The sequence below is a fragment of the Tenrec ecaudatus genome, chromosome 16 (assembly GCF_050624435.1).
Source record: "Tenrec ecaudatus isolate mTenEca1 chromosome 16, mTenEca1.hap1, whole genome shotgun sequence".
NCBI classification, from domain to species: domain Eukaryota; kingdom Metazoa; phylum Chordata; class Mammalia; order Afrosoricida; family Tenrecidae; genus Tenrec; species Tenrec ecaudatus.
Window position 1 is genome coordinate 18,620,136 of NC_134545.1, and position 144,179 is coordinate 18,764,314.

The 144,179-nt window shown below is 44.0% G+C and overlaps 3 protein-coding genes across 12 annotated transcripts in view; 1 reads left to right on the forward strand and 2 right to left on the reverse strand.

Moving 5' to 3' along the window:
* Nucleotides 1–14,399: 14,399 nt before the first annotated feature.
* LOC142428516 (uncharacterized) lies at nucleotides 14,400–37,146 on the reverse strand. Its single transcript, XM_075533358.1, has 5 exons — nucleotides 37,061–37,146; nucleotides 31,475–31,718; nucleotides 26,584–26,710; nucleotides 18,259–18,409; nucleotides 14,400–17,400 (listed from the first exon to the last, which is right to left on the reverse strand). The coding sequence occupies exons 2-5, from the start codon at nucleotides 31,475–31,477 to the stop codon at nucleotides 15,948–15,950; spliced, it is 1,734 nt and encodes a 577-aa protein (XP_075389473.1). The 5' UTR covers nucleotides 31,478–31,718; nucleotides 37,061–37,146; the 3' UTR covers nucleotides 14,400–15,947.
* A 3,159-nt stretch (nucleotides 37,147–40,305) lies between these two features.
* On the forward strand, nucleotides 40,306–120,180 carry LOC142429927 (zinc finger protein 77-like). Of its 9 annotated transcripts, XM_075535150.1 has the most exons (11): nucleotides 40,306–40,411; nucleotides 51,151–51,277; nucleotides 56,752–56,902; nucleotides 70,071–70,287; nucleotides 70,793–71,010; nucleotides 87,215–87,445; nucleotides 111,809–112,025; nucleotides 112,612–112,738; nucleotides 116,782–116,932; nucleotides 117,736–118,067; nucleotides 118,372–118,804. In XM_075535150.1, coding segments are annotated over exons 7-11 (615 nt in total). In that variant the 5' UTR covers nucleotides 40,306–40,411; nucleotides 51,151–51,277; nucleotides 56,752–56,902; nucleotides 70,071–70,287; nucleotides 70,793–71,010; nucleotides 87,215–87,445; nucleotides 111,809–112,022; the 3' UTR covers nucleotides 118,374–118,804. The 9 variants fall into 9 exon arrangements, 5 of the variants coding, with proteins under 5 accessions (XP_075391265.1, XP_075391264.1, XP_075391262.1 ...); XR_012780444.1 differs by having other exon boundaries at nucleotides 116,782–116,867; nucleotides 117,736–118,804; XR_012780445.1 differs by lacking the exons at nucleotides 116,782–116,932; nucleotides 117,736–118,067; nucleotides 118,372–118,804 and adding an exon at nucleotides 116,016–116,400.
* A 14,146-nt stretch (nucleotides 120,181–134,326) lies between these two features.
* Nucleotides 134,327–144,179, reverse strand: part of LOC142429420 (uncharacterized) — a 10,193-nt gene continuing 340 nt past the window's right edge. The window contains exons 2-4 of one of the 2 annotated variants that reach the window (XM_075534502.1): nucleotides 139,375–139,501; nucleotides 137,892–138,042; nucleotides 134,327–137,127 (exon numbers count right to left, since the gene is read on the reverse strand). In XM_075534502.1, the coding sequence (XP_075390617.1) occupies nucleotides 135,411–137,127; nucleotides 137,892–138,042; nucleotides 139,375–139,501 (1,995 nt within the window). In that variant the 3' untranslated portion in view covers nucleotides 134,327–135,410. Of the gene's footprint in view, nucleotides 137,131–137,891; nucleotides 138,043–139,374; nucleotides 139,502–144,179 lie in introns of both variants that reach the window. The other variant, XM_075534501.1, reaches the window with a different exon arrangement.

Consider the following 144,179-nt stretch of genomic DNA (forward strand, 5'->3'; position numbering starts at 1 on the left):
AATCAGAATCTGTATTATGAATCAGAATCCACCAGATGCCCATGTGTATGGAGGTGTTTTATCAAATGTTTAAAATAAAACTATAGATCACTCAACACTTCCATAAGGCTTATATAATGATAAATGGGAACATATTATCTTTAGATTGATGTTTGCTCATAATTGCTTATTTTCATTTCTTTTTGTATTTTTTCTTTCTTTTATTTGATGAAGTATTTTCTTTAGTAAATACTGAAGAAGAGCTTCATGAAGAGCTGCAGGTAATACAGATACTTTAATTTTATGCATCTGATGGGGGGTGGGGGAGAGCTTTATGTTTCAAAGTTAAATGAAAAAAAAACAAGCCAGAAGTATCAGCATCCAGTTGGGGGCCATTCATCCAACTGTAGGTTACCCTGTTACCTTGAGCTCAGGAGTGTCTGTTGTCACTATGTCACCCCTGAAGACCAGAGTGCAAACAAAAACAAATGGACCCACAAGGAAGGCAGAAACCCTTGTACTTCATGGGGATTCAATGCCATTAATCGGGCACTGCCTTTCAGGGCACCGTTGGGCCCAGTCAGTCATTGGCAGCATGGGTCAAGGATGCTGGGTCCCTCAGGTGGTCCTTACCACTCAATATTTTATGATCCAACAGCTGTGTGTTCATGTCACCCAGGCCTTGTTTCTCAAGTCCTTTCCTGTTGTCATAGCAGCACATTACCTACATGCTAACCACCTTCTCCCAGCCAATAATTTCCTGTTCCTCAATACATGTCCTTTGACCCCTAAAACAGCCTTGGCTTGTGTCTGTGCTGCACTGGGGTGAGGGGAGGGCCTCACTGTCCTTCCTGGATGGCTGAGTGACTTCTAGAAGGGACCAGAAGGCAGGGAGATGGTCAGTGACATTACTCACCCATCTCCACTCCAGGTGCCTTACTTGGCACCTGTGTTTTCAGACTAATTTGATCATAAAGAAAGTCCCATGAAGGAAATCACTCAGGACTTATCAAGAAGAGAACAAAAGGAAACAAAACATCAGCGGAGACCCCACCCCAGGACACCCCACCCCGTTCCTTGAACATTAGACAGTGGCAGAGGGATGTGTTTGCAGGAGTAGAATAGGGCCTAGATTTCCCCTCCTCGTTCCACATGTCACAGAATGGGTCAAGAATATTTAGGGGCGACTCTGGGAGTCCCTTCTCTCCTGGATGAAGGCTGAGAAGATGGACCATGTAACTCCACCCCTCTCCCCAACCTCAGTTAACCCATAAAGAAACATATATAGGGCCACCCTTCCCCCACCTCAGCCTCGCTCTCACTCCACAGCAGGATGGAGGAGGTGGCACTTCTGGTCTGTTAACGTGGGGAGGAAGCTGCCAGGAGGTGACTGAGGGCTGTGACCTGCGCCTGCCCAGATGAAAATGTATGCTCTTGGGGACCCTGGCCTCAGTTTAACTACTTTCCTCTCTCAGCCCAGAGAGAAATCAGGCCACCCCTAGTGGCTGGCACGGAATGAGGGTATGTGTAGTCGCCACTTCACTTGGGCCCTGTGACTTTGAGTTCAGTGGAAGAGAAAAGCATTCTCTTTCCCCTAAAACAGGAAAGAGAATGGCCATGTGTAATATACAGATACGATCATGGAATCTATTCAAATCTTTAGGTAACAGGAGGGTAATTTTCTTTTCTTTTTTTTAATCATCTGAGGGTAATTTTCTAACACGTTCTAACGGGATTCCAGCTAGGGCTCCTGGATCAGCTCTTGACACCTCCGTACAAATGAGATGTCCCAGGTTCAGGAGTTGGCTCTGTTCTCCCTCTGCTTCCGGCTCTGTCCTCTTCCCTGCAAGAAAGCTGCCGTCACACCCAAATCTGAAGGGTGGAGAACAAGTTTGCCAGAAGTTTGCACAAGCTTTGTGCTGAGAGATCACATACGGATCACAGACACCTTCCACAGAGACCTCCAGAGCTCCTTCAGTGACCCCAGACATCTCCTTCTGAGACTCCCCATGTATACACCTCACTCAGAAACCTGACACAGAATAGTCCCCACAGAAGTCAAAAGACAAACCTCGGATCTGTCCGACAAAAACCATCCCTCCTCGGAGACCCTGGTGAAAGACCTTCTACAGAGATGGTCTGCAGAGACCTACGCTGAGGAGCCCAAGTAGACACCCAATGGCAGGCTCTTCCCAGTGGCTCTCAAACGATTTAGCAAACTAGCACTGCAGGATGAATCGCAGCAAATGCACGTCCCAGCAAATGATTGGGAATTCAGGCCTCTTCTCCTCATTCCTCCTGAACAGAAGAGCGAGAGTCCACATAGGAACACGCACACACCTTCCCTCCACAGGTTGTCCTGAGCTTGTGTTCTGACCCAACATTAGGAAATCACAATCTTTTCAAATAAGTCAACGCCCCATTTGTCTAAATATTTGCTCTCCTTTGGTCGAATGGCTTTGCGGTCACGTTTGTCTTTTGCTGGACTCCACTGACTCCTCTCCCAGGGACGGGTTTCTTGTCTTTGGATGTCTGATGGAGCAAGGACTGCATCACGTGGACTCCGGAGTGACGAGAACCAGCAAAGATGCATCTGACTCGTGCTCAGCCCTGGGAAGCTGGGAAGCTAAGGCATGATTTTGCAGAGCTTGTGTTGTGTTTGTGGGGTTGGTTTTCATTTTATTGAAACAAACGATGTCATCCAAGGCCTGAATTTGTTCTGCAAATGAGAACAAATTCTAGCAATAGCCATATTGTATCCTCCTGCAAATCTGTTTGTATTGCTTAACAATAATATTAAAGGAGGAAATATTTTCATTTTTAAAAATATCCCTGATTTTAATGACTGTGATGAAGGGTTGTCTGAGGCATTGGGGATCATGGGACGATTGAAAGTCTTTCATACTAATCATATGATTCAAAATCGCCAATACCAGTTCATTTCAGGTCACTAATGGCAAGTCTATCAATCGTTATATATTGTATTTAATTCATGATGACTGTTCACCTTCTTAGGTTCATACTTCACACAGCATATTTCCTTTAGTAATGAGTCGCCCGCAGTGTTTTATTCTCATTTTGAATTGTGTCACTTATGCAAATGACGTTCCTGAAAGTCCTAATAAGGTAGGGGACTGATCGCTGTTGAGATCAGCTTGATGGAAGGTGAGTGTGACGAGGCCATCAGGTGTTGAGTGCATTCTAACACGAGCAGTTGTTCGGGCAGTATATCAGACAATGTTCCGCTGTCGTTCCGAAGGTTTCCAGTAGCTGATTTGGTGGAAGTAGATCGCTCCTTTCCTCTTGCCAGGCATTAGAATATTAGTGGTATAGCTTCAAGCAGCAAGCACCCAAGCTCCCTCTGTACGCCGAACTTCCAGATGAGTGGTGGTGTCTTCTACGAGCTGACTGTGAACATCAGAGTAAAATAGTGTATATTTTCCCTAATGCTTACTTTACTATCTAGTCCCTTGGACACTTCATAATACATTACAATTCAAAGTGGAAGCAAACGAAAACCTCTCCTATGACTCCTTTGATTTCTCCAACCTTTGGAATTTCCAGGGAAGGTTCAGTGCACTGTGAGGACAGAGGGGCCTGAGGTCATGATATAGGACTGTTATCCAGCAACTAGATGCTCCTCTGAAACTCTGAGCATAGCAGCTGAGGGATGGGAGGTGGTCAGCTTACTAAGAGAATAAGGTCCATTGGTCTTGAAAAGACAGGACTCCTTGTCCACATTAGACTCTGAAGTTATTATGGGGTGGAAACATCCAGATAACCATTGATGAATAATACCATTTTCTCTTAATTTAAATTATGAACAGGATAAAAAAAATCCACTGCCAAATGCCAAACCTTTTCTAGTTCAAATTAGGGGGCTGGTTCAAGGAGAGGGATATTCTAGTCCTAACATCTTATCAGGTTGTCAGGGTAATAGGGTTGGAGGGCACAGTACAGCTGCAGGTGCTAATTCAAGGTCTTCCAAGATGGTATACTTTTCTTGCTAATTGGGCAGAATGGGTTTGGAGACATCTCGGGAAAGCCAAGGCCTTGCTCAGGAAGCCGGGAGAGGGATGAGGAGAAGGGGTTCTAACTGCTAGCAGGGGTTCAAGGCCGTTTGAAACATGATGGGACTTCCCGGTAGTAAGCTGGGTTGCTATACCCCCACTTCTTTTAGGAAGGGAGTCAAACCATTGACTCTGGGTCTTTCTGGGCTAAAGAACTGCCTTGTGCTTGAAGCACCAGGAGGCAAACTGCTTCGATACATTTTCAGATAAAGTTTACAAGGCGTTCATGAGACACGGCCCTATAAGCAGTGCTGATAGCATTAAAGCTAAGGGACCCCCAATGCCAGTTAATAGGTTAACCAAGGTTTCTAAGTGAATAGTCTAGCAGGGGTGTCAAAATAGAAAAAAAATGTTATGAAGAAACTAGCGCTTCAGGGAGATGAAGGCAATACCGTACACACAATTCCCTTGTTACATTTTATTTCAGAGCATCATGGGCCACAAAAAAATTACTCCGGGGCCACATGTGGCCTGTGGGCTGCCAGGCTGACACACCTGATCTAAGGTACCAGGATTCCTGTGATTCTCTCTCCTTTTAAAGAAAAAATTTGGGGGGGGGGGTGCTGGTCTAATCAGTCTCTTACATTTTGCAGAGTCTTCTATTACTCTGAGTTCTTGGCATAAAAACAAGTTTCCCCAGGGCTTCACATAACCTGTCTTGAGAGAAATAATAAGTTGAAGCCCTCAGAGCTCCTATAAGCATACATTTGGGGCGATATGTAAATTACCCAGAAGTAAATGAGTACATTCAGGAAAAGGGAGGGGCTAAGACTCTTAGGGACAGTTGTGCATAGCAGACAACACTCGAGGGTCTTATCCTGACTTTAGAGACGAAGGTCTCAGGTTTGAGACACCAGGAAGCTGCTGCAGGGTCGGTGCTGCTGAGGGAAAATGGGTTGCAGCTTCCCGGGGGAAGAGGGAGAGGGAGGGGGCTTTTCATTCCAGGTAGAGAGGAGTTGTATATCGTCTGGCCCATATTTTTTGGCTTTTATATTTATGCCGCTTTTAAAAGGACACAGGAACCCAGTTAAGTTATTACATCTTAGGGAGTCCACTATAATCCCCGGGACATAAGTAAGAAGGGAAACGCTGTCTTAAGTAAAAGGTTTTGTAAGCTGCAAATGCTGGGCCGGGGTGTTCATGGGCCCTGAAAGAAAAGGCTACAGGATCACATTTTGCATTTGAAAATTATCAAAGAAATGACTCATTCTATTTGGAACAAAGCGGGCTGGCTGAGGGTCCATGAGAGGTTTTCAACTAGAAGTCCCGTTTTTTTAAATAGGTAAAATAATAATTATAAGTTTTAAAAAGAGGTTCAGGTGAAAACAAAACCGGAATGAACTAGTGCAAATAAACAACCACTAAACAAGTGTAATAGGCTGAGGGAGCCTATTGTCACTGTCGCTTTCATGTATGGAACAGCTTCCCATTCTGGAGAGGGCATTGACTTGAAGTGGGAGAAATGAATCAATACAGCTGGCCAGCGACCTTTAAGGCTGCTGGAGTCCTCAAGACGATGACATGGGCTGTCTTTCAAGCCGCTTCCAGTCGTTGCTTCTTTCACTCTTGGGTATAGACTGTGCCCTGGGGCTGATAAGGGGATGGCAAGCAGCGGAGACGGGAAGCAGGAGTCTGGATCAGCCTTGACGCCACCACTTTGACTGCACTTGCTGGAGATACTGAAGAAGGGATTGGTTAGTTCCATCAGCACTCCATCAACGAAGGTGGGGCTGGTAAATTGAGACAATAGGGATGGAGCTGCCCAAACATCATTTCAGAGGGGGTGAACTGGTTTGTATATGGGGTACACTGTGCCCCAAAAAAGGGCAAGAGGATAAAGCACTGGCCACTTTTCTCTGGTCTCCAGAATTAACTCAGCTACTGTGGGCTTCCTGATCTGATTCATGCCTTCTACCTGCCCAGAGCTCTGAGGTGGTAAGCACAGTGAAGCTTCTTCCTTCCACTTGACATTAAGTGCCTCTGTTCGACTTTGAGAGGCCTGAGAGGTAAGCCAAGCCCATTGTCAGATCGCAATGACATTGGGAGTCCGCACTTAGGAATAATCACTTTTAAAAGTAAATTAGTTAAAATGATTAGGGCACAGAATGTACAGATGTGCTTTATACAATTGATGTATGTATATGTATGGACTGTGGTAAGAGTTGTATGAGCCCCTAATAAATTGTTTTTTTTTAAAAAAAGTAAATTAGTTACAAGTGAGTCAGTACTTTTTCTGGCGGGGAGGGCTTCAGTCCATCCAGAGAAGGCGTCCAGAAGTCCTAGCAAATACTTGTACCCAAGAGCTGGTGGCTACAGTTGAGTAAGGTTCTGTTCCCAATGTTTGCTGGGATTAGTCCACAATGTTTGAAGGTGGGTTCCCAGAGAGGGGTTCGGACCTTGCTGGGCCTTTATGTAGGCACAAGTCACCCACCTTTGGGTCTCTGACACAACTGCCACAGGTGAGGTGCACAGTGTGTTGAAGACAGTCACTGGAGCCACTTTGTAGCTCCTAGGTGGGTTGTGTGGAGTTGCTTTACTAAGAGGCAGGCTGTCACTTTCGGCAGAAGCACTATTTAACCATGAAAAGTTGGAGACGGAGGCGCAGAGGGAGATGAGGCTCAGTCAGGAGTGAGAAGTAGAGAGAAGCTTTATTAAGGCGAGGGAAAACTCCCAGGCGAGTTCCACAACCCAACGAGTTGGGTCAGGGAAGTTGTGCCTGGCACAGAGACGGCAGGAGATATATAGGGTATGAGCCAAGGGCATATGGGCTGAAAAGGAGAAGGGAGGTTTTTTGGGCTGCTTTAGCAGGTTTTGGCTGGGGTTGCAAGTTTCAGGTCTGGAGATGACCTGTTGGCAAATCATCTTGTTCTTTTGCAAACTTGGTGGGCGCCCTGACCAGGGAGATAATGCTGAAGGCAAAGGTTACAAAGTTCATCAGGTTACTTGTCTTCTTGAGATGCTGGTGCAAGGGGCTGCCTGGTCCGAACCCGGCCCAAAGAAACCAGCTTGCTCCAGAACCTGCAGTTGCTGAGCTGGCTGCAGTTAGTTCTTCCGAGTGGAAGAGTTTGGCAGCACCAGAGACTGCAGGCAGGGGAGAAGAACGGCCAACTGGCTCTAGAGCTGCCTTTTGAGCGGCAGAGTTGGTTAACTTGTGAACAAGTCTTTCCGCATGTCATCCCTTTGGTGGCCTCTCCAGTGGATGACAGCTTTTTGCAGGCAACCAAACAGCCTTTACAAAGGCTAGAATTTTCTACTTTGTTCTTAAATTGCTTTCCATCTGAAGAAGCCCTTTTTTTCTTATAAATTGCTGTGTGTACATGAACCTTGGACAAAACATATTCACTGTTGAGTAAACAATGACAGTGTCTGTGCTGGTTACCACAGTCCCAGGTTTGTTTTTTGTTTTTGTTTTGTTGTTGTTGTTTTGCTTAGGCTCTTGAGGGACTAGTAAGAAAGTTAGAACCAGGTCTTCTGAGTCTTGAATAGGTGGAGTGAAGATAAAGACCAGTTTTCAAGCAAACTTACTGCTCTTTTTCTTTTTTAAGTCATTTTATTGGGAGCTCTTACCACAATCCATACATATATCCATTGTGTCAAGCACATTTGAACATATGTTATGTTACCATCATCATTTCAAAACATTTTCTTTCTACTTGAGCCCTTGGTATCAGCTCATTTTCCCCCTTCTCTTTCCTACCCTCCCTCCCTCATAAAATTTATACTTTTTCATGTCTTACCTTGACCGATGTCTCCCTTCCCACTTTTCTGATGTCCATCCCCCAGGGAAGTTATATGTAGATCATTGTGGTCAGTTCTACCTTTCCCTTACCCTCATAGTATTGCTACTCAAATTCTTGGTTCTGAGGGGTTTATCTGTCCTGGATTCCCTGTGGTTCATGATAGTTGGGGGAGAAAACATTAAAGAATTAGAGGAAAGTAAAGTTGTATGTTTCCTCGGTGCTATAGTGCACACTGACTGGCTTGTCTCTTCCTTGCGACCCTTCTGTTAAGGGGATGCCCAATTGTGTACAAATGGGCTTTGGGTCTCCTCCACACTCCCCCTCATTCACAATATGATTTTTTGTTCTGGGTCTCTGATGCCTGATATCTGACCCCATTGACACCTATGATCACACAGGTGGGTGTGCTTCTTCCATGTGGACTTTGTTGCTTCTCAGCTACATGGCGCTTACTTTCAAGCCTTTAAGACCCCAGACGCTATATTTATGATAGCCGGGCACCATCAGCTTCCTTCACATTTGCTACGCACCCATTTTGTCTTCAGTGATCATGTTGGGAAGGTGATCACCACAGAGTGCCAGGTTATTAGAACAAAGTGTTCTTGCATTGAGGGAGTATTTGAGTAGAGGCCCAATGTCCATCTGCTACCTTAATACTGAACATTGATGTACATAGATCTATTTCCCTGTAGCTATATGTATACTATATATGTACATGTCTGTATTTAGACCTCTATAAATGCCCATTTGTCTCCTAGTTCTTTTATTTTCCTTTTGTCCCACTATCATGTTTGGCCCTCATTTGGGTTTCAGTAATTCTTCTGGGTTACACTGCCCTTAATCAAGCCGTATCAGGCAACCTACACCCTCCTTGCCATCAATTTTAGATCACTTGTTGCTCCGTCTCTGCGTTTCTTAACACCTACTTCTTTTTCCGGGTCTCCCTGTCCAATGTCCCCCCGGAACCATTGGTCCTGTTGTTTTCTCCTCCAGATTGTTAATCCCACCTCTCTTATTTAGATAGACATGCAGAGACAATAATAAGTATAAAAATAAGACAAATCAAAACAACAAAAGAAAACAAAATAACAGCGGAAAAAAAAACCCAATTGAAAAAAAGAAAAGCCTATAGTTCCAGCTGTTTGTTGACCTTTAGGAGTGTTTTCCATTTGAGTCTGATGGGGTGCCATCCTCTGGCCCCAAAGTTTATTTTTGGTATTCCCTGGGGACATTGCTTTGCTCCCCTTGCTGCTCTCTTGCACACTTTCAGTGTTTCACCCCGGTGTGGTGGGGTCAGATCGGGGACAATTCCTGCACTGTCTCCAGTGTTGTCTCCTGCAGTGCTATGGGTCAGTGAGGGAAGTCTTGTCTAGGGGTGGGGCTGTCCCTATGGCCCTCTCTGTGCATTGGCTGCTCTGAGCAGGAACATTGTCCTTGGGGCTTGGTGGACCAAGATGTGTTCCACTCTCTCTTCTTTCCTTAGTTTGCTCCTGTGTGCTCTGATCAGACACCGCCTGGCCCTGAGCTGTAGCTTTATTGCTTTCCTCTGAAGTGCATTCTTCTGGGGGGGAGGGAGGGGATGACCACATAGTTGGGATTGGTGCTGGCTCTGCACCTCTCTATTGATTCCCTGCTTCGTGCAAGCTGCATTTAGTCTGCGTAGAATAGAGAAACTAATTCACAGATATTCATATGTATATAAGAGTTTTATATGCAAGAACAATTGAATATTGAGAAAACATGTCAACCCAGTCCAGATCAGGTCCACAAACATATTAACCCATATATCTGATATCAATCTATAAATTCCTTTTCAGACTCACGAAACACATCAATGACACTGCCTGCAGGAAGATCACAGGCCAGTAGGTGGAAAGTCTTGTGGATCCAGTCACAGTGGAAGCATCTCAGTGCTGGCAGGGATCTCTACATGGCTCTTTCAGCTACTGGGCTCTAGAGTAGCTCCATGTGTCTTGTCCACAGGAATGTCTGGCAGGTAGTTTGTGAGTGTCCACCTTCAGCAAGCTATTTCTCTCCTGAGTGCCTCCGAATGAGATCATCAAGCTGTAACCTGACAGGCTAGACTCCACCCCTCCACAAGTTGACACAGCGTTATTCAACTACCATGCCAGTGTGTTGCATTCGCTTCTTGATGCATTGCATTGCAGTCTGGTCCCTTACTCCCTGTCATATGGAGATATAGACAATACCCTCCCCTTGAGTGATTAGTGCCCTGTTCCCCTGCTACCCATGACTTTTCTTTTCACCTCCTTTTTAGTTGGCTGCCATATGTATCCCTGGATTGGGTTTGGCCCCTGACATAGTACCTGGACCTCACCCCAGGAATATGTGTATACAGTAGCTTTTCCCCTATGCCTTTTGCATTTTTAAGCTTACCTCAGCGGGCTCATGTTGTACTTGTCCTTTTGTGCTTGGCTTACTTCACTTTGCATAATTTCCTCCTGTTCTCCCCATGCAGCAATGTGCTTCATGCATTCATCACTGCTTTTTAGGGATGCATAGTACTCCACTCTAGGTATGTAAGTTTTGGATTTTTAAAAAAATCATATTTGGGGAGCTTGTACAACTCTTAACACAATTCATAAATCCATCCATCGTGTCAAACACATTTGTTGCCATCATCATTTTCAAACACTTTCTTTCTACTTGAGCCTTTGGGTATGTCCATTGATGGAAATTTGAGTTTGTTTCCAACTCCTTACGATTGTGAACTGTGCCACAATGAACAATGGAGCACAGATGTCTGCTTGTGGTTTGTTTCTTGCCTCTTCTGGGCCTACGCCCAGTAGGGGGATTGCTGAGTCTTTTGGTAGCTCGATGTCCATGTTTTACATATCGCCAAAGCAACTTCTATACTGGCTTCCCATACCTACAGGTTCACCAGCAGTGGACGAGAGGTCCTATCTCACCACAGACCCTCTAACACTTGTTACTCTGATTTTTAAATTGGGTTATGTTTGATGGTGTTAGGTGGTATCTCATAGTTGTTATAATTTGCATTTCTCTTCTGCCTAATGATCAGGAACATTTTCTCATATGTTTATTGGTTATTCAGATTTCTGCCCTTGTGAAACTTCTGTTCAGGTCCTTTGCCCACCTCCTTGGGTAGCAATTAGTTTTTTTCTTATTATAAGCTAGCATAGTATTGTAGATTTTAATAAGGTCTTTGTCTGATATGTCATTGCTAATGATGTTTCCCCAGTCTGTGGACCCTCATTACTCTCTTGGTGAATTCTTTCAATGTACACAGGTGTTTTATCTTCAGTATGTCCCACTTATCAGTTTGTAACTCCTCTGTATTTGTTTGTGTCCTTCCCTGTTTCTGACAGCCTATGTATTCCATGTGTTAAGGTTCTCAAGTTTGCCCCAATTCCCTCACTGATGGCCCTAATAATTTGGGGTTTCACCTCAAGTTCTGTGATGCACCTTGAGTTGATTCTTGTGCATGGAGTGCAGTAAGGGTCTTGCTTCATTTTTCTGCAGATACATGTCCATTTTTTCCAGCGCCACTTGTTGAAGAAGGCATCCACTTCCCAGTGGACATTTTTGAGCTCTTATCAAAAATCACTTGGCTGTATGCTGATGATTTTATTCCTGGGTCTCCAGTTCTAGTCCAGTGGTCTGAGTATCGGTCATAAACTTACTGCTTTTAAAGCCCTTGAATGTTGGAGGTTTTCTTTGGATGTCAGGTGCAGACTGCAGAACAAAAGCTGGAGTAACCGCACAGGCATTATCGGGGACTGAGGGATCTAAAGGAGTGAAAGTGCTGTCGAACTTGGTGAGCTTTTATGTTGATGAGAATAGACCAGTCCTTGGATAAATGCCCTTGGAGGAGGGGAGTATAGGAAAACAGACTCAGAGAGGGAGGTGAAGTCCTGGGATTTCTCAGAACAAGGGGGGTTGGGGCTCTTTAGTTATATAGGTCCAAGACTGAGAAGGGAACACAAACAGGAACTGGTGCTTCGATTGAGAAATGTATGGACGATTAGGGTGACTTGTGACAATGGCTTAAATGCAAGCAACGTAGAAGGGCTAAAACTTTGGGGCGGGCAGCCAACATGGAAGACTGGCTACTTTTCCTCAAAGCATATTGGGGCCACTGGAGGAGAACTTTGCTCCTTAGTCAGGATAGGCTTATGAGAATTTTTCAATCAGTCATTCCAGGGGAGTGTGTAACACAGAAACGGAGCTTCCCATAATTTAAGCAGGCAAAAAGGCACAAGAAACAGAAATGAGATTTGTCCGGCATGAATTTAAGAAAGGTCTCTTGCAAGAGAAGGTCCCACAGAAAGAAAAGAAATTGTTGCCCCAACAAAATCATGTACATGGGTACCACTTTAAATCCTGTGACAGACAGTACAGGAAAGATTCCAATCAGACCAGAGACAGGCATAGGTAAGGAGGCCAGACATTTCATCTGGCTGATGCTGAAGCCTTGCCGGGATGCAGCTACCTTTAATGAGCTTCTGAGCTCTCCAGTGGGAGGGGCGGTGTCTATATGTGTGGAGGGGCTACTTAGTCATCTCAGGTTAGGCTGAGCCACAGAGACAACTCCGGGGCAAGGTGCACAATTGAGCTCCCTGCCCGCTGCGGAGAGCACTTTACCGGAAGTCAATGGCACCGAGAAGCTGAGAGTGACCCAAAAGGTCTAACACAGGTCAAGAGAGACTTGTTGGCGAGGAGTCCACTCCTCAGGGGTGGTGACTGTTAGTCCAAAATCCAAACAAAGGACACCAGGACTGCTCATAGCAAGGTCAAGGAGAAAGCAGAAGCTCCAAAGAGTCCTCAGGTAAGCTTATTTTCGCTCTCCAGTGCAGCCCCGACACACAAAAGGTGGCGATTTTACAAAAGTGAAACAACTCAGGTGCTTGCCAGTCCCGCAGCAGGTTAGAGCTCTGATCAGACCACCTGTAGCTGAAGCCATGAAACCCCATGGACGTGGACAGAAGACTGTAACCAGTTACAAACACTTAACATGTTTATACAATGATTCCGAGTTTAAACAGTTAATTCCCTCCCAAGAAGAGGAAGTTTAAACTGACAGTTACCAGACCAGGACAAGGTCCACTCAGCATCCTGTGTATATGAACACTTAGCAAAATGACATTCTCTTCATAAGTAAATTCTTCAGACACAGGATGAGCACAAAACAGACTAACCGCAGCGCAGTCAGGGAAGGCTGGTGAGAAAGACCTGGCGCCGGTCCTTTCAAGTTCTTCAGAGGGATGAGGGTTGCTAGGGGCCCTGGATCACCAGGATGCGCCCCCTCTAGGAAAGGCCTCTGGGTCAGACAATGGCTAGGGTAAATGGGATCTCGCTGGAGCCTCCAATTGTACTAGGCTAGATCAACCACACCACTTTATTAATGATCAAAGCCTTTATTAACAGCTGGATGGAGAGTCGGCTAGCTTCTGGAAAACTCTTGACCCAGAACAAAGAAAGTGCAGGATTTATTTTCAAAGTAGTGGACCTAAGGAATATACTTAACACACACACACACACACACACACACACGTGGAACCCCCTAAAAAAACAAACATGTGATGTGAGGGGCATAGTGCATTTGGCGTTAGTTTCACCAGGTCAGACTGTTAATCAAGCTTTCTATTTAGAGGTTCTGAAAAGATTGCCTAACTGGGCTACAAAAAGTCTGATTTGTGACAGACGGGGACTAGTTTTGCCACCATGACAATGCACCTGCTCAATATTATGGTAGGGTCTATGGAGCCTTCACTGGTTACATTTCAGAAGATCACCAGGTCTTTCCTACTCTTTGGAGCCTGGAAACTTCACTGAACCTGTTCACCAGGGTGACCCTGACGGTGATGCACACACCCTGGCACAGCTTCTAGCTTCACAACACACAAGCTCCCACAGCACAGCAAAGTGACAACCATTTGATTCTTCACAGAGACAAAACCCTAAGAAGGAAATCCATTCTGGTTGTGTCCGTTTTCACTTACAGCAACCTGAGAGGACTGAGCAGAACTGCTCTGTAGGGGGCCCAAGGCTGTAAGCTCTCAGAAAGCCCACTGCTGCATCCATCGCCCACTGAGCAGGCGTGGGGGCCCCGGCCACTCTCTTCCAGTCACTGGCTAAGCGCTTTACCACTGCGCCACCAGTGCCACAGATGCTTACATAGCTGGGCACAATGAGAACCTTTTGAAAAGTAAGTGAAGAAAGTGATTACAAAGGAAAGCTATTCTCTACACTGGAATCCCAACCAATAGTTACAGAGTAAATGCTAGAAAAGGTGAAATCACCATTTTTGGGCACTGGGTTGAATAGTGACAAGTGTACTGGTGTTTCCCATCTGAAAATGGTAGTGGGTCCTGAGGGAACTCATGTTTACACCTATGTTAGTTTATGCAGTTTGGAAGCCTGAAAGCAAGAGGTCTTTATTTGGAGTTGGCTGTAAGATATAGTTATAGATTTAAATAGATGGTCTACAGAGTGCTCAAACCACATCAATAATAATTTCATGTAATATTCATCAATGGATGTACAGGAGGTGGACAAAAATAAGATAAAAAGCAGGAACAAGGTTTTTAACTCAAGAAAACAAAGTAAAACAAATAAAACACCAACATCCAAATACAAATTCAGTGCATTTTATTGCGTGGGAATGAACACCAATTGTAATATGAAACCATACTTGCTCAGCAGTCTTCAGAGCAGCCGGATGCAGCCAAGACTGCATGAAGGTCAATTACATCATGCACTCAGAGCGCAACCATCGCCAGGGCTGTTCGTAGGACTGGAGCATTGAAGGCTAATGAATCAGCTGTGCAGTGACCCTGTGTCTCACTCCTCCCCAAGGGACAAAGCAACTCCAATCACACCTATTTCTGTTTTCTTACTGAGATCCTGAAAGACTGTGTCACTTTCTTTCTACTCTATCACCTCCCTTCTTCACTGGGAATTCTTGAATGTTGAGTGAAGTTAGAGGATGAATGAAAGGCTTTGTCACTTTCCTTATATTCGTAAAGCCTCTGTATAGCATGAATTTTCATATGTGCAGTGAGATACGAATAAAGACAAAAGGTTTTGCAACATTTCCTACATTCATAATGCCTCTCCACTGTGACTTCTTCCTATATGTACAGTCAGCTGTGGTGACTTGTGGGAAACAGAACCGGGAAGAGAGTGTATGTGGACATACTCGCAACATTCATATGTTAAGGAACCGGGGAGGCTAATGCCCCCGTAGAGGAAACCTTCGTGTTTGTGGGTTGGAGATGTGTCCTACTCACCTTCTCCAAAGTAAGTTATTCTCCATAATGTCCCCCATAATAATGCCAAGGCTAAGGTGCTGTTTGCAAGCACATTGTCAACTGCTTGAAGGTGATCTGCCTGAAGGTGACAGCCCTCTAAGGCAATCAGACCCCATTGTCTGTCCCACCCTAAGTAGGGCCCACTACCTCCAGGAAGAAGGATAGTGAATTGTTCCCACGAAGGAGAGCTCAGACACCTAAGGTCAAGCCAACTCAGGGCCTACCAAGGTTAGGCTGCCATCTTAACTCTAGAGCCCACCCATCTTGTTACTTATGTGGCTTGCTGTCACATGTATGCCTCTCATGCCTCCCCTTCATACTGGGTGTGCACCCCTGACTCTTCCCTCTTCTGTTATGCTATACCTATTTTACAACCCCTTTCGGTTAACATAGGTGCTTACTGTGACCTGTGTGCCTGAGATTATATAAGGTCGATAGATTCCATTATACTCTTTCTGCTGGGACCTGGCTCAGGAAGAGACCTTCCAGGCTGTATCTTGTCTGATGTCTCTTTAATTTACCCCTCAATTACACAACTGTCCCTCAGACCCATTTGGTTGTAAGGAGGCTGGTTCTCCCCAGGAACCGAGTAAATGGTTGCCCACATATCTTAAGGCCCACATATTCATAAGGCCTCTCTCCACTGTGAGAAACCCTGTATGAGGAAGAAGCAAAGGCTCTGCCACATTCCTTACATTCAACAGGCTTCTTGCCATAGTGAATTATCTTATGTTGAGGATGAGGAGTAATTAAAATCTTGGCCACACTCCCTACATTCATAAGGCCTCTTTATGGAGTTCTATTTTGAATAGGGTTGAGGCATGACTAAAGGTTTTGAAATATTTCTTACATTCAAAAGCCTTCTATCCATTATGTATCCTTACATGTTTACTGAGGTGGGAGGATTGATTAAATGCTTTCCCACATACCTTACATTTATAGGGTTTCTCTCCAGTGTGAACCCTTGCATGTGTAAAGAGGCCAGAGGATCGAACAAATGCTTTCCCACACACCTTACATTCATAGGGTTTCTCTCCAGTGTGAACCCTTGTGTGTATAAGAAGATGGGAGGATTGATTAAATGTTTTCCCACACACTTTACACTCATAAGGCTTCTCTCCAGTGTGAACCCTTACATGTCTAAGGAGGTGGGAGGATCGAATAAAGGCTTTCCCACACACCTTACATTCATAAGGCTTCTCCCCAGTGTGAACCCTTATATGTGTAATGAGGTAGGATGAATGATTAAATGCTTTCCCACATACGTTACATTCATAAGGCTTCTCTTCATTGTGAACACTTGTATGTCGAAGGAGGTGGGAAGATTGAATAAATGCTTTCCCACATACCTTACATTCAAATAGCTTCTCTCCACTGTGAAGTCTCTTGTGTTTCTTGAGGGAGGAGAACCAAATGAATCTTTTCCTACACACCTTACATTCATAAGGCTTCTCTCCAGTGTGAACCCTTATGTGTCTAAGGAGGTGGGAGGACTGAATAAATTCTTTCCCACACACCTTACATTCAAAAAGCTCTCCACTGTGAATACTTTTGTGTTTTTTGAGGGATGAGAACCAAATAAATCTTTTCCCACATACCTTACATTCATAAGGACTCTCTCCACTGTGGATTCTTTCATGGGTTTTGAGGCATGAGGACCAACTAAAAGTTTTCCCACAAACCTTACACTGATAAGGCCTCACTCCACTGTGCACTCGTCTATGTCTACGGAGGTGGGAGGACGAAATGAATCTTTTCCCACAAAGCTTACATTCATAAGGCCTCACTCCACTGTGAATTTTTTTATGGCTATTGAGGTACGAAGAAAAACTAAATGTTTTCCCACATACCTGACATTCATAAGGCTTCTCTCCACTGTGATTTCTCATGTGCCTACGCAAGCGGGAAACAAGGCGAAAAACTTTGCCACATTCCTTACAATCAAAAGGTCTCTTTCCTCTGTGACGTCTGAAAGGTACAGGGAGCTCTGAGGACTTGTCAAAGGTGCAGTTACCACGGTCCTTACATTCCGGAGATGTCACTGCAGGAAGAGCCCTCACAGGACCGCAGGCGGGAGGAGGACACCTGCAGCCTTCTCCAGGTTTTCCGTCCCGACAGGTGTCACATTCAGAGTGAACACTAGGATGCCTAAGTGGTGATGCTGGTGTCATGGAGAATGTCCCACAGTGCAGGGACACTGAAGGACACGGTTCACTAAAAGTTCCTTTGAGCAGGTGAAGGTCTGGAATCCAGCTGACGGTCTGTCCACACGGATTCTCCTTTTTAATTGCACAGACATTCTGCTCACTGTACCTTCTGTTGAAACAGCAGCGAGATACGTGTGGATTACAATGTCACCATGACCACTTCAATGCACATGTATTTCCACTTTGAATTGTTTCAGTGCTCAAAGGTTACATCATCCCACAGAGAACTTCCTGTTTATTTTACTCTATTGCTATCAGGTGGGGTTTCTAATTGTACATCAGTGAACAATGTTTTAACTATTTAATATCTGTTTCCTACTTAGATAAGAATTATACTGTGACATTTTTGAAACACAGTAATAGAGGTACCATATATAAACACACATTTTTATATATATTCACACTTATACAAACACAGGAAGTGATGTGAGTCCATGTCCACTCATAGAGACCCTGTGGGATAGGGTAGAACTGTCAAAGTGTGTTTTCAAAACTGTAACTGTTTACGAGAGTAGAAAGTCCCATTATTTCCTGAGGGGTAGATGGTAGATTCAATAGGCGGACCTTGAGGTTAGCAGTTGAACCTGAAACCACTATGCAAATGAAGCTGGACGGCAGAAAGGGCTGATGCTCACCCAAATGTGAATGGGTAATGGCTTCCACACACTGAGTGGCACTGCCGTGATTCATAGCACTCAACAGCAGAGGGTTTCACAGTCTGCACTCTGATGGCTACTGTCTGTCTGTCTATCTAGCTATCTAGCTATCTATGTGTGTACAGAGATACACATGCACATACGTGTACTTATATAACCAAAAGGTTTTCCAAACCTCCTGGATAACGTTATTATCTTTGCATTCCATTTTCCCACTAGTTAAAGACCAACAGGACAGAAATATTTCCATGTCATCACTCTGCCTTCAGATTCCCTTTGAAGCACTGCTATCTAGAGTGAATGATACTCACCTCTCACAAGTGTTCTGCTTGCTACCCGGGTCTTTAGTGACATGAATTTCACACGCTTCTCCTACCAAGGAGGACCAGACGCCATTTTCCAAGAATTGTACTACTGTATTTGCAGGGGACAGCTTTTCTCCATCATCAAGGTTTTGGGAAACTGACCCAATGACACAAGTTGTGGTTGACAAAATAAAAACAAAAAGGAGAGGCATTATTCAGAGGGGAAAGAAGAGCTGTGAGGGGGAAAAACATACAAAACCCACTTTGTGGTTTAAATACTTTGGCAGTGATCAAAGTGAAATTGATTAGGAAGTACTCCCATGAAGATTGAGAGTGCTGACACACAAAGAGAGGCTCATGAGAAGGGCTACAGAGAAAGGTCCTGGACACAATCCACAGGGAATTATAGAAGCGCATGGCCATTCTCTAGAGCACAGGTGTGTTAGTGAAAGAGGGGGTTAAAGAGTTAACCTGCTATTAACCCAAACATTGGAAATATGAAATAATTGAAGATTTACTTTGTTAAAAATCCAAAGGGTGACTCTCCTCCCTCCACCCACCCAACAGAGAACATCCGTCTTAGGCTCAATCTGTAGGGATGCTGGACCGCAGACAGCCTTTAAGGGAGGCTTTAAGAGAAAGTGGTAGGCAGTAAGTAAGTCCCATTTAGCGACCTCAGAGGAGGTGATCTGTTGAGGCTACACACTGATGCATGGACCAATGTGGATTAGCAAGAATGCATGAGGCTACTGCAATGCCAGCAGGGCCACCTTAAGTGAACAGGTTTCATAGGACCTTCCAGACTAAGAACAGTGACAAAGAAATTGCCTCCTTACTTAGAAGGAAGTAGCTGCTGAAACCCTTTGCACACCTGTGAAACACCCTCAGGTACTGGAGCCTGATGAACAGAAGCAGATCACCGTGGGAGACAGCGCCTGCGGAGGAGCTGCTTGCTCAAAGCAGAGTCTGCCCTTGTGATGTGAATGGAGGAGAGCCTAAAGGACTGGCATTTTGGGATCTTCATTTGCTAACGGGGCATGACTCAATGGAAGAGGAAAGAGCTGTAAAACTCTGCAAATAATAAGAACTTAGAATGTGTTAAGTGCGGGGGGGCGGGGTTGAGCGGGAGGGAGGGGAAAAAAAAAGAGGACCTGATGCAAAGAGCTTAAGTGGAGAGCAAATGCTTTGAAAATGATCAGGGAAAAGAATGTATGTATGTGTTTTATACAATTGATGTATGTATATGTGTGGATTGTGATAAGAGTTGTATGAGCCCCTAATAAAATGTTTTTAAAAAAACACAATTATATATTCCAAATTAATTTGTAAAGATAAAAATATACATATGATAAGTGCGAATCTAGAAAAACTGGGAAGCATCAAAAATAAAATGGGCACCAGCTAGTCAGGGTGCAGGATAGCACCGATGAAACCTACAACTTTCCTCTAGTTCTTTAATGCTCACCCCCACCCACCCCACTATCATGATCCCAATTCTACCTTACAAACCCGGCTAGACCAGAGCACGTTCCTTGGTACAGATAAGAGCTCCCAATACAGGGAATCCAGGACACATAAACCCCTCAGGTTCAATAATGAAAACAGAGATACCCGGAAGGTAAGGGAAAGGTGGGGTAGAAAGCAGTAATCAATCACAAAGATCTACAATAACTCCTTCTTAGGGGGACAGACAACAGAACAGTGGCTAAAGAGAGATAGCGGTTGGTTTAAGACATGGAGGGAAATTTTTTTTTATATAAATTATCAAGGGTTCATGAAGGGGGGGCGGACAAAAAATGAGGAGCTGTTATCTAGGGCTCAAATAGAAAGAAGATGTTTTGAAAATGACGATGGCAACATATGTATAAATGTGCTTGACACAATAGATGGACATATGGATTGTGATAAGAGCCTTAGGAATCCCCAATAATTTATTGAAATAAAATGGAACGTATAAACATTAATATAATAGGCATGAGTGAGCACAATGTACTGGTGTTTGGCTTATAAAAATCAGAAAAGAATGTAATTTACTAAGCCGGGAATAACAAAACCATGTAGACGAAAGACATGGTATTCATTGTCAAAAGGGACATTTCAACATGTATCATGAAAGACAATGCTTGTCCTGATAGCACTGTATCAATCCACCTGCAAAGCAATCCAATAATCACACCTATTATTCAAATTTATTTAATAACCACTACAACAAGTGAAGCAGGAGTTGAAGAGACCTAGAGACATCTTCAGTCAGAAATCGATAAAACATGGAATCAAGATGAATTGATAATTATTGTGGACTTAAATAAAAGAGTTTGAAAGAAAGCATAAGGGACTGGGGGGCGGGTGGGATGGAAAGTGGGAACCAATTACAGGGCTCTCTATATAACCTCCTTCCTGGGGGACGGACAACAGAAAAGTGGGTGAAGGGAGACGTAAGATATGACAAAATGATCATTTATAAATTATCAAGGATTCATGAGGGAGAGGGAAGCAGGGAGGGAGGGGACAAAAAGGAGGCCCTGATGCCAGGGGCTTAGGTGGAGAGCAAATGTTTTGAGAATGATGAGGGCAACGAATGTACACATGTGCTTTACACAATTGATGTGTGTATAGATTGTGATAAGAGTTGCATGAGCCCCCAGTAAAATGACTTAAAAAAAAAAAGAGAAAGCAGAAGGGACAGAAGTTGGAAAAGCTGGACTTGGGGACAGAAAAAGGTGGAGATCACAGGACAGAATTTTGCAACATCAGTGACGTGCTCATAGCAGATACATTTCTTCAACAGCACAAAGGAAACTACACATGCATTTGCCTAGATGAAATACACTTAAAAAAATTTTTGACTCTATGTATCTGGGAAAACATGATGTGATGGAGAAGCTCTGTGTCAGCAGTTATAACCAAGTCAGGGGTTCACCGCGGAACAAGTCAGTTATACCTATGGGGAGGTACACCCACAAAATGTAAAGGTGGAGCTTTCCAAGTATGCCTTTTCACTCAGAGTTCGTGCACCCAATGGCACTGCTTGGGAAAGTTCTCTCTAGTTACTGAATTTTTTCACAAAAGCAGTTTTGCTCAAACCTCATTTTTTGTGGTTGTCAATTTAAGAGAACAGCGTGTGGCTCTGAAATTTTGTTTCCTGCTCAGGAAAAAAAGCTGCAACAACTGCTTAATGTGGTATGGGAAAAACTCACATGTGGTGTTTTCCTTTCAAAAACGGGAAAATGTCGATTGATGGCAAACTTCTGCCTGGATTTCAACTGCCCAAATGGATGAAAATGTCCACAAAAATGTGTGCCCTTGTGCTTGAAGACCAATATCGGACCGTTAAAGAGATGGGGAAGTCATCTGGACTGTCTAGGAGAGCAGTTCAGCAAACTTTAACGGTTAAGATTTGAGAATGAGAAGAGTTGCGGCAAAATTGGTGCCTTAGGTTCAGTGTTGGTGTGGGTAGACCAGAGAAACACATTCATAGAGACAGTCACACGAGTGTAAGAAAGCGCACTGCGTACCAGAACACTTGAAAACTGAGAAAACGCCCCGGCCCAGGCCAGATCAAGTCAATAAGTCTGATATTATCCCATATGCCCAAGACCAATCTATAAAGTCCTCTTCAAACCCAGGAAACACATGAAATGACGTGGGAGAGCAAGAGAGGATCAAACTGGATGGCAGGAGAATTCCTGAAGCATGCTTTTAATCACAGAGTAGCTAACGCAAACGCAAGAAAAGATGATGTCACAATGAAGTCTCCATCGATGATGATGATGCTACCTACTTACTGGATTATGTGTGAGAATCTGGTGTTGACATTGAAGGGTAACCCAGAGTAAAAGCTGCAATCCTTGATCTTCTTCAGAAAGTCCTTCACATCCTTCACACTTTAAGCAAGCAAGGTTGTGAATGGAAGCTTGGAAATCTTTTTTTAAAATCATTTTATTGGTGGCTCGTAATCACAATCCATACATACGTCCATGTGTCAAGCACATTTGTACATTTCTTGACATCAATATTCTCAAAACATTTGCTTTCTACTTGAGCCCTTGATATCAGCTCATCACTTTTTCCCCTTCCTTCCCACCACCATCTCCCTGATAAACCATTGACAATTTATATATGATTATTATTTTGTCATGTCTTACACTGTCCAAGGTCTCCCTTCACTGACTTTTCTGTTGTCCAGCCCCATGGAGGGGATTATATGTAGATCCTAGTAATGAGTTCCCCCTATCTGCGCCACTTTCTTTCCACCCTCTCAGTAATGCCACTCTCACCACTGGTCCTGAGGTGTCCATCTGTACTGGATTCTTTGTGCTTCCAGTTCCTATCTGACGAGTGTACATCCTACGGTCTAGCCGGATTGGTAAGGCAGAATTGTGATCATGATAGTGGGGGGGGGGAAGCATTTAAGAACAGGAGGAAAGTTGTATGCTTCATTGTTGCTACACTGCACCCTGAAAGGCTCATCTCTTCCCTGCAATCCTTCTGTAAGGGGATGTCCAATTGCCTACAGATGGGCTTTGGGTCCCCAATCCGCACTCCCCTTCATTCACAATGATCTGATTTTTTTGTTTTTTGATGCCTAAAACCTGATCCCTTCGACACCACATGATCACACAGGCTGGGGTGCTTCTTCCATGTGGGCTTTGTTGTTTCTCAGCTAGATGGTCGCTTGAATATCTTCAAGGTTTTAATTCCTCAGACGCTCTATCTTTTGATAGCTGGGCATAATCAACTTTCTTCGCCACATTTGTTTATGCACTCGCTTTGTCTTTAGGGATCGTGTCGAGAAGGTGAGCATCAAGATTAATAGAACAAAGTGGAACCTTGGAAATTTCAAGGAGCTGAATGGACATTTCAAAGGTAGTTTGAGAGGACAAAGTTAAACATTATAATGAAATATGTAAAGACATAGAATTAGAAAATGAAAACTGAAGGACAGAAGTATGTTATCTAAACTGAAAGAACTCAAGGGTGCTTCACACCCGAAGTTGTAATACTCAAACACTCCATGGGCAAAATCTTGACTGATACAGGAAGCATCTAAAGATGAAAAGGACACAGTCGCAGTACGCAAAGGAACTAGTCAACACTGCACCATGTCAGCACTGAGCATGTGAGTAAGAATCACTGGGGACAAAGGAAGAGGGTCGTGGTGCACTGAAAGTATTAGAGGAACACAAAGCCGCATGAAGGCATAGAGTAACACGTGACATGTTTCAGCAAGTTCATGAAGCACTGGAAGCACTCATCCATCTGTGCAAGGAAACTGGGAAGACAGCTCTTGGCCAACAGACACAAAGAGATCCCTATTTGTACCCATTCCAGAGAAAAGTGACCCACATTCGAGTGAAATGTTGCTGACGATCATCCAACAATGCTTGCACCAACCAGTACACTGAGAGGGAGCTGTGTGAGGGTCAGGACAGATTCAAAAGAGGACTACGGATAAGGGACATCATTGCTGGTGTCAGATGGATCTTGCTCAAAGCAGAGAAGACCGGAAAGATGTTTGCTCGTGTTTTCTTAACTACACGAAGACATCTGGCTGTGTAGAACATAATGAACTGTGGATAATAACCATGAGAAGAATGCCAAGTCCAGAGCAGCTCCTAGTGCTCTGACTTACACAGGATCCAGAGGCAGCTGTGACAACACAACAATGACATACTGAACGGCTCAAAATCAGCAAAGGCCTGTGTCACCTGTATCCTCGCACCATACTTGACCAATCTGTATGTGAGCAAATCATCGGAGAAGCTAGGTACTCTGAAGAAGACTGTGGCATTAGGATGGAAGGAGGCTTACCAGACACCTAGCAAAAGCCAGTGACACAACCTCGCTTGCTTAAAGTAACAAGGATCTGACGGACTTGCTGACGATCAAGGATCGCAGCTTTTAGTATGGATTACCCCTCAATGTAAAGACCAACGTCCTCACAAATAAGCCAATAGGTAACATCCTGATCAATGGAGATGACGGTGACGTCGTCATGGACTTTGTCTGGCTTGGATCCGCCATCGATGCTCATGGAAGCAGCCATCCAAAGATCAGCAGACGAGTTGCAGTACGTGAGTCTGCTGCTCAGACCTCTTCAGAGTACAGAAAAGCAAGGATGCTACATTGAGGACTAAGCATGGGATACGGAGAATGCTATACTGAGCCCCGGACAGAATCCACGGCTTTTTCAATTGCCTGAAATGCAAGGGAAGGTTGGATATTGTCTAAAGGAGAGTGAAGAGTCAGTGCACTGGAATCATGGTTCTGGAGAGCACCATGGACTGACTGCTAAGAGGACAAACTTATCTGTTGGAGAAGAAATACGGACAAAGTCCTCCTTACAAGCAAGGATGGTGAGCCTTTAAAGATGGCATCCGGAGAAGTGTACTTCCTAGAGAAGAACACTGTGCTGTGGGAAGAGAGAGACGCTGAAGGAGTGGGTGGTCCTCCACGAGATGGACTGACACGGTGGTTGCTACAATGGGCTCAGGCCTGGGACCAATTCTGCGCAGGGCGCAGGACCGGCAGGGTTTAGTTCTATTGTGCGCAGGATCACTATAGGTAGGAGAGGGCTTTATGGCATCGAACAGCAACAACCACAATCTTCTGTGGTTGTCATTGTGGGAATTTGTTTCTGTCACACAGTTGAGGATATGCAATTTGCTCTTAATTGAATTTGAAGGGGTTTCTAGGGAGGAAACCCCACTGTTTCCTCCAGTCCCTCCTTTCTGACTAAACTCCGTTTCCTAAATCCACTTGGTCTTTTTCTTGGGCAGAAACGGGGACAGGCGATCCGGACCTGCCTGGTTTGGTGGCAAAATTAGGAGTGGTAACAGTTAGAACAGCAGGACCATCTGGAAACACAGGGAATCCACGAGGGATGATCCTCTGAGGAATAGTGGTGAGAGTGGCAATACCGGGACAGTGGAGGGAGGGTGGGGTGGCAAAGGAACCGATTACAAGGATCTACATATAACCTCCTCCCTGGGGATGGATAACAGAAAAGTGGGTGAAGAGAGATGTCGGACAGTGTAAGACATGACAAAATAATAATTTATAAATTATCAAGGTTCACAGAGGGGGCGGGGGGAGCAAGAGGGGAAAACGAGGAGCTGATGCCAGGGGCTTGGGTGGAAAACAAATGCTTTGAGAATGATGAGGGCAACGAATGTACAGATGTGCTTTACACAACTGATGTATGTATGGATTGTGATAAAGAGTTATATGAGCCCCCAATAAAATGATTTTTTTTTAAAAAGCTGGACCAGATGGCTATCTGTGAAGCACCTATGCCTTACCACACAAGTAACTCACCCCCATTGTGTGCTGAGAGCTCACCCCTTCACACAAATGTGGTCTTTCAAAAGATCCCTTCTTTTAGAGCCCTTGTGGCCTTTGATCTCATGTCAACTTGACTGTACCTGTGTTGAGGCAGGGATGGAACCAAACCTTTCAACCAGGTGGCAGCTGGTTGGTGCCTCCTTGAGGTATGACTTTCTATATGTAAGAGAGACGAAAAGGGACAACTTTTCTTCTCTCTTCCTGCTGGCTGGGGCTCTGGGCTTCCATTCATGGGTAGCCCCTGTGTGGGCTGCTCGACCCAGATCTCCGCTGTCAACCTGGCATTTGCCACCGACTCAGCCTCCCTGCAACTCGCTTCACCATTCTGCACCATCAGCCTGCACCACGTGGGTATACGGAGGGCTCCCGCTAGCAAGGGGCCCATGGACATCAGTTACACGAGGCTGGGATGGCCTTTTGATCAAATATTACTTCTTGATATAAAGCTCTTTCTTCTACATATATGACTGTCAACGGTTGTTTCTCTAGACAAACCCAGGTTCCCACAGCCCCAACACTCTGGCGCAGGATGGTGTCTAAGAGGTGTAGCTGACGTGCTGCTCATGAAGAAAGGCACGGCAAAAGAAAAAGCTAAGAAGGTAACACCACTTCCTTGACGCCAAGACAATACTTTGTCCTTCAAGGGCTGAAATTCAGACATGGGTAAATTCAGTACCAGCAAAATGATCATGGCAAACGGGTAACAAACACAGTCTTCACAAGGCCCCAAACGCAAGTCTCTTCTGTGCACCCATGAAATCAGTGTTAATATTTATTGCTTAAACTTCAAGCTCTGAGTCACAATGCAGTAAGGAGTTAGCTTTATATAGTGAGAGCTTTGCACGTATGGAGAAGCCAGGCCATGCGAGCGGCAGACAGGAAATGGCTACATTTGTCATATTTAACGAGGTATTCCCATTATTCGGATCATGTACTGGAACACTATCAATGGGGATGACTTATTTCAAAACAAAAAAGCATCCATACCCACTGAGGCCAGGTTCCTGAAAGTCTCCATCATCACATGTCTGTAGAGTTCCCTCTGAGAACGATCCAGCAAGGCCCACTCTTCCGGGGAAAAGTTCACAGCCACGTCTTCAACAGTCACGGCGTCCTAAAACAGCCCACACATGCTAGTTCAGCCAGGTACCGTGAACTCCAAAAGGTGAAAGGAGGGCGAGGATGACAGTCCTGGAAACCAAGACTCCATGGACATCAGACACAGGGTTCTGTGTTCTGCTAAGGAAGACCACCAGGGGTAAGCTATCGCCTTCATTCCATCACTGTCTAGACTCACTTCCTCTCTCGTTACATGCTATCCCACTGACTGAACATCTCTGCACGCACAATGAACTTCTCTGCACAGATTTCTGTGACCACCTCAATATTATTCCTCTCCATCTTTCATGATCCAGATTAGTCAGAACAAGTAACATGAGAACACAGGCAAACGTGCTCTAGAATAAAAGCCCTATTTTCACACTCATCACCTTTCAATGGAGGGAGGGGGTGAAATTCACTTCCTTGCACATGACCAAACAGACTATTTATGAAAGCATGAAGCTCACGATGAAAGCAAAGTAACAATTAGAAATCAGTGAAAGAATTTGCAGTTTCTCCTCTTGCCCCTCATTAGGCTGAGGAGGCCCAGTGGCTTGAACTAAGAAAATGTCAACCCCAAGTCTTGAACTTACGGTGTTCTCTCTGGAGATCCAAATGATAAAGAGATGACATTTGACCTGCTGAAAGAGCTGCTTATCTTGAACTGTGGAATTTTCTATAGCGTTTCTATGTGAGACATCTACTTGTCAGTAACTCTACCATTCTGCATTCGGTACCTTCAGAGACAGGTCCCGGAATCGATAAGGTACACAGGGCACAGGTCAAGGATACTTTAACAAGAGCATACAGATGTCACAGTCTGAGTCACTCAGAGCTACCGCAATGCCATTATGACAGACCATTCCCCTCCAGACACCTTGACATGCAAAAAACACACGCTAATGTCATATGTTGACAAAGAACACACTATGTAAAATATGCCCTTATGTGTGACGATTGTGAAAATGTAGTTCAATTCCAATTGTCTATAAGTTCGATGAAACGCAGACTCACCTGTTAACCTGTGCAAGATTCCAAGGAAAGAGACTTACACAACAGCCCTGGAGCCATTCCTCTCCAAGCAGTCTCGCATGTACAAGTCTCAGAAGGCACATCGGCTTGACTACCTGAACCTGGTGACCACTGGGATCCTCTGGTCTGTGGGCCTGGCCTTTTCACCCTTTTGCTCCCACAATGTGTCAGGACAGAAGAGTCCCTGGGATCGTCATCAAACTTGGTGAAGTGGAAGGGCAGCAAAAGAGAAAGCGCTTGACAAACTGGGTTGACACAGTGGCTGTACCCATGGACTGAAACACTGGTGAGGCTGGCCCAGCTCCAGGCAGTGTTTTGTTTTGCTGTACATAAGGATCTGTGAGTTGGAACCAACTTCACAGCACCGAACATGTACACAAACAAGGAGATAAAAGGCTGCTTAGGTTGCATTAACTTTGATACTAAAATTTCACTGCGTAGCCAAGCCGCTGTAAAATAGAGAGACGTGGGCCGGCCAGTGTCATCGGAATCATATAGTAGGAAAAGTCACAGAAACGTCGATCAAATATTTCTTTCAAAAATCTCATCCACAGCAGTGAATCAGGTGACATATTTTAAAGTCTTCACAACCCTGATTTTGTAATCATTCCTTTATGATCACCAAAAACCAAATGCGGTGCTATCAAGTGTAAGGCATTGTGACTCTAGAACACGGCATGAAACAGCTTCCAAAAGGGCAGATCTTTTTGGGAGGGAAGAGCAGCATCTTTGTCGCTAGGTATGGTGGGTATGTCTGACCTTGGAGGTAATGGTCTAAAAGCAATCAATTAAACTGCTGAACCAATAGGGTTCGGTTCCTACAATATATTCATGCTAAAAGGTTGCCCCTACTGAGCAACTGTGATATTTGAAGGAATTTCCTCAGAGTTTGCCAGTGTATCTCACTGACTGTTCTTGCCTCTCTAAAGCAGATGCTCAGTGTTGCTCAAGAGGTAAGTTGCTGAGTCAGCATGCAGGTCCATGTGGCTCATGCTAAATGCCTGGCAACTACGTTTCTATTGACAGGTCTATAGTTTGTTATTCTGGCTGTCAATCACCAGGGGCAGAGATGACCCAGAGAGCTACTATATACTGGGGACAGGAAGTAAAGAAAACAGTCTATTCAATTCAGACAACCTGGATCTCAGAGTCACATTTCTCAGGAAAGACTGTTTCCTTTCAAGCCCTTCCATCTGACTTATCATTTATTAAATTGACTTAGGTCATACTGACATGCAGGCAAATCAAAAATAGCAACGAACAGACAAAAACAAAACAAGACCCATCTGTTCTGAGGGGTCATGTCTTTCCTCTGTCCCTGCATACACGGGGCAGCTATGAGTAGGGAACTAATGAGAACCAAAAGACAGGATTCCAGGATAACATAGTCTATGAGCACAGGTGCTGACACGCAGTAACACATGGGGATTTATATCTTATAAGCTAATGGAGAAATAAAATGATCATTGAGGGAACACTGGTCAGGGACCCCTGGCTTGATAAGGAAATTCCATCAGCCTGGGAGTGATCTGTGATGGGTTTGCCAACAGTTGAGATGCTCAATGTCTACAACAACAGGAAACACGCAGGCAGAGGAGGCAAAGAGAGCCATTGCCCTTCATGGCTGGGGAAATGAAGCCACACGGTCAGTCTCCAAATGATAAGCTCACTAGCAACAAGTACACATGGAAATTCAGACTCTGCAACAATAAAAGGAGCCTGAAGAAACACTAGCAAAAAAGTCAAGCAAAACAGGCACGGGTTATATCATCAAATGCACACGGAGACTTTGAGGTTGAGTAGGTGAAGAGCTAGGCAGGCACCCTTCCAGTCCCGATGAAAAACGCCGACCGTATTGAACTCAGAGGACTGAGGTCACAGGGCAGGGTTTGTTTCCGTTGTACATTTTAAGAAATTAAAAAATTTTAAAACAGCCATCCGTTTTTATTTAGACAGACTCTCTTAAATGCAGTGAAACTGTCCGGGAGGTTTCGAAGACTGTAACACTTTATGAGAGTGGATAGCCTCATCTTTGGACTATGGAACGGGTGGTGGGATCTAACTGCTGACCTCAGGGTTAGCAGCCCACAGCACACCCACTACACCACCATGGGAACAGGGGCCACTACAAGTTAGAATGAATGCGATGGCATCTAACAACAAAGGTATTCTTTCCATTTAAAGACTACCACGGCGGTTCTCAACCTGTGGGTCACGACCCCTTTGGGGGGGGGGGGTTGAATGCGTTTTTCACCGGGGTCACCCGATTCACAACAGTAGCAAAATGACAGTGATGAAGTAGCAACCAAAATCATTTTATGACTGGGGGGGTCACCGCAACATGAGGAACTGTATTACAGGTTCACGGTATGAGGAAGATTGAGAACCACTGCTCTAAATGATCCTACTCCATAAACATCTGTCCTGAAAACTGTTGGGGGCACATAGTCTGCACCTTGATTTTTACACTGAAATCATTCTGTGGTATCTGCCCGTAGCACCCTCGGTGTGGGCCACGCGTTCATCCTGGCGCCTCAGTAGTCTAATTAATTGAATTCTGTGACAACAGGAAGCTGAAGGACATGGTGCAGTTAACCAAGGAGCAGCAGAAGAGACTGTGCCTGGAGGAGAACACACCCAGGAGCCAGGACAGGCGGGAGTGCGCTTGGTATGTCTTAAAGACAGTCACAACCCAGCTTGGTCAAATACATTTTAATGAGGATAAAAGGTGTTGGGAAGGATTGTGATGGAATCCTTTTTTGCACTTTCACTCTTACATCCATTCAAACAGATGTTCTGTATCAGAGAAACTGATAAGAGATTAAAATGAAAATGGCTTAGTAGAAACACTAGCTGCTCCAGAAATGATCTGCGACCATGAAGTGTCAGCCCCAGAAATTAAATGCATCACCTCGAAGGATGAGTCCATCTGGCAGTAAAGACCACTGCTATTAGATTCCCACTCCACACTGTGGAGAGCAGTAGAAAGCACGATAACTCAATACCAGCTCTAGCAGAGATGTGCGGCTGGCCTAGTACTTATAATGGACAAACAGGCTTCTCACACACTGCAAACTTCCAGGAAATAGCATCCCTCCAAATCAGACTGATCTGGAGAGCCCACACATGACCCCGCTGGACGCACTGTCCCAGGTGCCACATTCATTGAAGAGTTCGTAGGAGGACCAAGTCAATTCAAGACCCCATTGACAGGCAGCACCTTCTGCTACCAACACCACTTCTCTTCCATTTTCCACATCACGCAGTGGGGGAAGTGGGGTAGTTGTTTTAAAACTGTGTTACAGAAATGGCTCCCATGTCAGGGTGTGGAGGAGCAAGGAATTATTTCCAGAAATGGGACAAGGATGACTCTGGAGATCCTTGGGCTCAGGTTCCTGAAAAATGGAAATCCGTGTTTAGACTGCTCACACACTTCTGTCATTGTACACAGAGAACCAAGACTCAGGAGGGGGATGGCGACTCCATATCATGCCGGCTCTAGGGACACCTAAGAGTCGCATAAAGAAGGTAACTGTCAGGTGAGGCCTGTAAACCCACTTATGCCCACAGGAAAGGTCCAGTAAGAGTTGGGACCCAGGATGACCTCTAAGGCTCAGACACTTGGCTTCCACTGCCACCTTTTAACCTTACCTAGGAACCTCAGGGCCAGCAGTAAACAGCACCCCACTAAATCCAACCAGCCTCTACCCTTAGTTACCATATACCCATTCTCTGTAAGACTCACCATGGCAGCTTCACCTTCTGGACGTTTGGTTGAATGGGCTCTCTGAGTTCAAGAACACATGTCACAAAGAGGGCTGGGAGTAGATGCAGAGGCACTAGGTAGTTTGGACACAGATGAATGATGTGTGGTCCACAGTCAGTCAGAAGGGAAACCCTGACTCAGGAGGCGAGGTGTGAGCAAGAACGTCGCCCTTGGTCTCCAGTTGCCTAAACTAGACCAGGTCTCCATTCACCACAGCTGGGACCTGAAAGGGAAGAAAACTCAGTTGAGTAAGAAGGAAATGCCAGGCTCTTGGCCTTGCACTTTTGACCTGGTCAGAGAGCTTCCTCCCAGGCTCAAGGTCATGTTCCATCTGCATTGAAGGCGGATGCTGCTGGAGCATCCCAGAACACAGGCTTCTATCGTTCAAGTAGTTCCACCGGCCCCTTTCTTCTGGCAACAAGGGCAAAGTCTGAGGAGTTGACGCATCCAAGAACATGAGGAGCATCTAGGGCTGCCCAGTCTAGAAACGTGAACCTCCCGATGCAGAGAGTTCGGACATGAGAGGAATGGAGGAGGTGCAGCAGAACCAGAAGCAGGAACATGACACACAGAGCTGGGCTCCCCAAGACACACAGAAAGTTACACTGAGTCCATCTGGGCAGGGGGCTAGTATGTGGAAGGGGGGTGCATCTAGGCTCTTAATTTGGATACCTGGGTTTTCTCACCCATGGGAGCTGGAAGTGAATGTCTTTGGACTGAGGTTTAGAGCAGAGGGACACATCCGTTGGCATTTATTAGCAGCCCATCCCCAACCCCGGCACTCCCATGAACTCTGTAGCATGCACTGATTAAAGAACTTTATTCTGAGCATTTCTCCCCTGCATTAAAATCTGATAACTTCACTAAGAAGCACCTTATCATGAATATTATCATTGAGTTCTGTGTGGCCATTGTGATGAAACCTATAGAGAAGAAGGAGAGAGTGTGTGGTGTGAGAGAAGACAGAACACTGAAGAGATGGACAGACACAGAGGCTGCAGCAGTAGGCTAAAACTCAACAGCAATGGAGAGGAAGGTGCAAAATCAGGCAGCCTTGCCTTCTGTTGGAGACAGGGTAGCTGTAAGATACGGCTGCTATGGACTGGTACCCAGACCGAGTGTAAGAGAACCAATGTATAACCCTTGAGTACATCCATGTACATTTAGAGACCATCTCAAGAACAGCCTTTATACACTGAACACCAAGGACCAAAGAAGTAAAGAGAGAAATGTCATTCAGAAGACAGGCAAAAGAAAAGGAACGCAGTGGGTGTGTCAGAAGAGACATTACAAGAACCTGGAATAAGTAAACCAAACAGGAAGAGTGCCCACATTCAATCACAAGCTGCAAAAAAGGAAGAAAAAAATCAAGAGTTTCGGTTGAAATGTTGAAGGATTCGGGGGTAAAATACGGGATGATTCAAGAAGCTTTGAAAGAAGAGGGAAGAAAGAAAACGATTCACTAAACCAAAGACAGGGTCAGCATCGAGCGTTTATAGAGGAAGCGTAAGATCAAGAAGAAATCACAAGGCACGTGCTCCAGGTGTATTTCTGGGCTGAGGAACCGCATCTCATCTAAAGGCCTGGCTGTGGCCCCTCAGTGGCACAGTGAAGTGCTTGATGGCCAAGCCCAGAGGAGGCCAATGTACATCCACCTCAAGGCTCCCTGAAAAGGCACCACCTGGAAGTCCCTAAGGAACAGTTCTCCTCTGCACCACTAGGGGTCACCATGAGTCAGAGTGGATTCAAAGGGAAATAACAATAGAGTTCTAGCCTTTGTCCTGACTCCTGGAGGATCACCTCTACAACTTGGTAAGAGGACTCCCTTTGGGACTCAGGGTGAGCTCCCTGGTCTACACCTGATGATTCATACTACAGTATACACATGCTAAAAGCAGCACAGGCCAGAAAGACAAGCCACGTGATCAGAGAGTTGGAGCCTGTGTTTCTACAGCACAAAAATATTTACAGGTAACTGAACACCTGCTGCAGGAGGGACCACACAGCACTCAGATAGAGCAGCTGGTGAAACCATGGACAGGTGGGGGTTTCTATGGTTATAAAGATACACTTAGACATTCGACTTCAGAATAAAGACATGATGGGGGGCGGTATGAGAGTGGGTGGAGGGGTGCAGAAAAAAAGAGCTGGTACCGAGGGCTCAATAGAAAGTAACTGTCTAGAAGAGAATGAGGGCAACATAGGTACAAACATGCCTGATTCAACTGATGCATGGATTGTGATAAGAGTTGCACAAGCCCCCAGTAAAATGATTTCGTTTTTATAGGTATTTTTATTCTTTCTTTAAAAGAACATAATATAATTACTTTACAGGAGTAGAAAGCCTCCTTTCTCCTGAAGAGCAGATGGTGACTTCAAACTGCTGACCTTGGGGTTAACAGCCCAGCAGGTATGCACTATGCTACCAGGGCTCCCAATAAAATGATTTAAGAAAATATATATATATATATATACAATAAAATTATTAATAAATTAAAAAAAAGAGAAGACAATTTAGAGAGCACACAGTCAAGGTCTACAGGCACAGCTCTCAGGAGTGGGGAGACAGGGAGAATGAGATTGAGCTCCAACAGATCTGGGCTAGGCCTTTAATAGGAAGTGGGGTGGAGTACATGTCCTGTCATGTGCTTCCCAAAACAATAAACAAACAAACTCATTGCCATTCAGAGTAACCCTGTGGTACAGGTCTATTGTCCTCGTGAGTTTCCATGCCAATAATTCTTTAGCAAATAGAAAGCTCACTCTTTCTCCATAAAAGCAGTTGGTGGTTTGGAACTGCTGACTTTGGGGGTAGTAAGCACTACATCACCAGGTCTCCTTTGCTTGTCATGTGCTTAGGGAAAACTAATTTTTTTTTTTAGCAAGCTGAAGAAATACTTTTAATATATAAATAACTGATCACAATATGTACAATTCTGTGCATGTGTATTACAGGCAAGAGTTTTAATTTTTATCATTTTATTGGGGCTCATACAACTATCACAATCCACACATACATCAATTGTGTAAAGCACACTTATACATTTGTTGCCCTTATCCTCAAAATACTCACTTTCAGCTCCTCATTCCTACCCCCATCCCTCCCCGCTCCCCCCTCCCTCATGAACCCTTGATAATTTATAAATTATTATTTTATCATATCTTACACTGCCCGACGTCTCCCTTCACCCACTTTTCTGTTGCCCATCCCCCAGGGAGGTGGTTATATGTAGATCCTTGCAATCGGTTCCCCCTTTCTACCCCACCTTCCCTCCTCCCTCCCAGTATCACCACTCAATTTCTAAAGGGCCAGGAAGTGGGGATCCTGTGGTCATGAACTTGGCAGAAAGGACAGGCCATTCTGACATTAAATGCAGAGGTGAATTGTGGGTGGGGAAGGGAGAACTGGTGAGAGGAGACACTCTTCTCTGGTCCCTGACCTGAGATTAGACATCCATACCTGTAGGAGTTAAACACTGGCTGCTACAAGAAAGGTGAGCAGTTGTGTCCCGAGACGTGGCAATCTGCTCACACACAGGATAGCCTAGAATCCCTAAGGAGGAGTCTGAGGGCACATGGCAATACAAATAGAATCCACTGGAGTGCAACTGAGAACAAAGCAGTGAATAAACAAGCCTGTTATCAGAGCCACTTGGATACACCACTTGGACAGTCAAGTATGACCATGTAGTGAGACAGAAAAAAATTTGAGCTCAGTTTACATAAGACAATACCTTACTATACCAAACAGTTCTATTCCCGATATTACTTCAATTACATAGTACCCACACACAATTAGATAAAAGGATATCCACAAACAAAAAAAGGACTATTGGTAGACCTCAGTTTTTACACAGCGAAAGCAAACAAACGTGAACAACAGTTAATAAATGACATAAATAAATCAAAAGACAAAGAGTTTACAGACAGAGCATTTGGTTCCAGGAAAAGTTTGTGCATCCACAGTGATTACTGATTAACGACCAATTTAAATTCTGTGTCACCACGAAGAACAAAATTCCTTTAAACAACATAAGTGCTGACCATGAGGACGTGTCGTTAAGTTATATTAATGCACAAAATGAAAATTCACAACCACTGAGTCGATTAGGACACATAGAGACTTTATACAGCAGAGTGGCGCTGTCCCTGTGGATTTCCAAGACTGTAAATTTTACCCTTAAAGAAAGGGTCATCTTTCTCAAATTAGTACACAAAACGACCTGAAGATAAATAAAAGAATTCCTGGAATCAGTAATTAATAAGAGGATTAAAAAGGAAAAGTTATGAAACATAGCAAGTTTTGAGAGGACATTTAATCTGGGCCTGTAACAGTGGAATAGCCAAGAGGGGTGGTCTGACCGGCGAGGAGGGGTGTGCACAATGTGACAGGAAACTCAGCCCACATTAAAATAATTCTCTGAAGTTTTATGGACGAAATAGCTCCAAGTGAGTTCTGCACATCCTAGGTCCAGTATCAGCGGAGACTGGGAGACAAATCTGGGGAGCTGTGTTACAGCTTAAATTCTGAGCATCCCGGTTTCCCAGGGCCATGGAAGGCGTATATGAATTGGCATCAACTGATGGACGTGAATGAGTTTAGGCAGACCTGTGACAGCCTTCGTCCATTTGCGGGGTCCCACATAAATGAAGCCTTCTTGAATTCTGATCATGAACCAAGTTTGCAGACAACCTTGCTGCCCAGCAGAGGGCCTGGGAAAGGGCATTCCCTCTGCCTCACTCCAGCCAGCCCAGGGCAGGGGTCACAGTTCTGAGTCAGTAGTGCCCTATCAGTGTGCCCTAAATTCCTTGGTCAGAAGGCCCTGGACCAAACTTGAAAGATCTTCTATTTGACAATGTACTGCCCCAATCATGGTCCAGTTCCTGCTGCTGTAGTCCTGCTGTAAGGGCTATGTATCGATCTGCCACCAATCATGAATTTGTAAGTTTCCTTTCTTCTAAGCCTTATCAACTAGATTTCCGATTTGAATACCCAGAAGCTATTTTGACTTGTGCTAACTGGCCTCCTTGAACCAGCTGATGTTTCTGCGCGTAAGACTGGACACAAGTCCACCTTAAAGTTCTATTTGATATGGGGTGTTTAAGGTGGAGCACAAGGTCAGTTCCTATGGACAGAGACCATTCAGAATCCACACAGAAGACAACGTGATGGGCGATGGGCTGAGGACCGCACGGCTGGCCTCCCCTTTCAGTAAGGGTCAGCTGGGCCTCGATCTTCTCATGGGCTTGACCCACATGTAAACATCAGGCCAAATGACAGGACCCACCCCGAGATGGGCTTTTCCACGGTGAGAGGAAGGGTCCGTGAGGGGTGAGGGGCAGGACAACGGAGTAGGGAGTCCCTTAGGGCCGAAGTCCGAGCGGTCGGCGAAGGACCGGGACTGGCTTTACCCGGAAAAATCTCAGGGCCCACGAGAACCAAGAACCGGGGAGGACGGGGTGCGGGCGCTTTAACGTGCGCGGGGACCCCGGACGCAGCTAGGGCGCAGGCCCGGCAGCCACGCCACGTGCACCGTGGAGTTGGACACGCAAACCCGCTCCTACCTTAGTTCAGGGCCCTCCGCGGGGAGCCGTCTCTTCCTGGAAGTTACTGCAACCGGAAGTAGCGTCACCCGAGTGGAACGCAGCCCGACGTCGGGAGGGGCGGGGTCCGTGCGTAACGGGCTCCAAGGGAAGGGAGCGTCAGGGGGCGTGGCCGAGCAACGGGAGGGGGTGGGCCGTGCCAAGAAGGGGCGGGGTTAGGAGCTGACCGGGACCTGCTGCTGCTGCTGGGCCCCCGCTGGGTTATAAAGATCCGCTGAAGTTGTATGAGGCCCTAATAAAATGTAAAAAAAAGAAAAGGAGAAAAAAGAAAATGATTAGGGCAAAGAATGTACAGATGTGCTTCATACAATTGATGTATGTATATGTATGGATTGTGATAAGAGTTGTATGAGCCCCCAATAAAATGACTAAAAAACAAACAAATAAAACAATACTCAGAAGAATGGTCTGTTTTTAATTTAAATGACATGCTAGATTTGTAGCATTTTCTGAACTTCTTAATAAATTCATAGTCTATGTGAAAGATTTTAAAAATCATTTTATTAGGGGCTCATACAACTCTTATCACAATCCATACACACATCAATTGTGTAAAGCACATTCGTACATTCATTGCCCTCATCATTCTCAAAACATTTGCTCTCCACTCAAGCCCCTGACATCAGCTCCTCATTTTCCCCTCCCTCCCCACTCACTACTCCCTCATGAACCCTTGATAATTTATAAACTATTATTTTGTCATATCTTGCACTGTCCGACATCTCCCTTCACCCACTTTTCTGTTGTCCTATATAAAAGATTACCATTACCTGTTTTTTCTACATTAGAGTAGTTTACTATACTAATTATGGTTTATGGACTAGCCACATTAGCCTTATTTTTTCGCTGTTATTGAAGCAGATCATGAGGCCGGTCTTTCTAAGGGTCTTTATGGAGCTGAATCAACAACCTTTCCTGTAGTAAGTAGTCCAATGCTTAACTACAGAAGTTTGTTTAGAATGCAGAATGTCAAGCCTATCTCCAACTCCTTGGGTCAGACTAACTAGTTCTACAGGTGATTCATATGCACAATAAAATTATAGAACAGTCATAACTCACAGCCATCAAGTTGATTTGGGTCCAGGGACCCTAAAAGGCAGAGTAGAACTACACCTCATCAGTATTTCACTGGACTTTTTTATGATCAAATTACTATGAGAACATAAGGTGCTAGATAAGGCTCCCGGGGGTGGAGATGGATGAGCTACATCACTGTCATTCTCCCTGCCTGCTGGTCCCCTCAAGATGCGATCCAGGAACTGGGGAAGGGTAGACTCTGGCCACCTCACCTGCTCCCAGCATAGCACAGACACAAGCCAAAGCTGTTGTGGGAGTCAAAGTACATGTCTCGAGGAGCAGGAACCATAGAGGATCGGAGAACTGGAATAGCATGTAAGGAATGTGCTGTCATGACAACAAGAAGAAATATGAGAAACAAGGCCTGGTTGAAGAGAGCACGGGGCTGTGGGATGGTATGTTGAGGACCCTCAGAGGCACCCCACATCCTTGACCTATGTTAGCACTCTGATACCCAGGGGTGACACAGTGACAGCAGAGAGACTAACACCTTTCATTCCTGCGCTCGAGGTAACAGGGAGCCTTGGAGTTGGATGAATGGCCCTGAAAAGGATGCTAATATTTCTGACTTTTAACAAATATATTTATTTTTTATTTCTGGCTTTGGTCGCCTTTTTCACATAACTTTGAAACAGTCAACTGTGAGTGACTTGAATTGGCCAGCATAATTGTCTGCACCTCAGAACCTTCTGTGTTTTTGATGTGGCACGGCTCTGGGCAGAGGCTGAAGCAGGCTTTATTTTCTGTATAGCATCATGTTGTTCTGTCTTATTGATGTGGGCACGTTCTTTGGGGGCAAAACATCCTCATTTTTTCTGTAAGGATTCTCTGGATGAGCCTTATTACCCTTCTCCCTGGGAATATGTGCCTTCTCTATTGTGAGCTGGGGAGAAGGGTACCAACGGAGTGCCCTGGGCCTCTACTGATGTCTCCTCTCAGGCAAGTTCACTCAATCAACCCACTGGTGGGCAGGATCCCAATGCTGCAACCCTTCTTGATGCTCTTTTGCCTTGGGCTTCCTCCTAAAATCTTATGTTATCTCAGTCGGTGCAGAAATCTCACTATAGTGTATCCATGGATCCTGACGTTTGGGGATCTTGTTCCACTGCAGCCTTAGGCTGCTCCCTCCATCCTCCATCAGATCATTTAGCAGTTTCCAAACTGGCATGTTCTCACTGGGTCCAAGATTGAGATGGTTTTGAGAGGGCTAAAAGCCGAGACATCTGAGGCAAGGAGAAGGAGCACATCTGAGGCACAGAATCCAGCAATTTTCTTTATCTTCCGGTTCTTTTGTGTATTAATTGAGAAAGATGAGCCTTTCTTCATAGGTAAAATTTACATTGGAGAGAAGCCGCAGGGGACCAATCTACTCTGGTCTTTAAGGTGACTAAGTGTCCAAATCAAATCAATGGTTTTGAGTTTTGATTTTGTGCATTAATATAGTTTCATGACACATGTCCTCATGATCAGCACATATTTTTTTCTCTGTTCTCATTACATGATTGTACTGGAATATTCTCGTCTCTCTGCCAAGTTCATGACCCCAGGATCCCTTGTTCTTGCCACCTTTTAGAAATCATTAGTCCCTAAGCCCATGACAAGCAAAGGAGCCCTGGTGATACAGCGTTTACATGCTGCGCTTTTAACCCCAAGGTCAGCAGTTCCAAACCACCAGTAAGTGGTGGTTTTATTGAGAAAGATTGCGGTCTCTTGTGGAAACTCACAAGGCCAGTTCCACCTTTTCCCATCGTGTTGCTATGAGTTGGCATCAATTCCATGGCCGTGAGTTTGTTTCTTCTTTTTGGATGGCGATGGCAGAAAATATACTTCACCCCAGGCTCTTATCAAAAGCCCCCTCAGATCTGTTAGAGCGCTCTCTGATTCCCCCTTCGGCCCCACTCCTGAAAGCTGTTGTGTGTAGCCCCCGACTGTGTGCTCTCTAAACGGTCATGTCTTCATTTCTGCTGTAGCATGTTTAAGCGCTTCTATATAAGCAGGTGGGACCAAGGGAATGCCAGTCCCTCTCCAGACTTTGCCTTCTGCTCTGCGCAGCACGGCTCCTCCCTCCTCCGGGCCTCGCTCCGAGGCCACGCCCCGACGCACAGGCGGCCACGCCCACGACGCTCAGGCCCCGCCCCTCCCGACGCAGGGCTTCTTTCCGCTCGGACGAGGCTACTTCCGGCGGAAGTCACTTCTCCGCCGAGACGCCTCCGCGTGAAGGCCTCAAGAGATGTGGTAGGTGTGTGTTTGTGTCGCTCATTCCACGGGGCGCCCCTAGCCGTTTCCGGGGTCCCTGCAGCCGTTCAAGGCCCCGCACCCCGTCCTCCCCTGGTCCTGGCGCCTCGTGATGTTTAATCCACTCCCGGTCCTTCTCCGACCACTCGGACTTCGGCCCGACGGACTCCGTACCCCCGTTTACCTGCTCGGAGCCCCCCGCGGACCCTGCCTCTCTGTCACTGTGGAAAGGCCCAGCGCGGGATGGGTTCTGACCTTTGAACTGATCCTTCCGTGTGGGGCTGCCCCGAGAGGCCCCTGCCCGCGCTGACCCTTACTGCCAGGGGAGGCCAGCCATGCGGTCGTCAGCCGGTCATATTGTCCCCTAAGCTCCTGTGTGTGGATGCTGAAAGGTCCCTGCTCTTCGGAACTCAGCTTGCGCTGTCCTTTAGGGTGCAGAAACCTCAATCTCAAATATGGTTTAAGGTCAAGGAGGACTTTTGTTCCGTCTTAAAAGAGACAGTCACAGAGACATCATCTGGTTGAGGGAGGCCATTGGCAGGAGTCCAAATAGCTTCTGGGTATTCAAATCGGGAATCTACATGAATGAGGCTTGGGAGAGGAAACACAAATGCATGACTGGTGGCTGATCAATACATCACAGGAAGACCACAGCAGCAGGAACAGGACCAAGAATAGGGCAGTATATTGTCAGATAAGAGATCTTTCAAGATTGGTCCAGGGCCTTCTGGCCAAGGGATTTAGGGCACAACGGATATGGTATGACTGAGGACTGTGACCCCTGCCCTAGGTTGGCTGGAGGGAGATAGAAGGAATGCCCTTTGTTGCCCGCTAAGGTAGTCTGCATCCTTGGTTAATGTCCAGAATTCAAGGAGGCTTCATGTACGCAGGACCCCGCATTGGATGGAGGCCATCACAGCTCTGTGTAAGCGCACGCACTTTCAACAGTTGATTCCAAGTCATACATGCCCTCCATAGCCCTAGAAAACCGGGATGCTCTGAATATAAGCCCTAATACAGCTCCTGAGATTTGTCTCCCAATCACGGCTGAAACTGGACCTGTCCCCTAGGGTGTGCAGAACCCACTTGGAGCTATTTCCTCAACTAAACCTCACCTCAAAGATTGATTTTAATATGGACTGTTTCCTGTCACATTGTGCACACCCCTCCCCACCCCCGTTCATCCCTCTATAGGAATTTCCTTTTTAATCCTCATAATTACAGAATCCAGCAATTTTTTATCTTCAGGTCCTTTTGTGTACTAATTTGAGAAAGATGACCCTTTTTCATGGGTAAAATTTACAGTCTTGGAAATCCACAGGGGACAGATACACTCTGCTGCATAAAGTCTCTGTGCCCTAATTTACTCAATGGTTGTGAATTTTCATTTTGTGCATTAATATAATTTAATGACACATTGCCAGCACATATGTTGTTTTGAGGAATTTCATTCTTTGTGGTGACACAGAATTTAAATTGATCATTTATCAATTAATTATCACTCTAGATACAGAAAGTTTTCCTGAAACCAAGTTGTAAGTCTGTAAACACTTTAATCTTTTTATTTATTTATTTCATTGATAAGTCTGATTCTTGTTCACTCTTATTTGATTTCACTGTGTAAAAATTGTGGTTTAATGGTCCTTTTTGTGTGTGTGGACATCTATCTATCTGATTGCATGTGGAATCTATCTAATTGAAGAATTATCCAAGAATAGAGTTGTTTGGTGTGGTAATATATTGTCTGAACTAAAATGCACTGACGTCTATATGTCACACTGTATCCAAGTGACCTTGATAAAAGGCTGTTTTGTTCTCAGTTGCACTCTGGTGGGTTCTGTTAGTGATGCCATGTGACCTCAGACTCCTCCTATAGGATTGTGGGCTATCGTGTGTGAACAGCTTACCTCACTGGAACACAACTGCTCACCTTTCTTGTAGCCTTCAGTTGTTTCACCCCTGCAGGTATGAGACGCCACATCTCAGATCAAGGGCCAGAGTAGAGTGTCTCCTCTCACTGGTTCTCCCTTCCCCACCACTATTCCTCACTGGCTAAATGGCAGAATGACTTGTCTTTTTTATCAATTTCATAAGCCCAGGCTCCCCAGCACCTGCCACATTTTAGAAATTAGTCATCCCTAAGCACATGACACACACAGGCCCGTTGCTGGTGTAGGGTTTGCATCTTGTGCTTTGAACCCCAAGGTCAGTAGTTCCACACTACCAGTGGCTTTTCTTCAGAAAGACTGAGCTTTTCTATTCCCTAAAGAGTTGCCATCTTGGTCACTCACTAGGGCGGTTCTACCTTTTCCCATACGGTTGCTCTGAGTTCCAATCAACTGGATGGAAGTGAGTTTGTTTTTTCTGAATTGTTTTTGGAAGCACGTGATAGAATATGTACTCAACCCCATGTTCCTATTAAAGGTCTAGCCCAGATCTGCTGGGGCTTACTCTGATTCTCCCTTTATTCCCACTCCTGAGAGCTGTTGTGTGTATCCCTTGACTGTGTGCTCTCTAAACTGTCATCTTTATTTCTGATGTCTCATGTTTTAAGTGGACCTTTATAACCATAGAAACCCCCACCTACTTCCGTGCTTTCACCAGCTGCTCCATCTAAGGGCTGGGTGGTTCCTCCTGCAGCAGATGCTCAGTATTTCCTGCTATAGAAACACAAATTCCAAGTCTGATCATGTGGTGTGTCTTTCTGACCTGAGCTGCTCTCACTGTGTAAACTGTAGTAGGAACTATCAGGTGTAGACCAAGGAGCCCAGCCTCAGTCTCAAAGGCAGTCAGTCCTCTTACCAGGTTGTACAGGTGACCCTCCAGGAATCAGGACAAAGGCCAGAGCTCTATTGTTATTTCCCTTTGAATCCACTCTGACTCATGGTGACCTCTAGTGGTGCAGAGGAGAACTGTTCCTTAGGGACTTCCAGGTGGTGCCTTTTCAGGGAGCCTTGAGGTGGATGTACACTGGCCTCCTCGGCTTGGCCATCAAGCACTTCACTGTGCCACTGAGGGGCCACAGCCAGGCCTTTAGATGAGATGTGGTTCCTCAGCCCAGAAATACACCTGGAGCACGTGCCTTGTGATTTCTTCTTGATTTTATGCTCCCTCTAGAAATGCTTGATGCTGACCCTGTCTTGGTTTAGTGAATCATTTTCTTTCTTCCCTCTTCTTTCAAAGCTTCTTGAATCATCCCGTATTTTACTCTGGAATCCTTCAAGACTTCAACTGCAACTCTAATTTTTCCTTCCTTTTCAGCTCGAGTATATTGCGAATGCTCTTCCCTTTTGGTTTATATATTCCAGGTTTGTCACATCGGTGTGCTGTCTCTCTGACACCTACTATGTTCCTTTTCATTCTTTCCTGTTATAAATGAAATTTTTCTCTTATTGGTGTTCAATGTATCAAAGCTGTTCTTGAGATGGTCTCTAAATGTAAATGGATATACTCAGGGGTCAGACTTTGGCTCTCTTACACTTTGCTGTTGGTTCCTGCCCATAGCAACTATATCTTTGTTCTTTGTTTTTTTACCTTTTAAGATTTCATTTATTTATTTATTTTAATAATTTCATTGGGGGGTTATTATAAATCTTATATAACAAACTATTGTGGCAGCCACTGTGTCTGTCCATCTTTTCAATGTTCTTTGTTCTGTCACCAAACATTTTCTACTAAGCTATTGAGTTCATTACACAGAACTCAGAGACAATATTCATGTTTAAGGTGTTTATTGATGTCATTATTAGGTTGCAATGAAGGTGAGAAATGCTCAAGATAGAGTGTGGGGTAGCCAGCCCCCCACAACTAATCACGAGTTCGGTAGGTGCAATTGTACGGTTAAGATATATATATATATAAAGATTATCATAAAGTCAGAAATGGGAGAGAGAGTCAAAGACGTCAGACACATTTCATGGTAGCATGCTCACCTCAGCCCAATTGGTGGTTCACTTGGAGATGGGAGACTGGAGGGCAGGAGAGAGGGGCAAGGGAAGGAGGACAAGGGGAAAGGAAACTGGAGCAAGGACCCAGGGAGAGAAAAGGGGAGCAGGCAAGAGGAGAGAGTGTTCTTTATTGCTAACCAAGGCTTATATATTTTTTGGGGGATGTGCAGGTCCCCTAATTATAGGTAAAGACAACAGGAAGGAGTTGTACTATAGGTAATACAGTAATGGGAGTGGGAGGAAACTAGGGGTATACAGGCAACAGGAAGGGGGGGTATTGAGGTATGCATATGACAAGATGGGTGGATCCCAGATTCAGGACAGCAGCCTAATTTTGGTTGTGACTGAGCAGGTTTGACCTGTTCTCTGGCTCTCCATGGAAACCATTTATCAGTAGGGTGTGAACCCCACCTACAGTGGACCAGACAGCAGTCTGAATACCTTCAGGGAGAATATTTCTAAGCATCTTATCTCCCACCTCCATGCTGGCAAACAGCCTCTAATGTTTGGCATATCTTTGGTGGGAGACAAAGCTGGGGATGTCTTTTTATATCCCACAGATAGAGTTGTTCCAGTAGTGCCTGTTACAAAGTTCTTTGGGGGTGCTGAGGAGGGCAGGAGGAGCAGCTAATAAACAGCTAGGATGTGCCCCTCTGCTTTAAGCCTCAGAGCAAAGGTATTCACTTCCAGCTCCCATGGGTCTACAAACCCACGTCCCCCAATTATGGGCCTAGATACATCCCCAGCCCCCTGCCACATGCTAGCCCCTGCCCAATTGGACTCAGTGTTACTTTGTGTGTTTCTTGGGGAGCCCAGCCTTCTGAGTCATGCTCCTGCTTCTGGTTCTGCTGCTGCACCTCCTCCATTCCTCTCATGTCCGAGCTCTCTCTGCATCAGGAGGTTCACTGTCTAGACTAGGCATGCCTAGATGCTGCTCATATTCTTGGATGTGGACACTCTAGCGGACAGGGCCTGTGAAGTACATGAACAATGCAAGCCCCTGTTCTGGGATACAGGATCAGCATCTGCCTTTTATGCAGATGTCCTCAGAATGGAACATGACCTTGAGTCTGGGAGGAAGCTCTAGGTAGGGCAAGAGTCAAGGGCCAAGATCCTGGCATTTCCCCCATACTGAACTGTGTCCTTCCATTTCAGGTCCCAGGTGTAGGCAATTGGAGACTAAGGGCGAAGTCCTTGCTCACATCTTACCTCCTGGGTCAGGGTTTTAACCCTTCTGACTGACTGTGGACCACTTATCATTCACTTTTGTCTAAACTACCTAGTGCCTCTGCTTCCACTCCCATCCCTCTCTGAATTGTGTTCTTGAAGTCAAAGAGCTCATTCAACAAGACTTAGAGAAGGTGGAGCTGGGATGGTGAGTCCTACAGGGGAGGGGTGTATGGTAACTAAGGGTGGAGATTGATTGTATGTACTGATGTGCTGTTTACTGCTGGCCCTGAGGTTCCTCGGTAAGGTTAAAAGGTGGCAGAGGAAGCATAGTGTCTGAACTCTAAAAAGCGCCTGGGGTCCCAGCTCAACTGTTAGTGGGCCTTTCCTGTGGGCCCACCACCCAGACCCTGGAGCCATTTGTGTACCAGCTCTAAAACAACAGTTCTACCTCTTCCTCTGTGTGGTGTGGTGGAAAATGGAAGAGCGTTGCTCAAGGTGCTGCCTGTTAGTGGAGTCCTGGGTGGTCTTGGTCCTCTATGAATTCTTCAATGAATGAGGCCCCAGGGACAGCGAGTCCAGTCGGGTCGTGTGTGGGCTCTCCAGATGGATTTGATTTAGAGGGAATGTTATTTCCTGGAGGATTTGCACTGTGTGATGGTAGGCTTGTCTTTCCGGTGTCAGTGCTAACCCAGCCACCCATCCCTGCAGGAGCTCGTGTGAAGTCCCTGTACTTTTCCACCCCTCTCCACAGTGTGGAGGAAAGAATCTGTAGTAAAAGCGTGTTTTCTGCTCGATGCACTCATCATCTGAGGTGATGCATTGAACTTCTTGGCTTTACAGTTCCTGTTTGCAGAACGTTTCTGGAGCAGCTGGCGTTTCCACTGAGCCATTTTCACTTGATTGCATGATAATTTCTCAGATACAGAAAGACACCTCTTTGAATGGATGTAAGAGTGGCAGTTCAGGTAAACCTATTATTTCTTCTCTCCTACACAATAGGTATATTAGAATTTACGCTATTTAAAAAACATATTTGCCTGGACTTTGAGTAACAGGACATAAAAACCATCATTGAGTTAATGCCCACTCATAGCAATCCTGTAGGACAATGCAGACAGACCTCGGTGGGTGTCTGAGACTATAACTCTATGGGAGTAGAAAGCCTCATCTTTTCCCCTCAGAAGGGCTGGTGGTTTCAAACTAATGATGTTACAGTTCTCAGCCCTGTGTGTCACCCAGAAAACGCCTCCCTCCTGCCCCTCAATGATCTCCTTTGTAGTTTTCACATATTTTCAAAGTGTACACTTGCATTCTGTCTACTATTTGGTTTGACCAAGCTTGCTTTCAAAAAACTTCAAACTCACTGCCTTCAAGTTGATTCCAACTAATAGCGACCCTGCAGGACAGGCGACAGCGACTGACCCTGAAGTTGGCAGCTCGACACAGGAGCGACAAGACTCCTCTAGTGATAGAAATGTGAACCCCAGGAAGAGGTTTCCAAAGTTTAGCTAGAGAAGCCTTCTGATCAGACAAGTTCTGGGAAAATAAGGGCTTTCACACGACTTTGTAAATTCCCTCATGGACTGTCTTTCACGTGTTATGCTATTGTTTCACGCTCTTACTGTCAATTGATGACAACTCGTTGCAGTTTAGTTTTGCCTATTTGGATCTCTGCATAGTAAGCGCTAACCCTCCCCCTTGATTCCACGTGGTGATGCAAGTGTGTCAGAGTAAAGCTCCAGTCCACGGGGCTTTCAGTGGCTGGCTTGTCAAATGTTGGTCACACATCTTTCTTCCAGGCACTTGTACTTTACCTTCAACCTCCAACCTCTAACTATTTTTAATTTTTTTTGTTGTTAGCTGAGCACTCTATTTTACACATTATTCAGGGAGTTCACTTAGGGACCCAACCTTAAAGGGAGAGTGCTTCCTGTCAGTGCCTGCCTTGCTGTCTGTGTCGTCAATCAACTACCCTCTGAAACTGGTGGGACCTTTTGAGGGTTGGTATCTTGGTTTAGTCTTTTTTTTAAATCATTTTATTGGGGGCTCGTACAACTCATCACAGTCTATATATACATCCATTGTGTGTCAGGCACAGTTGTACATTTGTTGCCCTCATCATTCTCAAAACATTTGCTTTCTACTTGAGCTCTTGGTATCAGCTCTTCACTTTTTCCCTTCCCTTCCCATTCTCCCTCCCTCATGAACCCTTGATAATTTATAAATTATTATTATTTTGTCATATCTTACACTGTCCGCTTTTCTGTAGATCCTTGTAATCAGTTATATGTAGATCCTTGTAATCAGTTCTCCCTTTCCACCCCACCTTCCCGCCACCCTCCCGGTATCCCCATTCTCACCACCGGTCCTGAGGGGTTCATCTGTCCTGGATTCCCTGTTTACAGTTCCTATCTGTACCAGTGTACATCCTCTGGTCTAGCCAGATTTGTAAGGTAGCATTGGAATCATGATAGTGGTGGGGAGGAAGTATTTAGGAACTAGAGGAAAATCGTATGTTTCATCATTGCTACCCTGCACCCTGACTGGCTCGTCTCCTCCCCACGACCCTTCTGTAGTTTTGTTAGTCTGTTATGTGGTCCTATAGTGATACTTTCTTGGCAAATAGATTAGCGTTCCATGTATGAATTAAGTGTATTTGAATACAGTTGTATATGTGAACTAAGGACCCTGGTGTTGCAGTGGGTTAAACATAGATTGCTGCTGCAAAGTGTGCTATTGAAACTCTCCAAAGTTGTACAGGAAAATGTTGAGAAGCTGCTCCTCATTGTACAGTACAGTACTGTACAGATACACAGTCCTAAAAAGATTTAAAAAGATGTACGGTCCTGGGAATCCTGTAGGGCAGTTGTCCTTTGTCTGATAGGTTTACTATGCGTTGGACTAGATACGTTGACAGGGAGTTATGTGAGGACAAGTGTGGGCCTCATTCTTTACAATTTCTTGATTATTTGTGGCTAAATGTAATTAGATACACATTTTTTGCAAACTTGTGAAGTATAACAAAAATTGTCACTATTGGAAACTGATTTATTGATGGCGGATGGTTGCTTAGGAGCATGGTACATATTTCTTGACCTCAGCCTATTTGGATATTATTTTATCTTTCAGTCTCTATCAGTCTTCTCTGACATCTTTTACCCTTATGAAAACTTAGTTGGTCAAGCTGGGACTTGACTATTCTTAAACATACCAGGCACACTCCCACCTGCTGCCTTCTGGTGTCTTCCCTTCGGGAACAATCTCTTTCCAGCTGCCCATGGGTTAATTCCACCACATCCTTCACCTCACTACTGTTTTCGCTGAATGTAGTTAAACTACAGAGGCTACAGGATGACAGAGTGGCCCACACTGAGGATGCCATTGATAGGTACCCAGAATGATTTCAGGGTAAAAATCCAGGTACAGACTCTCTGTGTGTCCCACACAGTTTTGAAGACAGATGTTTACCTTTGACCTCAGGACCCCCAATTAATTAGAATCATTTAAAGAATACCTTTATAGTTGTTAGATGCCATCAGATTTACTCCAAATTATAGTGACCCTCTGTGCCTGTGGTGGTGTAGTGGGTTATGCACGGGGCTGCTAACACCAACGGCACAGCCTTTGGAGACCAGCAGCTGTTCAGTACAAGGAGGAGGCTTTCTACTGTCGTACCGTGAAAATGTCTCAGAAACCCACGGGACAGTCTAGCATGTCCAAAAGAGTCTCTGTGAACAAGACATGCATCGATGCCTGTTATTTTGTTGAACTGTTTGCTTAATTTTTTTTTTTTAATGCACAACAGAAGTAAGCCCAGTCCTGTGACCTGAATCCTCTGAGTTCAATATGGTCAGCATTATTCTTGGAGACTGAAATGGTGACTGCCTAGCTCGTTGCTTACTGGACCTGAAAGTCTCCATTTGTAGTTGGTATCATAACTACTGCCTGTTTTGCTTTAGTTACTTGCTACTGTATCTCATGCTCCTTTTATTTTTTCCAGTGTCTGAATTTCTGTGTGTACTTATTGCTATAGTGAGCTTTCCCTGTGGAGACGGCCCATGTTGCTTCATTTCCCAGCCATGAAGGGCAGTGGTTCTCTTTGCCTGTATGTTTCCAGTTGTTGTAGTTGTTGAGCATCTCAACGCTAAATGAGCATGTGCAAACCCTTCACAGGTAACCCCCATGTTGGTGGGATTTCCTTAAAAAACAAGGGTTCCCTGATCAGTGGTCCCTCAAATGAACATTTTGTTTCTTTCTACACTAGCTCACAAAATATAGATACCCTAAAGATGATAGATAGATAGATAGATAGATAGATAGATAGATAGATAGATAGATAGATAGATAGATAGATACCCTTAAGGAGCTGATACCAAGGGCTCACGTAGAAAGAAAACGTTTTGAGAATGATGATGGCAACAAATGTACAAATGCGCTTGACACAATGGATGGATGTATGGAATGTGATAAGTGTTGTATGAGCCCCCAATAAAATGATTTAAAAATAGATAGATACCCTGAGTTACTGCTTATCCCCACCTGTGCTCACAGACTCGATGATCATGTGACACTGTCTTTTTGTTCTTGTTAGTTGGCTGTGGAATCTGTTTCAACTCATAGCCGCTCCACCTATGCAGGATAGAACCACTCCAGAGGTTAGGAAAGCCATGAGCCCTCAGAACTGAGGGATTTTGTTTTGTTTTTTTTGGTTTGTTCAATACTGTATCTGCTTTGCCTGCGTGCCAGTATTACCTAAATCAATTTACTAAATGACAAGCCAGATGGAAGGGCTTGAAGGGAAGCAGTCTTGCCTGAGAAAAGTGGCCTGCTAGGAGAATGAGGTCCAGGTTGTCTGAACTGAATAGACTGTTTCCTTTACTTTTTCTCTCTACTACACAGCGGATCAACTGGGTTATCTCTGCGATTGATGATACAAACAAAAGGCTTATGAACAGAAATGTAGTTGCCAGGAATTTAGTGTGAGCCACACGGACCAGCATACTGTCCCTGACTCAGCAACTTAGCTTTCGAGCGACACTGACCATCTGCTTGAGAGAGGCAGGGGACTCAGTAGAGCTCTTGTGGCCAAATCTTTTTGGAAATTCCTTCAAACATCACAGTTGCTCAATAAATGCAAACTTGTATCAGGAGTATATTGTAGGAACAGAACCCTATTGGTTCCGTAGTTTACTTGATTAGTGTTTAACCCTTACCTCCATGGTTCAACATACCAGTTATCCCAAGAAAGCAGTGAGTGTGAAAATAGGGCTTTTATTCTAGAGCATGTTTGCCTGTGTTCTTATGTTAGGTGTTCTGACTACTCTGACCATTAAAGATAGACAGGAATAATACTGAGTTGGTCACAGACAATCTCTGGAGAGAGACGGTCATTGTGCTAGATGTTCAGTCTGTGGGATGGCATGTAAAGAACCAGGAAGTGAGTCTAAACAGTGATGGAATGAGGCTGATAGCTTCCCCCTGGTGGTCTTCCTTAGCAGAACACAGAACCCTGTGTCTGATGTCCATAAAGTCTCGGTTTCTAGAACTGTCATCCTCGCCCCTCCTTTCACTTACTGGAGTTCACTGTACCTGGCTGAACTAGCATGTGTGGGCTGTTTTTAGGACACCTTGGCTGTTGAAGACGTGGCTGTGGACTTTTCCCAGGAAGAGTGGGCCTTGCTGGATCATTCCCAGAGGAAACTCTACAGACACGTGATGATGGAGACTTTGAGGAACCTGGCCTCAGTGGGTATGGATGCTTTTTTGTTTTGAAATAAGTCATCCCCATTGATAGTATTCCAGTACGTGCTCCAAATAATGGGAATACCTCGTTAAATATGACAAATGTAGCCATTTCCTGTCTGCCGCTCGCATGGCCTGGCTTCTCCATACGTGCAAAGCTCTCACTATATAAAGCTAACTCCTTACTGCATTGTGACTCAGAGCTTGAAGTTTAAGCAATAAATATTAACACTGATTTCATGGGTGCACCGAAGAGACTTGCATTTGGGGCCTTGTGAAGACTGTGTTTGTTACCCGTTTGCCATGATCATTTTGCTGGTACTGAATTTACCCATGTCTGAATTTCAGCCCTTGAAGGACAAAGTATTTTCTTGGCGTCAAGGAAGTGGTGTTACCTTCTTAGCTTTTTCTATTGCGTGCCTTTCTTCATGAGCAGCCCGTCAGCTACACCTCTTAGACACCATCCTGCGCCAGAGTGTTGGGGCTGTTGGAACCTGGGTTGTCTAGAGAAACAACCATTGACAGTCATATATGTAGAAGAAAGAGCTTTATATCAAGAAGCAATATTTGATCAAAAGGCTATCCCAGCCTCGTGTAACTGATGTCCATGGGCCCCTTGCTAGCAGGAGCCCTCCGTATACCCACGTGGTGCAGGCTGATGGTGCAGACTGGTGAAGCAAGTTGCAGGGAGGCTGAGTCGGTGGCAAATGCCAGGTTGACAGCGGAGCTCTGGGTCGAGCAGCCCACACAGGGGCTACCCATGAATGGAAGCCCAGAGCCCCAGCCAGCAGTAAGAGAGAAGAAAAGTTGTCCCTTCTCATCTCTCTTACATATAGAATGTCATACCTCAAGGAGGCACCAACCGGCTGCCACCTGGTTGAAAGGTTTGGTTCCATCCCTGCCTCAACACAGGTACAGTCAAGTTGACATAAAATCAAAGGCCACAAGGGCTCTAGAAGAAGGGATCTTTTGAAAGACCACATTTGTGTGAAGGGGTGAGCTCTCAGCACAGAGTGGGGAACAGTTACTTGTGTGGTGAGGCATAGGTGCTTCACAGATACCCATCTGGCCTTGCTGTTCTAACTTGTACCATTCCTGATGTTGCCGCCAGACCAGCAACGTCCGAGATCTCCTGTCCCCATTTCAGCCCAAGACAAAGACGAGGTGGATTTAGGAAACGGAGTTTAGTCAGAAAGGAGGGACTAGAGGAAACAGTGGGGTTTCATCCCTAGAAACCCCTTCAAATTCAACTAAGAGCAAATTACATATCCTCAACTGTGCGACAGAAACAAATTCCCACAATGACCACAGCAGAAGATTGTGGTTGTTGCTGTTCGATGCCATCAAGCTCTGTCCGACCTGTAGTGATCCTGCGCACAATAGAACTAAACCCTGCCGGTCCTGCGCCCTGCGCAGAATTGGTCCCAGGCCTGCGCCCATTGTAGCAGCCACCGTGTCAGCCCATCTCGTGGAGGGCCACCCACTCCTTCAGCGTCTCTCTCTTCCCACAGCACAGTGTTCTTCTCTAGGAATTACACTTCTCCGGATGCCATCTTTAAAGGCTCACCATCCTTGCTTGTAAGGAGGACTTTGTCCGTATTTCTTCTCCAACAGATCAGATTGTCCTCTTAGCGGTCAGTCCATGGTGCTCTCCAGAACCATGATTCCAGTGCACTGACTCTTCTTCACTCTCCTTTAGACAATATCCAACCTTCCCTTGCATTTCAGGCAATTGAAAAAGCCGTGGATTGTGTCCGGGGCTCAGTATAGCATTCTCCGTATCCCATGCTTAGTCCTCAATGTAGCATCCTTGCTTTTCTGTACTCTGAAGAGGTCTGAGCAGCAGACTCTCGTACTGCAACTCGTCTGCTGATCTTTGGATGGCTGCTTCCATGAGCATCGATGGCGGATCCAAGCCAGACAAAGTCCATGACGACGTCACCGTCATCTCCATTGATCAGGATGTTACCTATTGGCTTATTTGTGAGGACGTTGGTCTTTACATTGAGGGGTAATCCATACTAAAAGCTGCGATCCTTGATCGTCAGCAAGTCCGTCAGATCCTTGTTACTTTAAGCAAGCGAGGTTGTGTCACTGGCTTTTGCTAGGTGTCTGGTAAGCCTCCTTCCATCCTAATGCCACAGTCTTCTTCAGAGTACCTAGCTTCTCCGATGATTTGCTCACATACAGATTGATCAAGTATGGTGCGAGGATACAGGTGACACAGGCCTTTGCTGATTTTGAGCCGTTCAGTATGTCATTGTTGCGTTGTCACAGCTGCCTCTGGATCCTGTGTAAGTCAGAGCACAAGGAGCTGCTCTGGACTTGGCATTCTTCTCATGGTTATTATCCACAGTTCATTATGTTCTACACAGCCAGGTGTCTTCGTGTAGTTAAGAAAACACGAGCAAACATCTTTCCGGTCTTCTCTGCTTTGAGCAAGATCCATCTGACACCAGCAATGATGTCCCTTATTCGTAGTCCTCTTTTGAATCTGTCCTGACCCTCACACAGCTCCCTCTCAGTGTACTGGTTGGTGCAAGCATTGTTGGATGATCGTCAGCAACATTTCACTCGAATGTGGGTCACTTTTCTCTGGAATGGGTGCAAATATGGATCTCTTTGTGTCTGTTGGCCAAGAGCTGTCTTCCCAGTTTCCTTGCACAGATGGATGAGTGCTTCCAGTGCTTCATGAACTTGCTGAAACATGTCACGTGTTACTCTATGCCTTCATGCGGCTTTGTGTTCCTCTAATACTTTCAGTGCACCACGACCCTCTTCCTTTGTCCCCAGTGATTCTTACTCACATGCTCAGTGCTGACATGGTGCAGTGTTGACTAGTTCCTTTGTGTACTATGACTGTATCCTTTTCATCTTTAGATGCTTCCTGTGTCAGTCAAGATTTTGCCCATAGAGTGTTTGAGTATTACAACTTCGGGTGTGAAGCACCCTTGAGTTCTTTCAGTTTAGATAACATACTTCTGTCCTTCAGTTTTCATTTTCTAATTCCATGTCTTTACCTATTTCATTATAATGTTTAACTTTGTCCTCTCAAACTACCTTTGTAATGCCCATTCAGCTCCTTGACTTCATATTTTCTTGCATTTGTTTTAGCTATACTCTGTGATTAAGAGCACTTTCAGATATTGTTCTGTCATCCATTTTGATCCGTTCTTGCTCTCCTGTGTCATTTCATGTGTTTCCTGAGTCTGAAGTGCACTTTATAGGTTGGTCTCAGGAATACGGGCTATAACAGACTTAAGACTTGATCTGACCGGGGCTGGGACATTCCCACAGTATTCAATTGTTCTTGTATACATTGCTCTTTCTTACACTCATATGTGTGTCTATGAATTTGTTTCTCTAGTCTATCCAGACTAACACAGAGCCTGAGGCACAAATTTTGCAGTGATCCTTCTCAGTCCCAAATTTTCCTTTAAAATTTGCTTGTACATTTTGTGCCTCATCATTCTCAAAACATTTTCTTTCTACTTGAGACCTTGTTATCAACTACTTTTCCCCATCCTGCCTCCCTCAAGAACCCTTAATAATTTATCATTTTTTTTCATATCCTACACCAGGATTGTCAAATGGTGGCCCATGGGCCGCATTTGGCACCCAAGGTAATTTTTTGTGGCCCATGATGCTCTGAAATAAAATGAAGATAGAAAAAAATTCTTATGAAGAAAATAGCATTTAGGAGAGATCGAGGCAATACTGTACACTCAATTCCCTTGTTACATTTTATTTGAGAACATCGTGGGCCACAAAAAATCAACTCTGGGAGGTTGGGTGGAAGGGCGGGGGTGGGGGCAGCAGGAAATGGGGAACTAATAACGATGAATCCAAGGATGAAGAAAATTAAAATAAACTACCTGTGGGGTGGAATGCGGCTGCAGGCTACCAGTTTGACACCCCTGTCTTACACTTCACCCACTATTCTGTTTACCGTCCCCCAGGGAGAGGGTTATATATCGATCCTTATGATTTCTTCCCCCTTTGTCCTCCACTTTCCCCTTCCCCTCCCACTATTGTTATTCTCATTATTGGTTCTGAAGGGTTTATGTGTCCTGGGTACCCTGTGTTGGTAGTTCTTATCTGTACCAGTGTATGTGCTCTGGTTTAGCCAGGTTTGTGGGGTAGAATTGGGATCATGATAGTGGGGCCGGTGGGGGAGAGCATTAAAGAACTAGAGGAAAGTTGTAGGTTTCATCAGTGCTCTCCTGCACCCTGACTAGCTGGTGCCCATTTTATTTTTGATGCCTCCCAGTTTTTCTAGATTCGCACTTATATATTTTTTTATCTTTACAAATTAATTTGGAATATATAATTGTGTTTTTTTAAAAACATTTTATTAGGGGCTCATACAACTCTTATCACAATCCATACATATACATACGTCAATTGCATAAAGCACATCAGTACATTCTCTGCTCTCATCATTTTCAGAGCATTTGCTCTCCACATAAGCTCTTTGCATCAGGTCCTCTTTTTTTTCCCCTCCCTCCCCGCTCACCCCCGCCCCCCTCACTTAACACATTCTAAGTTCTTATTATTTGCAGAGTTTTACAGCTCTTCCCTCTTCCATTGAGTCATGCCCCATTAGCAAATGAAGATCCAAAAATGCCAGTCCTTTAGGCTCTCCTCCATTCACATCACAAGGGCAGACTCTGCTTTGAGCAAGCAGCTCCTCTGCAGGCACTGTCTCCCACGGTGATCTGCTTCTGTTCATCAGGCTCCAGTACCTGAGGGTGTTTCACAGGTGTGCAAAGGGTTTCAGCAGCTACTTCCTTCTAAGTAAGGAGGCAATTTCTTTGTCACTGTCTGTTCTTAGTCTGGAAGGTCCTATGAATCCTGTTCACTTAAAGTGGCCCTGCTGGCATTGCAGTAGCCTCATGCATTCTTGCTAATCCACATTGGTCCATGCGTCAGTGTGTAGCCTCAACAGATCACCTCCTCTGAGGTCGCTAAATGGGACTTACTTACTGCCTACCACTTTCTCTTAAAGCCTCTCTTAAAGTCTCTGCGGTCCAGCATCCCTACAGATTGAGCCTAAGACGGATGTTCTCTGTTGGGTGGGTGGAGGGAGGAGAGTCACCCTTTGGATTTTTAACAAACTAAATCTTCAATTATTTCATATTTGCAATGTTTGGATTAATAGCAGGTTAACTCTTTAACCCCCTCTTTCACTAACACACCTGTGCTCTAGAGAATGGCCATGCGCTTCTATAATTCCCTGTGGATTGTGTCCAGGACCTTTCTCTGTAGCCCTTCTCATGAGCCTCTCTCTGTGTGTCAGCACTCTCAATCTTCATGGGAGTATTTTCCAGTCAATTTCACTTTGATCACTGCCAAAGTATTTAAACCACAAAGTGGGTTTTGTATGTTTTTTTCCCCCTCACAGCTCTTCTTTCCCCTCTGAATAATGCCTTTCCTTTTTTGTTTTTATTTTGTCAACCACAACTTGTGTCATTGGGTCAGTTTCCCAAAACCTTGATGATGGAGAAAAGCTGTCCCCTGCAAATACAGTAGTACAATTCTTGGAAAATGGCGCCTGGTTCTCCTTGGTAGGAGAAGCGTGTGAAATTCATGTCACTAAAGACCCGGGTAACAAGCAGAACACTTGTGAGAGGTGAGTATCATTCACTCTAGATAGCAGTGCTTCAAAGGGAATCTGAAGGCAGAGTGATGACATGGAAATATTTCTGTCCTGTTGGTCATTAACTAGTGGGAAAATGGAATGCAAAGATAATAACGTTATCCAGGAGGTTTGGAAAACCTTTTGGTTATATAAGTACACGTATGTGCATGTGTATCTCTATACACACATAGATAGCTAGCTAGCTAGCTAGACAGACAGACAGTAGCCATCAGAGTGCAGACTGTGAAACCCTCTGCTGTTGAGTGCTATGAATCACGGCAGTGCCACTCAGTGTGTGGAAGCCATTACCCATTCACATTTGGGTGAGCATCAGTCCTTTCTGCCGTCCAGCTTCATTTGCATAGTGGTTTCAGGTTCAACTGCTAACCTCAAGGTCTGCCTATTGAATCTACCATCTACCCCTCAGGAAATAATGGGACTTTCTACTCGCGTGAACAGTTACAGTTTTGGAAATACACTTTGACAGTTCTACCCTATCCCACAGGGTCTCTATGAGTGGACATGGACTCTTATGACTTACTATGTGTGTGTAGGTGTGAATATATATAAAAGACTGTGTCTGTATATAGTACTTCTAATATTATGTTTCAAGAAATTTCACACTATAATTCTTAATCTAAGTGGGAAACATATTAAATAGTTAAAACTTAGTTCAATGGTATACAATTAGAAATCCCTCCAAAAAAACAATAACAAGAACAAAAAGAAACCCCACCTGATAGCAATAGAGTAAAATAGGAAGTTCTCTGTGAGATGATGTAATCTTTGAGCACTGAAACAATTCAAAGGGAAAATACATGGAAAAGGGGCATGCGGCGGGAAGGAAGTGGTGTTAACCCAAAAACCTGGTCCATAGTAACCAGCATAGACGCTATCACTGTTTACTCAACAGTAAATATATTCTTTTCTGTGGTTCAAGTACACCCAGAAATTTATAAGAAAAAAGGGCTTCTTCAAATAGAAAATAATTTAACAACAAAGATGAAATGCTAGCCTTCCTAAAGGCTGTTTGCCTGCCTCCAAAATGAGCTGTCATCCACTGGAGCAGCCACCACAGGGATGAGTGGGGAAAGATTTGTTGACAATTTAGCCAACTTGGCCGCTCAAAAGGCAGCTCTAAAGCCAGTTAATAGTCCTTCCTGCCAGCCGGCACTTTCAGTTGTTGAGGTTGGTGATCCTGGCATGGCCCGAATCTTAATGAAAGACCTGGCAGAAGAATTCACTCTTGCTGATGTCATGGGAGACAAACTGAAGGGCGAAATGATGGATCTCCAGCATGGCAGCCTTTTTAATTGAACACCAAAAACTGTCGCTGGCAAAGAATAGGATCGAAATGCAAATTCCACCTTGGTTATCATCACAACCAGAGAACGTCAACCGGGGAGAAAGTGACCTTCATTTGGTCCTATGCAACGTGAACATCTTCATACTCATCATTCTTACCGTCCTCAAGCATAGCCCAATCTGCACATTGACTAGTGCTTCTAATTCAGTGGCTATCCTTACCTAGGAGGCTTGGAAATTACGTGGCTTCCCAAGGAACGGTGTTACGGCACTGGTTGCAGTCTGGATTCAGCGAGGTTCCATTACTCAAGGGGGGGGGGTGTCATGGCTGGGTCCTTAGGGGTCACAGGGGCTCTGCTGTGCCCTGTGGGAAGGCAGTGAATGTTGCTTATGTCTCCCTGAAAAGCCTGCACCCTGCGTTAGGACTGATGGAGCTAGTGATAAGTGGAAAGAGTTCCACACACAGGTGGTCGACAGGTGCTTCTGAGGTGAGCAAACTGAAAGGCTATCCTTCCTGAGCCATTGGGCTGTCTGAGGCTGAATTGGCAGAAAGTAATGAAGAATCTTAGGCGGTTAGATCTGATTCCTACCATGGTTAAGGGACTCTGAAATTAAGAGCAATGTCTTCCTGAGTTTCCCATGCATCTTGGTAGAAAACAGAATCTCAGATGTGTTGACTGTGACTCTGACTCCCGAGGAAGAGGCCCCGATAAAGAAAATTGCACATGCACGTGGGAATCCAAAGAGAGCTGCAGTTTTACAGTCTTCTCTTGTACCACTTGTCCGCCTCTTCTCCAAATGGACTGTAGTTGACGGATGGACATGTTGTTCTTTTTATCTGATTTGTGTATAAAGCAGTAGAAGAGGAGAAGCAAATAGTTTCCTAAAGTCAGACCTGGGGATGGTCCATAAAGCCTGGCACCTGTTTCATAAAATGAATAATACTTATCATGTGTAGTTCCATACTGGTTAGTAGAAAATAGTTCTGCCACTTCTGAGACACTGCTGCCAATGTGTTCACCTTGTGTGATATAAGTTCTGGTACCTTTTTTATTATTTTATTAGGGCTCATACAACTCATCACAATCCATACGTACATCAATTGTGTAAAGTATATTTGTACGTTCATTGCCCTCATCATTCTGAAAACATTTGCTCTCCACTTAAGCCATTGGCATCAGCTCCTCATTCCCCCCACCCAGCCTTCCCGCTCCCCGTTCCCTCATGAACCCTTGATAATTTATAAATTATTATTTTGTCATATCTTACACTGCCCGACATCTCCCTTCACCCACTTTTGTATTATCCAGCCTCCACAGAGGAGGTTATATGTAAATCCTTGTAATCGGTTCCCCTTTTCCACCCTACCCTCCCTCCACCTTCCTGGTATCTCTGCTCTCGGAACTTGCCCTGAAAGGATCATCTGTCCTGGATTCCCTGTGTTTCCAGGTCCTATCTATTATAGTGTTCATCCTGTAGTCTAGCCGGATTTGTAAGGTAGAATTGCAATCATGACAGTGTGGGTGAGGAAGCATTTAAGAATTAGAGGAAAGTTGTATGTTGCACCCTGACTGGGTCATCTCCTCCCCTGTAAAGGGATGTCCACTTGCCTACAAATGGGTCTTGGATCCCCCATCAGCACTCCCCCTTATTCACAATGATTTGATTTTTGTTCTTTGATACCTGATGCTTTGATACCTTGTAATCAAACAGGATAGCATACTTTGTCCATGTGGGCTTTGTTGCTTCTGAGCTAGATGGCCGCTTGTTTACCTACCTTCAAGGCTCCAGACCCCAGACACTATATCGTTTTCTTTTTTTTTCACCCGCGACACACTGTATCTTTTGATACCAGGCACCATCAGCTTTCTTCACCACATTTGCTTATGCACCGACTTTGTCTTCAGCGATCATGTTGGGAAGGTGAGCGTCATGGAATGTCAGTTTAATAGAACTAAATATTCCTGCACGGAGGGAGTACTTGAGTGGTGAACCTATGTCCATCTCCTACCTTAATATTAAGCCTATAAATATATGCACATAGATTGATTTCCCCATCCTCATATATAAATATATTAACATATTGACATGCCTTTATTTAGACCTCTATAAATGCCCATTGCCTCCTTGCTCTTTCCTCTATTTCCTTTACTTTCCCCTTGTCCCACTGTCATGCTCAGTCTTCACTTGGGATTCAGTAATTCCTCTTGGTTACATTACCCTTGATCACGTACCAGATTTCCTATACCCTCCTCCCACCCATTTGGATTATCTGTTATTTCCTTGTCCCTAGGTTTGTTAACACCACTTCCTTCCCCCCCCCCCCCACCTCCCTCTCTTCCATGTCCCCCTAGAACTTTTGGTCTGATGGTTTCTCCTCCAGATTGTTGAGCCAGCCTATTTTATCTGGACAGACCACAGAGATAATAACATGCACAAAAACATGACAGGGCAAAACAAAGCATCAAAAGAAAACAAAAAGCCAATGACAAAAAAACAACAACAAAGAGAACCCTGTAGGTAGTTCAAGGACTGTTTGTTAGCATTTAGGAGTATTTTCCAGGCGCATCTGATGGGGGGCCAAGCCCTGGCCCAAAGTTTATTTTTGGTATTCCTTGGGGACGTCATTGCGTTGTCCCCTTGCTGTTCTATTGCATGCTCTTAGTGTTTTGCCTCTTTGTGGTGGGATCAGATCGGGCACAATTCCCTCAGTGTGTCTCCAGTGTTGTTTCCTATAGGGTTATGGGTCAGTGAGGGGTGTCATGTCTCATAGTGGGGGCGGCCATATGTTCTTGTCTGTGAATTGGCTGCACTGAGTGGGAATATTGTCCTCAAGGCTTGATGGGCCAGGATATGGTCCAGTCTCTCCTACCCCTCATTTGCGCCCGTGTGCTCTGATCAGACATGTCCCTCTCCCTGAGCTGCAGCTTCAGTGCTGTCCTCTGAAATAAATTCTTCTGGGTGGAGAGGCAGGTGTCCACGTAGTTGGGATTGGGGCTGGCCCCTCAGAGCTCTCCATTGGAGCCCTACTCCATGCCACCGTGTTGCATTCACATCTTGGAGCACCAGGTTGAAGTCTGCACTTCTGGGACCTTTCCTCAACATGCCAAGTCCACCTCTTCCCCCCAATCACATCTTGAGCTCTAATGCGTAAATACAACATCGCATGTCTTCTGTATAACTCTCTTAGCAGATCTTATTTTGTGTACAATATTTATCAAAGTAGAGTATTTTTCCATTAAATGTAAAAAATCTACGTATGACCAACCTAATCTGTTATCCTAACTAAAATAAGCCATGAACAGCTAAAACAAACATTGAAGCTGAAGTTGCAAGATTCTATGGTGAAAATACAGAATAATGCAGGAAACATCAAGAAAAGAGAGAAATAATACATCGTCACTGCACCAAATAGAACTAGTTGAGAGTCCACCATTTCCAGAGACAGCGTGTGAGGAAGGAGCAATGACTGAAGGTAGAAGTTCCACCTGCTCTGAACATAGCAGCCAAATCAAGGCTCCCGGACTCGATGCAACACCAAGTGAAATGGTTCTGTGAGCTGATGAAGCACTGGAAACACTCATCTTAGCCAGAATTTGGAAACAGCAAACTGACCTGGAGAAATCCATTTGGGGGCCCATTGCAAAGAAAGGTCACCCACAGAATGCTCAAATCATACAACATTGACATCACTTGAAAGCAGTATTTTGTTGAAGAATATCCGATGTGGAATAGAGCAGTATATGGACAGGGATCTTCCAGAGGTTCTGGCTGGATTCAGAGGAGTATATGGAAGGAGCCCTGGTGACTTGGTATTTACACATTGGGCTGTGATCCACAGAAGAGTATATGGAGGATGGTATGTCATTGCTGAAATCAGATGGGTCTTGGCTGACAGCAGAGACCACTAGAAAGACTTTTACTTGTGGTTTATTGACTATTCGACTGCATTTCATGATGTGGACAACAATAAACTCTGCATAATCTTGAGAAGAAAGAAATTTCTAGAACACATGATCGTGCTCATGGGGACCTGGTACATGGATCCAGATGCAGTTTTGAGAAAAGGATAAGGGAATACTGCCTGGTTTAAAATCAGGGAAGGTGTGCTCGACATTATGCCTCCTCCCATACTTAGTCTGTATGTTGAGAAGATCAGAAAAGATGAGCTATACCAAGAAAATTGTGACATCCAATTTGGTGAAGGCTTATTAACAACCTGCAATATGAAGATGCCATAACCTTGCTCGCTGAATAAAAGTGAGGAGGACTTGAAAGACTTGCTGATGAAGACCGAGGATTGCAGCCTTCAGTGTGGATTAAAGTTCATTGTAAAGCAGACTTAACTCCTCACAACTGCAACAATATGTAGTGTCAAGATAAATGGAGAAAAGGTTGAAGTTGTCAAGGATTTTGTCTTCCACAATCAAGGCTCATAGAAGCAGCAGTCAAGCGATTAAGCTACATATTGTATTTGTGAAATCTGCACAAGACCTCTTTAGAGTACGGAAAAGCGGGGATGTTACTTTGAGAACTGAGGTGTGCAGACCCAAACCCTGCTATATCTCATCGACTCATATCAGTGAGAAAGTTGGACACTGAGTAAGGGAGTTCAAAGAAGAATCCATGCATTTGGATTATGATGCTGGACAATATTGAACGTAGCATGGACCGCTCAAAAAACAACCAGACCTGTCTTGGAAGAAGCACAGCCAAAGCGCTCTTGGGTGGCAAGGATGGCCAGACGTAGTCTTCCATACTTGGGACATATTGTCAGCAGTGACCAGAGGTTGGTAAAGTGGAGGGGCAGTGAAAAAGAAGCAGACCCTCAAGGAGATGGGTTGACAGTGTGGCTGTCCCAGTGGGCTCAGGTCTAGGAACAACTGCAAGGAGACTGCCAGACCATGCAGTGTTTAGATATGATGTGCCCAGTCCCTATGCATAAAGGCCATGGGATGGCAGCTAATAAAAACAACAACCAACCATGATACCACATTCTTCTTTATATAAGCCACCTCCTCTGACGATTTGCACAGCTTTCAGAGTGATCAAGTATGGTGAAAAATTACAACAGTGATGCACACCTTTCCTGACTTTACACCATGGATCCTTTCTTTATTGCATTAGCACAACTGCCTCTTGATCCAAGAACGCGTTGCATACGAGTACAAGCTAGTGTTGTGGAATTCCCATTCTTCTCAAGGTAATCCATTGTTTATTGTGGCCTACATAGTCCAATGCCTTGGCAGAGTCAAGAAAACTCAAGTAAACATATTTCTGGTAGCCTCTGCTTTGAACCAAGCAATGATCTCCCTTTTCCCAAGTCCTCTTCTAGGTCTGTCCTGAACCTTTGTCAATTGCCTCTCAAAGTATTTCTGCAATTGTTGTTGGATGTTCTACATCAAACTTGATCACATGGATTATCAGTGATACTGTTCTATAGTTTGAGCATTCTGTTGGGTCCCCTTTTTTCAGATGGATTTAAATATGGATCTCTTCTAGATAGCTGCCCAAGTAACTGTCTTCCAAAAATTGTGGCAAAGACTGGTGAATGCTAGTGCTTCATCAGCTGGCTGAGACATTTCAGTTGGCCTTCCATCCATTCGTGGAGCCTTCTTTTGGGCTCATGTATTCAGTGCAGCTTGAGCTTCTTCTGTCAGGACCATGTTTTATGGTTATATATGACCTGGAATGGTAGACTGTCCATTTGTACCATGATCATTTATTCTTTTTTTTAATCATTTTATCGGGGGCTCATATAACCTTTATCACAATCCATACATACATCCATTGTGTCAAGCACATCGTATATATGTTACCATTATCATTCTCAAAGCATTTGCTTTCTACTTGAGACCTTGGTATCAGCTCCTTATATTTTTCTTCTTTTTTATTGTTTTATTGGGGGCTCGTACAATTCTTAGCACAATCCATACATCCATCCATTGTGTCAAGAACAAATGTATTCTTTCCATCTTCTGTCGATGCTTCCTAAGCCATTCAATATGTTGCCCTTAGAACCTTTCAAGACTGCAACTCCAGGCTTGACATTTTTCTTCACTTCTTTCAGTTTAACTTGTGCTAAGTAGGTTCTCCTCCTTTGGTTTTCTGAGTGTAGGTTTCTCCATGTTGTATTTTATTTTTGGCTTTTTCTTCTCGAGCTGCCTTCGGCCTCCATCCATCCTTCCTGTGATCTTAGCTGCTCTGAGATTGAGAGCAAGGTTCAGAATGTCATGTGACGTCCACTTTGATCCTTCCTCTCTTTCCTGTCTATTTAGTGACCTCTATCTTTCTTCGTGAAGGATGGTTTTAATGTTCCCCGCACCCCCTTTCCTGCTGTCGTGTCTTTTGTCATTAATGTTTAATGCATCAAATCTCTTAGAGATGTTTTTGGAATTCAGATGGACAGCCTTGAGTTCCTCCGTTGGCCCTCTTGGACTTGTTTTCATTTTCTTCCGGTTTCAGGCAAAAGGAATCAGAGGAAGGCTCTAGGAGGCCAAGTTACGGATAGAGGCATAAGCGTAAGTCTTTACATATGGAAATACATTGATCCATAAAAATAGCAGTATTGCCTTAAGTTCATATATTTATATGAAAATACACTGAGGTTGTGGATGGACCTTGGACCACAGCTCATACCCTCCCTCAATACTGGAACACTTTGTTCTAATAAACTGGCATTTTGTGTTTTTCCTCACCCCAAGACAAAAGATCACTGAAGACTAAATGGGTACATGTGCAAATGTGCTGAATTGAGCAGAGCGTGCTGGTATTAAAAGACATAGCATCTGGGGCTCTTAAAGGCTTCAAGTTAAGCAAGTGGCCATCCAGCAATGAAGCAACCACATGGAAGAAGCACAGCAGCTGGTGTGATTACGAGGTGTCCTTGGGTCCTGGTAAAAGACATCAGAGGATCCCTAACAAACTAATAAAAACATTGTTGAGAACCAGGGACTTGGAGCAAAAACCCCAAACTCATCTGTAGACAATAGAACATCCCCCTACACAGGTGTTTCAGGGAAGGGATGTTAATCACGGGATTCCATTTCATTTCTGACCCATTTCAATTTTCCTGCATCCATCCTTTGTCCATTCCACTTCTGATCATTAGCAATTTTTCCCCATGTTTTATAATCGTTTTATCAGGAGTTCATACAGTAAAATCCATCTTTCGTCAAACCATCCTTTTCATAATTGTGCTCTTAAAGAACCATCTGTGGGCAGTCGGTTTGACAACAGCAATCCCAATCGTCAGAACAGAATTTATGTTGTTTTTTAAAAATATCATTTTATTAGGGGCTCATACAACTCCTATCACAATCCATACATACATCAATTGCATAAAGCACATTTGTACATTCTCATCATTCTCAAAACATTTTCTCTCCACTTAAGCCCCTGGTACCAGGTCCTCATTTTGTTTCCCTCCCTGGGTTGTTCCCCTGAGCACATGAAGATCCTGAAGTGTCCTCTCCGACAGGAACTAATGGCTTCCTCTTTCTCGCAGAAACCTGAAGACTTAGAAGTGAACCCTAACAGCCCAATGAGATTCCCTCTGGAGGACCAAGCAATGGCCAGGTCTCAGAAGGGGGAGCTAGGCCCTTTCCTCCCCAAACTGGGCCTCACTCTCAGGATATCCCTACTCCTCCCCTTTCCCTGCGCCCCTCCTGAAGCCTCTCCCTCCCGGGCCCCTCCATCACTTGCAGACACCCCTTTTCCATGATTCAGTTTCCTGCTAAACTTCCATTTGAGCTGGGAAGTCTTCCCTGGAGGTCATTGGAAAGGTAGGTGCCTCCTTGCATCGTGAGGTTGATAGGTCGCCTGGTGTCCCCTGCGGACCCAGCGCCCACAGTTGTTCTCGGGGTCCCTGCAGGGCTGGAAGTGCCTGCTCTGCATTTGTCCGCGGTCCCGGGGCATCAGGACCTGCTCTGACCTTTCCGGTGCCACCCACTACCAGCTGAGTCCCAGCGTCTCTGACGCTGGGCCTCAGCTCTCCGACCCCCTTTGTCCTGCAGCCACACGAGGACCAGCCAGGCGGGCCTTTATCCCTGGGAGGCCAGCCATGCGGTCCTCAGAGCACCATCCTGTCCTCCAAGAGCCTGACTGTGTGCGCCCTAATGGAGGTCAGTCCCTAAGGACAGGGACGCGGGGGTGCCTGGAATGCGGCGTCCACGCGCGGTGCGTCCACCCTCGTGGTCAGGGTTAGAAACAATCCAGACAGACCGAGCGTCCTGTTCCCGAAGAGCTCGTTTCAGAAACAGACAAGGGCAGTTCTACCTTTTCCCAAAGGCTTGCTCTGAGGTGGCCTCAGCTCGGTGGCAGTGCGATTACTTTGTGTGGAAGCCGCTGAGGTAGAATCAATCCACCCCCGGTGTGCATTAGAGACCGCCCCTCTGACGGAGCGCTCTGCGTCTCCCTTTCTTCCCACTGCTCAGGGCTGTTGTGTGCAGCCCTTGGCTGTGGGCTCTCTAAGTGGTCACCTCTTCATAGCTGCTGTCGATGGTTTAAATGGACCTCTATGGCCAGAGAAACCCACGTAGGGATAGAAAGGGTTACCGGTCACAAGGATCTACACATAGCCCTGGGCAAAGGACAACAGAAATGTAAGTTAATGAGACGTCAGACTGTGTAAGACTTCAAAAAATAATAATTTATAAATAATCAAGTGTTGTGTAGGGAGGGGAAACGGAGTTTATACCAAGGGCTCAAGTACATAGAAAATGTTTGGAGAATGATGATGGCAACAAATGTGCTTGACATAACTGATGTGTGTAAGGATTGTGTTAAGAGTTGTACGAGCCCCCAATAGAGTGATTTTCTTAAAAACATTTTATTAGGGGTGCATGCAACTCTTATCACAATCCGTACATATACATACATCAATTGTATAAAGCACATCCACACATTCCCTGCCCCAATCATTCTCAAAGCATTTGCACTCCACTTAAGCCCTTTGCATCAGGTCCTCTTTTTTATTTTTCCCTCGCTCCTGCTCCCCACTCCCTCATGAGCCCTTGATAATTTATAGATTGTTATTTTGTCATATATTGCTCTATCCAGAGTCTCCCTTCCCCCCCTTCTGTGCCGTCCATCTCCCAGGAGGAGGTCACATGTGGATCCTTGTAATCAGTTCCCCCTTTACAACCCACTCACCCTCTACTCTCCCAGTATCTCCCCTCACACTCCTGGTCCTGAAGGTATCATCCACCCTGGATTCCCTGTGCCTCCAGCTCCCATATGCACCAGTGTACAACCTCTGCCCTATCCAGTCCTGCAAGGTAGAATTCGGATCATGGTAGTTGGGAGGAGGAAGCACCCAGGATCTGGGGGAAAGCTGTGTTCTTCATCGGTACTACATTGCACCCTGACTGACACATCACCTCTCCTAAACCCGTCTATGAGGGGATCTCCAGTGGTTGACAAATGGGCCTTAGGTCTCCACTCTGCACTCCCCACTTCATTCACTAAAGTGATTTTTTTAAAAAAAACAATTTAAAATCATTATCTGTAATCTATCAAGGGTCCAGAAGGGAAGGAGGGAGGAACGAGGGAAATGAGCTGAACACATGGGCTCAATAAAAAGTAAATGTCCAGAAAAGAACTATGGGAATTCATGTACAAATATGCCTGATACAAATGATGTACGGATTGTAAGGAGTTGTAAGAGCCCCCAATATATGGATCTTTTAAAAAAGGGAAAGAGAGCAAGCTACCTAATTCTATGGTTTCACCAGCTGTCCCCCTCTGAGTGCTTGTGTTGCTCCTACTGAAGCTGATTTTCAGTGACCTGTTCACATTTGCCTTCTGTAGGAACAGGAGGTCCAACTTCCTGATCATGGGGTGTGTCTTTCTGGCCTGAGCCACATTGGCCTGTGAACATCAGATGTAGAACAAGCAGCCACACTTAGTTGCAAAGGCAGGCCACTCACTAGGTTGTAGAGGTGTTCCCCCCAGGAGTCAGGACAAAGCTAGAACTGACTCATCATGAACGCTAGTGGAGCAGAGGAAAACCATTCCTTAAGCACAACCCGGAGGTTGTGCTTTCTCAGAGATCCTTGAGGTGGACGTAAGCTGGCCCCCTTTGAGCTTGGTCATCAAGCACTTAACTGTGCCACTGAGCAGACCTGCCACATCTTTTTAAATTTAAATGTTTTATCATGGCTGGGTGACAGTTTTCAGAGCAACTGGTTCCCCTTCAACAATTCATAAGCATTTTGTTTTGCGAATAAAAATTACTACTTGTTAGAACCAATTCTAGGGTAATTTTTTATTCATGGATTAATTTTTTCACTTTTATTGGCACCTACTGGTTCTCATACAAGTCAATTCAATCAATTGTACCGTTTAAATTGTACACTCATTACTACAATTTCAGAACTTGGTATTTTTCCTCCCATGATTGAATCACCTTAAAATGAATTGTGGAATCACCTTCAGTCCTAGTGCTGCCTCCCCCTCCCACCTGCACTGTTTGCTGCACAGCCACGTCTTTAGATGAGAGGAAAGTCCTTACCGTGGAGATGCATTTTGAGCTGCTCTGTTGTTCTTTATTGTTGATCATGTGCTCTCTCCTGGAATGGCTGATGCTGACCATCGTTTTGGTTTCGGGTCTTGTTTTCTTAGTTCGCTCTTTGAAGCTTCTTGAATCATCCAGTATTTTGCTTAGAGAATCCTTCAGGATTCCAACATGGGCCTTGAATCTGTTTCTTCCTGTCATTCATGGGACAGTTGTCGAGCGTACCCTTCCCTTTCGGTTGCGTATTTCTTCCAGGCCTACACATTTCTTTGGAATGTCTCTGCTGAAACCCACTGTGTTCATTTTCATTCCTTCCTGTCGTAGGAATGACATTTTTCTTCATGAATGATTTGCTTGATGTCATCTGACAACTCCTCAGTTCATTGGTCTTTGATGTTGGAGGCATGAAAGATTTTATACGATGGTCTTTAATAGTAGATGGGATGTACTCAAGGGTCCTACTTTGGCTCTCTTACACTTGCTGTCGACTCCAGTCCACAGCAACCGTAGCTTATAATACGCTGCCTGCACCAGGAGGAAAGACGGCCTGATTTTGCACTTTCCTTCGATTGCTGTCATGGTCAAGACTGTTTTTTGTTGTTGTTGTTTTGTTTTCAGATATGGAGTTTACCTGTGTCTTCAATGTTAAGTATTCTGTCTCACCTAACACGTTCCCCTTCTTAGGGATGGATTTCATTAGTAGACACACAGACCTCAATGATAATGATCATGATTGAGTTTTAACCATGATTGCAATGCTGGTGAGAAATGCTCAGGATGACGTTCTTTCTTCAGTGCATGTCACAGAGTTCTATGCTGGTAGTGGAGGATTAGGTAATAAATTCCAAAACGATGTGCCCCTCAGGATTAAGTCTCAGCCTAAAGGCATTAGCTTCCAGTCTCGGGGATCAAATTAAAGACCTAGGAAGTAGACTCAGTTCCGTGCACATGCTATCCCCCTGCCCAAATGGACTCAGCGTTACTTTCCGTTTGTCTTGGGGAGCCCAGGACTCTGTCTCATGCTCCTGCTTCTGGTTCTGCTGCTGCACCTCCCCCATTCCTCTCATGTCCAACCTCTCTCTGCATCAGGAGGTTCACATGTCTAGACTGAGCAGGCCTAGATGCTGCTCCTATTCTTAGATGTGGACACTCCTCTGACTTTGCCATTGTTTGTAGCAGAAGGAGCCTGTGAGGTACATTAACAATGCAAGCCTGTATTCTGGGATACAGGATCTGAATCTGACTTTTATGCAGATGTCGTCAGAATCAAACATGATCTTGAACCTAGCCAAGTCAAGATTCAAGAGCCTTACTGAATTGTGTGTCCTTCCATTTCAGGTCCGAGGTATGGCCTGTTCCAGAATGCGACATTCTTGCTTAGCCCTGGAATCTCCAATCAGCATTTTAAACCCTTCTGACTGACTGGACTACACATCATTGACCTTTGTCCAAACTGCCAAGTGGCTCTGCTTCCATACCCAACCTGCTATGTGAAGTGTGTACTTGACCTCAAGAAATACATTCAACAAGTCGTTCAGAAGCTGGAGCTGGGATGGTGAGTCCTACTGGAAGTTTGGTATCTAAGGGTGGGGGCTGATTGGACCTTTTCTCACATCAAGCGCCCAGGCCTCCTGTGCCTAATGAGGGGCTAAAGGAAAAAGGGCAGATTCTTCAGTGCTTCCTAGTGGTTATTTTCCTTTCACCCAGTGTTCTTGCTGTGATAAATATTCAGGGTGGTCCTTGGCAAGGAAGTGACTTTCCCCCTTCCCTCTGTTGTAAGAGAAGTGATGTATGTGAAAATAGGCCTTTTCTTTTAGAGCACTTTTGCCTGCTTTGAGTTATGTCTTCCTAGTAATCTACACCATAAAAATAGAGAGGAATAATACTGATTTGGTCAGATCACCTGTGGAGAGATCCCATTTATTTTGTGAGAAGAGGTGTTCAGTCTGTGGCGTAGCATGTAATGAGAGAGGAGGTGAGTCTAGGCAGTGAAGGGATAAGAGTGATAGCTCACCCCTGCTGGTCATGCTTACAGAACCTCATGTCTAATGTCCTTACAGTCTCAGTGCGCAGGACTGTCATCCTCCTCCTCCACCTCTTTTCCCCTATTGGAGTTCACGGTACCTTGCTGAACTAGAATATGGGGCTGTTTTAGGACACTGTGGCTGTTGAAGATGTGGCTGTGGATTTTACCCCAGAAGAGTGGGCCTTGCTGGATCATTCTCAGAAGAAACTCTATAGGCATGTGATGCTGGAGACTTTCAGGAACCTGGCTTCAGTACGTATGGATCCATTTCCCTTTAAATGTAGAGTGATCAAATCAGTCATACACGTTGTTATTACTCTAGTATGTGGTCCTGATAATGGGAAAACCTTGTTATATCAGGCAAAAACAGTCATTGTCACTCAACTGCTTGCATATCATGGCTTCCCCTTGAACAGAAAGCTCTCAGTATTAAACTAAATTTTTATTGCATTTGTGACTAAGAGCCTTAAGTTTAAGTGCAGTAAATATGCACATTGACCTTCCTTGGTGCACAGTGGATGCATCTGTTCTATTCCTTGTAAAGGCTGTGTGTATTAGAAGTTTTACATTGTGTTGAGCCGAGGCACACGTGCTGCACAGGGATCTGCTCCTGCTTTTCCAACTCTGACCAATCCTCATGTTCCCAATAAAAGAGGTGAGTCCACAAAATAACGAGGTATAAATTACCGAGGGCACATGAGGGAGGGGAAAAAAAAAAGGAAGACCTGATGCAAGGGGCTTAAGTTGTGGAGAGCAAATGCCTTGAGAATGATTGGGGCAGGGAATGTATGGATGTGCTTTATACAATTGATGTATGTATATGTATGGATGGTGATAAGAGTTGTATGAGTCCCTAATAAAATGTAAAAAAAGAAAAGAGGGAAAAAAATGATTAGGGCAAAAGAGGTGAGTCCAGGATCGGCTGTCCCTCTTTCAGCCAAACACAAAGACCTGGTGGAATTGAGAAACCCTGAAATTTATTCAGAGAAGAGAGACAGGCAACAGTGGGGTTTCAAACCTAGAAACACCTTCAGAAATGCAACTAAGAGCAAATCACATATCTTCACCTGCATGACAGGAGCAACGTTTCTGAATGGCCACAGGAAAAGGTTATTGTTGTGCCTTTTAAATGCCATTAAGTTCCTTTCAACCTGTAGCGATCCTGTGCACAACAAAACTAAACACTGCCCGGTCCTGCACCCACCGCAATTACACCCACGCTTGAACCTATTGTTGGAACCAATGCTCCATCCATCTTATTGAGGTATTTACTCTCCTTCCAGGTGTCTAGTTTACAAAGCACAATGTTCTTCCTCAGGAGCTCTACTTTCTTAATATATCTTCAAAGGTTTGCCACCCTCCTAAGGAGCACTCTGTATATCCTCTATGACACTCAGTTTGTCCTGTAAGCAGACAGTCCAGGGTACTTTCCTCTTTCCTCGAGAACCATAATTCCAAACCATCGATTCTTTTTTGTAGACAACTTCCAACTCTGGCATTCAAAATTGAAAAAAACGTGCCCTGTGTCGGGTGCACCTTCATCATCTAAATAGCATCCTGCTTTTCAGTGGACCAAAGAGATCTTGTGCAGCAGATTAACCAAAGAGGACACATCTTTTGATCTCTTGACTGCTGCTTCCATGACTATTGATTGTGGATTCAAGCAAGATAAAGTCCTTGGTGACTTCCACCTTTTTTCCCATCCTGTTGGAAAGGTGTTGTTCTCGTTTACATGGAGAACTAGTCCATACAAGGAGTTGCAATCTTTTGTCTTCATTAGCAAGACCTTTCGATCCAGTAGATCACTTTCAGTAAGCTATGTTGTGTCACTGGCATGTGGTAGATTGTTAGTAAATCTTCCTCCAATACATAGCCTTCTTCACATGATCCAACTTCAGTGATGATTTATTTGCTCAACACACATTATCGATGAAACATGTTGAGAGAATACAGCTGTGATACAGACCTTTCCTGACTTGAAGCCGCACAGTATTCCCTTGTTCTGTTCCCACAGCTGCTTCTCGATCCAGGTATAAGTTCCACAAGAGAACAAGGAAGTGCTCCTGAATTCACATTCTTCTTTTTTTTTAATCATTTCATTAGGGGTTCATACCAACTCTTTTCACAATCCGTGCATACATCATTTGTGTCCAGCACATTCGTACGTATGCTGCCATCATCATTCTCAAAGCACCTGCTTTCTACTGGAGCTCTTGGTATCAGCTCCTCATTTTTCCCCTCCCTCCCCGTTCACCCTTTCCCTGAACCCTTGATAATTTATAAATAATAATTATTTTATCTTATCTTTCACCATCTGATGTCTCCCTCACCCAGTTCTCCAGTGTCCGTCCTCCAGGGAGGAGGTTCTATGTAGACCTTGTCATCTGTTCCCCCTTTCTCCCTCACCCTCCCTCCACCTTCCCAATATCGCCACTCTCACCACTGTTCCTGAGGGGTTCATCTGTCCTGGATTCCCTGTATTTCCTGTTCGTATCTGTGCCAGTGTACACCTTCCAGTCTAGCCGGTTGTGTAAGGTAGAATTGGGATCATGATAGCCAGGGTAGGAAGCATTTTAGAACTAGAGGAAAATTGTATGTTTCATCGTTGCTATACTGCACTCTGCCTGGCTCATCACCTCCCCACAGCTCTTCTGCAAGGGGATGTCCAATTTCCCCAAGACGGTCCCTGGGTCCTCACTCTGCGTTTCCCCTCATTCACAGTGCTATGATTTTTTTGTGTGTCTTTGATGCCTGATACCTGATCCCTTCGACACCTAGTCATCTCACAGGCTGGTGTGCATTTTCCATGTGTGCTTTGTTGTTTCTCAGTTAGATTACCCGCTGTTTATCTTCCAGCCTATGGGAACCCATATTCTATATATTTTCACAACTGGGCACCATCAGCTTTCTTCACTGCATTTGCCTATGTACCCGCTTTGTCTTCAGCTTTCTTGTCGGGGTAGGCTGGTGCGCTTCTTCTGTGTGAGCTTTAATGTTTCTTAGCTAGATGGCCGCCTGATTGTCTTCAATCCTTTAAGACCCCTGATGCTATTTCATTGGATATCAGGCACCTTCAGCTTTGTTCACAACTTTTGCTTATGCACCCACTTTGTCCTCAGTGATCAATTCAGGACAGACCGATGTGCTTGTTCCATGTGGGTTTTGCTGTCTCTCAGCTAGATGACTGCCTTCAAGTCTTTAAGACTTCAGGTGCTATATCTTTTGGTAGCCAGGCACCATCAGCTTTCTTCACATTTGCTTGTGCACCCATTGTCATCAGTGATCTTGCCAGGCAGGTGAGCATCTCAGACTGCCAGATTATTAGAAAAAAGTATTCTTGTGTTGAGGGAGTACTTGAACAGAGGCCCACTGTCCATGTGTTTCCTTAATATTAAACCTACAAATATATATATACATAGATCTATTTCCCCCTGACTATATATGAATATTTTTACATCTTGATATGTCTGTATTTAAATCTCTGACTACCCTTTGCCTCCTAGTTCTTTCCTCTGTTTCTTTGTACTTTCCTCTTGTCCCACTATCATGTTCTGCCTTCATTTGGGTTTTAGGAATTCCTCTCCGTTACATTGCCCTTGAGCCAGCCCTGTCAGACCTCCCACACCCTCTGTGACACTGATTTTGGATCAATTGTTATTCCCTTGTCCCTGGGCTTGTTAACACCCTCTTCCTTTCCCTTTCCTCCCTTACTCCCATGTCCCCTTGGAACTGTCATCCCGCTGTTCTCTCTTCTGGCTTGTTTCGTTGTGCTCTTCTGGCTTCTTCCAGGTAGACATGCTACGTGCTATCATAAGACTGAGTACCATGAAGCAACCACAGAAAGTAAAACAATAGCTACAATAACAACACCCACACACGCATCATCAACACATAATCTTATGAGTAGTTCAGGGTCAGTTTGTTTTCTTTCACAGGTGCTTTCCAGTTAAGTCTGATGGGCTGTCCTGGCACCGCCTCTATCCCTGGGGACTTCATTGCTCTGCTTTCCCCGTTGCTCTGCTGCATGCCGCCACAGGCGGGATTAGGCGTGGTGAGCTCACGGCAGGCACAATTCCCGCTGTGTGTCTCTAGTGTTGTCCCCAATGGTGCTATGTGTCGATGAGGAACGCTGTGTCCGTGGTGGGGCTGGCCCTGTTGTCATCTCTGTACATTGCTTCTCTGAGCAGGAACATTGTCCTCAGGGCTTGGTGAGCCAGGATGTGCGTCACTCTTTTCTTTTTCCCCCTATGTCCCCTCGTTGGCTCCTGCGTGCTTTGACCAGACCAGTCCCTCTTCCCCTCTTCTTGAGCTGTAGCTTCAGTGCTGTCCTCTGAAGTGGATTCTTCTTGCGGGTAGTGTGGTGCTGTCCACTTAGTTAGTAATGGGTCTGGACCCTCAGGCCTCTCTATCGGTTCCCTGCTTCATGTCAGTGTGTGTTGCGTTCTTGTCTTGGAGCTCCGGGTTGAAGTCTGGTCTCTCTTTCCCTGTGGAAACACAATCAACACCCTCCCCATGTGTGGGTTAGTGCCCTGTTCCCCCGGCTACCCATACCTTTTCCATCCTCTATTTTAATGGCTACCATATGTATCCCATATGTATCCCTGGGTTTAGTCTGGCCCCTGCCATATTACCTGGGCCTCACCCCAAGGACGTATGTATACAGCATCTTCTTCCCTATGCCCCTTTTGAATTTTTTTTTGAACTTACCTCAGCGGATGCATGTAGTACTTGTCCTTTTGTGCTTGGCTTACTTCACTTAGCATAGATTTCCTCCAGTTCTTCCGATGCAGAGATGTGCTTCATGCGTTCATCATTGCTCTTTAGGGATGCATAATACTCCATTGTGTGTATGTACCAGAGTTTTTTAATCCATTTGTCTGTTGATGGGAATTTGGGCTGTTTCTAACTCCTTGCAATTGTGAACTGTGCCGCGACGAACATTGGGGCACAGCTGTCTGGCCGTGGTTTGCTTTTTGTCTCTTCTGGGTACATACCCAGTAGGGGGATTTCTGCATCATAAGGTAGCTTAGATATCGCCAAATCGCTTTCCATAATGGCTGCACATACCTGCAAGTCCACCAGCAGTGGACAAGAGTTCCTATCTCTCTGCATCCCCTCCAACACTTGTTACTTTCTGGTTTCTTGAATTGGGCTATCTTTGAGGGTGTTAGGTGGTATCTCATAGTTGTTTTAATTTGCATTTCTCTTATGGCTAGAGGTCTGGAACATTGTCTCATATATTTATTGGCCATTTGGATTTCTGCTCTTGAGAAACTCCTGCTCGAGTCCTTTGCCCACCTCCAAAGTGAACAATTGGTTTTTTTCTTGTTGTAGTTTAGCAGTGTATTGTAGATTTTAGTAATAAGGCCTTTGTCTGATGTGTCATTGCTAAAGATGTTTTCTTATTCTGTGGTCTCTCTTATTACTCTCCTAGTGAATTCTTTTATAAACATTTTTTATTTTAGTATGTCCCAGTGGTCAGTTTGTGCCTCCTCTCTATTGGAGTCCTTCCCGACTTCCAATAGCCTATGTAATCCCTGTGCCAAGGTTCTCAGTTTTGTCCCAATTCCCTCATTGATGGCCCTAATAGTTTGGGCTTTTACCTCAAGGTCTATGATCCACCTTGAGTTTATTCTTGTGCATGGAGTGAGGTAATGGTCTTGCTTCATTTTTCTGCAGATACATGTCCATTTTATCCAGTGCCATGAATTGAAGAGGGCATCTGCTTCCCATTTGATATTTTTGAGCCCCTTATCAAAGATCAGTTTTGTGTATGCTAATGATTTTATTTCTGGGTTTTCAATCCTTTTCCATTGGTCTGAATATCTATCGTTATACCCGTACCACACTGTTTTGACCACTGTGGCTGTGTAGTAGGTGCTAAAGTCGGGTAAAGCTAGCCCTCCGGCTTGGTCGTTCTTCTTGAGGAGTTCTCTGCTAATTCCCGGTCTTCCCTCTCCATATGAAGTTGGTAATCTGTTTTTCCAACTCTTTGAAGAAAGTTGCTGGAATTTGGAGCGGGATAGCATTGAACTTATATAGTGCCTTGGGTAGAATTGACATCTTAACAATATTGAGTCTGCCGATCCATGAGCATGGGATCTCCTTCATTTGTTGAGGTCATCCTTGGTTTCTTTTAATAGTGTTTTGTGGTTTTCCTCATACAGATCTTTTGTTGTTTGAGTCAGGTATATCCCTAGATATTTCAGTTTGTGTTTGGCTATTGTGAAGGCTGCCCCCTTTTTGATCTCCTCTTCTGTGTCCTTGTATAGTAGTGTGATAGACTCTGTTTGTTGATCTTGTAACCTGCTACTCTGCCATATTCCTCTATTGTTTCCATTACTCCTCTTGTGGAACTTTTAGGATTTGCCATATATAAAATCATATCATCTGCGAATAATGATAGTTTCACTTCTTCCTTCCCCAGATGAATACCTTTGATTTCCTTTCTTTGCCTTATATTGTTAGCTAGGACCTCCAGCACGTTGTTAAATAGGAGTGGGGACAAGGGGCATCCTTGTCTGGTCCCCTTTTTCAGAAGAATTGATCTCCTCTTTTCTCCATTGACCGCCACATTGGCTGTTGGTTTTTCATATATAGCTTGTATTATATTGAGGAATTTTCTATCCATTCCTATCTTCTTGAGTGTCTTTAAAATGAATTGGTGTTGGATGTTGTGAAATGCTTTTTCTGCATCTATTGATATTGTCACGTGGTTCTTATATTTCTTCGTTTCAATGTGACGAATAATACTTATAGTCTTTTGTATGTTGAACCATCCCTACATCCCTGGTATGAATCCCACTTGGTCCTGGTGAATTATTTGTTTTATATATTTTTGTATTTTTTTGTTAAGTATTTTTGCATCGATATTCATTAGGGAAATTGGTGTGTAGTTCTCAATTCTTGTGGAATCCTTGCCTGATTTCGGTATCAGAATTATACTAACTTCATAGAAGGAATTTGGGAGTTTGCCATCTTTTTCTATGGTCCAGAAGAGTTTGTGTAGGATTGGTGTCAGTTCGTCCCTGAATGCTTGATAGAATTCACCAGTGAATCCGTCTGGTCTCAGTGTCTTCTTGGTTGGTAATTCTTTGATAGCCTTGTCTATTTCTTCTATTGATATGAGTCTGTTGAGGTTCTTGATGGCCATTGGGAATAATCTAAGGCGGAATTGATTATTTTTCTAAGAATTCATCCATGTCTTCCAAGTTTTTTAATTCATTGGAGTACATTCCTTCATAGTACTGTGTAATTATCCTTTTGATTTCACTATGGTCCCTTGTAATATTCCCTCTTTCATCCCTCATCCTTGCTATTGAGATGTGTTCCTTCCTTTCTTTGTTCAAATTCGCGAGAGATTTGTCGATTCGATTTATCCGCTCGAAGAACCAACTGTTAGCAGCATTGATTTTTTTCCCATAGTTTTCTTATTTTCTCTCTCCTGAATCTCAGATCTAGTTCTTATTATTTCTTTTCTTTTTCTGTTAGTTGGATTTTCTTGCTTACTCCGCTCTAGTTACTGTAATTTTGTTTGTGCCAGGGTATCAATCATAAGCCTCTCCCCCTTCTCTATGTGTGCATGTAATGCTATTAGATGTCCTCTGATGGTTGCCTTTGCTGTTTCCCATAAGTTTGGGTATGTCGTGTTTGCATTTTCGTTGATTTCTAGATATTACATAATTTCATCTCTGATCTGAGCCAGTATGATCTCCTTTTGCAATAGAGAGTTGTTACTCATTCTCTAATGGTTTGCCCTTGATTTCTTCTTAAGGTTATTATCCACAGTTCATTATGATCTACACAGCCAAGTGCCTTTGCCTAGTCAATGAAACACAAGTGAATATTTTTCTGATATTTTCTGCTTTGAGCCAAGAGCCATCTGAACCCGCAATTATGTCTCTTTTTCAAATTCCTAAATCTGGCCTAACCTTCACAAATCTCCCAGTCAGTGAACTGGTGCAACAATTGTTGGTTGATCTTCAGGAACATTTTATTTGATTGTGATATCAGTGACATTGTTCTGTAGTTTGAGCATTCTGTTGGGTCGCCTTTTTTTTTTTTAGAAGAATTGCTGCTTTTTTAAATATCTTCTTTTTTTTTAACAATTTTTTGGGGCTCATACAATTCTTATCACAGTTCATACATATACATACATCAATTGTATAAAGCACATCCATACATTCCCTGCCCCAATCATTCTCAAAGCATTGCTCTCCACTTAAGCCCCTTGCATCAGGTCCTCTTTTTTTTTTTTTCTCCCTCCCTTCCCTTTCCCCCCTCCCTCATGTGCCCTTGGTAATTTATACATCGTTATTTTGTCATATCTTGTCCTATCCGGAGTCTCCCTTCCCCCCCCCTTCTCTGCTGTCCCTCTCCCAGGGAAGAGGTCACATGTGGATCCTTGTAATTAGTTCCCCCGCCTTTTTTTGAAATGTATATCAAATCGGGATATTTTTGTTTTCCTCAGCTTTATCTTGGATTTACATATCAGCAATTGATCTGATCCTCAGTCAGCCTCGAACATGTCTTCCCCATCATTTCGTCCCACATATGTAGTCATTTTTTCTGTGTATTCCATGTGGAGAAATCTATGTATGGTTGCCTTTTGTGTTATTGAAAAAAAATGTATTTGCTTTAAACAAGTAGTTGATGTTGTCAAATATTATCACATGAGCTCCAGCTTTTTCTCCCTTTTTTTCCAGATACTGTCTCGTGTGTTTTGTTTCCAAGTCTTTAAATCAAATCCCGCCACAATGCATCTAGAGCGTGCGTTTCACTGTTTACCAACTGAAGGTGTCTGTCGAATTCTTCAACTTCTCCTTTAATACTTTTCATGATTCTTGAATAATACTAGTATGGATTCCACTTCTTTGCAGATAGATATAATCCCATCACAGGGGCCATTACATTTCAGGATCGATTATGAAATATGTGTTTTGACAGAGTCCCATATTAGGGGCTCATAAAACTCTTATCACAATCTATACATACAACATTTGTGTAAAGCACATTTGTGCATTCATTGCCCTTATCATTCTGAAAACATTTGCTTTCTACTTAGGCCCTGGCATCAGCTCCTCATTTTTCCCCTTCCCTCTCCGCTCCCTCCTCCCTCATTATCCCTTGATAATTTCTAAATGATTATAATGATCTTTCTATGTTCCTTTTTTTTAACGACTTCCGATTTTCCTCGATTCACACTTAGCACATTCTGAGTTCTCAGCATTGCAGATATTGAAGCTCCTCTTCTTGCATTGAGTCTGCCCCTTCAGCAAATGAAGATGAACAAAGTGCTAATCTTTTGGGCTTTATTCCATTCCGGTCACCATGGCAGACTTTACCTTTAGAAAGCAGCTGCTCCTCATTTCTATGCCACCTGGCTCAGGGGCCCCATCTCCTGGCACTGTCTCCCACGTGTTTTACTTCCATTCATTATGGTTTCCGTAGCTGACCGTGGTGTGGAACTATACATAAGGTTTCCAGCAACTACTTGCTTCTAAGTGAGCAGATGATTTCTTTGTCATTGCCTGTTCTCCCTGTGGATGCTCCACTGAAACCTGTTTGCTTGGGGTAGTCCTGCTGGCATTGAAATACCAATGACATAGATTGCACATCACAGCCACACAGAAGCCAGCACAGTAGGACAAACAGACAGATAAGTGGTGGCAGGAAGCAGTCAGCGAGTTTTCACAATGGGAACGACACAATGATTCCTACAGGTCTCAGAAGGGCATGAGATCAAGAGCCCCTGAAGCCTCCTGCATCCTTGTTCATTTCAACTGGGCCCTGCTTCAGTGACTGGCCTCCACAGACGTCTCTATTCACACCTCTCTGTTCCATGATCTGAACTGATTGAGCATAAGTGGGTTTTAGGCAGATGGGTTGGTGAGGATGGAGGTGGGCTGTCACCCTCTGACTCTTTAACAAACTAGATCCTATAATATGTTATCTTTGCTATGTTTCTATTAACGAGCAGGTTAACTGATTAAACCCTTCTTTCACTAAGACACCTTGTGTATTTGATCATCACACACAGACCATCCTTTGTCCTATCTCTTTCCATTCCTTGTGGAATGTGCAGAGTACCATTCATCAGTTGTATCAAGCATATGTGTATATATGTTGCCATTGTCATTTCCAAAACATTTGGTACTTGACCCTTGGGATAAGCTCCTTGTTTTTTTTGCTTGTTTGGGGGTTTTGTGTTTTGTTTTATTTTGTTTTTTTTCCATTTTCCCCCCTCCTTTGAGTAATGCCTTTTCTTTCTGCTCTTATTTTCTAAAACACAACTTGTATCACTTGATCAGTTTCCCAAAACCTTGATGATGGAGAAAAACTGTCCACTGAAAATCCAATAGTATAATTCTTGAAAAGTGTCTCCTGTTCCTCCAAGATAGGAGAAATATATGGATTTCACGTCACTGACGATCAGGATAATGACCGGAACAGTCATGCAAGGTGAGTGTCATTCACTCAAGATAGCTGTGCTTCTGAAGTGAAACTGAAGACACAATGATTTTGTTAACATATTTGTGTCTTCATAGCAGGTAAATGAAATGAAAAATACATCATCATGAGATGTTCAAGTTCATTTGTATCTAAGTACACATACACATTTGGATAATAATGTTTATAGTGCAGTCTCTGAACCCCCGTGCTATTGGATATTATGTCTCATGGTGTACCACTCTCTTTAAGCCACCAACCATTGAGTTTTCAGTGTACATCAAATTTGCTTCCATTCTTCTTAAAAAATATTGAGCTCTAGTGAATTAGTGGTTCCATGTATGGCTGTTGACATCAACATCTGCTTGTCGAAAGCACCAGCTAACCTTTACCAGGCCATCCTACTCCTGCAAAGAGTTACAGGAGTGGAAATACACAGACCATAATACAGGGCCACTGAGTGAACATGAACTCAACAGACTTAAGTATGTATGTATATATACGAATATGTATACATGTGTATAAACGATCTAATATTATGTGTTCAATGAAATTTTACACTAGAATACTTGCATAAATGTGAATCAGACATGGAATACTTAAAATATAGTTTACTTCTGTACAATCACAGTGCCCCATATGATAGAAATAAAGTAAAATGAATCAGAACTTCTCGGTGAGATGATTTCATCTTTGAAAGTTGAAGCAATTCGAAGTAAAAAAAAACCCCATGTAATTATTGTGATGGTTATCATGAAATGAAAATCATTATTTATCTACCTATTTGCTACTTTTTCCTCAGAAGATCTATTGAACAGAATGTCTGTGAAATTAAGAAGAAAAGTCAGTGTGGACAGACCTACAGCTGGATTCCAGATCTTCACGTGCTGCAAAGAACTTACCATGAACCATGTCTTTCATTGTCCATTCACTGTGGGAAATCCTCCGTGGAACAGTCATCATCACTGAAGCTTCATCCTGGCTTTCACTCTGAATGTGACACCTATCAAGATGGAGAACACGGAGCAGGCTGCAGATGTCCTTACTCCCACCGTCCTGTGAGAACGCTAACCGAAGAGAAACCTAAGGAATGTACGAACTATGGGAGCGACAGTGAGGAGAAGCCCTTTGATTGTAAGCAATGGGGAAAAGTTTTTAATGCTTTGTCAGACTTGGCTAGGCATTTGAGAACTCACAGTGCAGAGAAATCCTATGAAAGTAAGGTGTGTGAGAAATCCTTTACCAGTCCCTCACACATTGTTGCACATCGGAGATTTCACAGTGGACAGAAACCTTATGAATGTAAGGATTGTGGAAAATGTTTTACATACCTGTGTTACCTTACTGGACAGAGGAGAACGCACAGTGGAGAGAGGCTTTCTATGTGCGGGGAGTGTGACAAAGCCTTTATTCATCAATCTGCCCTCATTCACCACAGGCGCATCCACAATGAAGAGGGGCCTTTTGAGTGCAAAGAATGTGGCAAAGCCTTTACTCATCGCTCATACTTGGATAATCATGGGAGAGTTTACAGTGGAGCAACGCCTTATGAATGTAAGGAGTGTGGCACATGTTTTAAGTACCCCTCATCCCTAACTAAACATAGGAAAATTCACAATGCAGGGCGGCCTCTTGAGTGTGAGGAGTGTGGCAAAGGTTTTAAGTTCCTCACATCCCTCAAGAGACATAGGAGAATTCACAGTGGAGAGAGACCTTACGAATGTAAGGAGTGTGGCAAAACCTTTACTGATCACTCTACCCTCAGTACACATAGGAGAACGCACAGTGGCGAGAGGCCATATGAGTGTAAGGTTTGTGGGAAACATTTTAAGCGCCTTTCATACATTACTATTCATTGCAGGACTCACAGTGGAGAGAGGCCTTAAGAATGTAAGGACTGTGGGAAAACGTTTACTCAATGCCCCCACCTTATTTCACATAGGAGAATTCACAGTGGAGAGAAGCCCTATGAATGTGAGGAGTGTGGGAAAGCCTTCACTGATTCCTCAAAACTCAGTGCCCATAGGAGAATTCATAGTGGAGAGAGGCCTTATGAATGTAAGGAATGTCACAAAGCCATTACTCCTGCTTCAACCCTCATTCAGCATAGAACTCACAGGAAAGAGGCCTTATGAATGTCAATGTGGCCAAGACTTTCGTTCCCCCTCATCCCTCATTCAACATACGAGAATGCACAATGGAAAGAACCCTGGTGCATGTAAGGAATATGGCAGCAAAGCTTTGCTTATTCCTCAGCTCCCGAGTCACATAGGATTTCCCTCAGTGGATGGAGGTCTTATGAATGTAATCTTCATGGGAAAGCATTTATTCAGTCCTCATTCCTCACTAAAGACTGAAGAACTCACCGTTCAGAGAGGGTGTTTGTAGGGTTGTGGGAAAGCCTTAGCACAGGTTATCATAAGTATTGGAAGAAGAGTGACGTCCCTATGAATGAGTGTAGGGAATGTGGCTACAACCTTTTGTTCTTTGGATCTTACTGCACACAAAAATTCACAGTACACCGAGGTTTGTGAATATAAGTAATGGAGCAAAGCCTTTCCTTTGTCCGCAACTTCACCAAACATTGAATTCACCATTAAGCTAAACAGTAAACTAAAGTTCACTAAACATTGACGAATTCACAGTGAAGGCAGGACTTGAGTATGAAGAATGTGACAGCCTTTCAATGTGGAGCAAACTACAGAAATGGAGACAAGAAGGGATTAGAGTTTCTTTGTTCCTCCGAGAGAAGTGCGAGCACGAGGTCACAGTGCAGCTGTTTCATGAGCCTTCGTTTCTCCAGTTTCCATGAACTGCTGTGAAGATGGTTACGTTCTTAGTCCATGATGTACTTTACCTTCATGCACTCTGAATATTGTCAGTAAGGCTGCTGTGAAGACTGCTAAGCAAGTGTGTGTTCGCATTGAAATTGGAGTTAACTTACATGCAATAAATGCATGGAATTTGTATTTGGATGTGGGTTTTTGTTTTCATGTGTTAGAAACTTTGTTCCTATGTTTTTCATCTTTTTTTGTTTGCATTTTGTACATCCATTGATAAATATTCAATAAAAATATTAACATGGTTGAGAATTTTGTTGACCTGCCATGATTATGTCTTACATTCCAATCCTATAATGACCTCTATTGCTTTCAGTTCTACAAACTGCATTAATTAACGTAAGTATAAACATATGTTACCTCGTTACCCATCAGTCATTTTCACATGGCAAAACACAAATACGCTTGTCACTGTTTGCCCAGTACTAAAAAATGGGGATTTCCCTTTTCTAACATTTATTCTGTTTATTGGTTGGGATTCCACTATAAAGAATAGCTATCCTTTACTTATTTTCAAAATGTTCTTGCTAGCTGTTAGTAGGTTCTTTTGGTACCTCCAATATGCACTTTGGCACTCCAATATGCACTTTGGCACTGGTGGCACCGTGGTAAAGCACTTGACCAGTTATTGGCAGTGAGCAGTTGGAACCCATAAGCCTACTTCTTAGCAAAAACTGCAGCAGTGGGCTTTCATGAAGATGAAAGCTTGGCACCCTACAGAGCAGGTCCTATCAGTCCTCCCAGGTTGCTGTAAGTAAAAATGGACACAACAGTAATGGATTTTGTCTTGTGGGAAACAGAAGGATTTCTCTCAAGTTGTCTCCCCCAAATATATTCCAAACTTAGCTGCTTGCAACTGTACACTTAGAGGTCATTAGGAGTAGATCAGGAGTCATTCTCCCTAAGAGCTATCAACCATCTAGACCAAGCAGACACCACTGTTTATCCCACAACAAATAGGGGCCCACTTCCTTCTGTTAAGGATAGTAATCTGTTTCCTTGTAGGAAACCCCAGAGAGGTCAGATCTGCTCTAGGGTGACCAAGGTTAGGCTGCCATCATGAATCTAGGGTCTGCCCATCTTGTCATATGAATACCCCTAGATCTTCCCATTCCTGTCACGTTTATGCCTATCATACATCCCCTTCCTGTGATGTGTATGCCTATTGTACTGCCCCTTTCTGTGATGTAGGGTTACCTGTAACCATGCCCCCTAAAGGAGATATGACCCTTGGTTAGCAATAAAGTTGGAGCTCTTGCCTGCTCTCATGGCCGGGCTCCCCCCCTAAAGGATCACAAAGCGGGGCTGAGGTGAGCATGTAACCATGAATTGTGTCTGACTCCATTAATTCAATCTCTCTATCTCTCATGCTCTCTATGACTTTACTATAATCTTTACTTATTATCACTGTACAATTGCGCCTATCAGACCTGTGATGATTTGTTGGGGACCGTCACCACCCCACATTGTCTCTGTGAAGTCAAATGGTTGTCACTTTGCTGTGCTTTGGGAGCTTGTGTTGCTCTGATGCTAGAAGCTGTGCCGGGGTGTTTCCAACACCATCAGGGTCACCCTGGTGAACAGGTCCAGGGGTGCTTTCAGGCTCCAACTAGACTATGAGGAAAGGACTGGTGAACTTGCTCTGAAGGCCCTAGAGATCATTGCATAATGTCTACGTGCCTCAAATAGCCCAAGGATCCTGAGGATGGATCCGAACGTGACAGGCATCCATTGTAATCCACCTAACAGGTGACCTGAAGTCTGTATGTGAGAGACAGAGCAGTTGAGGGCTCTCGCATCTGAAGATTAGAGCTCTGGGCAGCTCATCCTTTTGTTCTGCAGAGGTGTCATATGTATTAAATATCTGGCAAGGGCACCACGACTGGGCTATTGAAATATTTTAAATCCCTGGTTCTGGTTACCTACATGGGATTATAACAAACTCAGCGTACTTTCAAATAGATCTTTGTGGGTGGAGGTCAGATGCTAGTAGGTATCCTCCCTGAAGACAGTTAGTCACCAGAGGACTATGGGAGGCCCTGCTCCCTGCTGCTAAGGACAATGGACAGGCCTGCAGGCATCTATTTGGTTCCTGGAGGTGGAGTTTACACTCTATTGATAAGGAGATCCAGAAAACACATGAAACCTGCTCTGTGACATCCAAAGTTAAGCTGCCATTCTGAATCTAGGATCCAGCCATTTTGTCACATGCATATCCCCAATCCCTCCTCTTTAGCATATATGCCCCTAGGCCACCCCCCTTCCATTACTGTATAACCTATAGTGCAACCCCTTCCTGTGACGTATGTCTACCTGTAATTAGTGAGGTTACACATCCCAAAAGGTATATAGGCCTGGTTTAGCAATAGAGAGCCCCCTCTCACGGTTCCTCCCTGGACCTCTCCTCTGTTCCCTCTCCTCCCATTTCCCTTTTCCCCTTGTCCTCCTTCCCTTCCCCCTCTCTCTACATGGAACACCAAGCAGGGCTCAGATGAGCATTACTACCATGAAATTTGTCTGACTCCATTATTTTAATATCTTTTCTCTCATGCTCTCGGTGACTTCAATATAATACTTCTATTTCTCAACAGTACAATTGTGCTAATTAAACTTCCAATTAGTGGCATCTCCCTCATACCACAAATCTTTCTCTGCTGCCTACATGCGATTATTCATCTTAAACTTAGGATTCCAATTGGGCCACTGTCAAAATCAAACCTGAGCTGGTCTTGAGTTGACCCCATTTCTGGACATTTGTAGTTGAAAGCACTACAGAGACCTTGGGCTTTTTCCTGAATTCAGAGATGTGATGATTTGCATTGGCATGTGGACAAAAGGATGCCTGATCTGGTGTTTCTCAGATCTTTGTCCTTGGATAGCTGAGTGGATACAGGCCACAGGAGAGCATCGCTAATAGGGTGAGATGTGAATCTTGGTCCACTGTTAGTCCCATTTTGCCAGGGGAGCTCTGCCTTTTGTTTTGGTGAAGACCTTGTGTAGCCTAGTTTCTGCTACCTCCTTATCTGTCACCATGAGCAAATTACTGGACTTATTTGCCCCTGTTGTTATAAAAAATGAATCAATAGTGTGTGTTGCACATGATGACCTTCAACTCTCAAAATATTGTTACCTCATCTCAACACAGCTCATACCCTTCTGTGTATTAGAAAGGCAACTGCAGCCTTGCGTGGTTCATGAAAATATCATCCAAGAGACACTGCTGAGGAGTGGACTGGTTTCTCCTGACAATGATTCTAGGTCCACAGCGGTGCCATTTTTATAAGCACTCCCTTGAATCTCATCCCTGTACTGCGTTGGAGCCCCTTGAAGTCCCAGCTCAGCAATATCTTGAGTTCCTCCCAACTTGGCATGCAACATTCAGGTCTTTACTTGCCCTGGTAAGTACTTTTCTTTTTTCTTTTTTTTTTTTAGGACTTTTGATTTAACTCACTTCCCTATTTTGAAGAAAATGTGTAAGTTTGTAATACATGTGGCCTACACAGGTTAGTCTGTGTTCCCAAAATTATTTGAGATGAATTGTTGAGAGCCAGATGACAACAAATAAATTGATGATGTATGAAAGGACTGAAGTTCACATTGATTTTGGGTTTCGGGACTGGCAGACAAGGAAGGTAAGGGTGCATATGAAGGAGAAATGAAAATCAAGGTCTCTCCCATACTCGCTTGATCTCCCCATCTGCATTGGTTCCACCTAGTTCATACAGGCTTCCTTCACAGGCATCTACATGTCCCATGTCCTGCCCTTCACTGCCTGGCCCCTGCCTCATTCTGTTTCCCTCTGACTCAAGCTTATTTCTCAGACTACAGTTTTCCAGGTTGAATTCCCATCTTTGCAGCTCAGATATAAGCTTCCCATTCTAGCATACCTTTCACCCCTTCCTTACCACGTGGCCTCCTGTTGTTACAGTCATTAAAGTGTTCACACCGCCCACACTACACACTACAGAGGTCCCTGCTTGCTGTCCATATGTCTTCATCTGGCCCTATCCTGGCCAATAACAGTGAATCCTTTATTAGCATTTATATTTCTTCCTTTCAAAATTCAATTTCTTGCTTTCAAAAAAACATCTTATTTCTTTTTAAACATTTTATTAGGGACTCATGCAACTCTTATCACAATCCATACATACATCAATTGTGTAAAGCGCAATTGCCCTCATCATTTTCAAAGCATTTGCTCTCCACTTAAGCCCTTTGCATCAGGTCCTCCTTTTTTCTCCCTCCCCGCTCCCCCTCCCTCATAAGCCCTTGATAACTTATAATTGATTATTTTGTCATATCCTGCCCTGTCTGATGTCTCCCTTCACCCCCTTTTCTGTTGTCCATCCTCCAGGGAGGAAGTCACATGTAGATCCCTGTAATTGGTTCCCTCTTTCCAACCCACTCACCCTCTACCCTCCCAGTATCGCCTCTCACACCCCTGGTCCTGAAGGTATCATCCTCCCCCTTCGACGCACACAGGCTGGTGTGCTTCTTCCATGTGGGCTTTGTTGCTTCTGAGCTAGATGACCGCTTGTTTACCTTTAAGACCCCAGACACTATTTCTTTTGATAGCTGGGCACCATCACCTTTCTTCGCCTCATTTGCTTATGTACCCGTTTGTCCTCAGTGATCGTATCATGGAGGTGTGTACCCAATCATATGATTTTTTGTTCTTTGATGCCTGATAACTGATCCCTTCAGAACCATGTGATCACACAGGCTGATGTGTTCTTCTATGTGGGCTTTGTTGCTTCTGAGCTAGATGGCCCCTTGTTTATTTTGACAGTTACTTTTTTTTTATGACAGTTACTTTTTAATGAGTCCTTGTTATCAGCTCCTGTCTCCCTCCACCCCATTTTATCATTTTAAGGCAAAACCAAACAAACCATAGTCATTTTATCTCCCTGTAAAAGGATTATATTGATAACATAATTTATCCAGTGGCATAGATTTAAGGTATTGATATGAGAAGTTTATGGGTGTACAGTCTCACTGGGAACTGCAATCCATGAGTTGTTCCTTTATACAGGTTGAATTCTTCCATCATTTAGCTCTGTTGATATTGAGCATTGGCATTAGTGCTAGGGGAAAATTCCTGTAAGCTTCATTACAAGGGCATATACTTGCTTTATGCCAGTTACTTTAAGCAAGTTATATAAAATATGATGTAGCAAAGTTATTATTAATCATTTTATTGGGGGGGCTCTTACAGATCTTACGACAGCTCATAATTCAATTGTATTAAGCACACTTTTACATATGTTGCCATCATCATTTCCAAAGCATTTTCTTTCTACTTGAGCCCTTGGTATCAGCTCCTATTTTTTTCACCCTCCCTTTCCCCTCCCCCCTCATGAATCCTTGATTGATTATATATCTTTATTTCATATATTACATTGTCTCCCTTCACCCATATTTCTAGTATTTGTTCCATTGGGGGAGGGGTACTATATATCATGTTTTTCTTTTCCCCTCCCCCTCCCTCTAACCTCACGGTATTCCTACACCCACTACTGTTCCTGAGGGGTTTGTTTATCTGTTCTGGATTCCATGTGTGGAAAGCTCTTACCTGTACATTGAATGTACTCTGGTCTAGCCCGATTTGTGAAGTAAAACTAGGCCATGATAGTTGGGGAAGCATTCAGGAGCTAGAGGCAAGTTGTGTGTTCCCTCAATACTACAATGCATCCTGGTTGAATCGTCTCTTCTTTGTGGCCCTTCTGTGAGGGATGTCCAGTTGTCTACAGAAGAACTGTGAGTCTACAGTCCAACCCCCATTGTTCACATCGTGGTTCTTAAAGGCTTGAAGTTAAACAAGCAGCCAACTAGCAGGGAAGCAATAAAGGCCACATGGAAGAAGCACACAAGCCTGTGTAATTATGAGGTGTCGACGGAATCACGCTATGAGATATTATTATAAACTAACAATTATATTAATAAGAAAGTTTTTTCTTTTCACAATGTTGTTAGGATTTATTTATTCAATACAATAATAAAGCAAGAATCTAATACATTCACAGACCTATATGGTCCTATAGTACAACTAGAAGGCAGATAGGAAAGGACATTTTAAGAAAACCATTCTATTGGCGGCTTGTACAACTCTTTTTTTTTCTTTTTTTGCTTTTACAAGTCATCACAATCCATCCATCCATTGTGTCAAGCACATTTGTACATGTGTTGCCATCATGATTCTCAAAACACTTTCTTCCTACTTGAGCCCTTGGTATCAGCTCAATTTTCCCCTCCCTCCTCGCTACCCCCTCCCTCAGGAACCCTTGATAATTTATAAATTTTTGATGTTTTGTGTCTTAAACTGTACGACATCTTCCTTTACCCACTTTTCTGTAGTCTGTGGAGGTGGTTATATGTAGATCCTTGTGATTAGTTTCCCTATTTACCCCACCTTCCTCTTACCCTCCTGGTATCCCTACTCTCATTATTGGTCCTGAGATGTTTATCTGTCTTGGATTCCCTGTGTCTCCAGTTCTTATCTGTACCAGTGTACATCCTTTGGTCTAGCTGGATCTGTAAGTTAGATTTGGGATCATGATAATGGGGATGGTGGAGGGGGAGGAAGAATTAAAGAACTAGAGGATAGTTGTATGTTTCATCGTTGCTATTCTGCTCCCTGACTGTCTTGTCCCTCCCCGTGACCCTTCTATAAGGGGATGTCCACTTGCCTACAGATGGGTCCTGGGTCCCCAGTCTGTACTCTCCCATATTCACAATGCTAGGATCTTTTGTTTCTTTGATGCCTCATACCTGATGACATGATACCTTGTGATCACCCAGGCTGGTATGCTTCTTCCATGTGGGCTATGTTACTTCTGAGCTGCTGACAGCTTGTTTATCTTCAAGCCTTTAAGACCCCAGACACTATATCTTTTGATAGCTAGGCACTGTAAAGTAGTCGAGAGGCGTTAGAAACCAAATAAGTCTAATTTAAGCAAACAGGCATTTATTATGGAGAAAACCCCAGCCTGGGTGAATTCCCATGGCCCACAGTGTCCCGCACCCAGGAAGTCACACCCCTGGCTACAGGGGTGGTGCTTATATGGCCAGGGAACATGTGACTGGGCTGCCTTGAGTCCAGATAAGATAAAGTAGTCAGGGATTGGGAGATACAAGTATGTCTGGGTTTCTGGAATGTAAGGTGTCTTCCTGGTTCCGGGTGCATTTCTGCTAGGTGCAGCGCTGCAGGCCGAGAACAAAGCAGGCCATGAGCCAACCGGCCGTGAACAGAATGGGCCGTGAGTAAAAGAAAATAAACTTGCACCGCTGCTGACAGGTTACATTAGTCAACTCTGATCAGCTCCGCGGGTGTGGGGGGGAGATTCAAGGTCACTTGCTGCTGGTTGCTTCAGCCAGCTCTGGTCAGCTCTGCACATGGGTGAGGGGAGGTTCAGAAGTCACTTACTGCTTCGAGTTGGCCATATATTGATCCAGCAAGACAGGCACCATCTTCTTTCTTTTTTTTTTTTCCAACTTTCTTTCTTCACCCCATTTGCTTATACACCCATTTGTCTTCAGGGAACATATGGAGAAGGTGAGCATCATGGAATGCCAGTTTAATAGAACAAAGTGTTCTTGCATTGAGGGAGTACTTGAGTGGAGGCCCAATGTCCATCTGCTACCTTAATACTAAACCTATAAATATATACACATAGATCTTTTCCCCCATTGTCATTTATAAATATATTTACATATGTATATGAATATATTTACATATGCATATACATATGTGTATACCTTTGCCTCTTGGTTCTTTCCTCTATTTCCTTTTATTTTCCTCTTGTCCCAATATCATGCTCAGCATTCATTCAGGTTTCAATAATCCCTCTCGGTTACATTGCCCTTGATCAAGCTTCATACACCCTCCTCGCCATTGATTTTGGATCACTGTTGTTCCTTTTCCCTGGGTTTGTTAACACCACTTCCCTTCTCCTGCCTCCCCTTCTCCCATGTTCCCCCTAGAACCATCAGTCCCTTTGTTTCTCCTCCAGATTGTTTATCCCACCCAAGAGCTCAAGTAGAAAGAAAATGTTTTGAGAATGATGATGCCAACAAATGTGCTTGACACAATGGATGGATGTATGGATTATGATAAGGGCTATATGAGCCCCCAATAAAGTGATTTATTTAAAATATATATGTAAACAATGCACTCCTTCCCCCGTCAAACAAAAAAGAAAGAAAAGTAAAACATTGTAAAAAGTAAAATATTATCCTTGGGGTATAAGGTGATTGCAAGGATAACATCATAAATATTTCCAAAGACATAGCACTCAAGCTATTGAAAGTAATGAAGAGTCTCTGCAGTACATTTCCATTTTGAGCTGCAGACTATGAGTTGTTGCCCTGCAGCGTTGGATCTCTGGTGACACAAAGCATGGGGATTCCTGCCACAGGAAACTTCCTGGATCTATGGCTGTGGGTGTTTTTGCATCACCTGTTTAGTCTGGTTGTGTGTGTATGTGTGTCTGTGTCCATGTGTGAGTATGTCCTTATGTTTCCCCTCAACCCCCCTGGCATTCTATGTTGTTCCTCTCCTCCCTCCAGAAGACGGGTTGCTGGTTTTAGCCTCGCAGTCACAAACTGGAATGAAGGGATGTCTGATCAGAAGATTTCTTTGGTTGTTATTGTTTTTTTGCCTTTTGTTCTCAGGTTTAAATTATTGGCTAAAAGTACGTGATTTTTGCTTTGAAATTGATGAGGGCAAAGAATGTACAGATGTGCTTTACACAATGGATGTATGTATGGATTGTGATAAGAGTTGTATGAGTTCCTAATAAAATGTCTTAAATTAAAAAAATAAATAAATGTAAGCCAAAAAATAAATAAAGTTAAAAAATAAAAGTACATAAATTTTAAATAAGAAAAAACATTTGCTTTATAAATTTAAAACTTTGGAGCATGTTATTTTTTGTTTTTAATATTAACAGGTTTTTTTTTTATTCTAGTGCCTATATAAACAAGACTGAGATTTTCGTCACAATTATTTGGTGAAAACTATCTGTTATTTATTTGTTTGTTTGTTTGTTTGTTTATTGGGGGCATGTTTTTTTCTGTTTTTTTTTTAATTTTAACAATTTATTAGGGGCTCATACAATTCTTATCACAGTTCATACATATACATACATCAATTGTATAAAGCACATCTCTACAGTCCCTGCCCTAATCATTTTTTTCTCATCTTTTCTTTTTTTACATTTTATTAGGGACTCATACAACTCTTATCACCATCCATACATATACATACATCAATTGTATAAAGCACATCGATACATTCCCTGCCCCAATCATTCTCAAGGCATTTGCTCTCCACTTAAGCCCCTTGCATCAGGTCCTCTTTTTTTTTCCCCTCCATCCCCTTTCCCCACTCCCTCATGTGCCCTTGGTAATTTATAACTCGTTATTTTGTCATATCTTGCCCTATCCGGAGTCTCCCTTCCCCCCCTTCTCTGCTGTCCCTCTCCCAGGGAGGAGGTCACATGTGGATCCCTGTAATCAGTTCCCCCTTTCCAACCCACTCACCCTCCACTCTCCCAGCATCGTCCCTCACACCCTTGGTCCTGAAGGTATCATCCACCCTGGATTCCCTGTACCTCCAGCCCTCATATGTACCAGTGTACAGCCTCTGTCCTATCCAGGCCTGCAAGGTAGAATTCGGATCATGGTAGTTGGGGGGAGGAAGCATCCAGGATCTGGGGGAAAGCTGTGTTCTTCATCGGTACTACCTCGCACCCTAATTAACCCATCTCCTCTCCTAAACGCCTCTATGAGGGGATCTCCATTGGCCAACACTTGGGCCTTGGGTCTCCACTCTGCACTTCCCCCTTCATTTAATATGGTGTATATATATACATATACATATACACATACATACACACACTTATATCGTTGTTGTTTTTTTTAATTAATTAATTTATTTATTTTAACAATTTTTGGGGGCTGCTACAATTCTTTTCACAGTTCATACATATACATACATCAATTGTATAAAGCACATCTGTACAGTCTTTGCCCTAATCATTTTTTTCTCTTTACTTCTTTTACATTTTATTAGGGACTCAAACAACTCTTACCACAATCCATACATATACATACATCAATTGTATAAAGCACATCCATACATTCCCTGCCCCAATCATTCTCAAGGCATTTGCTCTCCACTTAAGCCCCTTGCATCAGGTCCTCTTTTTTTTTTCCCTCTCTCCCCATTCCCCCCTCCCTCATATGCCCTTGGTAATTTATACATCGTTATTTTGTCATATCTTGCCCTATCCGGAGTCTCCCTTCCCCCCTTCTCTGCTGTCCCTCTCCCAGGGAAGAGGTCACATGTGGATCCTTGTAATCAGTTCCCCCTTTCCAACCCACTCACCCTCCACTCTCCCAGCATCGTCCCTTACACCCTTGGTCCTGAAGGTATCATCCGCCCTGGATTCCCTGTACCTCCAACCCTCATATGTACCAGTGTACAGCCTCTGTCCTATCCAGGCCTGCAAGGTAGAATTCGGATCATGGTAGTTGGGGGGAGGAAGCATCCAGGATCTGGGTGAAAGCTGTGTTCTTCATCGATACTACCTCGTTGTTGTTTTTTTTTTTTGCATGATGCCTTATACCTGGTCCCTTGGCACCTCGTGATCACACTGGCCGGTGTGCTTCTTCCATGTGGGCTTTTTTGCTTCTGAGCTAGATGGCTGCTTGTTCACCTTCAAGCCTTTAAGACCCCAGACACTATCTCTTTTGATAGCCGGGCACCATCAGCTTTCTTCACCACACCTGCCCATGCACCCATTTGTCTTCAGCGATCCTATCATGGAGGTGTGCAGTCAATGATATGATTTTTTGTTCTTTGATGCCTGGTAACTGATCCCTTTGGGACCACTCGATCACCCAGGCTGGTGTGTTCTTCCATGTGGACTTTATTGCTTCTGAACTAGATGGCCGCTTGTTTATCTTCAAGCCTTTAAGACCCCAGTCACTATCTCTTTTGATAGCCGGGCACCATCAGTTTTCTTCACCACATTTACTTGTTCACCCACTTTGGCTCCAGCCATTGTGTCGGGAGAGTGAGCATCATAGAGTTCCAGTTTAATAAAAGAAGGTATTCATGCATTGAGGGACTGTTTGAGTAGAGGCCCAAGGTCCTTCCGCCACCTTAATACTTGACCTATAAATATAGGCACATAGATCTATTTCCCCATCCTCCTATATATATTTGTATGTATATGTCTTTGTCTAGACCTCCATGAATGCCCTTTGACTCCTAGCTCTTTCCTCCATCTCCCTTGACTTTCCTCCTGCCCTACTACCATGCTTCATTGCCACCTGGGCTAGAGTATACCTCTTCTCTAAGCAACCTTACCCTTGATCATTTCCCACCATGCCTGCCACTCCCCCTTCTCTACCATTTGGGGTCCCATGTTTTTCCCTTGTCCCTGGGTTTGTTAACACCACTTCCATACCCCCCTACCCCCCCACCCCAAGTCCCCCCGGAACTGTCGGTCCCGTTGTTTTTCCTCCAGATAGTTCATCCAGCCTGTCCTATTCAGACAGACCTGTGGAGTCACTAACATGCACGAAAACTAGACAGAGGAAAACAAAGCAACAGTGTACAACCAGACAACAAAACAACAAAAACAAACCACTGACAAAGAATAGAACAAAACAGTTCACAAGAGAAAAGCTTGTAGTTAGTTCAGGGATCGTTTGCTGGCCCTTAGGGGCGTTTTCCAGTCCAGTCTGTTGGGGCACCACGCCCTGGCCCCAAAGTCCACTTTCAGCAAAGTCCACTCCATTCCCTTGCTGTTCCGCTGCACTCCCCCAGTGATTTGCCTCGGTGTGGTGGGATCAGGTCAGGTGCAATTCCCACACTGTGTCTCCGGTGCTGTCCCCTGTATCGTCCTTAGTCACTGAGAGGCATCATGTCTCATAGTAGGGCCAGCCATGTTGTTCTCTCTGTGGACTGGCTGCTCTACTCAGGAACATCATCATCACGGCCTGGTGGGCCAGGCTGTGCTCCAGGGGGCATGTTTTTAAAAGACACTGTGTGGTGTTTTTAACAGACTTGGGATTTGGATGGACTGAGTGATTGGATCTTTGATTTAACCTACCATTTGGGATTGTTTCATTTATTCCTTGGAGTAGGCTGGCTTGACGGAACATATCCCGCCACATAACTCTTGCTGTCTAGAGACCTGTCACTGGTGATCCAGGACATTCAGACTAATTCTAGACAGATGTGTGGCTCAGTTTATTCAAGAATCTTCCTGGCTGCCTTAAAGAATGTGCCTCCCAAGCAGGATCGTCTTATGGTGTCAACCTGCGTCTGAAGGAAATGGGAAAAATGACCAAGTCCTCTGGGTATTCCTCAACCCAGATTCTCCAACATCTGTAGTGTAATGGTTCCCTGCCCCTTTATTGCAGGCCCCCTCAATAACACCCCAGCGCCCTTGACAGTAGCAAATGATACACAGAGTGGGCCCCTCTAAGGGAGACCCCATACATCCTCTTTTGGAGGCTTCGCCTGAGGGGGTAGACCCTAATAACAGGCAGTTTATGATGCATACTCCTTTCTCTCACCAGTGATTCATGCAATTGGAAGAAGCAGCACACACTTTTTTGCTGAGAAGCCTCAAGCTTGATAGGCCCTCTTGGTGTCAGTTTTTCAAACCCATAGGCCCACCTGGAATGATTACCAACAAACTTTGGTGGTTTTCGTCATTGGAGAGGAAAAGAGGTATAAAAGCCAAAAGGCACAAAAAGCCTTATTGAGCCCCTGGGAGGAATTATCAAGGAGAATTGGGAGCCTCTGGAGAAAGCCTTCCCCCAGATCAGGCCTAATAGGGACCTGATGAGCTCAGAAGGCCTCAAAGCCCTGTTAGATTTCCAACAATCTTGCTTGCTGGTATCAAAAAGGCTGCTAGGAGGCCGACCAATGTTTCCAAAGTCACATCCATCACTCAGCTGGACACAGAGTCCCCCATTGCTTTTTTTTGGAAAGGCTGGTCGGGCCCAGTGAATGATTGAGCCATTAACTTGGCTTTTGTAACTCAATCTGCCCCAGATGTTAAAAGAAAATTACAAAAGTTAGAAGTTTTCCAAAAATTTGACAGAATTGCTGAAACTAGCCAAGAAAGGTTAGAATAACCCACCTCTGCCAAGTGAGGTAGAGAGAACGGCCATGGCACGAGCTATGGTAACTGAGCTACAGAGTCTCTGCTAAAAAGGCCCAGGTAAGCAAACATGAGTTACTTACATGGGAGACACCACGCATAAGGGACAGTGGGTCTTGTTCAGCAATTTAGTGTGGGCCATCACTTCCATCATCATGTCTACCACCAAAAAACAGGTGAGAGAATTTTGGAGACAATTGGCTATTGCAGACTTTGGATTTGGGACTTTTCAGAAATAGTCAAACCCTTGTATCAAGCCACAAAAGGAAACAGGGCAGGAGCTGATATCAGGTTCTCAAGTGGGAAGAGAATGGTTTGAAAATGATGATGGCAGCATATTTACAAATGTGCTTGAGACGCTGGATGAATGTATGAATTGTGATAAGAGATGAAAGAGCCTCCAACCAAAATATTGTTAAAAAAAGGAAGAAATGGGGCTTTGGGATTCTCAGAGGCACAGACTTAAAGCAGGCTCTTGTGCAAGCTCCAGCTCAAACCCTCCCTGATGTGACCAAACCTTCCTTCAGTTTATGCTGCAGTGATCAAGAGTGGCCCGGGGAATCCTCACTCAGGAATTGGGGTCCTGGTACCACGCCGTTGTCTACCTGTCTAAAGACTGGACCCTGTGGGACCTGGATGGATCCCATGCATCAGGCCAGTGGCGGCCATAGTCATTGTAGTCAAAGAGGTGACAAACTATCTGTGGGTCAAGAAATGGCTGTGTTGACCCCTTACTCAGTGCAAGTGTTACTCCAGAGCCCACCCGACCAGTGGATAGCTAATACGCGGATCACCCAATGTCATACCCTTGTCAGTCAACCTGAAATAAGGTTCCTTAAAGCCTGTCTTTTCAATCCAGCCAACCTCTTGCCACAAGCAGAAGTGCAGCATGACTGCACAGACAGACGTGCCTAAAGAGGTCCACCTGGCAAGATCACACCTTACAGCCGTGCCTCTTCAGAATGCACAGGTTGAACTGTTCAGAGATGGAAGCAGTTTCATCAAGAACGACACCAGGTATGCCTGGGCTGCAGTGGTTTCTCTGGACTTTGTTGTTTGGTCAGCATCTCTGTCACGCAGCACTTCAGCCCAGAAAACCAACCTAGTGGCTCTGATAGAGGCACTTTGCTGGGCAAAAGGAAAGTGAGTATCCATTTTTACAGATAGTAGATATGTTCTTGCCACGTCCAATGTACATGGCACCATCTAGAAGGAAGGGGGACTTTTCACTTCTGGAGGTAAGGAAATTAAAAACAAGGAGATATATTGCTTATTGGAAGTTGTATGGCTAACAACCAAACCAGTGATTGTACACTGTCCTGGGCACCAGAAGAGCAATTCAAAAGAAGCCATAGGGAACTGGAAAGCAGATGAGGAGGCCAAATACAGTGGCCACGTTGAACCACTGATCATGATCTAACTTTTGTCCTTTTGCCACGACCTCTCTTACATAAATTACCTCATTACACAGAAGAAGAAATTGATTGGGCCAAGAACAATTTATCCCTGAGGGTAACCAATGGTTGGTGAACCTTCCCAGATAGTAGCACCATGTTCTCAATGTGTTGGGTAATTCAATAATACAACAAATACACCAGGCTACACATTTAGGAAACCCCAAGCCTGATGAGTTACTCCAGGAACAGTCTTATATCCCACATGTAAATAATAAGAGTAGCAGCATAGTATTCTGTTATGCTGTGTGTCCCTAGGTGACTACTCGCCCCTGGACAACTGGAAGTAAGATTCAGGGGACTGACACCAGGGGAACGTAGTGAACTAGACTTTACTGAAATCAAACTCCCAATCAATGAGTACAAATATTTGCTCGTAGTAGTTGACACCTTTTCAGGGTGTGTGGAAGCCTTCCCTCCACATCGTAAAACTGCCACGGTGGTCACAGGAAACTGTTAAAATTGATTCCTATGGATGGTTGCCACAGTCAATAGAGTCTGATAACGATCCAGCTCTTACAGCCACACTAACACAACAAATCTCAAGGACCTTGGGGGTCGAGTGGACATTACACTGTGTCTACAGACCCCGAAGCTCAGGATACATTCAGAGAATGAACAGTACCCTGAAGGAAAACTTGTCTGAATTTACATTAGAAGTAGGGACAGATTGGCCATCTTTACTTCCTTTTGCAGAACTGAGAGCAACATGCATTCTTTACCATAAAAGTTTCACCCCATATGAAATTATGCTCAATAGACCCCCTTTATTATTTTTTCTCCACCCCGCCCCTCCAAGGAGGAAATGCTAGACCACCTCCTTTAGTACCTAAAATTGAACACCTAAAGCAGGCTAGAATTTATAAACAAAAATTACTTAAGTTTGTGCAGGTCCTCTAAGTAGGGAGGTGTTCCAGATCATGAAGGACGTGGTCCCTGCTCTCCCAAGCACTTTGACCCCCTGTATCCATTCAAGGTTGAAGACTTGGTCAAAGACATACTACTACTGGACTTACCCCGTGGTGGAAAAGACCTCTCACTGTTATCCTTCCCATGCCTTCCACCATAAAGGTAGACAGCATCATCCCACATGTCCATCATTTTCATCTGAATCCTGCACTGGGTGAAGCAGACGCCGTGCCACCAAAGACCCTAAGGGACCCTCATGCTAAGACTGTCTCGTTCTCCCAAATGATGTTTTACATGTGTGTATATTGGGCTGTGGGCAGCTACATACACTAACCATTAGTGGATATGTTCACTATTTTAATGTCAGGTAGGAGAGGACACCACAACTTGTCTGTAAGTTTGTCATTCTGAGGTGGCTTGTGTGCTGCTCTGAAGTTCTGCCACCAGTATTTAATGACTGGGGAAAAAAGGAGCAGCAATCTACTACAAAATTATCTACCTGGAAACCTTAGAAATACCCGTGGAACATTCTTGGATACGCTGCCAGAAGATGAACCCATTATGGTAGAATGCACTCAAATAATACCGGCCTCTTCATGTTCACCCACACCCCTACCGATTGCCATCATGTCAATTTCCACTCATGTCACCCGTCAGCCTTATTACATGGAGGGATAAGGACGTTCAGAACCTTTATTCGTTTAAGTGGCCTAATTCAAAATGAGTTTAACCAATTAGAGGCATCCATTACTGATTGGACTAGAACCCATGAGAAGTATTTAAACTGATCATGAATTAAATGCAATATATAAAGCTTGATATGCTCGCTATCAGTGACCTGAAATGAACTGGTATTGGCTATTTTGAATCATGATCAGTACTGATTTTTGTATCATATATTTATATGATCTCTATTGGAAGAGAAGTTGCATCACAAATATTTTTATCAAGAGCACTTTCAGGGACAAAATATATTTAATTTTTTGATAATATTAAGCAATAAGAATGGATTTGAAAGAAGAAACAATATGGCTATAGAACTGGTGTTGCTTGTTCAAAAAAATTCAGACCATTGCTAAGACAGTATATTTCATTAAAAGCTAAAATCTCACAACATGACACAGAACCTATGCAAAATAATACCCTAGCTTCACCATTTCCCGAGCTTGAGCACGAGTCAGTGCATCATGTCAGTCCTGAAGTCCACTCAGTGCGGCACTTGCTTCATCAGACATCCAAAGACAAGAAATCAGTCATTGTGATTATACTAAGTGGTGTCCAGCAAAAGAAAAAATGTGAGCCTGATGCCACTCAACTCGGTGACAACAAAAATTGGGTCAATAAGGCAGTTACTTGTTTTAAAAGATTGTGTGTGGCAAAATGAGAACCTGGAAGTAAGTGTATGCAGACAAATTCTCTATGCTAATTAAGAGCGTGGGAGGCAGAGTCTGGTGGAAGAGGCTCATGCTACTTAGTTGGACATCCACCCCAGTCACGTTCTCCTAACTAAAAGTTACCCCCACACTGTACCCCAGTGGGAGTGCCGATCTTTACGTGCTTCTTATAAGCTCATGGTTGCCACTATTTTCTTGAAGGGTTGAAGATTAACTGCTTGAAGGTTATCTGCTAAAGGTTGTCTGACATCAAGAGCAATCAGACCACCTCACCCTAAGTATGGCCCACTCCTGTCTGATAAGGATCATAGACTGCTCCCCTGGGGAAGACCTCCGGGACACTGAAGTCAAGCCGGTTCACAGAGGACCTCTGCTAACAGAGGCTCAGCAGCCATCTTCACCCTGTTTCCCTGTGTCTTTTTGAGGAGGGCCAATTATTTGGAAAAACAACTCCTTATTTTTGTGTGTGTGGGAGTATGTGCTTCCTCTGTTGGAAGAATGGCAGGGGTGCAGGGGTAGGGCGGCCTTGATGCCCTGGGCCTCTACTGCCTGGGAGGATGCCAATCCTGCCAACCCTTTTATTTTTTAATTTTTAAAATTTTTTTTTAAATTTTAACAATTTTTTAGGGGCTCATACAATTCTTATCACAGTTCTGCCAACCCTTCTTGATGGTGTTTTTTACTTTGCCTTCCTCCTAAAATCTTATGTAATCTCAGTGGGTGCAGAAATCCCCTTATGGCTCATATCTGGGTCAAGTTCATGACCCAAGGTTCCCCAGTTCTTGTCACCTTTTAGCAATCAGTCGTCCCTAAGGACATGACCAACAAAGGAGCCCTCGTGATGTAGTGTGTTGTTCCGAACTACCTGGGCCTCTTATGGGGAGACTGAGCTTTCAATTCACTAAAGAGTTACATTGCTGGAAACTCTAGGGCAGTTCTACCTTTTCCCTTAGGGTTGCTATGAGTTGGCATCAATACCATGGCAACGAGTTTGCTTGGTTGTAAACAAATCATCAGAAATGCTGAATTATAGGAAGAGGAATGTGACATCAAATTTGGAGAAAGGCCATGGGGGAAGGAAAAAAGAACTGATACCAAGGACGCAGTAGAAAATAAATGTCTAGAAAAGAATGATGGCAACATACGTACAAATATACTTGATAAATTGATGTGTGGATTGTTATGAGAGTTTAAGAGCCCCTAATAAAATGAGCTTTTAATAAAAATAATTTAAAATGTTGGAGGAAGGCTTAACAACCTGCAATATGAAGATAGCATAATCTTGCTTGCTGAAGCAACGTGAGGAGGGCTTGAAAGACTTGCTGATATAGATCAAGAATTGTAGCTTTTATTGTGGATTAACATTCAGTGTGAAGCAGACTTTAATCCTCACACGTGCATTTATAGGATTATCATGATGAATGGAGAAAAGGTTGAAGTTGTCATGGATTTTTTTCTTGCTTGAGTCCACTATCAATGCTCATGGAACCATCAGTTAAGTGATTAAGCAACATATTGTATTATTACGGTATAGAAAAGCAAGGATGTTTCTTTGAGGACTAAGGTGTGCTGACCCAAACCATGCTATATCCCAATGCCTCATAGGAATGTGAAAGTTGCACACTGAGTAAGGAAGACAGAAAAACAGTCCATGCAATGGAATGATGGTGCTGGAGAAGAATATTGAAACTGACCATGGACGGCTCAAGGAACAATCAGACGCTTCTTAGAAGAAGCACAGCCAAAGTACCCTGGGTGGCAAGGATGGCAAGACTTAGTCTTCCATACTTTGAACAGAGTGTCAGGAAAGGCCAGTGCCTGGAGAAGGACATCGTAGTTGGGAAAATGGAGGGGCAGCATAATCGAAGAAGGTCCTCGAGGTGATGGATTGACAGTGTGGCTGCACCAATGGACTCAGGTCTAGGAACAAATTCAAGGATAATGCCAGCCTGTGCTGTGTTTCAATCTGTTGTTCAAAGAGTCACTATGGAACCAGGCCATGGGATGGCACCTAATAAAACACCCACCAATCACGATGCCATGCTCTTCTTCATATGAACTACTCTGATGATTTGCTCCCCATTCCAATTGATCAAGTAGGGTGAAAGAATACATCAATGGTGCCCACCTTCCCTGATTTAAAACCATGCACGATTTCTTTATTCAGTTAACTGCCTCTTGATCCAGGTACAAGTTGCATACCAGCACAATCTAATTCTGGAGTTCCCCTTCTCATGGTAACTCATAGTTTCAATGTGGTTCATACAGTCAAATGCCTTGTCAGAGTCTGGAAAACACAAGTAAACATCTCTCCTGTAGTCTCTCTTTGAACCAAGTTCCATCTGACACCAGCAATGATAACCCTTGTTCCAAGTCCTCTTCTGGGTCTGCCCTGAATCGCTGGCAGTTCCCTCTCAATGTGTTGCTTCAATTGTTGGATGATCTACAGCAAACTTTTGATCCCATGTGTTATCAGTGATATGGTTCAATCATTTGAGCATTGTGTTGGGTTCCATTTCTTTTTTTTTTTTAACATTTTATTAGGGACTCATACAACTCTTATCACAATGCATACATACATCAATTGTGTAAAGCACATCTGTACATTCTTTAACCTCATCATTTTCAAAGCAGTTACTCTCCACTTAAGCCCTTTGCATCAAGTCCTTTTTCCCCTCCCCCCGCTCCCCCCTTCCTCATGAGCCCTTGATAATTTATAAATTATTATTTTGTCATATCTTGCCTTGTTGGACGTCTCCCTTCAGCCCCTTTTCTGTTGTCTATCCCCCAGGGAGGAGGTCACATGTATATCCTTGTAATCGGTTCCCTCTTTCCAACCCACACACCCTCTACCCCCCCCAGTATCGCCCCTCACACCACTGGTCCTCAAGGTATTATTCTCCCTGGATTCCCTGTGCCTCCAGCTTCTATCTGCACCAGTGTACATCCTCTGCTCTATCCAGACTTGCAAGGTAGAATTCAGATCATGGTAGTTGACAGGGAGGAAGCATATAGGAACTGGAGGAAAGCTGTATTCTTCATTGGTGCTACATTGCACCCTGACTGACTCATCTCCTTCCCTAGACTCCTCTGCAAGAAGATCTCCTGTGCCCGACAAATTGGCTTTGGGTCTCCATTCTGTACTTCCCCCTTCATTCACTATGGTATGATTTTTTTTTCTGATGATGCCTTATACCCAATCCCTTCGACACCTCGTGATCGCACAGGCTAGTGTGCTTCTTCCCTGTGGGCTTTGTTGCTTCTGAGCTAGATGGCTGCTTGTTTACCTTCAAGCCTTTAAGACCCCAGACACTCTCTCTTTTGATAGCTGGGCACCATCAGCTTTCTTCGCCACATTTGCTTATGCACCCGTTTGTCCTCGGCGATTGTATGATGGAGGTGAGCAGCCAATCATATGATTTTTTGTTCTTTGATGCCTGATAACTGATCCCTTCGGAATCACGTGATCACACAGGCTGGTGTGTTCGTGTATGTGGGTTTTGTTCCTTCTGAGCTAGATGGCCGCTTGTTTACCTTCAAGCCTATAAGACCCCGACGCTATCTCTTTTGATAGCCGGGCACCATCAGCTTTCTTCACCACATTTGCTTGTTCACCCACTTTGGCTTCAGCGGTTGTGTCGGGAGGGTGAGCATCATAGAATGCCAATTTAATAGAAGAAAGTATTCATGCATTGAGGGAATGCTTGAGTAGAGGCCCAAGGTCCTTCTGTCACCTTAATACTAAATCTATAAATATAGGCACATAGATCTATTTCCCCATCCATATATATATATATATATATATATATATATATATATATATATATATATATATACACATATGTACATGTCTTTGTCTAGACCTCTATAAATGCTCTTTGCCTCCTAGCTCTTTCCTCCATTTCCCTTGACTTTCCTCCTGTCCCACTATCATTCTCCGTCCCCACTTGGGATACAGCTATACCTCTTCATTACCTTACCCTTGATCATTCCCTACCAGGCCTGCCACTCCCACCTCACCACCAATTTTAATCCCTTGTTGTTCCTTTGTCCCTGGATTTGTTAACACCGCTTCCTTAACCCCAACCTCCCCCTATCCCATGTCCACCCGGAACTGTTGGTCCCATTGTTTTTCCTCCAGGTAGTTCATCCAGCCTATCTTATTTACACAGACCTGTGGAGATAATAACATGCACAAAAACAAGACAATGGAAAACAAAGCAACAGTATACAACAAACCAGCAACAACAAACCAGTGAAAAAGAATAAAACAAAACACATCAAGAAAGAAAAGCTTGTTCATAGTTCAAGGATCGTTTGTTGGCTTTTAGGAGTGTTTTCCAGTCCAGTCTGTTTGGGCACCACGCACTGGCCCCAAAGTCCACTTTCAGCATTCCTTTGCTGCTCCATTCCCTTGCTGTTCTGCTGCACAACCCCAGTGCTTTGCCTCAGTGTGGTGGGATCAGGTCGGGCACAATTCCCACACTGTGTCTCTGGTGCTGTCCCCTGCAGGGCCATGGGTCAGTGAGGGGCGTCATGTTTCATAGTGGGGCCAGCCATGTGGTCCTCTCTGTGGACTGGCTGCTCTAATCAGGAACATCATCCTTATGGCCTGGTGGGCCAGGATGTGCTCCACTCTCTCCTTCCCACTTAATATTCTGTGTGCTCCGATCAGATATGTCTGTCTCCTGGAGCTGCAGATTCAATATCGTCCTTTGAAACAAATTCTTTGGGGGGGGGGGGAGGGTTCCATTTCTTTAGAATGGGTACAAATATGGATCTCTTCCAGTCAGTTGCCCAAGTAATTGCCTTCCAAAACTCTTGGCAGAGACCAGGGAATGCTTTCGGTGCTTCATTTGCTTGCTAACACATTTCCATTGGCCTTCGATCAATTGCTGGAGTCTTGCTTTTGGCTCATGTGTTCAGTGCAGCTTAAAGCACATCTTTCAGCACCAGGGTATTTGTGTACAGACTCCCTCCTGAAATGCTGGGCTGTCGACCAGGACCGTGATGGTGGAATCTTTCTATCTTCTGTTCTGCTTCCTTCATCTTTCAATATATTGCCCATGGGATTTTAAAGACTGAATCTCCAGGCTTGACTTTTTCTTCATTTCTTTTAGTTGAAGTTGTGCTCAGCTTCTTCTTCTCCTTTGGTTTTCTAATTGTAGGTTTGTATACGTTTGATTATATGGTTTTGCTTTGTCTTCTCCAGCTGTCTTCGGACTTCATCCTTCTTTCCATTGGTTTTAGCTACTCTAAGATTGACAGCAAGGTTCAGAATTTCATCTGACATCCACTTTGATCCTTCCTCTCTTTCCTGTCTTTTTTGGTGACCTCTTCCTTTTTACGTGAATGATGGTTTTAAGGCCCCCACCCACTGCCCTCTCGAGCTCTTGTGTCTTCTGTTATTAGATTCAGTACATCAAATCTGTTTGAGATGTAATTGAAATTAATGTGGGATAGACTTGAATTCATATTTTGGCTCTGCTGGTCTTGTTTTAAATTTCTTCAGCTTTATTCTGAAGTTACATAGGAGCAAATAATGATCAGTTTGACAGTCAGCCCTTCACCTTGTTTTTGTTGATATCTAGCTTCCCAGTCATATGTTTTCCCCATGGATGTAGTCAGTTTGATTTTTGTGCATACCATATTAAGATGTCCTTGTATATAATCTCCGTTTTTATTTTGTGTGGAAAAAGTATTTGTTGTGAATGAATGTTTTTGTAAAATTCTGTTTTGAAATCTCTGCCTCCATTTCTATCAGCAAGTTGACAATTTCCAATTAGTGTTGCTTCCTCTTCTTTACCAGTTTTTTATTCCAATGGTCAATAATTATCAATGCATCTTGATCGCATGCTTGATGAATCTCAGGCTGAAGGCATTGGTGGAATTCCTACATTTCTCATCATTAGCTTTTGTGGTTCGTGCTGGTAGATTTGAATAATAGTTGTACTGAAGGAATTTCCTCGAAGGCAGATGGAGAGAATACTGTCTCGGGTAGCCCTGAACTTCAACATGGATGTTGCAATGTCTTTTTGGACAATGGATTCCATGATATTTCTCTCCGTGCGTTTTCCCAGTGTACTAAGTCATCGGGTTTTCTGAGTCCAAAAGGCCAATACCAGTCCGTGTCAGCTCACTAAGTGCCCAGGATGTCGGCATTTATGGGTTTCATTTCATTTTTGACCAATTTTAATTTTCCTAGATGCATCCTTTGCCCATTCCCCGTTCTGATGATCAGCAGATTTTTACAGCGTTTTCTTCTTACCTTGAGTTGTGCCCCCGAGTCAATGAAGGTCCCGAGTGTCCTCTTTCACAGGAACTAATACCCTCATCTTTTACCCCCAAACCCGAATACATAGAAGTGTACCCTAAAAAGCACAAAGAAATTCCCTCTTGAAGAACATGGAATAGATGCAGCCTGTTTCTTTCAGACTTGGCTCCCGGTTCTTGTTGCCCCTCCGGGCCCGCCCATCACCTGCAGGCTCCGCCCCCTTTGGTGACGCAATTTCCGGCCCACGTTCTTCCGAGCTGGGAGTCTTCCGAGAACGTGCGGAGCGGTAGGTTCCTCTTTGTGTTTCAGGTTCCCTGGGTCACGTGGTGTCCGCTGCGGCCCTGCGCCCACAGTTGTTCTCGGGGTCCCTGCGGGGCTGGAAGTGCCCGCTCCCCGTCTGTCCGCGGTCCCGGGGCGTCGGGACCCGCCGTGACCTTTCCGGTGACACCCGCTCCCTGCTGAGGGCCGGCGTCTCTGACTCTGGGCCTGGGCTCTCCGACCCCCTTTGTCCTGCTCGCAGCCCCCCACGCACCCTCCCCGTCTCCCAGGAAAGGCCCCGCGCGGGGCGTCCTCTGACCGTGCGCTGCGCCTTTCTCCTGGGCTCGCGGCCACGCGAGGACCGGCCGGGCCGGCCTTGGTCCCAGGGAGGCCAGCCATGCGGTCCTCAGAGCACCATCCTGTCCTCCATCAGCCAGCCTGTGTGCGTCCTGATGGAGGTCAGTCCCAAAGGACAGGGACACGGGGGTGCCTGGGATGTGGCGTCCACGCGCGGTGCGTCCACCCTCGTGGTCAGAGTTAGAAACACTCCAGACAGACCGAGCGTCCTGTTGCCGAAGAGCTCGTTTCAGAAACAGGGCAGTTCTCCCTTTTCCCAAAGGCTTGCTCTGAGGTGGCCTCAGCTCGGTGGCAGTGCGTTTACTTTGTGTGGAAGCCGCTGAGGTAGAATCAATCCACCCCGGTGTGCATTAGAGACCGCCCCTCTGACGGAGCGCTCTGCGTCTCCCTTTCTTCCCACTGCTCAGGGCTGTTGTATGCAGCCCTTGCTGTGGGCTCTCTAAGTGGTCACCTCTTCATAGCTGCTGGTTTAAATGGACCTCTATGACCAGAGAAACCCACGTAGGGATAGAAAGGAAGAACCGATCACAAGGATCTACACATAGCCCTGGGCAAAGGACAACAGAAATGTAAGTTAATGAGACGTCGGACTGTGTAAGACTTGAAAAAATAATAATAATTTATAAATAATCAAGCGTTGTGTAGGGAGGGGAAACAGGTGGAGTTTATACCAAGGGCTCAAGTCCATAGAAAATGTTTGGAGAATGATGATGTCAACAAATGTCCTTGACATAACTGATGTATGTATGGATTGTGATAAGAGTTGTACGAGCCCCCAATAAGTTGATTTTTTTAAAAAACATTTTATTAGGGGCGCATACAACTCTTATCACAATCCATACATATACATACATCAATTATATAAAGCACATCTGTACATTCTTTGCCCTCATCATTTTTTTTTTACATTTTATTAGGGGCTCATACAACTCTTACACAATCCATATATATACATACTTCAATTGTATAAATTACATCCGTACATTCTTTGCCCTAATCATTTTCAAAGCATTTGCACTCCACTGAAGCCCTTTGCATCAGGTCCTCTTTTTTATTTTTCCCTCCCTCCCGCTCCCTACTCCCTCATGAGCCCTTGATAATTTATAGATTGTTATTTTGTCATATATTGCTCTATCCAGAGTCTCCCTTCCCCCGCCTTCTGTGCCATCCATCTCCCAGGAGGAGGTCACATGTGGATCCTTGTAATCAGTTCCCCCTTTACAACCCACTCACCCTCTACTCTCCCAGTATCTCCCCTCACACTCCTGGTCCTGAAGGTATCATCCACCCTGGATTCCCTGTGCCTCCAGCTCCCATATGCACCAGTGTACAACCTCTGCCCTATCCAGTCCTGCAAGGTAGAATTCGGATCATGGTAATTGGGAGGAGGAAGCACCCAGGATCTGGGGGAAAGCTGTGTTCTTCATCGGTACTACCTCGCACCCTGACTGACCCATCTCCTCTCCTAAACCCCTCTATGAGGGGATCTCCAGTGGTCGACAAATGGGCCTTGGGTCTCCACTCTGCACTTCCCCCTTCATTCACTAAAGTGATTTTTTTTTAAAAAACAACTTAAAATCATTATCTATAATCTATCAAGGGTCCAGAAGGGAAGGAGGGAGGAAGGAAGGAAATGAGCTGATCACATGGGCTCAATAAAAAGTAAATGTCCAGAAAGGAAGTATGGGAATTTATGTACAAATATGCCTGATACAAATTATGTACAGATTGTAAAGAGATGTAAGAGCCCCCAATATATGGATCTTTTAAAAAAGGGAAAGAGAGCAAGCTACCTAATTCTATGGTTTCACCAGCTGTCCCCCTCTGAGTGCTTGTGTTGCTCCTACTGAAGCTGATTTTCAGTGACCTGTTCACATTTGCCTTCTGTAGGAACAGGAGGTCCAACTTCCTGATCATGGGGTGTGTCTTTATGGCCTGAGCCACATTGGCCTGTGAACATCAGATGTAGAACAAGCAGCCACACTTAGTTGCAAAGGCAGGCCACTCACTAGGTTGTAGAGGTGTCCCCCCCAAGAGTCAGGACAACGCTAGAACTGACTCATCATGAACGCTAGTGGAGCAGAGGAAAACCATTCCTTAAGCACAACCCGGAGGTTGTGCTTTCTCAGAGATCCTTGAGGTGGACGTAAGCTGGCCCCCTTTGAGCTTGGTCATCAAGCACTTAACTGTGCCACTGAGCAGACCTGCCACATCTTTTTAAATTTAAATGTTTTATCATGGCTGGGTGACAGTTTTCAGAGCAACTGGTTCCCCTTCAACAATTCATAAGCATTTTGTTTTGCGAATAAAATTACTACTTGTTAGAACCAATTCTAGGGTAATTTTTTATTCATGGATTTATTTTTTCACTTTTATTGGCACCTACTGGATCTCATACAAGTCAATTCAATCAATTGTACCGTTTAAATTGTACACTCATTACTGCAATTTCAGAACTTGGTATTTTTTGCTCCCATGATTGAATCACCTTAAAATGAATTGTGTAATCACCTTCAGTCCTAGTGCTGCCTCCCCGTCCCACCTGCACTGTTTGCTGCACAGCCACGTCTTTAGATGAGAGGAAAGTCCTTACCGTGGAGATGCATTTTGAGCTGCTCTGTTGTTCTTTATTGTTGATCAGGTGCTCTCTCCTGGAATGGCTGATGCTGACCATCGTTTTGGTTTGGGTCTTGTTTTCTTAGTTTGCTCTTTGAAGCTTCTTGAATCATCCAGTATTTTGTTTAGAGAATCCTTCAGGATTCCAACTTGGGCCTTGAATCTGTTTCTTCCTGTCATTCATGGGGCAGTTGTCGAGCGTACCCTTCCCTTTCGGTTGCGTATTTCTTCCAGGCTTACACATTTCTTTAGAATGTCTCTGCTGAAACCCACTGTGTTCATTTTCATTCCTTCCTGTCTTAGGAATGACATTTTTCTTCATGAATGATTTGCTCAGTTCCTTGGTCGTTGATGTTGGAGGCATGAAAGATTTTTATAGGATGGTCTTTAATAGTCGATGTGATGTACTCAAGGGTCCTACTTTGGCTCTCTTACACTTGCTGTCGATTCCAGTCCACAGCAATCATAGCTTATAATACGCTGCCTGCACCAGGAGGAAAGACGGCCTGATTTTTCACTTTTGTTTGATTGCTGTCATGGTCAAGACTGTTTTTTTGTTGTTGTTTTATTTTCAGATACGGAGTTTCCCTGTGTCTTCAATGTTAAATATTCTCTCATGTAACACGCTCCCCTTCTTAGGGATGGATTTCATTAGTAGCCACACAGACCTCAGCGATAAGGTTCATGATTGAGTTTTAACCATTATTGCAATGCAGGTGAGAAATGCTCAGGATGAAGTTCTTTCTTCAGTGCATGTCACAGAGTTCTATGCTGGCGGTGGGGGATTAGCTAATAAATTCCAAAACGGTGTGCCCCTCAGGATTAAGTCTCAGCCTAAAGGCATTAGCTTCCAGTCTCAGGGATCAGTAAACCCAGATCCCCAAATTGAGGACCTAGGAACAAGACTCAGTCCCGTGCACATGATAGCCCCCTGCCCAAATGGACTCAGCTTTACTTTCCATGTGTCTTGGGGAGCCCAGGACTGTGTGTCATGCTCCAGCTCCTGCTTCTGGTTCTGCTGCTGTACCTCCTCCATTCCTCTCATGTCCGTGCTCTCTCTGCATCGGGAGGTTCACTGTCTAAACTGGGCAGGCGTAGATGATCCTTATGTTCTTGGATGTGGACACTCATCTGACTTTGCCATTGTTTGTAGCAGAAGGAGCCTGTGAGGTACATTAACAATGCAAGCCTGTATTCTGGGATACAGGATCTGAATCTGACTTTTATGCAGATGTCCTCAGAATCGAACATGTTCTTGAACCTAGCCAAGTCAAAATTCAAGAGCCTTACTGAATTGTGTGTCCTTCCATTTCAGGTCCGAGGTATGGCCTGTTCCAGAATGCGACATTCTTGCTTAGCCCTGGAATCTCCAATCAGCATTTTAAACCCTTCTGACTGACTGGACTACACATCATTGACCTTTGTCCAAACTGCCAAGTGGCTCTGCTTCCATACCCTAACTGCTATGTGAAGTGTGTACTTGACCTCAAGAAATACATTCAACAAGTCGTTCAGAAGCTGGAGCTGGGATGGTGAGTCCTACTGGGAGTTTGGTATCTAAGGGTGGGGGCTGATTGGACCTTTTCTCACATCAAGTGCCCAGGCCTCCTGTGCCTAATGAGGGGCTATAGGAGAAAGTGCAGATTTCAGTGCTTCCTAGTGGTTATTTTCCTTTCACCCAGTGTTCTTGCTGTGATAAATATTCTGGGTGGTCCTTGGCTAGCAGTGACTTTCCCCCTTCCCTCCGTTGGAAGAGAAGTGATGTATGTGAAAACAGGGCTTTTATTTTAGAGCACTTTTGCCTGCTTTGAGTTATGTCTTCTGACTAATCAGGACCATAAAAATAGAGATGAATATATTGATTTGGTCAGATCACCTGTGCAGAGATCCCATTCATTTTGCGTTACGAGGTGTTCCGTCTGTGGCTAGCATGTAATGAGAGAGGAGGTGAATCTAGGCAGTGTAGGGATGAGTGATAGCTCAGCCCTGCTGGTCATCCTTACAGAACCTCGTGTCTAATGTCCTTACAGTCTCAGTGCTCAGGACTGTCATCCTCCTCCTCTTTTCCCCTATTGGAGTTCACGGTACCTTGTTGAACTAACATGTGTGCTGTTTTAGGACACCGTGGCTTTTGAAGATGTGGTTGTGGACTTTTCCCCAGAAGAGTGGGCCTTGCTGGATCATGCTCAGAGGAAACTCTATAGGCATGTGATGGAGGAGACTTTCAGAAACCTAGCCTCAGTAGGTATGGATCCATTTCCCTTTAAATGTAGAGTGATCAATTCAGTCGTACACATTGGTATTACTCCAGTCTGTGGTCCAGATAATGGGAAAACCTTGTTATATCAGGCAAAAACAGTCATTTTCACTCAACTGCTTACATATCATGGCTTCCCCATGAACAGAAAGCTCTCAGTATTAAACTAAATTTTTATTGCATTTGTGACTAAGAGCCTTAAGTTTAAGTGCAGTAAATATGCACATTGACCTTCCTTGGTGCACAGTGGATGCATCTGTTCTATTCCTTGTGAAGGCTGTGTGTATTAGAAGTTTTACATTGTGTTGAGCCGAGGCACACGTGCTGCACAGGGATCTGCTCCTGCTTTTCCAACTCTGACCAATGCTCATGTTCCCAATAAAAGAGGTGAGTCCAGGATCGGCTGTCCCTCTTTCAGCCAAACACAAAGACCTGGTGGAATTGAGAAACCCTGAAGTTTATTCAGAGAGGAGAGACAGGCAACAGTGGGGTTTCAAACCTAGAAACACCTTCAAAAATCCAATTAAGAGCAAATCACATATCTTCCCCTGCGTAACGGCAGCAAAGTTTCTGAATGGCCACAGGAAAAGGTTATTGTTGTGCCTTTTAAATGCCATTAAGTCCTTTCAACCTGTAGCGATCCTGTGCACAACAAAACTAAACACTGCCCGGTCCTGCACCCACCGCAATTACACCCACGCTTGAACCTATTGTTGGAACCAATGCTCCATCCATCTTATTGAGGTATTTACTCTCCTTCCAGGTCTCTAGTTTACAAAGCACAATGTTCTTCCTCAGGAACTCTACTTTTTTAATATATCTTCAAAGGTGTGCCATCCTGCTAAGGAGCACTCTGTTTGTATTTCTTCTATGACACTCAGTTTGTCCTGTAAGCAGACAGTCCAGGGTACTTTCCTCTTTCCTCGAGAACCATAATTCCAAACCATCGATTCTTTTTTGTATACAACTTCCAACTTTGACATTCAAAATTGAAAAAAACGTGCCCTGTGTCGGGTGCACCTTCATCATCTAAATAGCATCCTGCTTTTCAGTGGACCAAAGAGATCTTGTGCAGCAGATTAACCAAAGAGGACACATCTTTTGATCTCTTGACTGCTGCTTCCATGACTATTGATTGTGGATTCAAGCAAGATAAAGTCCTTGGCGACTTCCACTTTTTTCCCATCCAGTTGGGAAGGTGTTGTTCTCTTTTACATGGAGAACTAGTCCATACAAGGAGTTGCAATCTTTGTTCTTCATTAGCAAGACCTTTCGATCCAGTAGATCACTTTCAGTAAGCTATGTTGTGTCACTGGCATGTGGTAGATTGTTAGTAAACCTTCCTCCAATACACAGCTTTCTTCTCATGATCCAACTTCAGTGATGATTTATTTGCTCAACACACATTATTGATGAAACATGTTGAGAGAATACAGCTGTGATACAGACCTTTTTCTGACTTGAAGCCGCACAGTATTGCCTTGTTCTGTTCCCACAGCTGCTTCTCGATCCAGGTATAAGTTCCACAAGAGAACAAGGGAAGTGCTCCTGAATTCACATTCTTCTTTTATTTCAATCATTTTATTAGGGGGTTATACAACTCTTTTCACAATCCATGCATACATCATTTGTGTCCAGCACATTCGTACGTATGCTGCCATCATCATTCTCAAAGCACCTGCTTTCTACTGGAGCTCTTGGTATCAGCTCCTCATTTTTCCCCTCCCTCCCCGTTCCCCCTTCCCCTGAACCTTTGATAATTTATAAATAATAATTATTTTATCATATCTTTCACCATCTGATATCTCCCTCACCCAGTTCTCCACTGTCCGTCCTCCAGGGAGGAGGTTCTATGTAGAACTTGTCATCTGTTCCCCCTTTCTCCCTCACCCTCCCTCCACCCTCCCGATATCGCCACTCTCACCACTGTTCCTGAGGGGTTCATCTGTCCTGGATTCCCTGTATTTCCTGTTCGTATCTGTGCCAGTGTACACCTTCCAGTCTAGCCGGTTGTGTAAGGTAGAATTGGGATCATGATAGCCAGGGTAGGAAGCATTTTAGAACTAGAGGAAAATTGTATGTTTCATCTTTGCTATACTGCACTCTGCCTGGCTCATCACCTCCCCACAGCTCTTCTGCAAGGGGATGTCCAATTTCCCCTGATGGGCCCTGGGTCCTCACTCTGCACTTTCCCTCATTCACAGTGCTATGATTTTTTTTGTGTGTCTTTGATGCCTGATACCTGGTCCCTTCGACACCTAGTCATCTCACAGGCTGGTGTGCATTTTCCATGTGTGCTTTGTTGTTTCTCAGTTAGATTACCCGCTGTTTATCTTCCAGCCTATGGGAACCCATATTCTATATATTTTCACAACTGGGCACCATCAGCTTTCTTCACTGCATTTGCCTATGTACCCGCTTTGTCTTCAGCTTTCTTGTCGGGGTAGGCTGGTGCACTTCTTCTGTGTGAGCTTTGTTGTTTCTTAGCTAGATGGCCGCCTGATTGTCTTCAATCCTTTAAGCCCCTCTCCTTTAAGCCCCTCATGCTATTTTATTTGATAGCCAGGCACCATCAGCTTTGTTCACATTTGCTTGTGCACCCATTGTCATCAGCGATCTTGCCAGGCAGGTGAGCATCTCAGACTGCCAAATTATTAGAAAAAAGTATTCTTGTGTTGAGGGAGTACTTGAACAGAGGCCCACTGTCCATGTGTTTCTTTAATATTAAACCTACAAATATATATATACATAGATCTATTTCCCCCTGACTATATATGAATATTTTTACATCTTGATATGTCTGTATTTAAATCTCTGACTACCCTTTGCCTCCAAGTTCTTTCCTCTGTTTCTTTGTATTTTCCTCTTGTCCCACTATCATGTTCTGCCTTCATTTGGGTTTTAGGAATTCCTCTCCATTACATTGCCCTTGAGCCAGCCCTGTCAGACCTCCCACACCCTCTGTGACACTGATTTTGGATCAATTGTCATTCCCTTGTCCCTGGGCTTGTTAACACCCTCTTCCTTTCCCCTTCCTCCCTTACTCCCATGTCCCCTTGGAACTGTCATCCCGCTGTTCTCTCTTCTGGCTTGTTTCGTTGTGCTCTTCTGGCTTCTTCCAGGTAGACATGCTACGTGCTATCATAAGACTGAGTACCATGAGGCAACCACAGGAAGTAAAACAATAGCTACAATAACAACACCCACACACGCATCAACACATAATCTTATGAATAGTTCGGGGTCAGTTTGTTTTCTTTCACAGGTGCTTTCCAGTTAAGTCTGATGGGCTGTCCTGGCACCGCCTCTATCCCTGGGGACTTCATTGCTCTGCTTCCCCCGTTGCTCTGCTGCATGCACAATGGGAACGACGCACTGATTCCTACAGGTCTCAGAGGGGCAGGAGAGCAAGAGCCCCTGAATCCTCCTGCATCCTTGTTCATGTAAACTGGGCCCTGCTTCAGTGACTGGCCTCCATAGACCAGCGCTGTGAGGCCTTAAAATGGGAACTACTTCCTGCCTAGCACTTTATCTTAATGTCTCTATTCACACCTCTCTGTTCCATGATCTGAACTGATTGTGCATAAGTGGGTTTTAGGTAGATGGGTTGGTGAGGGTGGAGGTGGGCTGTCACTCTCTGACTCTTTAACAAACTAAATCCTGTAATATGTTATCTTTGCTATGTTTCTATTAACGAGCAGGTTAACTGATTTAACCCTTCTTTTTCACTAAGACACCTTTGTGTGTTTGATCATCACACAAAGACCATGCTTCGTCCTATCTCTTTCCATTCCTTGTGGAATGTGCAGAGTACCATATTCATCAGTTGTATCAGGCATATGTGTATATATGTTGCCATCGTCATTTCCAAAACATTTGTTACTTGACCCTTGGGATAAGCTCCTTGTTTTTTTTGCTTGTTTGGGGGTTTTGGGTTTTGTTTTGTATTTTCCATTTTTCCCCCCTCCTTTGAGTAATGCCTTTTCTTTCTGCTCTTATTTTCTAAAACACAACTTATACCACTTGATCAGTTTCCCAAAACCTTGATGATGGAGAAAAGCTGTCCACTGAAAATTCAATAGTCCAATTCCTGAAAAGTGTCTCCTCGTCCTCCAAGGTAAGAGAAATATGTGGATTCCACGTCACTGACGATCAGGATAATGACCGGAACAGTCATGCAAGGTGAGTGTTATTCACTCAAGATAGCTGTGCTTCTAAAGTGAAACTGAAGACACAATGATTTTGTTAACTTATTTGTGTCCTATAGGTCTTCATAGAGGGAACAATTAAATGAAAAATACATCATACATGAGATGTTCAAGTTCATTTGTATCTAAGTACACATACACATTTGGATAATAATGTTTATAGTGCAGTCTCTGAACCCCCGTGCTATTGGATATTATGTCTCATGGTGTACCACTCTCTTTAAGCCACCAACCATTGAGTTTTCAGTGTACATCAAATTTGCTTCCATTCTTCTTAAAAAATATTGAGCTCTGGTGGACTAGTGGTTCCATGTATGGCTGTTGACATCAACATCTGCCTGTCGAAAACACCAGCTAACCTTTACCAGGCAATCCTACTCCTGCAAAGAGTTACAGGCTTGGAAATATACAATGGCCAATATACAGGGCCACTGAGTGAACATGGACTCAACAGACTTTAGTATGTATGTATATATACGAATATGTATACATGTGTATAAACGATCTAATATTATGTGTTCAATGAAATTTTACACTAGAATACTTGCATAAATGTGAATCAGACATGGAATACTTAAAATATAGTGTACTTATGTAGAATCACAGTGCCCCATATGATAGAAATATTGTAAAATGAATCAGAACGTCTCGGTGAGATGATTTGATCTTTGAAAGTTGAAGCAAATCAAAGTAAAAATAACCCACTAATTATTGTGATAGTTCTCATGAAATTACTATCATTATTATTTATCTACCTGCTTGCTACTTTTTCCTCAGAAGATCTATTGAACAGAATGTCTGTGAAATTAAGAAGAAAAGTCAGCGTGGACAGACCTACAGCTGGATTCCAGATCCTCACCTGTTCAACAGAACTTACCATGAACCATATCCTTCATTGTCCCTTCACTGTGGGAAATCCTCCGTGGACCAGTCATCATCACTGAAGCTTCATCCTGGCTTTCACTCTGAAAGTGACATCTATCAGGATGGAGAACACGGAGCAGGCTGCAGGTGTCCTTACTCACACAGTCCTGTGAGAACGCTAACCGAAGAGAAACCTAAGGAATGTACGGACTATGGGAGCAACAGTGAGGAGAAGCCCTTTGGTTGTAAGCAACGGGGAAAAGTTTTTAATGCTTTGTCAGACTTGGCTAGGCATTTGAGAACTCACAGTGCAGAGAAACCCTATGAAAGGAAGGTGTGTGAGAAATCCTTTACCAGTCCCTCACACATTGTTGCACATCGGAGATTTCACAGTGGACAGAAGCCTTATGAATGTAAGGATTGTGGAAAATGTTTTACACACCTTTGTTACCTTACTCGACATAGGAGAACGCACAGTGGAGAGAGGCTTTATGTATGTGGGGAGTGTGACAAAGCCTTTATTCATCAATCTGCCCTCATTCACCATAGGAGAATCCACAATGAAGAGGGGCCTTTTGAATGCAAAGAATGTGGCAAAGCCTTTACTCATCGCTCATACTTGGATAAACATGGGAGCGTTCACAGTGGAGCAACGCCTTATGAATGTAAGGAGTGTGGCACATGTTTTAAGTACCCCTCATCCCTCACTAAACATAGGAAAATTCACAATGCAGGGCGGCCTCTTGAGTGTGAGGAGTGTGGCAAAGGTTTTAAGTTCCTCACATCCCTCAAGAGACATAGGAGAATTCACAGTGGAGAGAGACCTTACGAATGTAAGGAGTGTGGCAAAACCTTTACTGATCACTCTACCCTCAGTACACATAGGAGAACGCACAGTGGCGAGAGGCCATATGAGTGTAAGGTTTGTGGGAAACGTTTTAAGCGCCTTTCATACGTTGGTATACATTGCAGGACTCACAGTGGAGAGAGGCCTTATGAATGTAAGGACTGTGGGAAAACGTTTACTCAACGCCCCCACCTTATTTCACATAGGAGAATTCACAGTGGAGAGAAGCCCTATGAATGTGAGGAGTGTGGGAAAGCCTTCACTGATTCCTCAAAACTCAGTGCCCATAGGCGAATTCACAGTGGAGAGAAGCCTTATGAATGTAAGGAATGTGGGAGAGTATTTTCTCACCAAACATCCATCATCACACATAGCAGAATTCATAGCGGTGAGAAGCCTTATGAATGTAAGGAGTGTGGGAAAGCCTTTACTCAACACTCTAACCTTATTGTACATAGGAGAACTCACAGTGGAGAGAGGCCCTATGAGTGTAAGGAGTGTGGGAAAACCTTTGCTACTCACTCTACCCTCACTAAGCATAGGAGAATTCATAGTGGTGAGAGGCCTTATGAATGTAAGTAATGTCATAAAGCCATTATTCCTGCTTCAACCCTCATTCAGCATAGAACTCACAGGAAAGAGGCCTTATGAATGTCAATGTGGCCAAGACTTTGGTTCCTACTCATCCCTCATTCAACATACGAGAATGCACAATGGAAAGAATCCTGGTGCATGTAAGGAATATGGCAAAGCCTTTGCTTATTCCTCAGCTCCCGAGTCACATAGGATTTCCCTCAGTGGATGGAGGTCTTATGAATGTAATCTTCATGGGAAAGCATTTATTCAGTCCTCATTCCTCACTAAAGACTGAAGAACTCACCGTTCAGAGAGGGTGTTTGTAGGGTTGTGGGAAAGCCTTAGCACAGGTTATCATAAGTATAGGAAGAAGAGTGACGTCCCTATGAATGAGTGTAGGGAATGTGGCAACAACCTTTTGTTCTTTGGATCTTACTGCACAAAAATTCACAGTACACCGAGGTTTGTGAATATAAGTAATGGAGCAAAGCCTTTCCTTTGTCCGCAACTTCACCAAACATTGAATTCACCATTAAGCTAAACAGTAAACTGAAGTTCACTAAACATTGATGAATTCACAGTGAAGGCAGGACTTGAGTATAAAGACTGTGACAGCCTTTCAATATGGAGCAAACTACAGAAATGGAGACAAGATGGGATTAGAGTTTCTTTGTTCCTCTGAGAGAAGTGAGAGCACGAGGTCACAGTGCAGCTGTTTCATGAGCCTTCGTTTCTCCAGTTTCCATAAACAGCCGTGAAGATGGTTACGTTCTTAGTCTATGATGTACATTACCTTCATGCAGTCTGAGTATTGTCAGTAAGGCTGCTGTGAAGTCTGCTAAGCAAGTGTATGTTCGTATTGAAATTGGTGTTAACTTACATGCAATAAATGCACGGAATTTGTATTTGGATGTGGGTTTTTGTTTTCTTCTGTTAGAAACTTTGTTCCTATGTTTTTCATCTTGTTTTGTCCACATTCTGTACATCCATTGATAAATATTAAATAAAATTATTAATATGGTTGAGCATTTTGTTGACCGGACATGATTAGGTCTCAAAGTCCAGTCTTATAAAGACCTCTATTGCTTTCAGTCCTACAAACTGCATTAATATAAATGTAAGCATATGTTACCTCGTGACCCATTAGTCATTTTCACATGGGTAAACACAAGTACGCTAGTCACTGTTTACCCAGTACTAAAAAGTGGTAATTTCCCTTTTCTAGGAAATTGCAGAGAGATCCCTGCTTGCTGTCCATATGGCCTAACCCTGGTCAATAATGAATCCTTTTTAGCATTTTTATTTCTACTTTCAAAATTCACCTTCTTGCATTGGAAAAAAATGCTATTTTTTTTAAAGCCACAAAATTCATATGTTGGGAAGCCTCATTGACTCGTCTACAAATGTGTAAAACAGAAAGTGAAAGTCTGTCACTGCTCCAAGGTCAACTCTCCACTTCATTGTCTTCGTGTGCTCTGGTGTATTATGAGAACACACTCAAGTTTTGTACATGTGCACTGATGTCATTAAACCTTTTACCAATAGAGGTTTCCCAAATGCTGTGTCTCAGGGACATGCAGTGCTTGGAGAGGGCCGAGCCACGTGCTGTGCACAGAGCTGTCCTAGTGGTGACTGCTCACAGTACATGTGGGAAGGTGGGCTTTTGATGGGGACCAAATTTGGTGATTCAAAGACATGAAAAAATAAATCAGTAGGGAGGGGAGAGCGGGAAGGGAGGGGGGGGGGAAAGAGGACCTGATACAAAGGGCATACATGGAGAGCAAGTGCTTTGAAAATGATGAGGGCTGGCAGAAAACACCAGCCTGTGTGATCATGTGGCCCGAAGGGATCAGTTATCACGCATCAAAGAACAAAAAATTATGTCATTGGCTGCACACCTCCATGATACGATTGCCGAGGACAAACTGGTGCATGAGCAAATATAGCGAAGAAAGCTGATGGTTCATGGCTATCAAAAGATTTAGTGTTTGTGGTCTTAAATGCTTGAAGGTGAACAAGCGGCCATCTAGCTCAGAAGCAACAAAGCCCACATAGAAGAAGCACACCAGCCTGTGCGATCAAGAGGTGCCAAAGGGATCAGGTATAAGGCATCATCCCCCCGAAAAAAATATACCATAGTGAATGAAGGGGGAAGTGCAGAGTGGAAACCCAAAGCCCATTTTGTCAGCCACTGGAGATCTCACAAAGGGTTCTAGGACGAGATGCTCAGTCAGGGTGCCATGTAGCAATGATGAAGAATACAGCTTTCCCCCAGATCCTGGATGCTTCCTCTCCCCCTCCCCAACTACCATGATCCGAATTCTACCTTGCAAGACTGGATAGAGCAGAGGTTGTACACTGGTGCATATAGGAGCTGGAGGCACAAGGAATCCAGGGAGGATGATACCTTCAGGACCAGGGGTGTGAGGGGTGATACTGGAAGAGTAGAGGGTGAGTGGATTGGAAAGGGGGAACCGATTACAAGGATCTACGCGTGACCTCCCTAGGGGACAGACAACAGAGAAGGGGGTGAAGGGAGATGCCGGATAGGGCAATATAAGACAAAATAATAATCTATAAATTATCAAGGGTTCATGAGGGGAGAGAGGGGGGGAAAACAGGACCTGATGCAAAGGGCTGAAGTGGAGAGCAAATGCTTTGAAAATGACTAGGGCAAAGAATGTACAGATGTGCTTTACACAGTTGACGTATGTATACGTATGGATTGTGATAAGTTGTATGAGCCCCTAATTAAAATGTTTTAAAAAAGAAAACGTTTTGAAAATGATAATGCCAACAAATGTACATATGTGTTTGACACAATATATGGATGTATGGATTGTGATAAAACTATGAGTCCCCAATAAAATTATTTTTTTAATCATGAAAAAAAAAGAATCAGTTGAGGGAAAGCTGTTTTACATCCTCCATAGGTGGATTATGAGGTCTAGTAAAAATCGGGCAATGGATAGAGGACAGAGTTCCTCAGTGATAGCTTGGGCCTAATGGAGAGGGAGCAATGGAATGAGGGAATGTTAGGAAAGCAACATGTTAGCTTGGCTCCACTTTCTTTCTCAGCCAAATTCTGGGCAACAGGAGTGGTAATTGGACAACATGATGAAAGGTAATTGCTGTCACTGAGACATATGGTTCTAAGTCCAGAAGTAATGGTCAAAAAAATTAAAGACACCGTTCTTTAGGAAAACTATTAAAATGGAGAGGTCTTCTTTGACACCTCCTCCACAGACTCTTAGGCACTTCTGCACAAGGGTTCCACATGTCCCTGACTCTTCCTCAAAGAAATGTAGTTCACATGCAAACAGCAAGTTTGGCCTCTTTGAAGGATTCAGACTGTGTTCCATTTCACTGATCTTTGAGTCCTGGGACAAAAGAGTTTGGAGGGAATTGGAAGAGTGGGCTGTTGGGTAGATGAGGCAACTTTTACTACCCATGAAATTCTCAAAGGAAGGCCCTTGTGTAGTAAATTTTAATTACTAATAAATTCTATCTTGAAACATGGTGTAACATGGGTAACAGTCTTAATGTAACGTAGGTCAACTACATTGCTGCATTTTGTGACAGTATGCGTCAAAAGCCAACACCAGTGTGAAAGTTGAGATAGCTTGTTTCTCACCAGATCCGAAATTTCTCGGGGCAGTCTGTAAGAGCACAACAAAGATCATCTTCCACAACAAGTCTACTTCTGTATTTAGACTTGATAACCAACAAGGTGGAAAAACCTGTTTCACAGATATGTTGTTGGAAATGGAAGAAGAAGGCACAACACAGTCTCAGACAAAACAGGATATGACAGCAAACACTTGATCCAGAATGTTGTAACTGGTATTGTAGAGAAAATCAGTTCTCGCTGCATTGCTGTTGATAAGTTAAATGAACTCCTTTTGTGCTGTCTCAGGAACATCTTCAACTCTGACCGTGAATCAGCTTCTGGCAAGTGCAAATGGGGTGTCCGGTAGATTTGGAAAGTACGATGAAATTTCATCTGCAAACGTGCAAATGTTATTTCACAGGAATTATCGTAATCCTTTTGTCTGGTTCAATGGCCTGTTCCTCAAAGAAAGCAGGGAAAGTAGACATGTAAATTTTATTTTCACCCAATTTTTTCCCCCAAAGCTGAAGTTTCATATGGAATGATTGGATCTTTTCAGACAAATCAAGGCACCTTGCATTTGGTCCTTGCAGTGATCAATTTAGCTCGCTCAGGATGGCAAAGATTTCAACCAAGTGAGCTATTTTCTGCAGTTCACTTTTATCACTGAAAAGTGCTTCCCTTTGAACTGCGGTCTTGCCTTCTGATTAAAAAACTTTTGAGTTCATCACAAACACGTTTTAAAACTTTTCATCTCAACAACCATCGCACTTCACTGAAATAGAGCATTTTTTGGCGCATCCAACTTGTTGCACATTTGTGAAAACAGTTGACTGTTTCAAGTGCTCGCCTTTACAAAATTGACAGAACTTATGACGCTTTTCATTACTTCTTGTAATTCTTGTGGCAGCGTCTTTGTTGCTAGTATTTGCCGATGAATCACAAAGTGAATTCTGATGACTTTTGGTCACTCGTTTAGATCCAATAGTTGAATCCAGATCTACATCCTAGCACAACTGGAGCACCATCTATGCAAACACCACAAACCTTTTCCCAAGAGATCTCATGCTGTGTTTGGCATGAAGATGTCATCACACTGGGTACTCATTTGTGGGCTGAACCGCCTGCAGCTGGATAGAGTGGTATCTCGGTTCCTAATACTATCAGAAATATGTGTTTTCTGCTGGTCTTAGTCGACCCGTGAAAGGGTTGTTCAACTCCCAAAGGTGTCATTACCAACTGGTTGAGAACTGCTGACTTAAGTAATTTCCTAATCAGCAACTGGTGGGTTTGAACCATCTGCCTTGAGGTCAGTAGCCCAACTCTGAACCTGCCAGCACTCCCAGAGCTGTTTTAAGAAGCTAGCTGGATCTGGGAGGCCGACCCTAATCCCAATTACTATGTGGACGCCTGCCCCACCCCCCAGAAGAATTTATTTCAAAGGACGGCATTGAATGACTGCAGCTCCGGGAGAGGGACATATTTGATCAGAGCACACTGGAGCAGATGAAGGGGGAAGAGGAGTGAGTGGAGCACATCCTGGCCCACCAGGCCACGAGGATGATGTTCCCGATTACAGCAGCCCGTCCACAGAGGACCACATGGTTGGCCCCACTCTTAAGACATGATGTCCCTCACTGAGGCATAGCCCCACAGGGGACAACACCGTAGACCCAATGTGGAAATTGTACCCAATCTGATCCAGCCACACTGACGCAAAACACTAACTGTGTTCAACAGAATAGCAAGGGAATGGAGCAGCAAGGTCCCCAGGGAATGCTGAAGGTGGACTTTGGGGCCAGGGCGTGGTGTCCAACAGACTGGACTGGAAAAAACTCCTAAAGGCCAACAAACAGTCCTTGAACTAACTACAAGTTTTTCTCTTTTTTTGTCATTGGTTTGTTGTTTAGTTGTATATTGTTGCTTGGTCTTTATCTTGTTTTTGTGCATGTTATTATCTCTGCAGGTCTGTTTAAATAAGATAGGCTGGATGAACAATCTGGAGGTGAAAACAACAGAACTGACAGTTACAGGGAGACATGGGAGAGGGGGAGGTTGGAGGAAAGCTAGTAGTGTTAATAAACCCAGGGCCAAGGGAACAACAAGTGATCCAAATCAGTGGTGAGTAGGGTGTGGGACGCCTGGTAGGGCATGATAAAGGGTAATGTAACCAAGAGGAATTGCTGAAACACAGGTGGGGACTGAGCATGATAGTGGGACAGGAGGAAAGTCAAAGGAAATAAATGAAGAGCTGGAAGGCAAAGGAAGCTTATAGAGGTCTGGATAAACGCATGCACATATGCAAATATATATGAGGGTGAGAAAATAGAGCTATGTGCACGTATTTATAGGTTTAGTTATTAGGTAGCAGAAGGACATTGGGCCTCCACTCAAGTACTCCCTTAATGCAAGAATACTTGGTTTTATTAAACTGGCTTTTCATGATGCTCACCTTCCCGACACAATCGCTGAGGACAAACGGGTGCATAAGCAAATGTGGCGAAGAAGGCTGATGGTTCCTGGCTATCAAAAGAGAGAGTGTCTGGGGTCTTAAAGGCTTGAAGGTAAGCAAGCAGACATCTTGCTCGGAAGCAACAAAGCCCACATGGAAGAAGCACACCAGCCAGTGTGATCATGAGGTGTCGAAGGGATCATGTGTCAGGAATCATCAGAATAAAAAATCTTATCATAGTGAATAGCGGGGGGAGTGCAGAGTGGAGACCCAAAACCCATTTGCAGGCCATTGGACATCCCCTTATAGAAGAGTCTCGGGGAGGAGACGAGCCAGTCAGGGTGTGATGTAGCAACGATGAAACATACAACTTTCCTCTAGTTCCTAAATGCTACCTCACCCCCCACTATCATAATCCCAATTCTACCTTGCAAGTGTGGCTAGACCAGAGTATGTACACTGGTACAGATAGGAACTGGAAATACAGGGATGATCCCTTCAGAACCAGTTTTGTGAGTGGCAACAATGGCAACAGAAAAGTGGGCAAAGGGAGATGTCAGACAGGGCAAGATATGACAAAATAATTTATAAGTCATCAAGCTTTCATGAGGGAGGGGGAAAATGGAGAGCTGATGCCAGGGGCTTAGGTGGAGAGCAAATATTTTGAGAATGATGAGGGCAATGAATATACAAATGTGCTTTACACAATCGATGTATATATGGATTGTGATAAGAGTTGTATGAGCCCTAATAAAATGATTTTTTTTTAAGCTAGCTGGATCCTGGTTTGTTTCCTGCTGCTGTTTTGTTGTGTTGTGTGGAGAAGAAATTTAAAAAGCCTTAATCATTAACCCCTGAGAGAGACAGGATTCAAAGAGACCAGGAGCTTCCCAGCATGTTTGGCTACTTTCCATAAATGCCAAGCATATATGTTAGTTCTTTGGTAATTTCTTGCATAATCTTCTTAAATTACACAAACAGACTTCTTCCCTCAGTTTGCCCTAGACTGGTTTTTAAGCATAGCTACTGGGTTGCATGCAAACCTTCTGCACTATAGAGACAAAAGTAGAATAAGGGTCGGGGGTGGGTGTGGGGGGACAGTGGGAGAGATGAGTTAAAAGGGAGCTGATAGCAAGGAGTTCAAGAAGGAAGAAAATGTTCTGAGACGAATTGTGGTACAATACTGCTTGATGTGATTGAAATATGGAATGCTATGATATCTGTATTAGCTCTCCATAAAATGGTTTTGGAATAAATAAACATTGAAGCTTAGGGATAACCACAGAGAAATCAAATGGAATCTTCTATGAATATTGTAAATGGAGTTAAAGGTTGCTGAAAAAATGAATCAGAGTCTTAGAGTTTAAGCTCAACTGCAATGGAGAAACCAGTCGTGCTACCAAGAAGCATCTGATTTTACTGCTAAGGGAACCTTTGGAATAATTTTGAAGATGGTAAGGTCAGGCATTCCTTAAATTTCCAAGATCTATAGACATCGAACATTTCCTGGAAAACCATATTTTCTAGAATCTTTACCATGTAAACATGACGAATGGCAGTGGAGTGTCATATTCTCACCTTGCATGAAATTTGGAAAGAAGTGTGTATTCACATGTTGTTGCGATTGGGTGCCATCCACCCATAGTTGCCCTATGGACAACAGAATAAGTAACTGCCCAGTGCTGCACCTTCTTCACAATCCTATGCTTGAGCTCATTGCTGCAGCCATCGGATCAATCCTGATTGAGAACCTTCTTTTCATCTCCCCTTGTCCTTTGCCAAGCATGATGTCCTTCTCCAGGTGCTGATCTGTCTTGATAACATGTCTAAAATACTTAAGCCAAAGTCTTGCCACCCACGTCTCTAAGGAGCACTTTGGCGGTACTTCTTTCAAGACAGATGAGTTTGCCTTTTGGCAGTCCATGATTCTTTCAATATTCCTCGCCAGCACCACAATTCCAGTGCCTCCGCTCTTTGGTCTTCCTTATTCAATATACGCCGTTCACACGCATATGAAGCTATTGAAAATACCATGTCTTGGGTTAGGCGCACCTTAGTCCTCAAATAACATCTAAGCTTTTCAATACTCTAAGGATGTCTCCTGTAACAGATTTGCCCGATGCATTGTGTGTTTTGATCACTTGAATGCTGTTTTCATGCGCATTAATTGTTGACCTAAGCAAAATAAAGTCCTCCACAACCTCAGCCTTTTCTCCATTTTCCTATATATCTACAGGTAAATATTTTTTCCTATTTTTCTTCCTATTGAATTGCAATCCATTCTGGGGTGCAATCCTTGATCTTCACCAGCCAGTTCTTCATGTTCTCTCTTCCAGCAAGCAAGGTTGTGTCATCTGCACATCACAGGTTGTTAATAAGTCTGTCTCCAATCATTCTTCTTCATATAAGTCAATTCTCTGATGATATAAAGAACACATGATTATATGTATGCACATGTTCCTGTTGTTTGGTGGCATTGGATCTGTTCTGACTCATAGTGACTGTACAGCAGAAAGAAACACTGCCCTCCCCTCTACCATCATCCCCACAATTGTTCCTGTGCCTCAGATCATTGTTGCTGCCACCTTGTCCATCCCTCTCATGTATCTATTCACATAGATGCGTACTCATGAGGATATGTATTCACACAGGTCTTGGGAGTATACTTTGACAAACGTTCTATAGGACAATGACGTTTCTTCACTTAGCTTCATATACTAAATAGTACCCCACAGAAGTTCATCGGTGTACTTGCAAATAACAGAATTGAAAATGTTCATAGCTATGTAGAAAGAGAGTTCACACATACCGGTAAAGGATGCTAAGTGAGTGTAGGAAACCTAAGGAAACAATAGGCCAGATTTTATTTTCCTGGGTAGACACTATGTATACGTTTCGACCCAACATGTGGTGAACCACACCATGGACTAACCACACCATGATGATCATGGAAGCTGACCTTGTTGGCAGCATAGCATAACACCAGGGGCAACGCTAGAAGGACTTAACATAGAGGCCCCACTGAATGAGCTGAACCTTGCTTCAAAGCTGCCTGTCCCCTTAGATTGAGGGCTGGGGTACTTGGATGGGAGAGGAAGTAGAGAGTGGCTGCCCAGGACTGTAGAAGTGGTAGTCGGACCTTGGAGGGAACCCCTGGCTTGGTGGGTGTCCAATGGGAAGGCACCCAAGTTCACTACATATCTAGTACCATGATGCCCACCTTGAAGTGGCATGACAAGCTGGGATCCTTTGAGCATGGATCTGCATTGGGAAGAATTGCTCCAGGAAGTTCTTCTCTGACATGAATCGCCATACTTCGGGTCAACAGAACCCAATCAAGTGGGAGATCAAACCTTGTAGGACTAAAACTCACTCCTGGTTTGTGGCTCAACATGGAACTATATTTGCATATCTTCCTCATACCAACAGTGTTTGGAGAGCTTGCCCACTGGGAAAATTGATGACTGTTCAATTGTGTGCTTCTCTGTTTATGTGGGTTTCTGCTTGTCACTTGGCTGTGTATATGTGTGTGTATGTGTTTTGTTTGCTTGCTGATTAACTTATGGATGATATTGGTGTAGTTGGTATTTGGCGGTTTTGATTTTGTCATGTTGTGACTGCCAGAGTAAACCTGGGTCATGCATACCTCATGGACAAGAAGGTCGGATCAGGGTTCCTATTCACAGTAGCCACAATCCAAGAACAGTCAGTTCTGATAACATGGCACCGCTTCATACTCACCGTCATGAAATGACCACTGTAGATGAGAGTGCTACAGCAAAGTGTGGTGAAGAAAGTAAATGGTGCCCAACTACCAATCAAAATAGTGACTGGGGTCTTAAAGGCTTGTATTCAAAGGATCAGCCTTCTGTGGTAGTTACATAATCTCCTGTCCACTTGACGGTATTACGAGTGAAGTGTAGTTTGTGAATCAGGTCACAGCTTGATGACCTCATTTAGTGGTGTGATGGAGATATATAGCTCACCGGAGGTGGGACCCAAGTCATAGAAGGCAGCAGAGAGTGGAGCAGAAGATGGCAGAGTAGAGGAGGGCTGTTCAGAAAAGGCAGTGAGAGCCAGAGAGGAGAGGTTAGGGATAAGACTTAAAGAGAATTATAAGGAGGAGGAGGGAAAGGTGGTATAGATGGAGGCGGGGGAGGAGCGGCAGGCACAGCTGTAGGTGGAAGTGCACGATTGGAAGGGTTGAAAGGGGATTCATTGGGAAGGGGAACGTTTCCTGGACCAGCAGGAATTAAGAAGTGACAGTTCTGGCAGAGATTGGGGTGAGAGCAGAGTAAGAAAAATGCCTGTGTCTAAAGAATTTCTGGGAATTTGCTATTACATTGAAAGAATTAGCAAGCTACCTGAGGATTCTAAAATCGAGAATGCCATCTTTTGGCCACTTAGAATTATTGTCCAATTTGTATTGAGGCCAGAACTGGTGGCATAAGAGAATTACACACTAAGACCCAGATGTTTGAGATTAGTTGAATAGGTACCTCAGAGGTGAATTTTTGGGTGGTTTAGATGGGGTATTTCCCATGGTGTGTGTGTTGGGGAGGATGTTGTTGAGTGAAATTTGAACTGAGGAGAGAAACTAGCTTCAAAGACCATTCCCTTTAAGTCCGCTAAGTCTCTGGTTCCCAAAGAGAAGAAGTGGGGCAGCAGGGTAGGGAGGTGTCGCCCCCAACCCCTGCTAGAGCCACCCAAATCCGCAGGGCTTAGAGCCATCTGACCTGGAACCAGGATTTTTGAGATGTGGACCTTTCAGAAAGGTTTTAGGGCAGCCATTCTCAACCTGTGGGGGTCTAACTACCCTTTCACAGGGTTTGCTTAAGACCATTAGAAAACTCATATTTCTGATGGATTTAGGAACCAAGACACAGCTCCTCTTTGTCACTAGGCAGGTCTGCCCACGTGTATATATGCCCACATACGAGTACCTGCTGTGAAGACTGTTACCCATGCTACACCATGCTTCAAGACAAAATTTCATTATTTGTCATTAGAAAAAAATACTTCATGTACAAATGTGTTTGACACAATGGATGTATGGATTGTGATAAGAGTTGTATAAGCCCCCAATAAAAATGGTTTTTTAAAAATAAAGACATATTTCACAATATAATTACATATTGCTTGTGTGATGAATCACTACACCTTAATTATGTTCAATTTTTTACTATTAAAATAATTTAATGTGTTTTTAGAGTTTGTTTACAGGTATGTTCAATTTTTAACTGTGGAAATACTTCCTGCATATCAGTTATTCACATGATGATTCATAACAGTAGCAAAATTACAGTAAAGAAGTAGAAACAAATATAATTTTATGGGAATTTAAGACCATAGGGAATAAGGAAGCATTGACCTTGGTGGAAAACACAACATGAGTTCCAGGGACCAATGAGAGCAACAGTGGCAGGGCAGAGAATACATTCCAAACATTTAGGTTGATGGTAGCTGCAGCAATAATGGGAGACGCCTGTGCACAAGCTGGATCTGGAGTCTACTGGGGTCCTAAACATCCACTGAATGTAAGTTGACAGTTTCTGCATGACAGACAAATCAAACAGCAGAACTGAGAGCAGCTCAAAATACAATTGAACAAGCAAGCAGTCAAAATATAGATAAACTCATCATGAAAACTGATAACTATCATGGTCAGCATTCACTCTGGTTTCAGTAATTCCTCTTGGATACATTGCCCTTGATCAAGCCCTACCAGGCCTCATACACCTTCCTCGCCATTGATTTTAGATCACTTGTTGTTCCCTTTCCCTGGGCCTGTTAGCACCCACTTCCTTTCTCCCTCTTCCCCCTTCCCCATGTCCCCACTAGAACCTTAAGACCCCTAGTTTTCTCCTCCAGATTGTTTATCCCACCCAAGAGCTCAAGTAGAAAGAAAATGTTTTGATCATGAAGATGCCAACAAATGTACAAATGTGCTTGACACAAGGGATGTATGATGATAGGGTTTTATGAGACCCAATAAAATGATTTATTTAAAATATACATATATAGCCTAACTCAATGCACCCTCCCCTCCAAAAAAGAAAGACAAGTAAAACATTATCCTTCCGGGGTATAAGGTGATTGCAAGGATCACATCATACATTTTCCACAGACAGAGCACTCAGGATATTGGAAGTAATGCAGAGTGTATGAGAGTACATTCCCAGCTTGAGCTTCAAACTATGAGTTGTTGCCCTGCAGCATTGGATCTCTTTCCCCAAAGTATGGGGATTGGTGCCAGGGAACACTTTCGGGATCAATGGCTGTTGGGCTCTTTGTGTAACCTGGTTAGTCTGGTTGTTGTGTGTCAGTGCGTGTGTCCTTAGGTTTTCCTCTCGATCCTCCTGACATGCTATGTTCTCCCTTCAGGGGACGGGGTTGCTGGCTAGTAGCCTCACCGTCACAAACCGGATGGGATGTTTGATCAGAAGATTTCTTTGGTTGTTACTGTTTTTGTGCCTTTATATTTCTCAGATTTAAATTGTTGGCTAAAAGTAGATGAATTTTAAATAGGACAAAACATGTTTGCTTTATAAATTTGAAACCTTGTATGATGTTTTTTAAAAGACACTGGGTGGTGCTTTTCACAGACCTGGGATTTGGATGAACTGAGTACATGGACTATTAATTTAACCTACCAGGGCCCAGAAACTCACTTGGCATTGTTTCATTTGGACTCTGTTTTGTTCACAGAGTTGCAGTCTTGGTTAAAATAGATGAACGCTCAGACTTTGCAGTCACAATGCTTAGATTTTTCTCAGTTTGTGCAGATGCTTTCACAAGATATTTATTTGTTCAAGCCCATTATTTGGGACCCGGAAGCCATGCTGGATTGGGTGCACGATTTGTTTTGACAAGGGGCTTTGTCATTGTGCCCAGGCAGAAATGTTTGTTCATTTTCCTTTTATTATTGATTTGAAGAGGTGGAGGAAGAGGGGACAATGGGAAATACTAGTGTAAAAGGAAAGACTGCTGCAATGCATGTTAGAGTAGGTTGATCTGACAGTGAAACATATAACCCCCACATAACTCTCGCTGTCTGGAGACCTGTAACTGGTGACCCAGGGCATTCAGACTAATTCTTCTAGACTGATGTGTGGCTCTGTTTGTTCAAGAATCTTCCTGACTGCCTTAAAGAATGTGCTTCCCAAGTAGGATTGTCTTATGCTGTCAACCTCGTGTCTGAAGGACATGGGGAAAATGACCAAGTCCTCTGGGTGTTCGTCAACCCTGACTCTCCAGCTTCTGGAGAGTAATGGCCTCTTGCCCCTCTATTGCAGGCCCCCCTGAATGACACCCAAGTGCCCTTGAGGCGAGTAAAGCAAAAATCATTCCCCAGTCCCCATGATACAGAGTGGGACCCCTCAACAGAGCCCATCCTCCCTCTCTAAGATGCTCTGCCTGTGGGGAGAGACCCTAATGCCAGGCGGTTTATGACATACTCCTTTCCTTCACCAGTGATTCATACAATTGGAAGAAGCAGCACCCACTTATTTGCTGACAAGCCTCTAGCCTTGATAGGCCTCTTGGAGTCAGTTTTTCAAACTGACACGCCTGGAATGATGACCAACAAACTGGTCATTTTATTCACTGGAGAGGAAAAGAGGTATATAAGCCAAGAGGCACAAAACCCCTATTGCGTCCCCTGGTTGGAATTAACAAGGAGAATTGGGATCGTCTGTAGAAAGCCTTCCCCCAGATCAGGCTTAATTTTGACCCGAATAGGTCAGAAGGCCTCAAAGCCCTGTTAGATTTCCAACAGTCTTGCTTGCTGGAATCTAGAAGGCCCACCAGTGTTTTCAAAGTCACAGCCATCACTCAGGCGGACACAGAGTCCCCCATTGCTTTTTTGGAAAGGCTGGTCGTAAGGGCCTATCAGACTTACACCCCATAGATCCAGAAGTCCCAGAGAACGATTTATACATTCACTTGGCTTTTGTATCTCAATCTGCCCCCCGATATTGAAAGATAACTACAAAAGTTTGAAGGTTTTCAGGGCAAAAGGTGACTGAATTGGTGGAAATTGTCCAGAAAGGTTAGAATAACCAAGCTCTGCCAAGTGAAGCAGACAGAAAGGACATGGCCTGCATGACAGGCCTGCAATAGGATTACTAAATGGAAACAAACTTAGGACTAACTTCCCAAATAGGAACCCACTTCCTTGTCTTTGAACCACCAGAGTCCTCCTCCAAAGCCCACCTTCCCCCATGTATCTGTGAGCAGCTGCCACGTCCCTGAGACACAGCAACTGGGAAACCACCTCTCTTGGTAAAAGGTTTAATGGCATCAGTGCACACGTACATAACGTGAGCGTGTTGCCATAACACACCTGACCCCAGGAAGACAATGGAGAGTTGACCTTGGAGGAGTGATAGGGGGAGACTTTTACTCTGTTTTACACATTTGTGGACCATTCACTGAGTGTTCCCAAAAAACATAGGAATTTTGTCACTGTTAAATATCATTTTTCCCAATGCAAGAAGGTGAATTTTGGAAGAAGGAATTATAAATGCTACTAAAGGATCCATCATCACTGGTCAAGATAGAGCTAGATGAGAACATATGGACAGCAAGCAGGGGCGACTGTAGTGGGAGCGGTGTGGAAACCTTAATGACTGCAACAGAGGCCATGTGAGATGTAAGCGGTGAAAGGAACGCTGGCAAGGGTGGGAAGCTATGTCTGAACTGGAAAGATGGAAATTCAAGCGGGGAAGCTGTGGTCTGAGAAATAATCTTGCGTCGGAGAAAACAGATTGAAGCAGTGGCCTGGCAGTGAAGGGCAAGACATGGGACCATGTACATGCCTATGAAGGAAGCCTGTTTGAACTACGCTGAACCAACGCAGAAGGGGAGGTCAACTGAGTTTGGGAGAGACGTTGATTTTCATTCCCCCTCATATGTCCTCTTATCTTCATGATTTGAAAATCCTGAAATCGAAAATAAATGTGAACTTCAGTCTTTTCGTAAAATATCATTTTATTTGTTTTCCTTTAGGTCTCAACAATTCATTTCAAACAATTTCCGGACACAGACTAACTTGTGTAGGCCACGGACATTAAAAACTCACACATTTTCTACAAAATAGGGGAAGTGAGTTAAATCAAAAGTCCTTAGGAGGGCAAGTAACGACCTGAATGCTGCATGCCAGGTGGGAGAAACTCAAGATATTGCTGAGCTGGGACTTCAAAGGGGCTCCGACGCAGTACAGGGATGAGATTCAAGGGAGTGCTTATAAAAATGGCACCGCTGTGGACCTAGAGTCATTGTCAGGAGAAGTCAGTCCACTCCTAAGCACAGTGGCTGTTGGATGACATTTTCATGAACCACGCAAGGCTGCGGTTGCCTTTCTAACACACAGAAGAATAAGAGCAAAATGGTGGGACCAGGTAACACTATTTGGCAGATGAAGTTCACCATGTGTAAAACACACTATTGATTCATTTTAATAACAATAGGGGCAAATAAGTCCAGTAATTTGCTCATGGTCACACAGATAAGGAGGTAGCAGAAACTAGGCTACACAAGGTCTTCACCAAAAGAAAGGCAGAGCTCCCCAGGCAAAATGGGACTAAAGGGGAAGGAACAAAGCACAAAGATTCACTTCTCACCCATTAGCGATCCTCCCCTGAGGCCCATATCCACTGGGCCATCCAAGGAAAAATCTGAGACACGCCAGACCAGGCACCGTTCTGTCCATCACACCTCACCAACCAGGGATCTTTAGTGAGGAATGAAGACTGAATAAATGCTTTCCAAAGTAGATTGCATTCACAAGACCTCTATCCACTGAGAGAAATCTTATGTGAACCGAGAGCTGAGGAACAAGCAAAGGCTTTGGCACATTCCTTAAATGCACCAGGATTCTTTCCATTGTGAATTATCATGGTGAATGAGGTATCAGGAGGAATCAAAGTCTTTGCCAAACTTACACTCTCAAGGCCTCTGTCCTGTGAGTTCTATGTGGAATGTGGGTTGAGACAGGACTCATGACTTTGCAACACTACATACATTCATAAGGTTTTTCTCCACTGTGAATTCTCCTATATTTAGTGAGGGTAGAGTGATGAGCAAAGGTTTTCCTACACTTGTTACATTAATAAGGCCTCTCCATTGTGAATTCTCCTATGTTTCGTGAGGGTAAATTGACGAGTAAATGCTTTCCCACAGTCCTTACATTCATAAGGCCTCTCTCCACTGTGAATTCTCCTGTGTGCAATAAGGTGGGAGCGATGGGTAAAGGCTTTCCCACACTCCTTACATTCAAAAGGCCTCTCTCCACTGTGAATTCTGCTATGTGTAATGATAGATGTTTTGTGAGAAAATGCTTTCCCACATTCCTTACATTCATAGGGCCTCTCTCCACTGTGAGTTCTCTTATGTTGAACGAGGTCTGTTTGATTAATAAAGGCTTTGCCACACTCTACGCACACATAAGGCTTCTCTCCACTGTGAATTCTGTTATGTTTACTGATGGATGTTTTGCAAGCAAATGCTTTCCCACAAACCTTACATTCATAAGGCTTCTCTCCACTATGAATTCTACTGTGTGTAATCATGGATGTTTGGCGAGTAAATGCTTTCCCACATTCCTCACATTGATAAGGCCTCTCTCCACTGTGAGTTCTCTTATGTTGAATGAGGTCTGTTTGATTAATAAAGGCTTTGCCACACTGCTCGCATACACAAGGCTTCTCTCCACTGTGTCTTCTCCTATGTGTCATAAGGTGAGAGTGCTGAATAAAGGCTTTACCACACTGCTTACATTCAAAAGGTCTCTCTCCACTGTGAGTTCTCCTATGTACAATAAGGTGAGAGCGTTGAGTAAAGGCTTTCCCACACTCCTTACATTCATAGGGCCTCTCTCCACTGTGAATTGTCTTATGCTGAATGAGGTTTTGTTGACTAATAAAGGCTTTCCCACACTCCTCGCATACATAAGGCTTCTCTCCACTGTGAGTTCTCCTATGTACAATAAGGTTGGTACGTTGAGTAAAAGCTTTCCCACATTCCTTACATTCATAAGGCCTCTCTCCACTGTGTATTTTACTATGTTTAATGATGGATGTTTGGTAAGCAAATGCTTTGCCACATACCTTACATTCATAAGGCTTCTCTCCACTATGAATTCTACTGTGTGCAATCATGGATGTTTGGTAAGCAAAGGCTTTCCCACATACCTCACATTGATAAGCCCTCTCTGCACTGTGAGTTCTCCTATGGGCATTGAGTTTTGAGGAAAATGTGAAGGCTTTGCCACACTCCTCACATTCATAAGGCCTCTCTCCACTGTGTATTCTCTTATGTGAAATAAGGTTGGACCGTCGAGTAAATGTTTTCCCACATTCCTTACACTCATGAGGCCTCTCTCCACTGTGAATTCTCCTATGCCTACCAAAGTATGAAGAAAGATGAACAATTTTGCCATGTGCCTTACTATCAAAAGGCTTCTCCTCACTGTGAACTCTTAAATGTACAAGGATCTCTGAGGATTCACCAAAGGTGTTTCCAGAGTCCGTACATTCCTTAGGTTTCGCTTCGGTTAGCGTTCTCACAGGACTGTGGGAGTAAGGACACCTGCAGCCTGCTCCGTGTTCTCCAGCCTGATAGGTGTCACATTCAGAGTGAAGACCAGGATGACGCTTCAGTGATGATGACTGCTCCACGGAGGATTTCCCACAGTGAAGGTACAATGAAGGATACGGTTCATTGTAAGTTCTTTTGAGCATGTGAAGATCTGGAATCAGGTTGAAGGTCTGTCCACACTGACTTTTCTTAATTTCACAGTCGGACTGTTCAATATATCTTCTGCTAAATAGGGTCGCAAACAGGTAGATGCCTATTGTTTATAATTCCATGATAACCATCATAATAAACATGTTTTTTTTTACTTTGAATTGCTTCAACTTTCAAAGATCAAATCATCTCAGAGATGTTCTAATTCATTTTATTCCATTTCTATCATATGGGCCATTGTAATTGCATATAAGTAAACTATATTTTAAATATTCACTGTCTGATACTCACTTTATGCAAGTATTCTAGTGTGAAATTTCATTAAACAGACATCAGAAGCTTTATAGCTTTGAGTATATATGTATATGCAGTCGCACATACATATGTACACTCAACTCCGTTGAGTCCATGTTGACTCACAATGACCCTGTTTCATGGACAGGGTGTATTTCCAAGCCCGTAACTCTTTACAGGAGCAAATTCCTGGTAAGGGATACCTGGTGCTTTTGACAGAGAGACCTTGAAGTCAGCAGTAATTTCAATGTTTGGTGGCTTCAACAGACTGGCACTCCAATGAGTCATAATATTCAACAGAGCAGAGGTTTACAGACCGCATAATAAATATTACTATTCAAATGGATATGTGCATACCCACACAGGCATGTACATGTACTTAGATACACATATATAAGTCAACTTGAAAATCTCATGAATGATCTATCTGTTCATTTCATTGCCCAGCTATGAAGACCTGCAGGACAGAAGTATGTTAATGAAATCATTGTGCCTTCACTTTCCCTTCGGAAGCACAGCGATCATGAGTGAATGACACTCACCGTGCATGACTGTTCCGCTTGTTATCCTGATCTTCAATGACGTGAAATCCACATATTTCTCGTACCTTGGAGGGCCAGGAACCACTATTCAGGAATTGTACTATTGGATTTTCAGTGGACAGCTTTTCTCCATTATCAAGATTTTCGGAAACTGACCGAATGATGAAAGTTGTGGTTCACAATATAAAAGCAAAAAGGGCAGGCATTACTTAAAAGTAAAACACATGGAAAAAAATATGGAGCTTATCCCAAGGTTCAAGTACAAAACGTTTTGAGAATGACAGTGGCAACATATGTACACATAAGTTTGATAAAACTGACATATAGAATGTTAATAAAAGGTGTAAGAGCCCCCAAGAAAGTGATTTTCAGGAGGGGAGTGGAGATAGAAGGGAAAAAATGAGGAGCTGATGCCAGGGGCTTAAGTGGAGAGCAAATGTTAGGAGAATGATGAGAGCAACGAATGTACAAATGTGCTTTACACAATTGATGTATGTAATATTGTGATAGGAGCTGTATGAGCCCCTAATAAAATGATTAAAAAAGAGAGAAACATAAAAAGAAAGGTACTCAGCACATTCCACAGGAAAAAAATGACTACATATGTGGGACGAAGTGATGGAGAAGCTCTGGCTGACTGAGGATCAGATCATCAATTTCTCATATGTAAATTCAAGATAAAGCTGAAGAAACAGACAATATTCCAATTTGACAAACAGTTCAAAAAATGCAACTGAATAGAATGTTCAAACGACAAAACAATGTCACTGTTACCAAATCAAGTAAAATGTTCCTGAAGATCAACCAACAATTGCTGCACCAGTTCACTGACTGGGAGATTCGTGAGGGACTCGCCAGATTCAGCAATTTGAAAAAGAGGTATCATTGTTGGTGTCAGATGGCTCTTGGCTCAAAGCAGAAAATATCAGAAAAATGTCCACTTGTGTTTAAGTGACTTGGCAAAGGAACTTGGCTGTGTAGATCCTAATAAACTGGAGATAATCAAAATAAAATGCAAATTCACAAGCATATCTTTGTGACTTCGTATGATGACAACAGTTCCGTTACTCTGAAAACGACACATACAGAAACGCTCAAACAGCAACACTTCACTGACACTCAAAGGTTGGAGTTTTGACAAGGGTGAATTCATTGACAGGAAAATCAACATAACGTCAAACATTTACTAAACACAGTGCTTACAAGGAATAGAACAGATGCATCCATTGTGCACCAAGGAAGGTCAATGTGCATATTTACTGCACTTAAACTTAAGGCTCTTAGTCACAAATGCAATAAAAATTTAGTTTAATACTGAGAGCTTTCTGTTCATGAGGAAGCCATGATATGCAAGCAGTTGAGTGAAAATGACTTTTTGCATGATACAACAAGGATTTCCCATGATCAGGACCACATACTAGAGTAATAACAACGTGTATGACTGATTTGATCACTCTACATTTAAAGGGAAGTGGATCCATACCTACTGAGGCCAGGTTTCTGAAAGTCTCCTCCATCACATGCCTATAGAGTTTTCTCTGAGAACGATCCAGCAAGGCCCACTCTTCTGGGGAAAAGTCCACAACCACATCTTCCACAGCCACGGCATCCTAAAACAGCCCACATATTCTAGTTAACCAAGGTACCTTGAACTCCAATAGTTGAAACAAGGAGATGGAGGGGGAGGAAGAGAGTTCAAGGACATTAGACCCGATGATGTCCTAAGGAAGACCATCAAGGGTGAGCTATCACTATGATTCCATCACTGTACATACACTTCCTCTCATTACATGCTCTGCCACAGACGGAATACCTCTTCTGGCAAAGTGAACTGATCTGATATGACCAACTCAATATATTACTCTCTATTTTTATGGTCTAGATTGGTCAGAAGACATAACTCAAAGCAGGCAAAAGTTCTCTAAAATAAAAGCCCTATTTTCACATACATCACTTCTCTTCCAACAGAGGGAGGGCGGAAATTCACTTCCTTGCAAAGGACCACCCTGAATATTTATCACAGGAAGAACACAGGGTGAAAGCAAAATAACCACTAGGAAGTACTGCAGAATCTGCACTTTCTCGTTTAGCGCCTCATTAGGCAAGGGAGGCCGAGGCCCTTGATATGAGAAAAGGTCAACCCACAGCTTTGGACTCAGGGTTCTCTCTGTGAAGAACGACAGCTAATAAAGAGTTGGCATGTTATCTGCTGATAAGAGAGGCTGAGTTTGAGGAGTGGTGGTCTTTTCTACAGAGTTTCTATGTCAGACAGTTACGTATCAGAAACTACCATTCTGCACCTTTCTCGACACAGGCAAGGGAACTATAGAGAGAGAAAGAACATGGGTGAGAGACAGTTAACAAGAGAAAACAGACATCAGACAGTTTTCACAGAGACACAGAGCAGTTTTCACCAAGTGCCCCCTTAGAATTCTAAATGGACACAGAAAATAGCACTGATGTCATGCACAATATGTGAAGCATCATAATACAATGGCCTTCTTGAACAGATTAGGAAAAAGTAGTTCAATTTCTCAAAATATCATGGAAATGAACTGGATTTGGCTGATTGACTTCAAAGGAATCCTAGGAAACAGAGCTCTCTACCTACCATGCCTTGAGACATTCCACTCCAAAATTATCTCCCATGGGCAACCCTTGGAAAGCACATCAGCTCCACCAGCTGACCATCAGGCCCACAGGCATCTCCTGCTTGCTGGGACTGGAGCTTGTGACCTCTGACACTTCTGCTCCCACATTTTGTCGGGCGATACAGTGCCTGTAGATGGTCATCAACTTGGGACCGTGGAGCAGCAGCAAAGAAGAGAAAGCGCTGGACAAAATCGGATGATCCAGTGGCGGGAACGATGGACTCAAGGCAGGAATATGGGTGAGGACGGCCCAGCACAGGGCAGCGTTTCACTCCAGTGCATGTATGATGTGATTCCATGATTGGAAGTGACCTCATCACGCCCAACATCAACATAGGGAAGACATTAAAAGCTGCTGAGGTTGCATGTACTTCAATCCTAAGTTTCACTCACTGGTGGCCAAGCAGCTGTACAACAGAGTGGGGTGGCCTGCCAGCCATTCTAATGATATGGGATGTCAATGTGACAGGAATATGGATCAAGTATCTCTATTAAAAGATCGCTACCGCAGCAGAGGGTCAGGTCACACATTTTAAGGTCGGCACAACCCTAATTATCAAGCCTTTCTGATCACCAAAATCCAATGGCAGTGCTTACAAGTCAATTCGAGCTCACTGTGACCCAAGACATCGACATGAAACTAACAAACGGTTCTATGGTGTTTCAAAAACAGCACATTTATTGTAGGAGCAAAGAGTCGCACCTTTTTTGCTTGAAGTTGGTATGTCTGAACCACGGCATTTTGGTTTAAAATCAATCGCCTAAACCACTGAATGAACAGAGTTGTGTTCACTTTGCAGTTCTTGGGCAATTGTAATATTTGAACGATTTGCCCAAAAGATTTGGCCAAATTTGGCCACTCAATGGAGTGGTCTTGCCTCCCTGAAGCAGATGCATAGGGTTGCTCAAATGTAAGCTGCATAGTCAGTATGCAGGCCCACAGGGCTCACACCAATATCCTGACAATGACATTTCTGTTCACTTTCCTACAGTTTCTTATTCAGGCATCAATCATCAGTGACAGAGATGATTCAGCACCATGCCGTGTGTTCTGGAGCGAGGAGACAAAGAAAGCAGTTGCTTAAAATAATAAAATAGAAAAAGAACACATTTTATTTAATGCAGACAAACAAATACATTTTAATAAAGATAAGAAGTAAAAGGAGTGTGATTAAGACTTCATGAGGAGGACCTGATGCAAAGGGCTTAAGTGGAGAGCAAATGCTTTGAGAATGACTGGGGCAGGGAATGTGCAGATGTGCTTTATACAATTGATGTATGTATATGTATGGATTGTGATAAGAGTTGTATGAGCCCCTAATAAAATGTAAAAAAAGAAAAGGAAAAAAAAAAGACTTCATGAGAAAATTATATGTCCTAATAGCCTGAAGTCAATAAATATGCACCATAGTCCTAAGCATACTCCTGCACCACTGGGTCACTGTTTCCAATACTGGCCCAAAGAAGTTTGCTGTACTTCACAAAAGCGCTCATAATGTGAACTTAATGACATTGAGCAGGAATAACCAGAAGCTGTAAAGAATAACACCTGCCCAGATCCTCAGGTTAACTCCCTGCCAACGCATCTACTCCAAAGCATGTTAAACCTAACAGACACAGGTCAACTGCCCTACAGAATCCCAGGACTATCCAACTTGACAGAACAAGGCAGGCTCGTCGTTCTCCTGCACATTTGAGGTGGGGTGGGGGATGGAACAGCACACTTTGTGAGCAGCCTATGGTTAACTCACTGCAAGGCCAGGGCTCCTCAGTTCACATTTACTAAATTCATATAGGGAATTTTTATAGACAGGCCAAGAAAGTATTATAAAGGGAACACATAAATGGCGAACAAAGCAAGATAGCAGTTCTAGAAAAGTCCTACCAATTTCTGAGGGAACCTGAGTCAAGACACAGAAAACACTGTGGGGCACTAAGAAGAAGCACTCATCCTTGAAGATGTAGATGCTTATGGGGATAATGTGCAATATGGGTGTTCCCGAATCACAGACAAAGAAGGTTAAAGGGAAGGGATGATTGCTTAGAAGATAAGCAACCAACGTCCAAAGGCAGCCGGTTACAATCCCATGGACTGTGTTGTTTTACGCTAACGTACCACTTAAAGACAGGGTGAGTTTGGCGTTTGACTCATGGTCCGCATGGAGAAGCATGGGATAGTGTTAGGGTTCAATACACAGAAAACTCCAAACAGGCAAACGTACACTTCAACGTGTTTACGGATCAAGAAGTGCCCTAGATCGACAATAGAAAGTATTAAACAATGCTGTAACCCGGGAGTGACATCCGCAAACATTTACAAAGTCCTGTGAAAAGTCCCACGATCCACAGGACTGGTCTCATTGCAGAGGGCTGCTCACTGTACTGTCAGCAGTTGAAGCCTGTTCCGTGGGCTTCTGTTCGCTGGAATAAACTCGATGACAGTGAGGCAGAGGTTTTGTGAAAGCATACTTTGTCACACAAGACAGCACACAGAAATTAAATGACCACTTGTGAAACTATGGGCAAAACTAGCAACAATGATCACGGAGAGGCAGTATGAAGGAGTTTTGAGGGTGACCAGCACGTCTGTGAATTGCAAGGTCAGCACTTTGAAACCAGCAGCCACTCTGGGGGAGGGAGATGAGGCCTTCAACTCCCAGAGACTTACAGCCTCAGAAACTCACGGGGGTTGTTACAGGTAGTGCAGTAAGGCTGCTCAGTTAGACTGAAGTCAATGGGAGCGAGTTTTTATGTCCGTTACAAAAAGTCCAAATTTATTCTTTCAATAAGGTTTTTTAAGCTACTTTTTGCGCAGCAAAGACTAACACGGCAAATAACAGGTTTATTTTTGAACTGTCGCTCTTACAAGCCCTCCAATAGCTGTATTCCGTCATCAGAAGTTGACATACAACAGGAACTATGAATCCAAGAAGTTCAAGGCTTCATCTCGAATGAATAGACCACCCAGGAGACTAGACCCCTTTGATTGCAGATTCCCGTTGCACACCGTGGAGAGCAGTTGAAAGCATGATGACTCAATACCAGCTCTAGCAGAGATGTGCAGCCGGGCGCTATTTAATATGGAAAAACAGGCTTCTCACACATTGCAAACTTCCAGGAAATAGCATTCCTCCAAATCAGCCAGATCTTGGGAGCCCACACATGAAGCCGCTGGATGCTGTGTCTCATTCATTGAAGAGTTCAGAGAAGGACCAAGTGAAATCAAGACCCCATTGACAGTCAATACCTTCTGCTACTAACTCTCTTCTATTTTCTAGCACATTGCACAGGGGGAGGGGGAACTGTTTTAGAACTGTGTTCTACAAAAGGCTCCAGGGTCAGAGAAGGGATAGGGGGAGGCATGGGAATTCTTTGCAGAAGTGGGACAAGGATGGCTCTGGAGATCCTCAGGCTCAGGTTCTCATAGTTCTGTCATTATGCACAGAGAACCAAGACTCAGGATAGGGATGGGGACTCCTATCCTGCCTCCTCTTGGGGCACACAAGAGTCACAAATACAAGAGAACCCGCATGTCAGGCTTGGAATCCCACGTATGCCCCAAGGAAAGGTCCACACCAGGTGACATGGGACCCAGGACAACTCTTAGGGCTCAGACACTTGGCTTCCTCTGCCACCT

Coding starts and splice junctions, on each gene's coding strand:
- LOC142428516 (XM_075533358.1), bottom strand. Junction 18,410..26,583: donor CAGGAACCTGGCCTCAGTGG/GTATGGATGCTT, acceptor TCATTGGGTCAG/TTTCCCAAAACCTTGATGAT. Junction 17,401..18,258: donor AAGCAGAACACTTGTGAGAG/GTGAGTATCATT, acceptor CTGTTTCAACAG/AAGGTACAGTGAGCAGAATG.
- LOC142429927 (XM_075535145.1), top strand. Junction 71,011..81,154: donor CTTTCAGGAACCTGGCTTCA/GTACGTATGGAT, acceptor TGTTCCTCCAAG/ATAGGAGAAATATATGGATT. Junction 81,220..82,009: donor GACCGGAACAGTCATGCAAG/GTGAGTGTCATT, acceptor CTTTTTCCTCAG/AAGATCTATTGAACAGAATG.